The sequence below is a fragment of the Meles meles genome, chromosome 13, assembly GCF_922984935.1.
Source record: "Meles meles chromosome 13, mMelMel3.1 paternal haplotype, whole genome shotgun sequence".
Taxonomy (NCBI): domain Eukaryota; kingdom Metazoa; phylum Chordata; class Mammalia; order Carnivora; family Mustelidae; genus Meles; species Meles meles.
This window is the reverse complement of record NC_060078.1, coordinates 69931166-70075344: the sequence shown is the minus strand read 5'-3', so window position 1 is coordinate 70075344 and position 144179 is coordinate 69931166. Positions and strand designations below refer to the sequence as shown.

At 45.0% G+C, this 144179-nt stretch overlaps 2 protein-coding genes and 1 pseudogene across 4 annotated transcripts in view; 1 reads left to right on the top strand and 2 right to left on the bottom strand.

The window, feature by feature from the left end:
- The window catches only part of ACSL5 (acyl-CoA synthetase long chain family member 5), a 45201-nt gene extending 15177 nt beyond the window's left edge, over positions 1-30024 (bottom strand). The window contains exons 1-7 of one of the 3 annotated variants that reach the window (XM_046026866.1): positions 29869-30024; positions 11150-11334; positions 8030-8138; positions 3492-3556; positions 3280-3381; positions 1374-1473; positions 209-387 (exon numbers count right to left, since the gene is read on the bottom strand). In XM_046026866.1, coding sequence (XP_045882822.1) covers positions 209-387; positions 1374-1473; positions 3280-3381; positions 3492-3556; positions 8030-8138; positions 11150-11305 — 711 coding nt within the window. In that variant the 5' untranslated portion in view covers positions 11306-11334; positions 29869-30024. Of the gene's footprint in view, positions 1-208; positions 388-1373; positions 1474-3279; positions 3382-3491; positions 3557-8029; positions 8139-11149; positions 11335-13186; positions 13327-27447; positions 27661-29868 lie in introns of those variants that run through there. The other 2 variants (XM_046026868.1, XM_046026869.1) reach the window with 2 other exon arrangements.
- Positions 30025-40645: 10621 nt separating this feature from the next.
- Positions 40646-88346, top strand: LOC123955081 (annotated as a pseudogene).
- Positions 88347-90423: 2077 nt separating this feature from the next.
- Positions 90424-109241, bottom strand: TECTB (tectorin beta). The gene is made up of 11 exons (XM_046027428.1): positions 109161-109241; positions 108839-109006; positions 107698-107888; positions 106300-106442; positions 106122-106194; positions 100294-100397; positions 100071-100154; positions 96019-96181; positions 94350-94422; positions 93155-93187; positions 90424-92059 (listed from the first exon to the last, which is right to left on the bottom strand). The coding sequence occupies exons 2-11, from the start codon at positions 108912-108914 to the stop codon at positions 92010-92012; spliced, it is 990 nt and encodes a 329-aa protein (XP_045883384.1). The 5' UTR covers positions 108915-109006; positions 109161-109241; the 3' UTR covers positions 90424-92009.
- Positions 109242-144179: the final 34938 nt, after the last annotated feature.

Here is a 144179-nt window from a genome sequence, read left to right as displayed (position 1 = left end):
TGCTTACTGGCCACAGACCATTCTCCTCTGACACAGTCCCTGAATTGTTCAAGGGAAATTCTCCTCAAAGCCTCACAGCCGGAGTCTCATGGACTCCTCCCTTTCCACTGCTGGCTGACAGCAGCCTGTGCTCTCGTGTCGATATCCTCCTCATCGTGCCTGGTGGCAGACCAGCCTTCCAGCTATTAGTTCAATTTAAGGCACATACCTCAGCATCAAACAGGGATAAGAGCTCAATTCCACTTTTCTCTGCTCTTTGCTTCAGGTCATCCTCAAAGGGATCCATGAGGATGATCACTTTCAGGCCCGGGGTGAGGCCCTTCTCCACATTCTCTATCAGCATGGATGCCTTTTGGGGTGTATCACAGATCACTGTAGTGATATCAGCTGAAAGAAGAAACAGAGCCGGAGGTCACCTTCTTGCTCTGCCCTGTACCTGATTGCCTTGCAACGAGGAAGAGGTTTTTGAAAATTTCAAAGCTAGTGGGTACCCAGATGAGATTACATCTGCAAATCAGATTTATAATGCATAAAACCTGAAGCATTCCATCAATAATAAATGAGCGTAATGGGAACGGAAGCACATAATTTTCATGCATGCTGCCCAGACGGTTTACAGTTTCTAGAGTCACCAAACTCCTTCTGCTTAAGAATACAGACAACAAACATGGATCCCTCGGGTGTGGTTCTGTCAGTGCGTTTCACCTGGGGGAGAGGAGTAGAAAATAGAAGGGAAAAGAAGGGACAAATGGCATTTTAGAGGACAAACAGTTTATGATTCTACATGTTAGCATTTTCTTGGATACTCATCTGTAAAAGTAAAAAGACTTGTGATTTCGTCTATAGTTCAAACGGGTCGAGTCACTTAACCTCCTAGCTCTGGGACAGAAAGTTAGATCTTGGATATGCGAATGGGTTGTTACTGAGCCACTGAACTTGTACTCATTTCTCTAACAACGATAATTTTTTCTACAAATGGATGTACCATTGGTACACGCTGACTAACTGTACTGACTTGGATTTACAACGATAGGAAATGAAATTAGTGGTTTCATAGTGATTTAGTCAATTAAATGACTTATGACTCACTCAATGACCTTTTATCCAGGGGAGCCAATGTAAGAAGTCTTATCTCTAAACTCTATTGTCACACTCTGCCGCCTTGAACATTTCATTGAACCTTCTGTGGAGAAGCCAGCACCTGCTTGAGCTCTTCGTAATTTCCCTATAAATTATATCCTCAGTACTACAGAACAGGAAAGACTTCCCCAGATTCTGGCCATAGTATTCCAAGTTGGCTAACAAAAGCAGATATTGAGGAATTACTCAGCATTAAGATAGAATCAAGTTATAATTTAATAGCAAAGTCTTACCCCTGTTGACAATGTATATGATGGCTTCTGCTCCCAAGGTATCATACAGGGGGACGGCTACCATGGAGTACGTGTAACAAGCCAACTCAGAGATGATCCACTATATGGAAAGAAGCTCAAGTAAGAACTAGAGAACACTTTGAAAAGGAAGAGTATTACTTCAGTCATTCAGCCAATCAGTGCTTATCTGATGCATTTGTGTTAAAATAAATCACCTGGGGGCCCTAGAGACTTCCATTGCTAATGCTACAAAATAAAGTTTAAGAAGAGATAAGCTAGCACAGACAACTACAATATAAGAGGGCCAAAATACAGAGGTAGCTATGGTAAGTTCCATCGATAAAGGGTACAGAAACTACTGGTTTTAAGGGATTTTTTTTTTAGGTGGGAGGTGGGAGGGGGTAGTCAAGGGAGAGGGAATTCCAAGCAGACTTCCCACTGAGCGTGGAGTCTGACGTGGAACTTGATCTCAAGACCCTGCGATCATGGCCTGAGCTGAAACCAAGAGTTGGATGCTCAGTTGACCAACCCTCCAGGTACCCCAATTTTAAGGAGTTTTAAGGAGGGAGAAATCACTTTAGGATTGGGGTAAAGACCATCTGGAACTGCTTTTGGGAAAGTGATGGAAATTGGGCAGGGTTTTGAAGGACTGGTAAGATTTAGTTATGGAGATGGAAGCAGGGCAGGCATTCAGGGAAGAAGGAAGTGGATGTGCAAAGATAGGATAGCACAATCCCCCTGTGTATTCATCAAGCGGCATGGAGAACAATACAAAATGAATTAGAAAAATCATTAGAATGATTAGAAAGCTAATGGTGGGCCTTGAATGCCAGTTTAGGTGCTACGTACTGAATTGTGTCCTCCCCACCCTAAATTCATGTTGAAACCCTAACCCTCATTGGGACTGTGTTTGGAGATAGGAGCTTTAAAGAGGTAATTAAGCTAAATAAGGTCATAAGGGTGGGGTCTTGATCCCATATGACTGGTGTCCTAGTAAGAAGAGGAAGAGTAAGAAGAGGAAGAGCCACCGGGGATGACATAGGAAAGACTGTGTGAGGGCTCACTTTGAAGACGGCCACCTGCAAGCCAAGAACAGAGGCCTCAGTAGAAATCAAACCTTGATCTTGGACTTTCAGGCTCCAGAACCATGAGAAAGGAAATTTCTATTGTCTAAGCTCCCCCTGTCTGCGGTATTTTGTTATGGCAGCCCAAGCCATCAAATACACTTGGTTGGGAATGAAGAGTCAAAGACATCTCTCGTTATGGAGGCTGATTGAGAGTGTCACAAAGGTGGATTATGCAGAATCACCTCAAAGTGCAGCCAGTGCCCTCCCAGGGTTTTGGTTAAGCAGCCGGCTCTAGGACGCATAGGACATCCAACCAACCATTCTGCAGCAGATAAAGGCTTTCTCTGAGGATATTGGTCTAAGACTTAACTAAAGCTTAATTCCAATCATCTTAACATCTACCATCTGCTTTCAATCTCTGCGGAAAGATGGGAACAGCCTCTCTCGGTAGCACTGGGTACCTTGTTTGACAAGTTCAAGTATAACATGCAAGTTCCAATTCTAATAAAATACCTCCCCCATTCTACAATGTCCCCAAGCTCTTATTTGCCAGCCCCATGTAGCTTCCTTATATTCCTCATACAACAAAGAGATGGACTTAAAGTGAATCATCATGGGCTAGGAAATAAGAGAAATCCAGGTACTAACTTAGAGCCCTAGGCATTCAACCAGGAATTAAGGGAGCACTGAACTGTAACTCTTTATTGGGGGGACAATATTTATAGAATATGAGAGCTTTAAATAATTTTTGTAAATCATCAGAAAGTGTCAGAGTGCTGGTTTTGGGCCAGGCTTTAAGTCTTTAGACTAGTTTCTGAAGTTAACTTGAGCATGGTTACCTCTGGCCTATTCTGAGCAAAGATGCCAATAAATTGGTCTTGTGATGGCTTATGTCCTTTATGCAAGAGACAGGAACCCAGGTACTCGGCACGATCAGACACCTACAAGAGAGACGGGGGCGGGGAGAGAGGACAAGACCCCGAAGAGAGAAAGTTAGCTAGAATGCCACATTAACAAAAGAGTCTACCCCCAAACAATGGGCAAGACTTACCTGCTTGTAGGATAGCCATCTGTAGGGCTGGTTTGGTTTTCTGGATCCCAAGCAAGGCCCATTGTCTAAAAATATGACATTTAGAGAAAATCAGCACCACCTGCAAATCCTTCCTATCATAGAAGGTAAAAGAGGATTAGGGAGAGATAAGACACAAAGGAGGAGAAATCCAGTAAGGACACGGGCTTCTCTGATGTGTCAAGGAAAGTCAAAGGCAATAAGTACTCAAAGTTCTCAAAGGCAGAGAGAGTCTTACAAACTACATCTGAAACATTTAGGAAATGTATTGGAACATTCGGCATGGTTTGCTGTTGGAATGTGTGACCTCCGTGGTAACAGGCATTTGGAGAAAATGTTCACATGATGTGAACAAGTAAAAGCCCATAAGTAAACACAAACAGCCCGCCTCTATCAGATAATTTTAGATTGATAAAAGAAATGCATGCTCATAAAAAATATAGAAAAAAAATCAAAATATGCGCTGTCAATGATTTCACCACCTAAACACTACTAATACTGATAGTGATTTTCAAAGGTCCTTTGTATAGGTTTACAGGACTATTTTCTTTTTTTTTTTTTTAGATTTTTTTTATTTATTTATTTGACAGATAGAGATCACAAGTAGGGAGAGAGGCAGGCAGAGAGAGAGAGAGGAGGAAGCAGGCTCCCCGCCAAGCAGAGAGCCCGATGCGGGGCTCGATCCCAGGACCCTGGGATCATGACCTGAGCGAAAGGCAGAGGCTTTAACCCACTGAGCCACCCAGGCGCCCCTACAGGACTATTTTCAATCCACAGATAGATTTTGGATCCTACTTCCATCCCCCATTTGATATGAAAATTCCTGTTATTATTTCTTCTTTGCAGAGATTTCAGTGGACTTTTATGGCCAACTGAGGAAGGGCTCTGTGGCAGTGACTTTGTCTCATGGGGGGGGATTTGGGTCATTTCCAAGTCTGATACCTGAAATAATGTTCTGATAAATATTTCCAAATTGCTAATGTCAAATTCAGAACATTTCGTAGAATAGAGTCTCTGAAATGAAACAACGTAGTTGGTGTGTGTGTTGTGGGGGGATCTCGGGGGTTGTGGTGGACAGAACAGCTCACATTTTTTGATCCTCTGAACCACACTGCTTAGCAGAGAAGTTGTAAAAAAGGATTTTTTCTCTCACCAGTGACACACCAAGTCGTAGACCCCCAAAAGTATCTTTTCCATATCCTTCTGGTTTGCTAGGTTTAAAAAGTTAGTACTTTAAGTTTAACAGCTCCTAAAGTGGGACCTTTTCCTTTGTTTCATTTACTCTCTCCAATCATCTGTTAATGTACTTTTCCCATTTATATGAGAACGTCTCCTGAGATACCAAGGCTCGTAAGGAACTACAGGAACATATATACACCTGCACACACACAGGTACACACTTGTCCGTACACACGTACATCTGCCTTCAATATCTTTACAATTGTGTCGTACACTTGAGAGTAGAAGAATGAAATGTCTGAAGAGCTCAAGTTTGGGAACTCTGCTTACTAGAATAAACAGTCCTGTCAGCCATGCGAGCCATGGCCGTAGTGCTGTTGGGTGAGAGAGCCACACTAACTAACCGAGAAGTCCCGACATCTAAGCCAGAGGGAGAGAGAGTTACTGAGAGAAGAGTAGAAGGATAGAAATTTTACCTAGAGGTTCTAGTCAGATTGCGGAGAGAGACTCAGGTCTTGCCAAAAGGAAGCGTTCAGAGACAGAGTGACCAAGAATTCAGAGACAAAGCAGTGACCCTGCAATCTAAGTGACAGAAGGAAAGGGAAAGAAACCTGGAAAGACAGAACTATTCTGATGAAAGAGATGTTTAAGGAATGAACAAGGAGCCTATCCACAGGAAATATGAGGACTTTTTCTCTCCACTAGAAGAACTGCATGAGAGCTCAAGACGTCCAGGATCACGCTGTTGCTTTCCCAGAGGCAAGGCAAGTCCCGGTCCTGAGGTGTTCACAGCCACCACTCCACCCCAGAGAATGTGCCTCAGACAGTCTACCATCTTACTATTCCATATCCACCACTGATGGAATGTTCTCTGTGCACGTTACCCAACTATTGTTATCCCTAAGGTACGAAGCATCATGGAGGACTGGGGCAGTGTCTTCAAGCTCACCCAGTAAGAAATGGCAGCAAATGTGGGAAAACTATACGTCATTTCCCTAATGATGAAAGCTCTAGCAAAGACCCATGGTCAAGGAGTACGTCAAATAATTGGCCCTTAGGGGCACCAGCTGAAGTCTCATTAAACTCTGGGCCCAATCAGCTTCCGCCTATTTAGCCAAAGTCCCGACCAGGCAACAGCCTAGCCTTTGATTCACATATTCAGCTCAGACGTCCGTCTGTTCTAAAGGTAGGGTCATCTACAAAGACCCTACCAGTTAACTTCTTGGCCAAGTTGCTGCCTTCAGCTAGGCAGAGTTGAAACTGTAGCATGCAGAACCCCTGAGAAGCTTTATTCGAGATTCAGATTCTTAGGTTTTCTGTGTGGAAATCTGGTCCTCTGCAACAAGGTGGTGCTAGGGGAGCTGTATTTTAGTGGATTCTCAACATAGACCATCTACTGGATAGGAGTTAGAAGTGTAGGTTAGGGCAGGGGTGCCTGGGTGGCTCAGTTGGTTAAGCATCTGACTCTTGATTTCGGCTTAGGTCATGATCTCAGCATCTTGAGATCAAGCCCTACATCAGGCTCCACGCTCAGCCTGAATTCTTGAGATTCTCTGTCTCCCTCTCCCTCTGCCCCACCGCCTCTATCACCCTCTCTGAAAGAAAGAAAAAAAGACAGACAGAAAGAAAGAAAGAATGTTAAGGCTGATGTATTCATCTCCACTTGGGACCAGACATCATTTTTCTATTTCTCATAACTGCTTAGAGGAGAAGCCATTTTAACTCTACCTGTTAAGTTTTAATTCAGTATTGAAAAAGTTATTCTAAATGAAGGATCTTATATGCCACATAACATGTGCTAAATGGATTGTTTCTAGTTATAGTAATGACACAAGAAAGAAAACTCAATGAAGAAAATTTTGAGAAATAGAAAATTCCAAAGGCAAGTTTGTTATATTAGCTGTATAGTGTCTTCGGTTGCCGAACAGGAAAGAAACTAAAGGTTGGTTATTTGTATGGAAGTCTGTTATTTGTATGGAAGTCTAAATAAGTACCGATTTAGAGTCAGAAACACCAAGTATGGTCCATCTTGGAGCCTTCTATAGAAGTTTTCTTTGTAATAAACCTTTCTTTGTCTGGAGGAACAACTACTTTTATAACACTTCAGAGCTGATTGAAAATAGAACAATCTAGTTAGACAGATTTCAATATCAACTACAACATTTTCTAGTTCTGTTGCCTTTGGAATGTTCCTGAACCTCTGAGTGTCTGTTTCCTCATTTTTTTTTTAAAGTAGAGGCAATAACAACTAATCTCTAAGGTTTAGGGGAGGTTAAGCAGCTGCAATGTGTGGAGTGGCTGATGCATTGGCACTTGACAGAAGTTGGCTAGTAAATATTGTCACAGTGAGAAGGCAGAAGGAAACAAGGGAGAAAGAAGTCACACAGGCAAAAGCACCTGGGTGGCTCAGTTTGTTAAGCATCTGCCCTCAGCTCAGGTCATGATCCCAGGGTCCTGGGATTGAGCCCCACATTAGGTTCTTTGCTCTGCAGGGAGCCTGCTTCTCCCTCTCCCTCTGCCCCTCCCCCCAGCTCATGCTCTCTCTCTCACTCACTCTCAAATAAATAAATAAAATATTTTTTAAAAAGTCACACAGGCAACCCTATGTCTGGACAGAATATATATATATATATATATACATATATATATATATATATATATATAGAGAGAGAGAGAGAGAGAAGGTATAGGGAGTATAAGCTGGTTGATTTTGAAAGGAAACTAGCGCACCTCATGTTGTGTTCAGTAATACAGATATAAATAGTGAGTCTTGATAAGTTCCAAATGAACCTGCCAAAGTCCACGTGGTGGCCTTTGTAAGGAAGTCCAAAAGATCATTGCTTTCTGCGGTCCTGAAGAGTATGGGCATGGACCAGCATTAGGGCCAAGGACTAGGTAAGAAGTTAGGACCCTTAGTGCTAATTCTGGCTCCGATTCTACATCTATAAATGCAAGGATGCAAGGAACTGCATTTATGTTAAGTCCTGTTTCTGAACAAATATAAGGTACCAGTGAGTTAATCAAAACACCTTCCTCCACATTATTATCAGATCTTTACCAATGTGACAGGGAAGTCTTCCTTGTGTTAAGGGACAGATCCAGAGGGGCAAAGTGATTTTGCACCAGGTCACACACCTGGAAATGGAAGAGCTGGGTTTCCAACGCAAGTCTGTCCTACACTGTTTCCAGCACCTGTGCTGATACTCTGCTACGTCCCCTACCTTTTGTACATCAGCCTTCAGACTACCACTGGGGTTTAAGAAGTGAGACAGGAGAGAAGTGTAAGCGATGAGATCCCCACCTCCGTCTTCCTGCAGTTGAGGTTAGACTGCCAGGCTTACCAGACACAGCAAGTCCTCTTTGGAAAACTTCATACATTGTCTTGGCATCTGAGTAGTAGTAAGATAGTGGCTCGTTGCTCTTCTGGCTAGCGCCCTTCCGTGCCCCACCCTAGGACACAAGACCAAGTTGAGGCCAAAACCGACTCTCTTCCACCCTTTTCAGACTATTATAGATTGAATTGAAGAGACCATACATCCTGAACATTGAGCTCTTTATTATTCAAACAATTTTTAAATCCCCAAATTGTAGTATCTCTACATTATAGAAACCCAGTGACTGTCACAGTTATGTTTTTTGGCAATCTCCCCAACCCCTATAGTCAGACACACATATACATGTAGAGAGAGGAGAAATAATAGTAGGGTTTTACGTTGTAAAGATCACACCCAATTTAAACATCTACCAAGCACATACTATGTGCCAACACAGTGCAGTGAATACTATAGACACAAAGTGAGTTAAGACCAAATCTTTGTCCATCAACATCTCATGAGTGAGAGACTTTGGAGTGGAGCTGAGGTGAAAAGGACAAACACGCAACTATTATATTGTGATGTACATGCTGTAATGAAGGCGTACATTCTGGGAGCTGGTCATGTTACCTGTTCTGTATTAAGTAGAAGGTGGCAAAGAAATAATACTTCATAGGGAATTAGAAGATAAGTAAGGGTTTACCAGAAAGTTATGGTTTGGTAGAGGGGAGGGAAAGAACAATTCTGAATGAAGGAACAGCCTGAATAAAGACACAGAGACGAAACGACACATTGCAGAGTCTGGTGGGTGGCCTCTCTCTATCCTGTAGAGAGCAGGGGATCAGAGGAAGAGGCAGTAGCTACAGATGTACCTAGACAAATCAGCTGGAACTATAGGATCAGACCCTGATGAGGATCCTGGGGCAGCAAGATGAGCTACAACATGGTCTAACCCTCACGCAAGCTAGTCTAGAGAGAACTAGGCATCACTGAAATAAACATTCAAAAATGTAAGTTACTGGGGCGCCTGGGTGGCTCAGTGGGTTAAAGTCTCTGCCTTTCGCTCAGGTCATGATCCCAGGGTCCTGGGATCGAGCCCTGCGTCGGGCTCTCTGCTTGGCAGGGAGCCTGCTTCCTCCTCTCTCTCTCTCTGCCTGCCTCTCTGCCTACTTGTGATCTCTATCTGTCAAATAAATAAATAAAATCTTAAAAAAAAAAGTAAGTTACTACTGAGATAAGGGCTAAAGAAGGACAGGGTAACATAGTACAGTGAGAGCTCTAACTTTGTCTAGAGCATCAGGGAAGATTTCCAGATGACACATTAAGTCAAGGACTCAACAATGGAGTTCCCTCTCTAGTAAAGGAAAATAGTGTCTTACTGTTTGTTTACGTAGATGGGCTGAGAAAGAAGGAAGAAGGAAAGATGATTCAGACTCAACGAGAAGAGATGCGTTCAACTGAGGTAGAGCAGGAGGGGAAATAGGAAAGGGTGTGTGTGTGTGTGTGTGTGTGTGTGTGTGTGTGTGACAGAGAGAGACAGAGAGAGACAGAGAGAGACAGAGAGAGAGAGAGAGAGAGAGAGAAGATATCCAATAAAGAGACTTGTTGAGCTTGAGTGCCACTGAGATAGTCTGGTACTGGGGAGAGATCAGAACTAGAAATTCAGATTTGGGTGTTGTAACATTTTATGTACAATTCCAAGTCATGAGAGAAGATGCATTTTTCTCAGCTGGGAGGAGTTCACAGGGATTGGCAGACTATAATCTAGGGCCAGATCTGCCTTGTCACCTGCTTTTACAAGTAAAGATTTATCATGTGCTCATTCATTTACACATTGTCTGCTGCTTTCAACAGCATGAAACATACTGTCTTAATGTTACAACAACCGAGTTGAGTAGTGGCAAGAGAGTTCACACGGCCTGCAAAGCCTGAACAATTCACTGTCTGGTCAGCACAGGTTTGCCAAACCCTGACTTACGGAATCGAGAAGGTGAGAATGAAACCCTAGATGAGGGAAGAAAAGAAGCTGAGTGACGAAGACCGTTTTGGAATGAGGAAGAAATCTCATTGAAAGATAGGATGAAAGGAGTTTTAAGAGAAGAATTCTCAAGTCAAGTAAGAAGAAGGCTGAAGGAGAAATCATTGAATTTCAAAGTTAGGTCATGAGTGACCCAGAGGAGTTTGGGGAGATGGTCAGAGTAAAGGTCAGATCTCAGTGGGCTGAAGTTCAGGAAAGGAAATCAACAGGTTACACTTAAAGAACTCTAGTGGGAAAAGGGAAGATTGAAAGGAGGTGGTATTGAAGGAGCAGGATCAACGCAAATGAAGAGGCCAACAAAAACCATGGAAACAGCCCCCCAAAAAAGTCTTGGTGGTGGAGAGTGGATACAACTTGGAGTAAGATTCCTGGATAGAGGAAAGAAGTTCTTGAAAAGATCAGGTGAGTCTTATAAAGGAACAGAAATGCTTTCTTCTCTGCAAAGGACTGAACATGAAAGATGATGAAAGAACATTCTAGAAGCTTTCCCTTTGCTTGGAGATGTAGGAAGCTGTATGATTTCCTGAAAGTCAGGGAATTGAGGGGAAAAATCCCACTTCAACTTCCACCAGTTTTAAGACTGGATATTAACTCAAAGCCAGAATTTAACTCAAGGAAATAACCTCTTTATCCTTCTCAGATATTGGGTATTTTAATGAAAATGTTCTCCTACACCCAAAGTACTGGCTCTATCATCTAGATCATAGTCAGCAAAATTTCTCTGTAAAGGGCTAGATAGGAAAAACTTCAGGCTCTGTGGAACATACATGAACTACTTTTCTTTTTTATTTTTTTAAACATATCTTTATAAAAATGTGAAAACCATTCTTAGCTGGCTAGTTGCTCATAAAAAGGTGGATTTTGCCCATGGGCTATAGTTTACCAACTCTGATCTTGATTATTGGCTTCATAAAACCTACCTGTGGTTTCATTTTTATTACAAAGCAAAGTACGCCAGTAACTGAAGTCCAAATTCGTAGATCTTCTGGTGATTGCTAACCTAAATGGCTTACTTTCGCACCCCAGATCCCTTCCTCTTCCCAAGTTATCCCAAGGTCTTGAATTATACTTCGTGCTTGAGCAAACTAAAAAGAAGATTGGCAAGTTACCTCAATTCCCACTGACTGGTTGTTCAGATCCACAAGAGGCAAGACTGGCTGAGGTCTACTGATCAGCCACAGGAAGATGGCGACTCCGAAGGTCAGAATGCAGACCAGTGCCGGGGTTGGAAGTGGGGAAAATAAGAAGTTAAAGATAAAAAGCATCTTTGTGGATAGCAGCAGGAAGTTCAAGCCTTTAAAAAAAAAAAAAAAGAGGAAAGAAAGTTAGAGGAAATGGCTGAAATTTTTACTCGATAGCTGTGTTTATAAAGGGACCCTCCCCCCCAGCCCCCAGACACAAACACAGACTTCTAACCCTCCAAGAAAACAGGGTGGGCCTTCTCTAGCAGGAGACTTTCTATTACTGATTATTTTAGCAATGCTGGAAATCATAGAATGCATTCTCCACTCCTGTGACTTGACTGTCCTCCCACAAGGACAAAGGAAGGATCAAAGGAAACAAGTTAATCGCTTGCTCAACAATTTTATGAAATGACTGGCCTTCTGGGGCACCTGGGTGGTTCTGTCATCAAGTGTCTGCCTTTGGCTGAGGACATGATCCCAGGATCCTGGGATGGAGTCCCGCGTCAGACTCCTTTCTCAGTGGGAAGCCTGCTTCTCCCTCTTCCACTCACCTTGCTTGTATTCTCTCTCTGTCTCTCTTTCTCTGTCAAATAAACAAATAAAATCTTACAAAAAGAGAGAGAGAGAGAAGAAATGACTGCCCTTTTATTTTTGGCCCATGGGGCCTAGAAGAAGCCCTTCTGGATCCGGACTAAGCTGGTAGTCAGATCCAGGCTAAACTAGGCATTCTAGAGATCCTCCCCTGCCCAGGCCAACTGAGCATCAGGAAGAACTATTCCACCTGAATTTCTCTAGTATAAAGCAGAAAAGGGAACATCTGTAGAGGTGACTCAACAGAGTTTAAAAATCAAGTATTCTGCATGAAGGACATTTCCTGCTGCCCAGATGTGCCTTGCTCATTGCTTTCTTTTTTTGAAGCACTGGGAGAGTCTCAGTGAGCAACATCCTGTCAGCTTGCTTTGTCCAATGTCATCTCCACCAGAGCAACCATTTTTACTGGAGGCAACATTGGCCAGGTTCACAGGAAGAGTGTTGGAGAATGGACCTGACCCATGGTAGCAAGTGAACATTGAAGGTTTAGGTCAGGAAGAGATCTCAAGGAACAGACACCACAAAGGTTTTCCCCAACCCAGGTTTTCTTATAGTTTCCAGCAAAGTTCAGGCTTCAAACTGCTCTGGTAGCAGGAACTAGTATCCGGGCAGGTCCTAGGAACTTCCTCTGGCAGAGGCCATCTCTTCCAACTCTTGCCCCAAACTGCTTTCAGACTGGGCTGTTTGCATGGATCATGGAATTTAAATCCAACCAAATGTCATGAAGTAGAATTTTAGAGATGAGAAAAATTGAAGCTCCCAGGGGTAATGCGACTTGTCCAAATTCACTCACCATTTCCCACTGCTGCTTCCCCCATTGAAAGCTACAAAAACCACAGCTCCTCTTTCCTCACGAGTCTAGCTACAGAGTTCAAGGAGACTGAACCTGTCTGGAACCTTATAGACAACAGCACAGGAAATTCAGAAGTTGTGTTTTTCGAAGTTCACCACAGTGCCTACAGAAAAATATCTCAGAGAGGAGGCCAAACGTTCCTACTTAAAACCAAGAGAGCAAAGCATGCATGATAAAGAGTTTGATCAGAGTAAGATCATAGCTGCCTGAGAACTTTGGGGCAACTGCCATCAGCCGGCATCTCAAACTTTCTCCATGAAGACAAAAACTTCCCTCTAACAAAGGCTAGTGGGGTTCTAGGAAATGTGTGTGGGAACTCGAACGGGACAGGCAGTCATCTTAGCATTCTTCTGCTACCTGAATTTGGAGCCGTCCCTTTCCATTTTATGGAGGAAAGATGAACTTCCACAGACTGGGATGACTGTCCCCCACTCCTCGGTTTCTTCCACATTGTGTTTAGGAGAAGAAAAAGAAGACACAACAAAAACAAAAGTGAGGCCCCATAAGGGCTAGGTTACCTCACAAGAGGAGCTTCTGTGACCACCTGCCAGGATTCTGAGCCGGGAATTTTGGAATCCAGCTTCACCTGGATTGGTATGGTGAAGTGGCATGTCCAGGAGACAGAATGTGTTCACGAGCCAGCCGCGTAGGACTTTGTTGTTCACCAGATGGGGAATAGGGCGGCCTCAGGGGAAATTGTGAAATTGAGAGTGGGTAGCAGGCATTCAAAGGAGGAGAAATCTGCTTGGTGCTGGCCACCCTATACACCCAGCCCTTTCCCCCAGCCTGGCAGTATCTTCTGATCTGGGAGTCTCTCCTCTGTCCTAATCACACCTTCAAATTAAGAGATTCTTCCATTCACTCCCCTTCTGGTCTGTGGGAACAAATTATCACACTAAGGGCTTTTGCTGTCTTCTTGCAGATTTATATTTTAATAAGGGACTTTGTGGGCACCTGGGTGGCTCAGTGGGTTAAAGCCTCTGCCTTCAGCTCCGGTCACATTCCCAGGGTCCTGGGACCGAGCCCCACATCATGCTCTCTGCTCAGCAGGGAGCCTGCTTCCTCTTCTCTCTTTCTGTCTGCCTGCCTCTCTGCCTGCCTCTCTGCCTACTTACGATCTCTATCTGTCAAATAAATAAATAAAATCCTAAAAAAAAAAAAATAAGGGACTTTGCAAACAATGTCTTCAAAAGAGGGTCTCAAGGTGAAACTGGTGTTTGAGGGGGTGGTAAGGAGGAGAGGGGTCGAGGAGCCCAGCAGGGAGCAGGAAGGGAGGGGAAGAGGGAGAGAGAGCCCATGACCAGACTAAAGGCAGCACCTGTTGTCACCTGCACTGATTGTTACCGCTCGGTAATGGGAGCCCAGGATCACCAGACCATCAGATTTTTTTTCTCCCTGGAAAACCTGTAACACTGAATTTTTGTGAAATCTCAGTTTCAACTATTGGCTCAGTTAGTAAGTCCGGTATGAGACAAAGAGAAAGACATCTGGCTTATTCTGGACCATGGTGTGTCAGTTCTCGTGCCCTCCCTTTTAGACCTGTTGCAGTATACTACCCACAAGAGTGATGAGAGGGTCTACTCTGTAACAGACAAGGGAGATACTTACAAATGTCAGGTGGGCAGTTTCAGGAGAACGAAATACCTTGCTTACACTGGCAAGGGATTTTATTAGCAGAAAACACTGAAGGATGTGTCTACTTGACAACTAAAATAGCTTACTCTGTTTGTAATGGCAAATTAAGTAATCAGTTCAAATACGATCATGTACAGAATTTCAGATGGTTCCTTTCTGCTTCCCCATGTTTTAAAAAATTGAGGTGAAATCCACAGAAGATAGAATTAACCATTTTTAAAATGTACAATTCCGTAGCATTTAGTACGTTCATGATGTTTACAACCATTGCCTCTAGTTAGGTCCCAAACAGTTTCATCCCCGAAAGGAAACCAAGTGCCCATTAAGTACTTACTCGCTCCTCCCTGCAGCGCCTGGCAACCATTAGCTTTGTTTCTATTTGAATAATTTCTGACAAATTCTTAATATTTCATATACATGGAATCATGCAATATTTGACTTTCTGTGTCTGACTTTTCTCACTAAGCATAACATTTTCAAGGTTTATCCATGTTACAGCACATGTCAGTGCTTCATTTCTTAGGGCTGAGTAAACATTCCACTGTGTGGAAAGACATTTTACTGATTTGTTCATCGCCTGATAGATATCGGGGGTGTTTTCCCCTTTTGGCTATGGTGACCAGTGCAATGAACATTTGTATGCAGATTTTGTTCTGAATACCTATCTTCAGTTCTTTAAGGTCAATAGGTAGGCATGGAATTACTGGGTCACATGGTAATTTTACATTTAACCTTTTGAAGAACCACCAAACTGTTTTCCACAGCGGTTGTACCTTTTTACATTCCCAAGAACAACACAGAGGATTCTGGTTTCTTTGTACCCCACACTAAAACCTGCTATATTCTGGGGTTTTGGGGCAATAGCTATCCTAGTAGGTATGAAATGGCACCTCACTGTGGTTTTGATTTGTATTTCCCTAATGACTAATGATGTCAAGCATCTTTTCATGGGCTTGTTGATCATTTGCAATTCTTCTGTGAAGAAAGGTCTGTTAGAGCCCTTTGCTCATGTTTAAATTGGGAGGTTTGTCTTTTTGCTGTTGAGTTGTAAGAGCTCTTTATATATTCTGCATACTAGTCCCTTATCAGATACATAATCTGCAAATATTTTCTCCCATTCTATAGTGATCTTTTTACTATCTTGATAGGCTTTTTAACACATACATATATTTTGAACCTTCTGATGCAAGTGTCAGAAAGGATTTGCAACCATGCATCATGTCACTCTCTCACTGTTCAGATGGGAGAAGCTGAGGGCCCAAGAGATGGTACAACCTTTGGGCTCCACCACTACTGGATTAGGAAGCTCTGGTTAGCACTCTAAACTCTAGACTCTATTAACACTTCTGGATGCACTCAGGTAAATGAGAAGAAAAGCCACCGTCTCTTTTGTCACGTGTCTTATGAACCTCAGCTACAGTTCTGGTTTGGGCATTTCACAGAGCTTCCAGCAAGCAGTTGATGTGGTGGTGTTTCCTCCTCCCACAGTGTTGTCATTTGGGAAAGAATGGGGGAGGGGAAAGTGCAATGGTGGTAAAGCTGTGTTACACTGTACACGGGAGCTCCTGTTTCAGGTCATCTAAGGATGGTTGTGCAGGCCACACTGCACATTACGATGGCCCCAGGTGGAAAACCTCCTCTGCTTTTTAATATGATGATAGAGACATGCCATAGCCCCATACACCAGGATGTCCCTTTTGTCCCAGTCCTTCCCCTGGAAGGATGCAGTCAGTCCTCTCCTAGCTCCCAACACATTTAATTCCCAAGGTAGCTGAAGGATACCTTCTGCCTTAACTCCTGCTTGCCAGCTCCCAGGACCAGCCTCAGTGTCTAGGTTTGGATCACTCCATATTCAGCTCTGATTTCTGCTTTTCTGAGGATTTGGGTCACCAATTCTTCATGAAGTCTCATTTTCTTTGAATGAAGTCCTTACATGGGCCCTTCTACTACTCTAGTTTTTGGTCAAGTATGTTTATTGCTCTGAAGCTTTCAGGCTATCCCATTAGCCTGCAAACAATGCTTGTCTTGGAGTCCCTTGGAAAGATTTTCTTTCTCCTGCATGTATTCAGCTCTCTAACCGTAAGTCAGTTCCCTTAGAGCCTCTGTGTTTGCTCTTCCCTCTGTCTGAAACTCTGTTTCCCAGATCTGAAATGGTTGTGTGTTACAGGCTGGGCCTCAACTGAAATGTCGCTTCTTCAGAGACTCTCTCTGATCACCCTATTTGATACGGTCCTTTCCACTCCAATCACTATCACGGAATCTTGTTTTCTCTTCTCCACGACACTGTTCGCTATCTGAAATACACCAGCTCCCTTACCGTCTGTTGCTTCTACTGAACTGATGTTTTAATCAGAACAGGGATTTTGTTTTGTTCACCTGTGTCTCCAAAGCCTACACCATGCCTGGCACATAGTTTGGTTTCAATCAACAGTTGTTGAAAAAAAAAATTACCAGTTTTCTGGTTCAGAATTGTCTGTCTTAAATACTCTTTCTGTTAATCCCTTAGTTATTCCCTTAGTAAATCTCCCATTCCTAAGCTCCCAAACCTTATATCATCCAAAGTCACTCTGGCCAATCTTGAGATGGGCACTCCCAAATCAATATTTACCACAACACTGGGTTAGGGAAGGAAGAGGGTGAAAAGGATGTATTTCTAACACATATCAAGGACTACTCAGGAGAAGTAAAATCCTCTGAGCTTGAAAGAAAATACAGGATGAATCTTATCGAATGAAGCCATCTACAATAGTGAGCAGGAAATCCAGCCCAGAAATAAATAATTATGGTTACCCTAGGCTTCTGGAATTCAAAGAACAATAAGGCAAATTATCTTCATTTTTAGGCCTGAAGAATTCATTATTTTCTGTGCAAAAATGAGATACAAATTTCAATTATGAGCTTTTGGGGGAAAAAATCTACCTTCTAGTTATCCTAATTTGGATTTAATTGGTTTCTCTGTTCTCTTGCATGTATTGGCTCAGTCTGTGGTGACAGAGAGCTCATTAAAAGAGAGACCAGAGTCCCCAGGTTCCGATACTCAGCTGGCTAACACATTCTTCTGTACCGAATGACTTGCTTTCTCTTAGAGACTAGGTTCCAAGGTTTCACAACTCATAATGACTCCAAAGGGGCCTGTGTGCGATTTAGAAGGCTGTATATGAAAGTCTGGCCTTCTTCGTTGGGTCTTAAGTCACCAACCCAGCCCCCTAAATTCCTGCCGCCCTCAACTTAGGAAGCCTCCATCTCAGATCTTAACCACATCATCAATATTTCTAGACAAATTCCAAAGTAATGGCAAAAGATCAAAAGCACATTACAAACTGGCAGCCCTATGAAAATAGCCTTTTCCTTAATGAATGCAACAAACATGAAACAGATAGACATTCCATTGTAAGACCCTTCAATTTCCTCAAACCCTGGGACTAATGGCTTTTCACTTTTTCTTGCACCAGTTTACTCTTCTGCATCAAATGTAGCTTTCTTCTATTAAGAAATAAAAGATAACAGGGGCGCCTGGGTGGCTCAGTGGGTTGAAGCCTCTGCCTTCGGCTCAGACCATAATCCCAGGGTCCTGGGATCGAGCCCCACATCGGGCTCTCTGCTCCGCGGGGAGCCTGCTTCCTCCTCTCTCTCTGTCTGCCTCTCTGCCTAGTTGTGATTTCTCTCTGTCAAATAAATAAAATATTAAAAAAAAGAAATAAAAGATAACAAATTTGAAATGATGATCCATTTCACAAAACTTTAACAGAGAAAACCTGGATATGGAAAAGCATTGACTCCTAAAAAAGGCAAGTCTTAACTTCTCGTGCCATTTAAAATGATGCAGCCACTCTGGAAAACAGTATGGAAGTTTCTTAAAAAGTTGAAAATAGAGCAACCCTGCAACCCAGCAGTTGCACTACTGGGTATTTACCCTAAAGATACAAACGTAGTGATCCGAAGGGGCACGTGTACCCGAATGTTTATAGCAGCAATGTCTACAATAGCGAAACTATGGAAAGTACCTAGATGTTCATCAACAGATGAATGGGTAAGGAAGGTGTGGTATATATATATACAATGGAATACTATGCAGCCATCAAAAAAACAAAACCTTGCTATTTGCAGTGACGTGGTTGGAACTAGAGGGTATTATGCTGAGTGAAATAAGTCAATCAGAGAAAGACAATTATCATATGATCTCTCTGATATGAGTAATTTGAGAGGCAGGGCAGGGGTGGGGGAAAGGGAGGGAAAAAATGAAACAAGATGGGACCAGGGAGGGAGACAAAACATAAGAGACTCTTAATCTCAGGAAATAAACTGAGGGTTGGTGAGGGTTCAAGGGGGAGGGATAGGGTGGCTGGGTGATGGACACTGGGGAGAGTATGTGCTATGGTGAACACTGTAAATTGTGTAAGACTGATGATTCACAGACTTGTACCCTTGAAGCAAATAATACATTATGTGTTAATAAAAAATAAATAAAATAAAATAAAATGATGCAAAGTTCAAAAGGGTCAGCATTTAGTTCTATCCAAAATAAAATATGTTGTCATATGTTCAATTTTTAAAAAAAACAGCTGAGAGGGAAATCCTAAAACCCCTTTAAGGAAAGAAGAAGCAATTAGAAGCCATGAAATAATCCAGTAAGGTGACCAGTTAACAAATCAGTAGCCAAAAAGTCAATAGCTTTCCTTGATTTCATGCAAATAACTAATTCAAAAATAATGGGGAAAATGTTGTTCACAGTAGCATATTAATAAATGTGTAGACTCGTTTTAAAAAGTTCAGATCTGAGGGACATAATAAGTTTTGAAAATTGCAAATCATCCTCCAAATAGTCAAGGGGACCCCATATTCCTAAAGGTATCCAAGCATTTAATGCAACTTTAATAAAGACCAAAGGGAATGATTTGGGAATTAAAAAGTTAATTCTAAGGTTCACCCAGAAAAACAAAGCTCATTATAAAGAGTCAGAAAATTTTTTTAAAATAATAGGAATTGTGGGTAGGGGGACAGAGTTAAACATTACCAAATTTGCTTCTATAGAGCTAGAGAAGTTTTCTATTAGTCATGAATAGACAAAACTATGTAACAAAATAAACCCGAAACTCCCAGTGGATATATTATCATATACTAAATTGCATTTCCAATAAGGACAGATTTTTTTTTTCACTTAAATAAAAGTATCAAGACAACTGGCTAGCCATTCAGAGAGAAGACATAAAGCGGATTACTACTGTCTTATTCCTACAATAAAAATAAGTTCGGGATGGATCAAAGACTTAAATATAAAACAATGACAACCCTAAGAGTATTTGGGGAAATTTTTTTATAATCCTGACGTAAGGAAGACTCAAGGCAGGCACAAAACCTAGGACCGATAAAGGGAAACCCTGGCAAGTTTGAGCCATAAAATTTAAAAAAAATATTTGCCCTGCAGGAAAAATAACAGAGACAAAGATAGACTGGGGCAAGTATCAAATACTTTGCCTGTCTAAAGAGCTCATTTCCTCAATAAGGAAAACTCCGAAGTCAATGAAAACCAAAACACAACACAATAAAAAAAAAAAAAAAGCAAAGGTCGTGACTAGAACATTCACAGCGAAAACAGATTGTGGTCGAGACGCTCTTGGTGGTGACAGAAGGACAAGAGGGGACAGAGGGAAGCTACACCCCTCCCCGCATTTCTTTCTTGAGTGCCTTTCAAGGGCTGCCTCTGGCATGTAGGCGACCCTTGGAGCCCCACAGCAGGATTTCGGCCTGTGTCAAAGTCCCACTCACTCATCTTTGCGAGTAGTTTTAAAAGTTGCAAATTTAAAGGAAAGGTCTTTTCCCCACCCATGAGATTGGCAATGAGGAAATCGTGTAAAATGCACTCTTAATCAGGGAAATGTAAATTTGGTGCAGCCCCTTAGAGATGCGCCCGTTGCCTTCTACCACAATTTAAAATGTGTGCCCTTTGGCCTAATGACCTTCAAGTAACTTATCCTGTAGAAAAACATCAGTTCAGGGGTGCCTGGGTGGCTCAGTCAGTTAAGCAGCTGCCTTCACCTTAGGTCATGATCCCAGGGTCCTGGGATCCAGCCCCGCATTGGGCTCTCTGCTCAGTGGAGAGAGCCTGCGTCTCTCTCTCCCTCTGCCTGCCACCCTGCCTCCTTGTGCTCTCTCTCTCTCTCTCTCTGTCAAATAAATAAATAAATATATATATACATCTTAAAAAACAAAATCAAAACAAACAAACAAAAAAATCAGTGACTATTTTAGTATTCACTAAAATACATCACAAATGGCTGTGTAAGGTACTGGTTCGGGGTGGGGCTCTGAGTCAGCGTACTTGGGTTCATACCCTGTGTGATCAGCTTCTTTGTGACCTGGGTTAGATAAACTCTATGTGGTTTCTTGTTTGCAGACTAACAATGGTAATATCTTCCTCAGGACTAAATGAGTTAATGTGCCTGTAAAGTACTTAGAAGAGTGCCTGGTGTATAGGCCCAGACATTTGGTCTTATGTTCATCGTCATTACCTCTGTAGGATTGCTTATAATGCCAGAGACCAGAAAAGCCTCCCTTGGTAGACTAGCCATATAAATTATAGCATGTCTACACAGTGGCACTCTTGGCAGGCGATAAGAATAAAGCAGATCTGCTTTATTCTTATCAGTGTGTACTGATGCAAAAAGAGCTCTGTAATAAATTGCCGAATAGAAAGAAAACAAAGAAAACCACTTGGACAAATGTGTATGTTTTTGTGTTTCTGGAAGTATATTCCTCATAGGAAAAGACAGATGGAAGAGGAGAAATCATTAATGGATTTTCCAGAAAGTTTCGAGTATTCTATCATTCACCCCAAGATATTTAAGGACTTGACTGTATATTGGCATCGTTCCAGGTGCTGGGACTCTCCCAGTGAAAACCTTCCCCTTGGGGGTTTGTATTTTATTGGCGAGTTTGATAACAAGTCTGAACAATTATGAGCTTATATAGTATATGGAAGTTTAAAAAAATAGAATCAGGAAAGAGGATTGTGGATAGCAGGGGGTAAGATTTCAAGTAGGTCTCACTGAGAAGATAACTTAAGAGTATACACGGTTTAGTCTGAAATATGCGTGCTTTAAAAAAAAATGAACATAAAAACCAACAACTCCAAATCACCCCACCTCTGACCGAGGCAGCTGACTTAGAAAGTTTCGTCACCTTGGTTGGCGGCATTTCGTGTGAATGCACCCAAGAACACAGCCTCAGCCCCGTTTCTGCAAGTGCAGCCTTCCCACCACCAAAGCCACACTCAACACATATGGCCTTCTCGAGTGCTCACATTTTGTGCAATGTTCTCAGCCACAGAGCAAGCTGGTTTGGACAGCAGCTCTGGCGGTTGGTTTTCATTCATTTCTTTAGCAGTTAAAGAGCTAGAGCAAAGGTAAATATTGGGTCACCGGGCCTCAAAGGTCATCTTTCGACACTTACCGCAAGGAGTCAAGAAGAGAGGCTCTCATAAGAGGGCACCCTACATACTCAGGCAGGCCACTGCCTGTATTAGCCTTCTCCAGCAAAGCAGTGCCAAACTATTGGGCACAGCACCATCTCTGTCCATCTGGGCCTGGCACCCAGGCCACTCTGAGGTATACACACTAGGCAATGTCCCCATGCAGATGAGAAAGGACCCCCTTATCTCCACAGGATCGTGCCGGACAGGGCAGGGAGATGGCATTACCGAAGGAGAGCTCTTAAAACGCAGAGGGTAACTGAGCAGTCATTTCCGTTTCACCATGGAAAGATTCCATGAGTGCTTGAATAAAACAAGAAAATGTTCTCAAGATCACACATCTTGCTCTCCCCAGCCGGGATGCTGGGCTACACCCAACAACTCCAATATGCAAGGCAGCTGGCAGGGAGACGGGAAAGAGCTAGGCTTGAAACAGGATTGGAAACTGCGGGCTTGAAACTGGCCCGCAGGCAAGCATACCATAAACCATGAGGTCTTCAGTGCATACGCATCAGTAAGATCTTTGCTGCTGAACCCCACAGGGAAAGCTCCAGGAACCAGAGCTCAGGAGGGTTGTACAAATCAGAGCAGGATCAGTTCTATCCTTGGGTTTGGGAAGCTTCCTGTGACTCGGTGGACAAACTGACCATGGGGGTTCCCAGGCAGAGGCTGCCTTAGCCTTCAAATTCTACCGCACCCAACATGGTGCCTGAGGTACAGTGGGAAATCCGCTGGGTGCCAGTGAGTCACTTTCCCTGTTCGTTCACCAGTGGCGCAAGCTCAGAGAAGGGAAGTGGAGAGAGATATCTGTTGAAGGAAATAGGTTGCGGATTTCAGTCTCATGGTGACATGATATGTTCCTATCCTTGGGGGGGAGGGGCAGAGGTGGCTGACCCCTCCTCAGAAATGCCACGGCCAGAAGCTTCATGCCCTGGCATGGGCAGCACTATACAGCTTGAGCTAAATGAGCTCAAGGGCCACTGATTCTGCAAGCATTAGCATATACTACGTACCAGCCGGTGTGTTCAGCAGGGGGAAAGCACGCTCAGACTTCATAGTCTACTAAGAGCTAAAGCCAAGTCCCCAGCTAGTACACAAATGCACCATGTCATATACCCCAGACTTGGGAGCAGCTGGTGGACTGGAGAAGTATGTGTGACAAGAGATATATTGACTCTCTGTATTTTATTTATAAATTTACATATTTTAATAAGGCAAACAAAGGTCTTAGACCAACTGTGTGCCCAGCATTCTGCCATGTACAGAGGGACAAACACTTAGAAGATATACCTCTTGTTCCCTGGGGACTTATGGGTCTGTTGAACACTGAGGACAATTCTAGAAGGATTCAGCAAGTGCGACTAGCTAATAAATCTGAAAGAGGGAGAGCCTAGTGGCGACTGGAGTAGATGAAGCGGGCTGTATGGGACACTAGACTCTCAAGGTTGTGTGGGTTTTGATCCTGGCTTTATTGCCAACAGTCTCATTACCAAGGTCAGTCGAGGAGGATGACCCCACCAATTAAGCCAATGGCTGTTAAGTCCCCAAATCTGATTCTAACCAGAGTCTCTGTCACCAAACCATCTTTTTCAACTGTTGCCTGCAACTCTCCATCCTTTTTTTTTTTTTTTTTAAATGGAGAGACAAGTTACCACATTAGGCCAGACAAATGTAAGTGGAAGATGGGGGGGAGGGGAACCACCAGATGTGGAGGGAGAGGTAGAGTATGGCTCAAGGCACTAACATGAGACAATCGTCCTATTTGGGAAAGGGAACAGTGAAGGGCTGTTTCTGATGGAGGTAGAAAATCCATCTCTGGTTGAAAGGGGAGGAAAAGCCTCCAAGAAGGCCGAGGGAGACAGTACCCGGGGCTGGTGGAGACACTCTTTGATGGAAGTCATTTCAGCTCACCAACACCAGCAAGGCTTGTGGTGCCAGGCCTTGCAGTCGAGCTGAGTGGTATTTTAGAAAAAACCCTCATTACATCAAATACCGAAAGCTTCTTAACTTAGTCAGTGAAGATAGCATAGGAGAGCTGAGCCACCCATAGCCTGGTGGCTGGCAGTGACAAATCCCACCAGATCTCAGATCGACACAGTCCTCCTGGATCTACCACGGGGCTTCCAGAAAACCACGGCCCAGCAGCCCTACTCTAAGGAAAACTTTGCCTCAGGAAGCACTCCCAAAGGCTTCCCGAGCTTATTGCTGACCGAGTGGATGATGGGACAAGTGGAGTCAGGAGAATCAGTCCCAGAAGTCCACTGGACTTGATAAGAGAGCTTGTCAAGAGATAGTGTGGACAAAGTGCTAGGCCCCTGTCACCCAGGCAGGCTAAAAGCCCTGATGTGCAATGTTGTGACAGAGGCCTTCCTGCTCGGGCTCCTGCAGAGTCAGCCCTCCTGCTACCTGGTCTGCCAGTGGTCAGGGTCACTGGAGTCAAAGTGCAAACGATTAGCTTTATTGCCAGTGGTCTCATTTCCAGCAGCCAACTTTCAAGGCCATTGCCTGTTCGGGCGCTGGAACAATGTTCCACCACTCATGTGGCCCAGGGGATAGTTACATAATGTCACTGAGCGCCCGTTTCCCTCAACTGCACACAAGAAGAGACAGGTGACCTACTTAAAAGGGATGCTGTACACTCTCCCCTCGTGCACTGCTGGGTACACGGGACATCCTCGGGAAGACTGGCTCCCTCTCCCCCTACTTTCCCCAGTGTCTGACTCCTTGTCAAGTATCAGATGTTCCATCCTGAGGCTTCCTGACAGAGAAGTGATGATCATGACCTTCATTCTATAACTGCCCTCCAACTTACAAGCAAAGGTCTTAACAACTTTTCATTTCTATTTAAACAGAGGATGTCTTGCTGGAGAGGGCACCGCGTAGCCCTGAATTCTGACCCAGCTCTCTCCTCCAACCCTAGCCCACCCCTGTATCCTGTCCTGCAGGAACTCACAAACTCGCACCTCATAGGGCAGACTGACCCATGGAGACCCAGAGATCGGCTACAAGCTCCCCCAAAGAGGGATGAAACCATGACCTGGCCGCAGCCGTACCAGGCTGCTTGACCTTCCAAACTCCAAAACTCATGTATTTGTTCGAAAGACATGGATTAAGAGCCTAAGACATGTCAGGCCCTAGGTTTCCAGGGGAAGAGTGAGTGAGAGAGTCCTCTTTTGACTCAGATGCCTGGCCGGTAGCCTAGGGGAGAGAAAGCCCTGCAAGCATTTATAGCAGAGTGTGACAAGAACAATGCTGGCCGACTCGGGGCTGCTGGGGACAGGCCATCATGCCTGAGAATCACCTCGGGTTGCACACCCAGTGAGGGTCAGTGCACCTGCTGGCCAACAATAGGAGACCGGTGGGAGTACAATCCTCATTCCTGGTTTCTCACCAGCTGCGGGATCCTAGCCCAAGATCACCTGCCTAGAGGTAGGATGATTTTGCCCCTCCCCCTGCCCCCAGGCGCAATTCATATAACATCATTTAAAGTGAACAATTCAGTGGCATTTAGTACATTCACACTGTTGTGCAACCACCACTTCTGTCACCCCCGAAGGAAAGCCTGTGCCCATGAAGCACTCACTCCGCATTCCTTGCCCGACCCCGGCACCACCCCTCTGCTTGCTTTCTCTAAGGATTTGAAGTGGGAGGCTTCTTAAAAGAGAGGTTTCTCCCAGTTTCTAGTTCTTTGGTCAAGGCACTAAGCCAGACTCACCTGGAATTTTTTTCTTTTCTTTTTTAAGATTTATTTATTTATTTGTATGTGTGTGTTAGAGAGAGAGAGAGAGAGAGAACATAAGCAGACTGGACGCAGGGCTCCATCCCACAACCTTGAGATCATGACCTGAGCTGAAACAAGAGCGGGGCCAGGCGACCGAGCCACCCAGGCACCTCTAGACTCATCTGGAACGGAGACAAATTTGCCTCCGTCACCACAGGAGCCAGAGTTCAAATTCCAGCTTCAACCTTTTCAGAGCGTGTCTCGTTTCTTTACAGCTAAGCCCAGTTTCCCCATCTGTGAAACAACGAAACTATTTTGCAGGACTATTTAGAAGATTCAAAGATAAACTCCACCCCCCCCCCCCAAAAAAAAGTCCTAGCACTGCCCCACAGAAAATAGTGAATGAACGGAAGCGGTCATATTTGCAGCTCTAGAAAAATGTCCCCACCTGAAAGTACTAATACATAGCTGAACTCAGTATCTTCCCAGGTCCCCACATAGGAAAATGTTCGTATAAATGATATTTTCTAGGAAATCTGAAAAAAGACTAACTCCGCACAGGAGTGGATGCAGCCTGGTTTCCAGTAGCACACGGACTACACCTTGGATCTCTGTTTGACCTTGAAAAGGTCCTTCGCTTCTCCAAGCCTCCTCAGTTGTAACATGATGAAACCATCCACGTCATAAGCTTGTCTTAAGGAAATGTTAAGAGCAGCTCTTTGGAGCTGGTGCTGACCATGGCTCCATCTTCCGTCTTTTCTTTCCTTCTCAGACCCCAAGCCTCCCTATAGAATCTGCGGCCCCCACTGTGTTTAGTACTTAAGCATTCGATGATACCCTGGTGTTCTAGTCAGGGCTTTTGCCCTTGAAGAGTTAGAATATAGCCTGGGAGAGAAGACTACTTTAGGTCAGGACCTAGAGAAATACCTGGCTGAAACATTTTGTTTGGACTGGAGAGAGAGAGAGCGCGTGCGCGCGCGCGCGTGTGTGTGTGTGTGTGTGTGTTTAAATTAAGTGGGAATGTGTTTACCTGGGGGTACACCTACCTTGCATTTTGCTAGAACCCCACCTTGCACCTTATTACATATCATCTATTTAACTCTTTAATCTGCCTGTTTTATAAGTATTTGTGGCCTTCGTTTTTTGTTCTCTTCATTGTGCCAAGCACACAAGTGATGCCTACAAGAATTTTTACCCTGCCTCTTCCAAGACTATTCTGTGTTCATCTCAAATACTTATCAATTGGAGGGGACCCCGACAGAGTTACTCTCATGCTGGAATAGAAAGGGAGGGGGTCAAGTGAAACCAATTATTCCATTAAATTTTTTTTTTTACTAAATCAATCTTTTTTAAAATTAAATGTTACTACTTTTAAGACTCTGATGCTGATGGAAAATACCAGTCACCTACATGTTAGAGCTCCAGATTCAATCTTCCTTTTCAAACCACTCAGCTGATTAATACCCACGCAAGGTAATAAGCCCCAACCAGGGAGCTCCTTCCTCCAGCTCACTCTTTGAGGGTCCTTGAAGTCCACCTGAGATTCAACTTGAGGCTCTACCCATGAAACAGAGCTAAGTTCATCCAGAAACCATCTATCCTCCTCATTCATTACCTCTCTCCATAGAAGGAGCCAATGTGCACAGTGAAAATTGAAGAGGTCTCTCGTGTAGTCCTCCTCCCCCAACAGAGGCAGGAGAAGGAAAGAAAATCTAATCCACCACCCCCCCACATTCCTCCTTCCCTTCATGCCTCCTGGTAAGAAAGGTTTAAAGGTGTCCCTTAGAGATCTGAGAGAAAGAGAGAAAGGGAGAGAGCGCTGACACGTGCCAGGGACCCGGCAGGCTCTGGATAAGCTGAAGCTGTGGGAGGGGGTGAGGGTGCCCCTTCAGCCTCTGCCCCATGCTCACCAGACCCATTGCTAAATACCTTCCCACCCAGGACGCTCCCCTTACCCTGCAAAGGGGGTGCATTTCTCAGAGCTTCCTCCGAATGGGGTTTCCTGGCTCCGGGTTCTTCCTGGCACAGAATCCCTGGCCCTCTTCCCTCAGCTCCGGTTCCTCCAGGGACCGGCTGGCTTCAGAGCATCTCGGCAGGCAGGTGGCCACGGCTCCGAGTGTCCCGCACGGTGCCCTGCCTGAGCTATCCCTAGTCAGGCCATGGCCGGGCTTTCTAACGTGCTCAGGGACCTCACTTCCTGGTTTTTCTCTCACAACTGAAAGTGGAAGCTGTTCTGGCCAGGAGGAGAACAGCCGCCCAAGCTGCCCTGGCTCCTTTTCAAAGCCTTAACCCATAGCCATAAGGCTGAAACAAGAGCCTGCCAGCAGCCCACAATCACCTTTTGCTCTGGGGTCTGACTACCTTGAAACCAAGACAGAGCAAGCAAACAAACTGCAGGGACTGGAGGAGCCCCAAGCAGACAGCCTGTGCCGGGAAGGGGACACGGCTCCCCTCCCCCCCCACCCGCGGACTCCCAGGGCAGGGAGCTCAGCCCTGACATCCCTCCCGATGCTGGGGAACCTGGCATGGGGTCGCCCTCCTCCAACCCCTGCGCCTCCCAACCCCCACCTGCCTCAGTCCCAAGGCACTTTCAATAAAGTCAACAAAACAAGCAAGTCAGGAACCACGGGAAGGGACAGAGAGGCTGTGTTCTTTCCCTCTGACCCATCGGCTCATCCCTCTCATACCTCAACATATAAACCACAAATCTAGTCTGCTGCCTCCCTCACCTCCCCAAATTAAAAACTGGGGCCTTCTGAAAGGAAGGCAACAAGCACGTACACCACGCCCTGTCTGACTGATCCCGCATCTTGCAGCTTCTGGAAAACCCACTGTACCCGCGTGAGCCTGTAACAAAAAAAGGCAAATCGCTTCTTAGTGTTATTATGAAAACTGTTCTGAATGTGTAGACCCCATGGAAGGGTCCTGGAGATTGGTCTACAGGAGATCAGGACCTGCAGGAGTCTTGCCAGACTCGCCTAAGGCTGGGACCACAGAAGGGCATGAGAGCTTCTTAAATTGGGAGGCAGAAATCATGAGTTCTCTTGCTCCCACCTGCCCCCCACAACCAACACCCCAGAATGAAGCAACACTTTCTCTAGCCTTAGTCGCTTCAAAAAGGCTTATGTTAAGTTCAGCATGGTCCTGGCCCTTTAGCAGAGCTAGGTTAGGACTCATTCTCTCTACAGGGAGGAGGTCCTAAACACCTCCAAACTAGGAAAAAAAAAAAAAAAGCCAGAGTGAGCTATATTGCAATCTCAGAGATGGCAGCTGATCCCTTGGCCTCACCGGAGCCCACTTTAGACATGAAAGAGAGACCAAGTATGGGAAGAGGTGGTTAGCCATCCTGCCAATCTATCTCCTGGGTCATCTCACAGCTGGAGGGACCTTGGCTTTGCTTAGTTTCAGGAGCTCATTCCTTTAAGGAGCAGCTCCCTCCAGCCAAGAGCAAAATAGGTGTCAAGTTTCAGCTGTTCTAATACCCTGAGTGCTGACTTCTTTTACCAGCTAAATGAAGAGCTTGGAGTGAGAGGAGCTTTTCCCTTTTTTCCCTATCTTCCTTCAGGATTGGATGCCCAAGTTCCGAAGTGCCTCAGTCATTTAAAAAGTCCAGCTGGAGTTGCATTCCTATGCTATCCTAGGTGCACATAAGTGACACTCCCAAGATTTCAGGAAATAATGGAAGATTTTGGAAACACACGAGAATTCTGCATTAGGCGGCGGCAGCCTAGAAGAACAGACTAATCGGGACTCTAATTCCAGACACACCACCTCCTAGGTAGGTGGCCCAGGGCATGCTGTTGAACAGCCCCAAAGCCCTTTATTCACCTGTGATAAAGGAACAAGACCACCTGCCTCACAGAAGGTGGCAGGTGGATGAGGAAAGGCAGATCACACAGTCACACACCTAGTACAGACTCCAGCACCCAAGACAGTGTCCACTAAGGGTTCTCTTCTCCTAGTCCCTTCCAAACGGGGTTTGCTGCCATCAGCAGCTGGCAGATAGCCCTTGTAACCATCCCAACAGACAAAGTGTTGAATCAAAGATGGAGACAGGCAGCTTGGTTCTGTCTCTAACCCTTAGTTAAGGCTTTTAACTCTGTGTCAGTTTCCATTTAGTGAAATTAACAACTTTCTCTCCCAGATCTACGCCCTGCCAGCTTTCACACAGCCTTGCGGTCTCCAACCCCTTTCCAACTGGTTTCTCCTTTGCCTCCACGCAGGTCAGCTGAGGTTCCTACTTAACCAAGTGTAATCTCACATTGGAAAAGAGCCCTGAGACCGAGAAGAGACCTGCACCTCCCCTTCCCACCCCCCGTCCTTAACTGTCCCAGAAATGTATAAACTTTAGAGTAGGGAGCGTTACTGCAGCTTACCTTGTAAGAATACGCTCACTTGCTGCGTCTAGAAAATGCCACCTCACGGCTGGCTGCCCCGGTTCATTCAGATGCCTCTGCCCCTTCTACAGCTCCTGCAACAAAGCCACATCTGAAACCAATTCGTCCCATCCCAAGAGCAACCCACAAGCTTCCCTGGAACCTTTGAACCTGTTGCGATAGAGGTTCAAAGGTAGAAGTTACCTGTTCAAACACATTGGAGTAACCTCCAACAGCGACAAGCATAGAATTTGGTAAAAGGTTAAAACCGAGATCATTATGTAAGGGTTGAGGAGGAAGAAGAAGACAAAAGACAGCCCTCTGCTCCAAAAGCTGATGTTTAACAAGCAAAATCTTTATAAAGGCCATGAGTTGAGGTTGAGAAGAACATGGGAAGGCACTTTGATTGGCTCAAACTATAACTTTAAGAATCAGATAAGCAGAGGTCTGCATTTCAAGACCAGACTCCTTCTAGAAGGGGCCAGTGGCCCCTGCATAATTAGAACATTTCCAAGACAATGAAATAGGGTGAATCATTCCAACATCTAGACTGAGGGACAAGCCTACCTGGGCTGTATTTAGAATGTAGAATCTCGGGGAGAATTCACCTCCCACAGTTTGGCAAGGCCCTTGAAGAAGCACATTGCTATTATATCACGGTTCAACCTCTGCTCTCTCTTTCCATTTTTTAAAAAAGATATTATTATTATTATTATTTTTTATTTTAGAGAGAGAAAGTGAGTGGGAGAAGGAGCTGAGGAAGGGGGAAAGAATCTCAAGCTGATTCCATGCTGAGCGCAGATTCGAATGTGGGGTTCCAGCTCATGACCCCGAGATCATGACCTGAGCCGCAACCGAGAGTCATCGCTTAACCGACTGAGCCATCCAGGTGCCCCTTGCTCTTTGCATGCTGAGGTCACTAGTCACCATTTCTGGTTCTAAAATCTTCAAGACTGCAGGGCACCACTACTCAACAGAAAGGAAAAGAAAGAGACTCATAGACTGTGTTGAGTTTCTGTGTTATAGGTGAGGGCACCAAGGCCCTTCAGGTGAAGGAAATCACCCAGAATTATACAACTAGTTCATTGCGAAAGCAACACCTGATCCTGGCCCTGGACAGTCACCGCAGTGCCTTTGCCTGGCTAGGATTCTGCTTCGTTGACACGTCTTCATTTAACCACCAGCAAACTTCAGACACTTGACCGCTTTCTGGATCCTGGGCTGGAAGAAATAAGTGGTCATGCTGCACTGGGTTTCTCTGTGTTCAGTCAGTTAACCAATGACATCAAAGTCAGAAGCCAATACCTCGTCTTGCGGACTCCTGTGTGAAGGAGGGGCTGCCGCAGTAGTTGTTGGTCGACCAGATTCTCATCCGGGTCTGAGGTGCATTAACCCTTTAAAGTCATTTCATGGCACACAGCCCTAGTCCGGCCTCAGCACCTGAATAAAGAGGGCTTTGTGAGTGGACCTACAGTTCCATGAGCACCGGGGACACCAGTTGGATTCATCTGGCTGGACCCCAGCCATCTGTGTTCATTAGCAACCTACTAAAGCCAGACCTGCTAGAGGAAGACGCTCCAAACCAGGGGTTTGCAGACTTTAGTGAACAGCATGGGCCCCTGGAGAGGTTATCACAACACCGATTTATGGGCTAAGCCAGAGCTTAGGATTCCCTATGCCTGGGTGAGGGCCTGAGAATCTGCATTTCTAACAATTCCAGGTGACAGACACATTGCTGGTCTGGGAAACCCACTAGGAGCAACGCTGTACCAAGCCACCTCTTGGCCTCCCGCGAGCCCCACTACTGGAACGCCATAAGGGACTGTGTTTGGGGGGGTAGCCCCACAGTGCATTTATACAGCTTCTCCCAGTTTAGAAAACGTTTCCACTCTTATCTAAAAAACCTGTGAGTTATAAGTGGGACAGCACCTTCAGCACCCAAACCTTGGGTATCTGTTGGGGCCCGAGATAAGAACGTCTTTTGGCCCTCCCAGTAAACCTGCCAGATGGTTATGATTTGTGGTATGGGGAACACTTCCTTAGGAAGGATTTTAGCCGGTTTTGACTGATAATTCAAGTCTCTAGAAGTCGGGCAATGTGACGGAAGGAGAAAGAACAGAGCCCTAGGGCTACAGGTGGAGTCTACTCATGTTAATGTATTAATGGTGGCTCGGAGAGAATGGAGGTGAGGCGCCCCATTCTAGAAGGGCTGTATGGCAGGACAGACATCGTGATGGCATGTGGACACAAATAAGTCTTCCGGGGGATTGACCTTTAGCTTCCCACATGGCAGAGCTGACTTTGAAGTTTACCCTTCTACTGAGATGTGAAAAGGAAGGGGCAAAGTTCCTTAAACTCTGAACAAGTGTGCCTTAATTGGCTATTCCAATTATCAGGATCCCATACCCACCCTTCCCTTGGTTATCTGACGTTTCGAAAGGCTTATGGCACTCAAAGTACACCTTTCCAGGCAGCAAGCTACGGTTCTCCTGGCAGCTCCTTCCTGAAGGCCTTCAAGGGGGTCAGGAATGTTACTGAGCATGTCCCACAGGACGGCGCTGCTCTCAGAGCTTCGTCTGCAATATCTCATTTAATCTCACCACGCAGAAGTTATTATTCCGCAGAAGAAAATCTAAGAGAGGTCAATTCACTTGCCCAAGGCATGGGGCTTATAGCTGGCAGTCTCAGAGTCAGATTTTGAGTTGAAGGACCTTTGAGCCCAGTGTTTACGTGTGTATCTGGGAGTACAATCCATTCTATGAACCCCTTGCCAGCATATATATATATATAAAATATATATAATATATATTTATATTTATAAATATTATAATATTTATAATTTTTATATATAATACATATTTTATATATAATATGTATCTTATATATTATATATTATATACATTATAATCATAAGTCATAATTATAATATATTATAATTATAAATAATATATTATAAAATATTAAAATTAAAAATCAAAATTATAAATATTATATATTATATATTTTATATTTATAAATATTATAATATATATTTTTATATTTTTATTTTTATATATAAATTATATATAATTTATATATAATATATATTATAATATTTATAATTTATCATTATAATATTATAAATATGAATATATATATCTACACACATTCATGTATATATGCATTTATCTTGGGATCTTTCACTGGCCTCTCAAAGAAAATGAAGAATTACTGTCTTAGAGGAAGCAGGACACAATGCCAGCCATAAGCATCTGATGCCAAGGGTGGAATGACAGCTACTTTCCCTCCTCAGAAGGGCTTTCCATCTGCCTGGATATCCTTCCTGCCGCTGAGATCATTTCCCACACGGAGCCTCACTTCATTCACCTAGAAGGGGCCACCGCACCCTAGATCCAGCTGTGACCCTCAGGGGGGTTTGCTCAGTGGTCTGCTGTGCCGTGAGTGCCCATGGCTCCGTGCTGGGTCCCGCTGTCCATCCTGCCCTTTGGGAATTCACAACAAGCATTCGGGAAGCTGGCCCCCAGCTCCAGGCTAGAGCAGCTCACATTTCCTTAGCTTGGGTCGTGGACAGCCACAGCTTGGGCATCCAGGCTCTTGAGGCCACTTGGTCATTCTTTGTGGGAGGAAGTGTTACTCAAGTACGAGCACTTGGTGGACAAGAAAAGTGTTTGCACAGACTTGCAATACGAAGTTTTCCATCTCCCCAGATATGCCACCTTCCTCCTGCCCCCCCTCCCCCACTGCATATACACACAGCAATTGCCTAGTAGCCTTAGATCAGAGCTTTCTGACTGGTAAGCCACAGCACACGGTTGGGCCACGACGTACTGACCCTCAGCCCTCGCCGTGGCTGGGTCACAGGCTTGTGACCAGCCTCACTCCGGGCAGTGGTGGGTCATAGAAATACACGTGCTCTCAGATTCATGATGTCAGCAAGGTTGGAACACAGAGACACAGGCGACTTGCTTCTTGGTCAGCAAGTGCTTTCCGAGAGCATTTAAGAATCAGATGGAAAGTGGAAAGATCCCTGAGAGAGGTGTCGGCTCCAAATTCCCAGAGCCCTCAACAACCCCATAAAGATCATCGGTATTTCCCAGCAGGTTAGAAAGGGCGTTCAGAGAGAAGCTTGGGATCTGTGCTGCCCGCTTCTCTCACCAGGAGCCACGTACGGCTCCTGAGCGCTGGAAGGGGGGCCAGTCCACAGTTGGATGTGTACAACACACACACCAAAGTCTGGAGACTTAGAAGAAAACAGCATCACGCCTCCGTTTTTTTAACATGCTGATTACATGGTGAAGTGATAAAATCCAGGATATGCTAGATAAGTAATTCTCCTTGCTCCTTTTCCTCTTATAACGAAGTCTGCTGAGAATTTTTAAGTTACGTGTTTGACTTGCATTGTACCTTTCTCGGGCAACACGGATTTAGACCAAAGGTCCTTGGCCTTAATGCCTTTAGAATAGAAACACATGTGGTGTCTCCCAGTGGCAGCCACGAACACGTCACGGCGGCTCCGGAGGAACTTGAAGACAGCAAGGTCTTTCACCTGAACCTCTCATTTCTGCAGCCGCCATTCGACCGAGGTCATGACCTTGACTGAGGCAACAGTCCCGTATTACAAAACCTGCTGTTGTTCCCTGGTTCCACGTCAGGCACCAACCACCCTGTGTGTCCTGTGTGCCTCTGTTACTCCACCTAATCCTCACAGGAGCTCATCAGGGTATTTAGAAATAAGGAAACCTGTGGCTTAGATACTCCCTGACGAGTCCAAGTCAGCTTAAATCTCCTTCCAGACCGGTGGTCCCAGCCGTCTCGCTGCACGACCTCCTCCAGGACGGAGAGTCAGGAACTGCAGTCCTCACTGCGCAGGAATCGACGCCATGGGGGCGTCAGTTCCTCGGGGTGGGGGGCAGGCCAACACCTCCTCCCTCACCGAGCCTTTAAGGACATGGTCCTCTGCTCTCCAGCCTTGGCTGCCCGGGCTCACAGCACGAGAGCATAGCCCTGAGTGCCTGGCTAGAGAGTTATTTGGGAACTTTTCACACGAGGAATGGAGCGGAAATACCAGGAAGTGGGAGGGGTTCTGGTCTCTCCTGACAAGAAGCTGAAGAGGGTGGAGGAGGCAGAAGGGACATCCTGCCTGGCTTTAGATAGCTACCCGCCTGAGAGGAGCCGCTCCGATGACGAGCCTAGTGCCACACAGGCCCCTGATCGGATGGAGAAGCAGATCATGCTTATGGGTTCAAAGTGTACCCTCGCCAGAGAAAGACGTATTAAGCCAAGGACACTTTATTTGTTCCGTGTTTGAGACACTGTGGCCATGAGGTTGTTCTTGGAAAACGCAGAACATTCTTGGGTGCCTGGGTGGCTCAGTGGGTTAAGCCTCTGCCTTCGGCTCAGGTCATGATCTCAGGATCCTGGGATCGAGCCCCTGCATTGGGCTGTCTGCTCAGCAGGGAGCCTGCTTCTCCCTCTCTCTGGCTACCTCTCTGCCTACTTGTGATCTCTCTCTCTGTCAAATAATAAATAAAATCTTTTAAAAAGAAGAGAAAATGTAGAACATTCTTGAAAGTGGTTTGGGAAGTAAACCTCACTGTTAATCATGTAATATCTTTGATGAGTGAGCAGACAGCTGCCCCTTCTCCCCTCCGCTTTCTGGATGTTTTTGTTCTTCTTGCTAAGGCTTTGTAGGGGGTTGGGAGTGGTAATATGGGAGACAGGGTCAAAGACCACAAAATCAATATTCAGATCAGAAATATGGGGTTCAGGCTCAAGCAACCTGCTAGACTTTAGGTTATACGCAGAGCCAGAAGAAAACTTGAAAGTATGGATAAGGATCCCTAATGAGAGGCCCCATTCAGGGGGCAACGACTCATTCCTGGTGGAAACAGGTGTGAGAAAGAACAACACGTGAAGGCCAGGGGAGGAGTCTTTAGCCTCCCAGGAGAAAAATCAGGTGCTGAAGAACATAAAAGGGCATGTCGCTGTGAAAAGGGATTGTTGGCCCCTCGTGTAAACACTTTCAAAAACGAGCATCATGTCATCATCAGAAAGTCAAGGCCAGCGCCCCCTCCTTGGCTTCTAGGACTAGTGTCTGCATGATCACCTAAAAGAGTGGCTTCTGGATCCAAGGAACTTGCTTTGTTTCAGATCTAAGCAGCACAGTCTCCCCCCTTTACTCAAGTTCAACCTTTACTCCACTGTCCTGCGACTCTTCAAACATCTACTATCTAGTGGCTTGTATTCATTGACAGCATCACCACTATCTGCAAGACTGGAGAACACGGCAGGAAGTTTGCGGCGGACGCTTGAACAGGTACTAGCTGACTTTTACTTGCTCATACTCGGGAGGGTTAGTATGAGGTGTGCTAGATCTTCAGGGACGCTCCCTTGGCAAACCTGTAAGCAGACCTGAAAGAAACATGCTACCATCTCCAAGCATGGGATACTTGGTTAATTATGAATCTACCAGAGCCCTAGGGGTTTAGAACAAGGAACTGGAAAAGGTCAAAGGGCTCTGCCCCTGGTATTTTTTCCACTTTGTCAATAAGAAAACAGAAGCTCAAATCCAGTCTTATTTACTTGGCAAAACCCGAGGTTGATGCCTTTTCCCAAAACACCCAAGGAGATGTGAGAGAGCGTGTGAGGACGGGCGGAGGGTTGCCTCTCCCTCTGTCTTTCCGTCAGGGGGATTACGGGCTCCTCTTGTACTTGCACACCCTTTTCTGCTTCTGGACAAGTTCAAATTCACACATTCCAAACTTTGACTTTTTCTCTAAACATGATTAAGGCACAGATTTACAAGCTGAAGGGAGGCAGCTGGGGTGGGGGGAGCAGGAGGAGAGGGAAGGCAGCTAAAGAAAAGCCAGAGATCTCACTAAAACTCTCCCACCCTGGACCAGCTCATCTTATCTGATCGTGGATGTTGAGCAGCTGGCTTGTCTGGTTTATGGCACAGGCTGGCCAGGATTGAGGAAACCATAAATCAGGCAGAAAGAACCCTCCCTCTATAATAATCTCTTCAGAAAGCAGAGATGGGCTAAAGTTGCTGGGAGTCTGAGCACTACCCCACTGACATAACAAACCAAACTCTGTACCTCTGCTGGGCGTGCGGCCACGTGGCCTCCCCCATCAACCACTCCGGCTCCTAGAAGGGAGGAGGGCTGGAGAAGCAGAGTGTGGAACAGTGTGGTCCCTCTCAGCGACCACAGGCCCCTCAGAAACTCCCCTACCCCCACCCCAAGCTGCTTTTAACCTCAGGCCTTTCCACTCCAGCCAATCAAGCACTTCACACAAAGTAGGTGGGCCTGTAACTATGGCAACTGTTTTCCTGGTGATGATCGCTGTCGCCTGGACCACTGCATCTCTGGTGCTCTCCCCTTCTGAAGGCAATGGAGAACGGAAGGGACTGAGCTCCACAGGGAATAATTAGAGCCCACAGAGGGAAGCCAGGTGCCCAAGCGGTGTGAGGACCCAGACCGCTGTGAGCTTCTCCTGATCTGAGAATTCAGACAGCACGAGTGAAAGCCTGTACTTTTACTCCACAAATGCAAGTCTGTAGGGTGTACTATTATTTAAAACTTTCACTTTTCTTCTTCATTGCAGACATTTAGACAAAACACACGAAAATTAAGTAAGGAGAAGAAACCACCCAATATGATTTCTACCCTTCAGAGAGAACAGCTTGGAGTGGTTTGGTGTATGCGATCTTTGCTCTGCAGACTGTGTGCCTTTTTAAAAAATAAAAATGGAATACTGTACATGTCTCTTAAAAAAAAAAGATCTATGTATTTATTTGAGAGAGAGACAGAGAGAGTTGGGGGGGTGTGGACAGAGGGAGAGAGAATCTTAACTCTGTGCTTAGTGCCGAGCCCAACACGGGGCTCAATCTCAAGACCCCGAGATCATGACCTGAGCCAAAATCGAGTCAGATGCTCAGCTGACTGCGCCACCCAGAGACGCCTGCACATGTCATTTTTATAGTGTGCTTCCTTACTTAAAACATGGTGACTGTTTTTCCGAGTCAATAAATGTACATTTAAAATACCATTTTGAATGACTGCGTCATCCTCAATCATATAGATTCATGCCAGGTTATTTATCCAGGCCCCTACTGTTGGACAGTAAGTTTGTGTTTAATTGTTTTAATTAAGATTTTAATTCTAACTCCAACATAGTTACCAAAGAGTGTTATGTTCATTTCAGGTATACAGTTTGTGTCTGATTTTTGACTGCAGTTAAATTTTATCATATGATCTTCTTTATTTAGGTCAAATATCCCAAATTGGAATTTCTCAGTCAAAAATGTATATATTCTAAGACTTGGATGCCTATGGAAAAACTGCTATCAATTAACATTCCTATCAACCGTGTATGTCTGTTGATTAAACAAACTCACACCAACACCGAATCTCACTGGTATCTTCTTCTGGTTTTGACCATATCAACGTGTAAGCACATTACGGATACAGAGAGTACTGGGGCAGCTGGGTGGCTCAGTTGGTTAAGTGGCTGCTCTCGGCTTAGGTCATGATCTCATGGTCCTGGGATTGCAACCCTCGTTGTGGTCCCTGCTCAGTGGGGAGTCTGTTTCTACCTCTCCTTCTCCCCTCGCCCCTTCCTCCACTTGTGCTCTCTCTGTCTCTCAAATCAGTAAATAAAATCCTTAAAAAAATGTAAGAATACAAAAATTACTCATACTGATTATGATTAATATGAATTTGCATGTTTAAAGGCCCAACAGTGGGCTGGATCTGAGGATACAAGGAGGGACCCACACAGTCACCTTGGCCTCAGAGTTTCTCAGAGAAAAACTATCTGTAAATGTAAAGAATCTAAAATTATCTAGAGTGAGGGTGTAAGTTTTAAGAAGTTTGTAAGTGGGAGGGGGAGAGGGGATGCAAAGCATGTAATAAGACATTGTGTCTAGAATCCTTGCTTTGACATTATGACCGGTTCAATGACATACCCATCAAGGATCGTCCTATATTGAGTTCCTGCTAAATGGGAAGCAGCTTGTTAAGGAATTACATAAACTCACAATATCTTTACAACATCCTTCTGAGAGGGGTGCTGTCATGTCATTTTGAAATTGAGGAAACTAGGGCATAGATGTAACTGACTTACCCAGGGCCACATATATCTGGTAACCATCTGAGTCAAAAAGGTCCCTGGAACTCTAACTATGGTTAGAGCATGGAAGTCTAGACTCAGATGATTTTCCAGTTTGACACTGAGCTGTCCTAGCAGAGGAGAAAGAGAATATGTAGCTTGGTGAAGAACCAGTTTTGAGGAGTTTGGTTTGGGAAAAGCCAACCCCTCTAATCCATAGGTTTGGAAACAGCCCTATGAGGTAGGCAAGACCTAAGACTCAGTAATCCCATGGCAGGGAGGGGAGCTTGCTACTGAAGAACATAACCAGAGGATGGATAGTCCTTGGCTATCCTTTCCCTCCTCTTACTTTAGGCTGTCTCAAAGTTTCTTAAGCCTTAGTGTACATGGGGATACATGAGGGCCTGTTAAATGCAGGTTCCCAGGGTCAACCCAAGACATCTGGTTCAGAGGGTCTGCAATGGGGCCCTTGAACCTATCCATCTGATCATCAGGAGACACTGATGTAGGTGGTCCTTAGGTCAAGCCCTGAGAGCCATGGCAAGTCTACTAATCCTGAGGTGCCTAGGAGATGCCAGCTCCTTCCCTGCCAGTGGGATATGGAAGAAAGCCCATGGTAGGAGGAAACTGAACCTTTTCTACTGATGAGCAATTGTCCAGCTGGTGGCTGGGCCATCTCACTGGGGATCGCGATGGCTTTCCAAGGGGACTGCTATCCTGTATTACTTCATGTGAAGTAATAGTTCATATGTAAACGATTACCTATGTAATACTTCATATGTAATTAATCAACAGAGAACTTTCTCCAGCTTGGCGCTGAGCTGTGTAGAGGCAGAGTGAGTGTTGATCCATCAGTAACCTGTCCCTGGGGCCCTAGGACTGGTGGGAGTATGGACTGTAGTGGCTGTCCTTAAACCCCTTCCCAGCATTCAGCTTGCTCAATCTAGGAGCATTTCCTGTAAGATGGATTCAGCAGGTGATAATCATCATCCTTGTGATGATATCAACATCAGTCATCACTATCATCATCGTTACCACCACGATCGTCTAATGTGTATGAAATAGTTCTTTGCCCAAGCCACTGTGTCAGGCACTGGATTGCTTTCAGTCCTCGCCATGTCACTTGGGTGAAGATCCCTTTACAGTTTTACCCCCATTTTAGAGATCAGGAAATGAAGGCATAGAGAGGGGAAGTAACATGTCCCAGGTCACACAATTTGTGGTGGAGTTAGAATTCCATCCCAGGCCATCTGCTTACATTTGAGTGGGTCTCTTGATTTTTCCCTTACTAGTGAGGAGATATTTGGGTGTTAGGAGGATGGGGGGTGGGGCTGTGACCTTTCCAGGACCATGAAGTTTGTGAGTGGTGTCACTTGGATCTATTACCAGGGTTTTGCTGACTCCCTGCCCTGGCCTCTTTCTTCAAGATTGCAGCTTCTAGATGTGTTAGGACAGACTCTGAAAAGGGAAGGTTTTGTTTAACCAATGGCACTGAACAGAAAGCAAGCTGTGGTTCTCAGGGAACCCTGCACTACCTTTTAAGCTCCAGCCATGAGTGGTCAGGAGGCTGAGCACCTGAGTTTGGCAGTGATACAGGTGTTAGATGCCATCCATGGCTCCCAGGATAGGAGCTGAAGCTTCATCCAGGTCTGGGCTCTGTTTGGGGATGGAAGGTCATGCTGCCTACCCAACACTAGTTCTGACACTCTTCACCAGTATGCTGGTGACATGGCTTGAGGCTGCCAACCTCACTGTGGGCTTCCAGGCCCCCTGCAACATCTCCCATTCATTCAGTGTGCAAAGGCTGGGTGCAGCCCTCTAGACTGCCCTGGACAAGATCAACTCAGAGACAGTGGACCTCAGAAACTTCAGCTGGAAACTCACTTACACCAACTCAACTTGCAGCATTAAGGAGTCTGTTGCTATTCTCACCAATCAGGTCCAGACACAACAGATTTCTGCCCTGTTTGGACCAGCACGTTCAGTAGCAACAGAGGTGGAGGATAGCCTTCTAAAAACTTTGGCTTGGATGGCTATGTATTTCCCCCTTAGAACCGCCTTTGCTGTATCCCATAGGTTTTGGACCGAAGTGTCTTCATTCTCATAGGGAGGGCACGTACTGCATGGAGCACTGGGTGTGATGCCAAAACAATGAACACTGTTATGCTGTAAATAAGCAAATAAAAATAAATAAATAAATAAAAAATAAAAACTTTGGCTGTTTGTCATTAGAAGGGATGGTTTTTAAGGTGATGGGATAGACTTGAATAATCTCTTGGCAGGGATGACATTATTATAGATAATAACTCTGTAGGGTTTGGATATCATTTCTTTATATGTATTTAGACCATGTAATTAGAATAATTAACATTCTCTTAAAAGAAAGCCTTTCAAATCAATACTTGTTAGGCAGAGGTTCACTGACTTGTCGATTGTTCGGACCTGGTGCTGTTGTGTATAGACTCATACCATTCCCTCTCATGTTGTCAGCCACATGGCTCAGGAAAATTAAGTAGAAAAATGAATGTTCTGTTTCAAGCGGAGAAACATCATTTGTTTGCGTAGGTTTCCCTTTCAGTGTGTAATAAATTATTCAGTGATGTTAAGGGTAAACGGGAAAGAGTGAAGTATGGCAGATTGCAAGCAAAGAAGAAAACAAACGACTTGTATCTATCTGTTTAGTAAATGGGATTAGCTTTGTGGAGGTCCTTGGTATCTTGCACTCGGAGAAGTGCGGATGCAAAGGCAGACTAGGAAGGTGCATCTTAGTCCTTACTCTCAAAAATACTGCAGAACTGTCATTAGTGGCTGGTGTCACGTTTGAACTTGGATCTTGGTCTCTTCTGAGATTTTTCTTTTGATACATGTCCAGCTGTCCAGAGCTTGCCCATTCTTCAAAGTCAAGTTCAAATGCCCTGGAATCTTTGTTAACTCCTCCACCCTCACCCTTCACACCCCTAATTCCCCAATCAGAAGGATCTTCTTAATTCCCATAAGTCTATATCCTATAAATATTGAAAATTATATTCAACTCAAGCTATTTGTATATGTCTTAGCTCCTCTAATAATTAATCATAAGCTCCTTTAAGAGCAAGGTCTCCAAAGTTGGTTATAAATAATAGGCTCCTGATGAAAAGTATTGAGAAGTGAATAAGGAACAAATCAGTCAATAAATACTTGTTCTGGTTGTTCTTTTTTTGTTTGTTTGTTTATAACAGTGTTCATTGTTTTGGCATCACACCCAGTGCTCATGTTCTGGTTGTTCTTGTCCTTTGAGGTATCGCATCCTCAAGATGGATCCAAGACAATATCATCAATATTCCAAAAGAGAGGGTCCAGTAAGACCCATAGACCTACGGAAGCCAAAGATTATGCAGATATCTTATCATGGGGTTTGAGTGTTGCATAAACTGAATTATGGAAAGACATCCTTTTGGTTCCTTTAAAGGTTATTGGCTTGCTGGGCTCAGAGTGGAATATCCCTGTGTTTGACCTTGTTAAACTGCAAAACTGGAGGACAACTTCTTATATGACACCTGTGTGATACTCGGGCCACCCAGGCACAAAACTGGTGATGTGTTCTAGAGAAGGCTCTGGCTGGAAACGTACTGGGATGTTTGGAGGTCACTCGGGGACTTCCTCCTGGGATGGAGTGGATGAACTGTGGAAGGTTGTAGAGAATGGACTCAAATCCCAGTTCACCATCACTGTCTGTGAAATATACCAACAATGACCGAGCCTTCCTTCAAAAGACTCTTACTTCTGGCTACCACAAGTCAGTAGGAAAGAGTCTTCTGTTGCTTATGTTTAGAGAGAGAAATGAACAGAGCAGATTGTTTGAGGAAAACAACAACTAAGAACTCTTCATCTTTCTATGGATGTAAGAAGCAGAAAGAAACAGGGTGTAAAATTAATGATGTATTAAAGCATCACCAACAAAAAAGTCATTTCTTAAAAAATCTAAAGTGAAATAGTGGATGCTATAGTGTTATGAGACGCGGAGAAGGTTCTGGATGCATCTTCCAAGTGGGCTGGCTCCTTCATTTGGGTTATTGTTTAGAGCACGGGCTCTAAACAATAGAGTTTGAAACCAGTCTCTGACACTTTCTAGCGGGGTGCTCTTGAGCAAGTGCATTAACCTCTCTGTGCCTCAGGTACCTTCCCTGTGAAATGGAGACAGTCATCCTATCCACCTCATAGAATGGTGAGGATTAACTGAAGTCATGCCTGTAGAGCGCCGGACAACATAGCGGGTCGGCGTAAGAGAGCAGTCACTCTTACTGGGATACTGAAGAGGTTCTCCTTTCTAGCATGAATTAGTAACTGACTCCTTTCTATTCTTCAAATACATTAAGCCCTTTAGGGTCTTCATAGCCTTGGGCCTGGTCTGATCCCTTGGCCTGGAGTACTACCTGCCATTCCACAAGCCCCGCCCCCAGCGGGGAGCTCCCTCTTAGCCTTCCAGACTCAGCCCAGAGCCCACCTTGTCCGAGGGGCCTTCTCTGACTGCCTGATGTGGAGAAGCACCCCCCCACCCCCCAACACACATTAGTATCCGAACATCCTTTCCCCTCACTAACTAGAATCTTGCTTGCTCTCTTTCATGTGTTCGCGTGTATGTTGTGTGACTGTCAGCTTCCCCAGGGCGCGGGTCTTCTCTCTGGCCAGCTGCTGTATCCTGTGTTTAGCGCCGAGCCTGACACACAATTGGGACCCAAATAAGCAGGCTCTCATTTACCGCACTTAGAAAACAAGTCACTGCTTCATTTGGGTGTCCTCAAAATACATGCTGATGTGTTTGGAGGGGAGAAAAGCATGATGGCCTCTTCCTCCTCCCCACCCCCCACCCAGACTCAGAAGGTCTGAACATTCCTGATCCTGAGTCATCGGGGAACGCCTCCTAACCACCGAGTGGCTGATGAGCCACAAGCCAGACCTGTTGCTCTGAGTGAGTTAAATGAAGAAACTGAGCACAAAAGTGGGAAACCAATTTTGCTGATTCACACTTTGGGAGAGACCCACAGCGAGGATTTGGGGGTGCAGAGCCAAAGCTGCCTGTCTGTGGGCTACGGAGGCGTCTCAGGAAGTGGGGGATAGGTTAGGCATCCCTGTTTCCTCAAGCATGCTCAAGGAAAGAGAAAGTTCACGTCTCATTTGCTCACTGGGAGCGGCTTCAGGCCACACTTTTTAAAAAGCGAGCGCGCGCGAGTGTGTGTGTGTGCACGCGCGCACACATGAGCATGTGTGATGGATTGATTTTGTTTTCCCTTCTTAGTTACAGTCTTAACCTGAAGCTCGGAGGATGCAAAACTTATTCTGCTGGCTGCAGAGAACCTGGGACCCAGTGCAGGAGAATCTGTCTCCATTATTGTGTGATGGTTGGAGGTGGGTGCTGGTAAGCCATCAGGGACCCCCACTGTAAGAAGTAACAAGGCGGGGTGCCTGAGTGGCTCAGTCAGTGGAGCGTACGACTCTTAGTTTTGGCTCAGGTCATGACTTGGGGTCATGGGATGGAGCCCCACACAGAGCTCTGTGCTCAGCGGGGAGTCTGCCTGGGGCTCTCTCTCTCCCTCTGCCTCTTCCCCGCTCACCGTCTCTGTTGCTCGCTCTCTCTCTCAAATAAATAAATAAAATCTTAAAAAAAAAAAAAAGAAAGAAAGCATGAGTAAGGAACCCTTGCTATGTGTCAGGTGTATTAGCTCACTGAGTACTCATTACTACCCTTTGAGCCAGGTAACCCATGTCCTCGTTTTATGATTGGGACACTGAGATGGGGCAGAAAGAATTTACCCAGAGTTCTTCTGCACTGTGGGTGAGAGGTCCCTGTTGGAGCCCCAGCAAAGGCCTGGAGAGACCAGCATACTGGTCCCATACTGGTCTTAGATGGTTTGGTTTATGTGGTGATGATCGGGACAGCTAACGTGTACCACGTTCCCTACTCGAAGTTCCTATAAGTGCATGTACCACGTGTCCTGTAGCGCTCAGTACCCCAAGAGCGCCGTGAGGCAGATATTCCAGCCCTGATTTGCACCATCGTGGCTCTCATTTCTGGCTTCAGGCTTGGAAGGTAGATGTTATTAGGGTTCCAGACAAAGAACCGGGGGCTCAGATAACTGAAGTACCTCACCCAGGAGCTCGGAGCTCCCAAGGGCCATAGCTGCTGCTCCAGACTGGGTCTTTCGGACACTGGGACTGAGCCCTTTGCCCCAGGAGCTCTGCCTTATGGAGTGTTGACTGGGCACCAGACCCTGCCGTGAGCACCTGAGATATTGAAATCCATTTCAGCTCACACCACCCCACGGGGAGACACTTTTTATTGTCCTCATTTTAGAGATGAGGAAACTGAGTCCCTGAGGGCTGAAATGACTTGCCCTAGGCCACATGACTAGGAGCAGGGAGAGCTGGTATTCAAACCCAGGCAGGCTGGCCCCAGCGTCATCCCACTCTCAGGCTTCTAAAAAAACGCCAAGTACATTTGCTATGGACACGCTGTATGTTTTTTTTTTTTTTTTTACAGCACTTTTACCCTTCTTAAAGTGACCTTGGTTTGTTTTACTTTATTTACTTTTTTAAGATTTATTAATTTCTTTGGGAGAGAGAGAGCACGAGTGAGGAGAGGAGCAGCAAGAGAGAATCTTTAAGCAGATTCCCCACTGAGCGGGGCTTCATCCCAGGACCCATGAGATCGTGACCTGAGCCGAAACCAAGAGTTGATGCTTAACGCGAACTGAGCCACCCAGGTGCGCCATAAAGTAAGCTTGTTTTCTATAATCGTGAGCTGAAACAGAGCAAGAGGGAGTAAAGAAAAATGTATAATAATGGTCTGGAGTTCTTTTATCTTTTTATCAAGAAGTATTTCTCTGGATTTCTCCGGGCAGCAATTGGAATTCTAAGCAAATGCCAGACTTCCCAGAACATCCCCCGCCTCCTGTGTTACTGCTGGCCACTCCTCTCTCTTCACTTCTATCACTTTTGCCTGTGGCCATGTGAAGAGAGGCTGGGACAGGTCTTAGTGCTGGCAGGGAAGCCTTCAACCCCCTCGTTGCTTTCTCCCCAAGCCTCCCTGATCACAGTCCCACTGGCTTGCAGCGGCAGAAGCTTATAGAAATAAAAATATACCACACAGTGTCCATGCAATTGAACTCACCCAGCTTTAAAAAAAGAAGAGCATAAATTCATCTTATAAAATATCCCCACTATATTGGGGTGCCTGGGTGGCTCAGTGGTTTAAGCCGCTGCCTTCGGCTCGGGTCATGATCTCAGGGTCCTGGGATCGAGTCCCGCATCGGGCTCTCTGCTAGGCAGGGAGCCTGCTTCCCTCTCACTCTCTCTGCCTGCCTCTCTGCCTACTTATGATCTCTCTCTGTCAAATAAATAAATAAAATCTTAAAAAAAAAGACCTATTAAAAAAAAAAGAAGAGCATAAATTCATCCTATAAAATATCCCCACTATATTGGGGTGCCTGGGTGGCTCAGTGGGTTAAGCCGCTGCCTTTGGCTCAGGTCATGATCTCGGGGTCCGGGATCGAGTCCCGCGTCAGGCTCTCTGCTCAGCAAGGAGCCTGCTTCCCTCTCTCTCTCTCTTTGCCTGCCTATCTACTTGTGATCTCTCTCTGTCAAATAAATAAAAATAAAAAAAATCTTTAAAAAAATATATCCCCACTATAGGCGTAGGTGGGGAAAAAATATCCAGGCGCAGAACAGCATTTTAGTGTGACACTATTTATGTAAAATGTACATGCATGCACACCCACACTCCTTTGTACGGGCCCAGAATGGTCGTCTACCTCTCGGAACAGACAGGAGGGGCCCGTAGGGAAATCGGGGAAGGCCGGCTGTATCTCATGTATGCATACATAGAGCGAGTGGACATTAATTTCATAGTCGTAATAATACAGATAATAACAATCCTAGCAAACCACAGAAGCCACAAGCAGAAAATTGAGACTCAATCGTCCTCAATTTTTCAAGTTTTTGCCACCCATTGCTAGAAGGTAAGCTTTCTGCATCGCAGCTGCTTGACACCCAGGTAAGCCTTTATTCTTTATTATTCTTTTTTTTTTTTTTATTTATTTGACAGACAGAGATCACAAGCAGGCAGAGAGGCAGGCAGAGAGAGAGGAGGAAGCAGGCTCCCTGCCGAGCAGAGAGCCCGATGCGGGGCTCGATCCCAGGACCCTGAGACCATGACCTGAGCCGAAGGCAGAGGCTTTAACCTACTGAGCCACCCAGGTGCCCCAATTCTTTATTATTCTTTTTTGGCTTCCGTCCCACTGCTTCTGGACTGGTTCGAGAATATGGACCTGGGGGGGGCAGGCCTTCCAGAGTCCTTGTGTTTCCGAGGATTATGACGAAGAGTTTCAAATCTGACATCGTCTTTGGGCAGTTTCATTGAACGGGGGTATTTCCTACGAATGGCAACATCGATTTCATTGTGGTTTAAGACACAGCTTTTGGAAGGAAGTGTTGACAAATAAGAAGGTGACCCACTTCCCCCATAGTCTACGAGTCAGTGTTTCTCATAGCCCTGGACTCCTATGGAGAAGGCCCCGGAGACAAAGATTTCTGGAAACAAGTCTACTGAAGGGTGAGGGGCCGCCCTGCTTTAGCTCCGTCTCCACGGAGGAGCAGGTCGGGTGGGGCCTTCCTGCACGGGCCCCCTGCCCCTTCTTGGAGGATATTTGTGTTTGGCTCTGATAGTCTCCCTCTATTTCCCCTCACAGCCCTAACACACACAGACACACACACACACAGACACACACATGCATATGCAACACACGCATGCACTTTCTCACCTCCAGAGCCCACAATAAATAACAGTCTGATGCCGTCTTGTGAAATCTGCACCCCAGCATCGCAAGCCAGGACAGAGGTTGCTAGGTGAAATGTCAGTGACCTTTGGAGTTAGAGACCTGGACTCCCATCCCAGTTCTGTTATTTACTAACTGTGGGCCTTGAGGGGGAATTGTTTAACCTCCATGTACGTCCGTTTCGTTACCTGAAAAACGAGACTCCTGAGAACATCTGCCTCTGAGCTGGGGTTTTGAGTATCTAGTAACCCAGTGCACGGAAGTAGTGGAAGAGATAGCAGTGAGCTCGGACCATGCCAGTTCCCTTTCTTGGCGGGAGACCAGAATCAGGCCGCAGAACGGAGGGATCAGAGATATGGAGCTAGGACAGGTCAAGGCCAACAGATGGTCTAGCACAGGGATAAGATAGGGAGAAACCAGCAGCCAGTGGTGATCCCTGACTGTAGGGGATGATGGGACACAGTGGTTCCCGAGAGAATCTTTTTTTAAGGTTTTATTTATTTACTTGGCACAGAGAGAGAGCATAGGCAGGGGGAGCACAAGGCAGAGGGAGAAGCAGGCTCCCCACTGAGCAAGGAGCCCAATGTGGGACTCGATCCCAGGACTCTGAGATCATGACCTGAGTCGAAGGCCGTGATTAACCGGCGGAGTCACCCAGGCGCCCCTCCTACAGAGAATTTTTTATGGAGACACCATTGCCAGAGCTGGAGCTACTCCCAGCATGGGACTGAGCTGACCTGGAACATGATGACAGGTCACTGATGACAAGGTTCTACTACGACCAAGATGACCCATTGTGGGTCCTTCTATCAGAAGGTCATTACCTTCTACCAGAAGATAATCGGGTACTGGGCAAGACACTTCTCTGCGTTTCCATGGTGCTACGGGAAGGGACCTGAAAGGGGAGAGTGGTCTGGGGGTCCTGCTGTTAGCCCGGGTTGGGATCCAGCTCCGGAACCTACCACACAGGTTGTCTGGAACTCTCTGAACTCATGAAGATCAACTTTGGGCCTTTAAAATAATCTTGACCTTGATGGTGGGTGTGGCTCAGCCACTTCCAGTTCGAGTTGAGAACATAGCAACCCTCTTCCCACCCCTCGGCCCCAAGTGCACCTGCAGCGGGACCTGGGTCTCCTCTCATGCAGCCAGGCAGGTCCCACTGGCCTGTGACCTCAGGGAGAGGCCCTGGCCTAGGGGTGATGGGACACAGTGCCCCCTGCAGTGTTGAGTCCCCAGCCAGCCAAACTTATTCCCAGGCACCATGATTCCCAAACTGAGAGCTTTGTGGGTACCAAGACCTGGCTGCTGTCCTGGGTTCCTGAGCCCAGGAATCCCTAGAAAAATCCATTTCTTCTCTCAGCTCTTAATCAATGAGAAAACTGAAAGGAAACTTAAAACGGAATTGAATTTCTACTTGTCCCCACCATCACCACCCTAATCCAGATTTGATTTGACACCTTTTCCCTCCCTACTCTCATGGAATTTGGCATAGGAAATGCAATAACCGTGGCAAAATAGATCCTCAGCGTGGTAGGAGAGGGCATTCTCCACGTGGGGAGAGATGTTTTGGTCTGTGAAACGGCAAGGTGCTCCATAACATGATTTGTCTCAGACCTGGAAGAAAACGCCAGCAGCACCAAAGGGTTGGAATATTGTTTTTAAATCAAAAGTGACCAGGTTTAAATCAAAAGCTTAAGTCAACTCTTTTACCCAACAGAAAGATATTGTCTTTCCATGGTTTAGATTATCTGTAGGTGAATTTGAAGAGTCTACATGAGGTGTGGAAATCGGACAGGGCACCCAGTGTTTCAATTAAGAGACCAAGGTCAGCCTGTTGCAAATTTATTTTAAAGACATGCATGTGTAAGTTGTTGCTCCTATGTATAAGGTAGAGACAGAATAGAATAAATCAAGTGGGCCCTGACTTTAAAATTTTTTTTTTGAAGACCCATGAGGAATTTCTCCATGCTTTGCTGGGCCCGTGGCTCCCTTCCTGAACACAGTCCCCGATGCGGATTTTATAATGAGCCTGTGAACCCGCACCTGCTTCTACAGGTCAGCGCAGGTTCTCAGAGAAGGGGGCAGGTAGGGATTCTCCAGAGGAGGGCGTCTCAATGGCGGTGGTATTATTGACATTTTGGACAGGCTGCTTTTTGTGTGGGGACGTGTCCTGTGCACTGTACAATGCTTAGCGGTGGCCCGGGGCCACCCCATACACACCGGCAGCACCCACTAGTTGCAGCAAACCCCCCACATCTCCAACATTGCCTGCCTCCCCTGCAGAGAACTTTGGCTCTAGAGAAACCTGGCTCTAGAGGGATGTGAGTCTTAGGGACTTTGTTTCTAAGGTGTTAGAGAGAGTCTGAACTAGGGAGCGTTGTCCTGTGGTTCGGAGTCCAGCCCTGAAGTTAAACGGATCGTAGCTGAGAATGACTCTAAGGAGAACACAGAGTAAAGGTTCAGTAGAAGTGGTATCATCACCATTGTCTACAATGGAAGTTTCTATACAAAGGGGAAGGGAGTGTAGTTGCCACGGGAACCAGAGTGGAGGTCAGAAAAGAATCCTTGGAAGAGGCAAGTCTCAGTGGACCCAGTATATCCTAGTGGGAGCCCCTGCCTTTGAGGCATCTGCTTGGCAGGACCAGCCAGGACCCAGGATGTGCTCAGTGTGGTTCTCCAGCAGACTGTGTAATGACAGGTCTCTGCCCCCCACGTGGGACTGCTGTGATCCTCACAATGACTCTCCTGATTACTGTCTTGAAAACTGTGATCATAGGTCTGATTGTAAGGATGTGGAGTGGAAAATTGCAAAAGCAAAATAAAGACATTTGGTGGCAGATCAATTATTATGACGTCACCATTCTAGCCCAGAACAAGGTGAGACCACACCTGACCATTTCCATATCCATTTCTTGCTCACTGCTAGTGATTTGTGGAAGGGGCCTCATCTAGGAGTTTCTGAAAGCTAGGGGCAACTTTTTTTTTATAAAGTGGGTACTTAACAGAGTCTTGAACCTCACATTTTGCTTCTGGGTCCCCCACTTCTTCCTTGATGAATATCTTTGGGGATATCATTTCCGGGACTCAGTTTCTCAATACTTAAGAATGATCAGATGGGGACACCTGGGTGGCTCAGTTGGTTAAGCGGCTGCCTTCGGCTCAGGTCATGATCCCAGCATCCTGGGATCGAGTCCCATATCAGGCTCCTTGCTTGGCAGGGATCCTGCTTCGCCCTCTGCCTCTGCCTGCAACTCTGTCTGCCTGTGCTCTCTCTCTCTCTCTCTCTAATAAATAAATAAAATCTTTAAAAAAAAAAAAGAATGATCAGATGACTTTGAAGGTTCCCTTCAGTCCTGTTACCCTGGGGGCATAAGAACCCATACATCCTCTTCAAACATTAAAGCTAACTCCTGGGCAGCATACAGACATTTTCAAAACCACATTAACTCCTTGATCTACTGATGATGAAGACAGGATTCATTTGCTCAACACACACACACGAGACAGGGACTGAAGGCCAAACAGTGTGGGGAGTGGCAACGTGCCCCAAATGATGTCTTCTGAGGGAGGCAAGTGCTCCAAGAGACATCTGTCTACACGGTGAGATGAAAGCCCCACAAAGCGGGTAAAGGTCTCAGCATCGTGAAGGCTTCAGAAAGGAGGTGATATTTGGGAAGAGTGGCTTTGCTAGTGGTGAGCAGGAGAGAGGTAACACAGGGTTGCCCAGGTGTGGGGTGCTCAAGGCTGGGAGGTTTGGCACACATTTAATAAACATAACATTATTTGATAAGTATATAACATTTACATAATTTCAAAACATACTACTATGACCATCTCTTATGACTTAGCATATTTTTGCTTGGAATTCTGAAGTGCTTTTTCTTTCTTTCCTTTTTTCTTTTTCTCTTTGTTATTCATATTCACCAGTGCAGTCTTTCCAAGTGTACAATAATCCCTCTGGAGCACATATTGCCCTATGGAAAATGCTAGTGAGAAATGATCTTTAGAGTAGAAAGATAGACTTGCGTTTCTATAGTTTAAGAAGAGCACCTTAAAAAACAAAAAAGAAAAAAAAAAAGAAAAAAATTTCAAAAAAGAAAAAAAAAAGAGCACCTTGTTCCTGGGGGGAGGGAGGAGAAGGGGGGTCAATCTTACCTTCATCTCAATTTATTAAAAACCTGTAAGTGCAATGAATTTTATTTTAAAATCAGTCAGTTTAGAATTTCAGATAGAACGTGCCTAGGGGCACATGCTACTCAAGGTAGTAAGAGAATTCAAGAATCTATGTGCTGGAACAGATGTATGACTCTTAAATGGTTTAAAGCAAAAGAAAAGCTTCTCAAACCTTGTTGCTTGTTAAGAAACAAACGGCACTGAAAGTAGACAAAGTATACAGGTTTGTTCTAACAGACATTTGGGTCGGCTGTAAAGATGAGGAATACATTATGGGTCAAAATCAGACATTGCTCTCATGTTATGTATATGTCATTCCTGTTATATTGGCTTTATTTTCAAAACTGTCCTTTGTGGTAGTCCTTTCTTCTTATTGGTATCCTTACATACACTAGTCATTCAATAAGTGAGTTAGGACTTTGCAAAAAAAGCTGACTTGGAAGTACCAAAGTCAAGGAGGCTCCAACATAGGAAGACCAGATCGGGATTCATTAGCAAGTCATTTTCAAATGTCCCTGGGGATTCTGGGGCTCGCTGGTCTGATCAGGGGGCAAGCGATAGAGGGAGGGCGAAGGTGTGATGGAGAAGAGTCCTGAGCCTCCTCCTTCCCTCTTCAACCAAAGCAGCTCTGCTCTGTCCCACCTGGTTTCTGCATTAGGGTTCCAGGTAAGAGTCTCCCTGAAAAACAGGGTTCCTCTGTGTTAAACACATTCTCTAGGTGTTGGGGAGGCACTGGGAATATGACATGGAGAGGTCATGTGCTTAGATGCTCATTTAGAAAGCGGACTCTGGCCTCAGGTGACCCAGGTGACACATCCTGATAAATGCCGGAGCCAGTATTTGGGCAGCACTGGCTTGAGCCAGTGCCTGAGCCCTGGTGTCTGGTGGTGGTGTGGACACAAGAGGGACATGTCACAGAGAAGCACTCACACTTTGGGTCCGAGAATCAGGATCTGAGGTCTGATCTCCTGTTTATCAACTGTGTGACCTTGGCACTCATTTTCCTCACCTCCAAAATGCACCATTTCTTCAGGACTTGGTCGTGGTGCTGAGAACAATGGAATTGCTTCCTGTCTTACAACCGTCCCAGAGAGGCACACCTATGTCGAGATGTGACAACAGTCATTCGTCTGGTGTGATGATTTCTGGGGATGCCAGTTCTTTTGTCAAGAGCCAGCAGGGGGATGAGCTCTTTTATGCTCCGGTAGGACTTTGCCAGGTACTCCTGAGGACAAAGTGGCTGCCTGTAGGTCAGAGCATGTGTCTCTGTCCCATTTTCCGCATGTCCTTTCTGTCAGGCAGGGTATTGGGAATAGGGGGACACGCCAGGTAAAAGCCAGGGTAGTCTTGTTTCTCTAGACTGGTGCTTCTCAACCTTGAACTTCTAAAGGAGCCATAATGGTCTGGGGTGTGGGAGAGAGGCTGAGAAAGACAGAGAGGGGTTTGGCTGCAGGCTTCAGCAACTGCCAGTCCTTATACCACAGCAACACCATTAACCACCTGATTCCTCAGCACAGAAGTACCAAGGATGTAGTAATCCAAGCGCTAGGGCACCAGTGTCCAATGAGGTAGCCATTCGCCACACCAGGCTAAGTAAATTTAAATTAACTAAAATTATAAAAAATTTAAAGTTAGTTTCCCAGCACCTTCATGTTTCATAGTCTTCACTTCTTTAGAAGTTCAAGTCCCCTGGGTGAAAAATATGAGAGGAAAGAAAAACCCATGTATTTATGTTCTGAAATGGAAGTCCTGGAGAGTAGGGACCAAAAGCTCCAAGCAAGGGGAGACTTGTTCTTTGCCCTAAGCTGGATTTAGCAAAGACTGGAGCAAAAACTTTCCTTATGCAACTGAACTTATTTTTCTAAATGTTTACTTGGGTTTTCCAACTACAAAAAACCATCTTGGTTATCATCACCCATCAAACCCTAAGGACCTTTATTCATACAAAACTGATAAAAAAGATTTTATTTCTTTACTTGATAGAGGCAGAGAGAGAGAGAGAGAGAGAGAGCACGCATGCACAATCAGGAAGTAGCAGAGGGAGAGGGAGAAACAGACATCCTGCTGAACAGGGAGCCCAATGAAGGGCTCAATCCCAGGACTCTAGGATCATGACCGGAGCCAAAGGCAGATGCTTAACTGACTGAGCCACCCAGGTGCCCCACAAAACTGTATATTATGGTCAAGTAGTCATTTAGAGATGGCAACCAACAATTCATAGCATATCTGTATTGGTGAAGCCTCCTGAAATGTTTGCCCTCTTCCCCCTCCAATGCCATCACTGGGGTCCCCACCTCTGTTGCCCGTACGATAGTGTCCAAACTCTTTTTTTTTTTTAAGATTTTATTTATTCGACAGAGAAAGACACAGTGGGAGAAGGAACACAAGTGGGGGGAGGGGCAGAAAGAGAGGAAGAAGCAGGCGCCCGGCTGAGCAGGGAGCCCGACGCGGGACTCGATCCCAGGACACTGGAATCATGACCTGAGCCCAAGGCAGAGGCTTAACCCACTGAGCCACCCAGGCGCCCCGTGTCCAAACTCTTTAACACAGGCTCAGGGCTCTCTACTGCCTAGTCCCAACCTCCTTTCAGAAAAATTGTTTTTCCTGGCTTAAACCCTGTACTCATCCAATGGGTCTTGGTGCTTATGTCATGTATCTTTTACACTCAGACGATGCCATGCCTGCCATCCCTACCCCACTCCATCTGGAACCTTCTTGCCCTTTGGGGTTCAGCTTAAGCTTTATCTCTTCCAAGAATCCTCTCCTCTATCCTACAGAGGTCCCTGCCTCCCTGGAACCCATCACAGTCCTGAGTCTTTTGCAATTAACACCATACTAAAAGTGGCAGGTCTTGGCTGACATTTAAATCATGCCAAGGCTTACCATCTCTCGCATCCAGATGCTCTGTCCTCTTCTACATAGATTTTTTTCAGGCGGCCCTATGATTTGTGGTGAGTGATGGACTCTCTAAAAGCAAACTCGGTAGATAATGACAGACAAAAGGACAGGCAACTGACTGAAATCTTCATAGATGCCCAGCTTTGAGTTAACAGTGTTACATATTTCAACTGACCGAACCCCCATAAGAACAGTATAAGTAAGTTTTATTTTTACTCCCCATGGTACAGATGAGGAAATGGAAGCTTGGAGAAGCAAAATCCCTTGTCCAAGCTTATGCAGGCAGTAAGGAGTAGAAATGGGCTTGAACTAGGTTTTGGATTCCAGACTTACACTTAAGGCCTCAGCTCACTATTCCTCTTAAAGAAAATGGGATATTACTGTATAAGAGAAACAGAGCAGTCTTCGAGTCAGATGTTCAACTTCTGGCTGTACTTCCTACAAACGTGTGACCTTGGACAAGTCACTTAACCTCAATGATCTCATCTGGAACCAGGCTAATCACACCCCCCCGGAAGGACTGTGTTGTCTGTTAAATGAGATCTTGCGTGTTAAGCAACTAGCTGAGTGCCCGCATGAAGCACAGTGGTGCCCTAGGGCTGATGTGGATGGTGAGGAGCTTGATGGTCTTCCCTTTCGTAGATGTTTCTTGCCAGTTTTCCTGCTTCCCTTCCTAGTCTCTTCTGAGTGGAGCTTTTTTTCTGGATCATCCTAGATTAAGAACATCCCACTTTGTCTCTGGTTCCAGGGAAACCATGTGGCCGTCTGCTGTATTGGTGACTGAGCAAAAGCCCGGGTCAGGAAGCCATCTGTGCTACAGGAAATCCGGCTGGTGAGGAGAGAAAGTAATGTCATTCTCTGACTCTCTGCTGCCCGCTCGTGGTTCCTATCTGGGAATGCTGCCATCCAAAGGATCAATGACAGGAAGCTGCTTCCCTTTCCTTGGCCCAAGATCCCTGTCCCCTGACAGCCCAGACATTAGGCTTCAGATCCTTTCACCTGACCCAGATACCTGAAATCTGGGATCCCTTCTAGCCTTGCTCTTTCTCCTTAATTCTATCTCCTTAACTCACCTCCCTTGAACCTAGTCCTTGAATGGAGTCAGATTCGTGGGGTCTGGTTTCTTGCTTGAGATCTGTGAGCCAGCATGGCCTCCACACACTGGCATTTATATCCAAGAACATTTGGAAGTAGGGTCTGTTTACTGTGATGTAGTTTTAGGTTAGACTTTGATCATTTCTCTGGTTTATTTGTTAGAGGTACACTGCCTGGATAAACCTCCGAGGTCTGCCACTAATAAGCTCTATGATCTTCAACACAGTATTTTACTGTTTGAGCCTCAGTTTCTTTATCTGTAAAATGGGAGAAGTCATAGTTCTCTTCTCACTTTTCTCTGTGTAAGAATTAGCTGCAAGTATACTAAGTGCAGAGTGAGTTCCTGGAACAGAAGACATACTGTAATCATCAGCTACTATTATTTTCAGTTATATGAATTAAGTCATGGAAACATTGTTCCCTTCTTTGGTATTTGCACAGAACCACCTAACATCTGCATTGTCATCAAGTATGGCAGGAATGGGAGTCTTAAGGTAAGCGAACTAGTATAGCTTATATCAGCTTTGATTAACAGCAGATGATAAAGACCTTATCGATGTTTTGCCCTTCGTCCAAGAACAGTTCCTCTCCAGCCTAATCCCAAGACATGAATTACCTTGTTGGGTGGCCCACAGGGGCAATAATTAGCAGTGGAATTGCCAGTAGTCTGGTTTCCTTTGCTCTGGGTGGAAATTATCAGAGCCTGTCATCATCTTTTAAGACCTCAGAGCCACTTCCCAATTATGTTTCTGGGCTCATCCTACCCATGGTAAGTGACCATGGGCTATCTGTTAGGAACAAGGAAGTATTTAAAAGACTCCAGACTGGGTGACTTTCTCAACATTGAACCAACTTATATCTCCTGGGAAATTTCCAGTACTGGCTGCAGAGTACTCTGCCTCGGGCGGTAGTAGTTCTGGTCAAAGTCTTCCAGCGTATTAGAATCAAATCCATTCAACACACGAAGCTCCCTGGGCTTCCCGTGGAGCCGCTGGCGATAATCCGAATAACTGTTTATTGAGGATGTCTTGAGAAACTCAGATAATGAGATGGATTGGATATTCAGACTCTCCTTTGCATATGACATGTCAATGTATCATATAAAACTTATTTAAAGAAAACTACCAGTGTTTTTGAGTTGTTCTGTGTCTTGAGTTAAACTGAACCCAAGACTTCATCATCTTTGTAATTGATTACAACTTTTTACATTGACTTTATTACAAAATTATACAAAATACAATCTTTATTGCTAGAAAAGACTGTAATAATTTGTAATCTTTCCTGAAAATTCTGATCTTCTTCAGATCTCAAACAAAATGATTCCACTTCTCATTTTTTAAAAAAAAATTTATTTAGTTACTTGACTCAGAGAGAGAGAGCACAAGCTGGTGGAATAGCAGGCAGAGGTAGAGGGAGAAGCAGGCTCCCTCCTGAGTAAGGAGCCTGACATAGGGCTCAATCCTAGCACCCTGGGATCATGACCTGAGCCAAAGGCAGTTGCTTAACCAACTGAGTCACCCAGGCACCCCAAAACAATTCCACTTCTAAAATTCACTGCTTCAATCAGATTTTCCAACCTTTTATCCCTCCCTGATCTCAGTAATTCGCGAGAACTATTTTACACTAGAGCTGAAGAGTTGAAAGGGATGCTGGGCTTATCCAATCAGGAAGGAGCAAAGTGTTTACACTCCAAGCTGCAATGTTTTACCCCAAAGAAAATCTAATTACGAGACCATGAATCAAGTCGGGGAGAAGGATTACCAAGACCCCTTCCTCTGCCTCGTTTTTGATTCCTTTCCCCAGAAAACGGCCACAAAGCCATTAACCTAAGAGGTGGGCTAGATGCAGACCTGGGAAGGTGTACATGTAGGCAGAGTCTTTACTTTGGGCAAAGAGGACTGTTGGGTCTGCAAAAAAAGATTAAGAGTAACAACAGTAGTAGCAGTAGCTAAAGTCTATTTAGTGCTTATTTTTGCCTACTTTCTATCGCTCTGTATATATCAACTTATTTAATTCTCACAACAAAATATAAGGTAGATCTGTCATTCTATCATTTCAAAGATGGACAGTGAGTAGAGGGGCCATGTCATTGTGGACCAGCATCTTGAGGCTGTCTTCTTCGTCCTGGGCTACAATCCAGCTGCTCTTTGTCAGCTTGCTGTGTCTGCTTTCACCATCAGAGGGGGCCACACCAATGACATGGGAGTAGGTCTTGGTGAGGAAGTCCCTCAGTCTGACACACAGGCAGCAGGACAGGGCTGGTCATCATTCATCAATCAATAGTCCATCCACTCATCAACCAACAGATTCCTCTGGGCAAAACCTGGCCTGAGTGTTGGCAGGGTGAGACACAAGATCCACCCTCCTGCAGTTGAGGGCTGGTGGCTCTTGGAGTGACTTTGGTAAGCCACTTCCTCTTGCTGGACGGGAAGCCTCCATGCTGGATTAAGAGATGAGGTTGGCCTGATTGATATCAAAGAGCTTTCTTTTTTCCCCTAGGATTTAACTGCTCCTAACTTCTGAGAAGCTGAGTCTTACTTGTGAGACTTTGGTATCTTAGGCTTTAGTGGGAAACCAGCATATTGTCATTTACCAAGAAAGGCAGACAACGGAAGCCTCCCATGCCAGGTCCTCACAGATGACTCTGGGCCACCACTGTTGGTTAGTATTTCAGTAAGACTTCACTGAACATCTCTTAAGGGTTTGCCTTACTCTGGGCATTTGCATAGAAAGACAAGGACTTGCTTTTATCTCTGAGTGGATTAAAATCTAGCTACAGGAAAAAAAGTCAGGAAATGCACATGGAAAATTAAGTGGTGAGATGGTTAAAAATTAGGAAGATCTGATACGGCATCTTCTCCCACACTGGGCTCCTCCTTCCTTCCCTTCACCCACTTTCCCTTCCCTCCCCACCAGGCCCAGGGAAGCACTTTAAACTCTGGGGATCAGTCTCCTGCTGCTGATATCATCTATCTATCTATCTATCTATCTATCTGGCCTCTGGAGAGAAAACTAGTAAGTTCTCCCCAGGTTAAGGTAGGGATAACTAACAGATGTAGCTTTTTCTGTTGGCATTTGATTTCCAAGAGGTATTAACCCCAAAGTTTCTCTGAAGAAATTCTAGGGTGGGTGAGAATGACACTCTGAAAGGAAAGTCTCCCTGGTGGTCTTCAGTCACCTCAGGTCACTGAGTCTATGCCCCACCTCATGCCAGGGGAGCTGAAGATAACCTGACACCTTGCTTTAGAAGGATTAGGGTCTTCTGAAATGGATTGTGTACATAATGGGATGGGATAAGGAAGTCAGAGTGAGTTAGGTCAGGGCACATTTAAGCCCTATAGGTCAATTTCTCTGTCAGCGTTCCTTCAAAGGGAACTAAGAGTAACAAAAATTCACTACAGCTTCTCAAATCTTCCCCACTGGTGACTTGGACATGAATCCAAGCACTGGCCATGCTCTGCAGGTCAGATTGCGCTTCTGGCCATCCCATATCAATCATAAAAACAGTTCCTCTCTTGATGTCTGTTGGGCCAGAACATTCTCTATACCAGGTACCAGAGAGATTCTGAGATGCCACAGACTTTTCAAGTGAACAAATGGATGTTGATTGAGCACATCATTTGGTTCAGACCCAATTCTGGCATGGAGGGCACAGAGGAATAGGCTCATCGTCCTGTCCCTAAAGAGTTCAACCCAGTGGAACCAGCCTGGGAAGGAGCTTTGGAGATTATAATATTCTTCTTGAGTTAGGGATGGACTTTCATTTCCACGTAAGAGAAGTCATGATGGATTAAGAGGAGGAAGGCAATTATTATAGAAATTGTCTTGGGGTTTGAACCCTGGCTCTCCACTATTGGCCAGGTGATCTTACCTACCCTGAGCCTCAGTTTCCCTGTGTATCAACTAAAGATAACAGCAGTGCCCACCTAATAGAGTTGTTGGGAGAAGTAAGTATGCTTAGCACCATGCCCTCCTATAACAGGTGCCAGGGAATAAATGTTCATTGTTAGTAGGAGCGGTAGTATTACTATTATCAGAGATAAATCATTACTAGGACTAACTAGTACTAAAAACATGTACATTTAAAAAGTTTCATTCCCACGGGGCTCTGGGTGGCTCAGCCAGTTAAGCGTCCAACTCTTGATTTCGGCTCAGCTCATGATCTCAGGGTGATGGGATTGAGCCCCACGTTGGGATCCCTACTGGATGTGAAGTCTGCTTGAGATTCTCTCCCTCCTTCCTCTGCTCCCCTGCCCACTCACTCATGTTCTCTCTCTCTCAAATAAATAAATAAATCTTGAAAAAGAAATTTCATTCCCCCCAACGATCCTCTGGGGTAAGCCAGCACTGTCCAAACAACACCAGCTACATGGGACTATTGGCCAGTGGCAATGTGGGGAGCTTAAATTGAAGTATGTTCTGAGTGTAAAAATCACACCAGATCCAAAGACTCAGAAAAACAAACAACCAACCCCCCCAAAAACCCAGAATGTAAAATATCTTATTATTTTTATGTTGATTATGTGTCAAAATAAGATTTTTTAAAATACATTGGGTTAAACAAAATATATTATTAAAGTTAATATCACTTCCTTAACTGAAAAATTGAAAATTATACCTGTGGCTCATATTGTGTTTCTCTTGGACATTGCTGTTAATAATTAGCAATTAACTCCACTATTAATTCATCTTTTTTTTTTTAGAGAGTTGGGGAGGGACAGAGAGAGAGGGAGAAAGAGAATCTTAAAGCAGGCTCCATGCCCAACAGGACTGGTTCTCACAACCTTGATATCATGTCCTATTGGTCTGTGACAATATACATGAAATCATACATTTCCACCAAGACGGGAAAAAAAAGCAAACCCTGAAGAGATGTGTGCCCTCTCTAGGTGAGGACTATATTCCTAGGCTTTTGACCATTCCTAAACATCTTCTTTATGCTCTAATGGAGTGAATTCTGTTAATAAACCTGGATGTCAGGGTAATCAGTGATGACTGAACAATATTCTCCTGCCTGGGGTGGGCCTGGCACTAGCAGGGGCAGAGAGAGTTGAGAGCTTCAGGGACAGCCCTGGTGCATGGGGAGGTCTCCATAAAATGAGAGGGAATTCGGGATTGGATATAGGTCTCCCCAGATTTAAAGCCCAGACCTCGGCTTGTTGAACCCTCCTTACAGAATTCCAGAGGCAGCCTCAGCCAGGCTTCTCCAGGTTTGGGTGAGTGGGTTGCAGTTTCTAAAATGTAATTTAAGGGCGCCTGGGTGGCTCAGTGGGTTAAAGCCTCTGCCTTCAGCTCAGGTCATGATCCCAGGGTCCTGGGATCGAGCCCTGCATTGGGCTCTCTGCTCAGCGGGGAGCCTGCTTTCTCCTCTCTCTCTGCCTGCCTGCCTCTCTGCCTACTTGTGATCTCTGTCTGTCAAATGAATGAATAAAATCTTTAAAAAAATAAAATAAAATGTAATTTAACTGTATCATCTCAAAAAACAAAAATTTCATTTGGGGTGGGAGCAGGAGTGGTGTGTCCACGGTCCTGCTTTTTGCCTTAGCCTGCACTTCGGGTATTGGCTCGGGGCTCTTGCTAAAGCAGGATGATGATTCACCGTGATCCCTGCTGGAGCAGAGTGAGTCCCCGAACTGGTGACCATGAGGCCCAGGGCACCCTCCTTGGGGGGCAGAGTCCATTCAGGGCCTCCTCATATTCCTGTTTGCTGAAACACTGGGTGCCGTCACTGCCTCCTGCCACCACACCCGTGGGTGACCTCACCCCCCTCCTCCGCTGGGCTTGGGAGACGTTCAAACCTGGCTGTTCCCGTATCAGGTGTCAGGAGAATGGGTGTGTTTGATCTGCCCTCCTACTCCTACCTTACAATCAATCACCAGGGCACCGGAAACAGGAAAATCTAATGATTTAGGAGCGGCTGTGTTTTGAAGGCAACCCAACCTGGGTTTATCTTCCAGCTCTGCCCTCGTTCTCCGGGAGCAATTTAAAACTGTGAGTTTAATCATTGGAAAACAGAGAATGAGAATATTAACCTACCTTCCGGAAAAACAGAATGTGATCCTATGTATAAAGAAAGCAAAGTGCATAGTACCAAGTACCCAAAGAAAGCTTTGTTGTGATTTATTTGCTCATCAGGGATCCAGACCACCATGTGAATTTTCACTGACCCTTGTGGCTTCAATGCGATGCTCAGAGAGTCATCTTTCATCTTTGACCTTCAGAGCTTTCTTCCGTCAGCCACAGGGCATTTGGCATTCGTGCAGTTGGTCAAGGGCGGGGATGTGGGAATGGAACTGCGGCCATCCCAGTCCTGCTCCACCCCAGTCCAGCCCTGTTGCCTGGCACAGGTGAAATTCTTTGTTTCTCCCTTTCCTTAGTTCCTTATTTGTAAGATGACGTTAGCGATAATACCACCTGCGTCGTCTACAGGGTCACTGGGGGACTTACATGAGTTGGTTCAAGTAAGGAACTTCGGTCGATACCACATAAGGCTAGCACTATAAACTTAAACAAGAAAAAGATCCAGAAAGGCCCTTGAGAGAGACATGGTCATGTTTGCTCTTGTCTGGAACCTCTGGGGTGAGGCAGGTGTGAGGAGGAACCTGGACTTCCCAGGCCGATGCCGGTAAAATGGCTCCACGACAGCCCCATACCTGCGACATCCTGAGGCTGCTGCCTTTCCACCAGCTCCCATGCTAGGTAGTTGGCAAATGGCTCAGAGATTTGGATCAAGATATGGGGAGCCTTTATATCTGTACTTTAAGTCCAAGAAGCTGGAAATATTGAATAAACATTATGGAATGTCTTGTGGTGACGCCATCAAGGAAGGTAAGAAAATAAAGGCCCCAGGATCACCCACAGTGGGACCCCCCTGTGTCCCTGCGCTACTGTGATTACTTCTGAAATGCAGTCTGCCTTATCCCCTTAGCCTTCATTTCACTGCTGCTAGCCTGCCCTGGGAAATCTCAGAGAGATACCAACATCTGTCAGTCTGATCCTGCTTCAAATGTGACAGCTCTCCTTTTCGAATTTATCTCTTCTCTATCCTCCTGCCATCATTGTTTCCTTCCTCATTCTAGGTCTTTCTGCAAGCCCTTCCCTGCCTATGGAAAGATCTGTATGCTCTGCCCTCATCTTCCTGCCAAACGAGCATGCGCTCCACCTTGGTGACTCGCCCTGAACTAGGTCTTCCCACTGGCACTCTTTTCCCCATTATGATCCTTCTCTTGCTTTGGGCTTCTTAGCAGCAGTTCGTGGCATGTACCTCATGTGATCTGTAACTAATACAGGCTCTTGTGTTTAGGTCTAAGCAGGTCTTAGGTCTTAGGTTTTTTCTTTCTAAGCTCACCAGGGGACTTTAATGGGCAGCCAAGGTGCGGAACAATAAAGGAGGACAGGTGGTCTCAAGCTACGTGCACACGAATCTCCTAGATGAGGTTAAAATACAGTCTGATTCAGTACATCTGGGCAAGGCCCAAGACTCTGCATTTCTGCCAAGCTCCCAGGAGATGCTGGTGCTGCTGGTCCCTGGGCCATCTTTCAAGTAGTGGGGATCTAAGCAGTCCCATCTCAGAGATGGTCAAATCGAGGCCTGTGGGATGGAGCGCCTTGCTTGAAGAGACTGAGCGATCAAATGGAGATGTGAATGCTCGCCCTTGGAGTTTAGTGTTCTTCCTGGGCCTTTTCATAAGTAATGGTACTTTACTATTGCATTATAATAATAGATATAAGCCCTTAAGAACACAGTGGATGAAATGTGAATTTTTCAACATCCCTCATTTTAGTGCCTTTCCCTTGCAAAGTGCTCAAACAAGACCCTTAAGTGCATATAACGGAATGTAATATTCTATTATTATAGAATCATTATATGTAGGAGTAGAATATAATTTGGAACACGTAGGTAATAAGAGAATTGTCTTAATTATATAGTGTTGTTTCCATACTGTTGGTGTCTCTTATCATATTTATACACGTTTTTCATGACAATTTATGGTGGGGATTGACTTCGTGTCATGCACCATGTTACATATCTCAAGTATATTATGCCATGAACCCGCCACGGCCACCCTGGGAGGTAGGGATTATTGTTACTTCCATTTTGTTGAGAAAAATGAGGCTTATGGGGCAAAGTAACTTGCTCTCTGCTAAGTGTTAGAGCTGGGATTTCAATTAAGTGGACTGACCACTCAGTCAGACTCTATTGCATTTAGCTTATTATTATTGTTGTTGTTGTTATTGTTGTTGTTAGCTGATTTGTTTTAGGCTGGCCTTGCCTTTGTGGCTCCACACAGGGGGCCAGAACGAGTCTTCCCCTACTTTAGGGTACCCCCTACCCAGGTTGGCTCAAGGGCAAGGGGCTATGTTAGTGGCTCTAGGACTAAATGAACCTAGAGATGGGCGTGTCCCCCTCCCCTGGGTCTGTGTTTCTGTCCATCTATTTCTTCCAGCAGAGGCCCTTGTTACCTACTCTGATGCCTTTACTTACTTTCACCCTTCCAGGGCATGCTGTTCCTCCATGGGAGCCCCCTGGGGTCCCACATCAACCCGAAGCTTTCCACCTGCCTAGTGGATAGCTGGATGCAGGTGAAGCTCATGGGTTTGGGGCGGGACCTACAGAACATGCAGTGAGGGAGGGACAAAGCAATCAGTAACCACTGGGAGATTTTGCACCCACTAGCTACTAGCACAGTAGCCACAGGGCCCATGTCCCCCCGCCCCCCCCCCCCCACCTCTGCTTCCTGAAGCTCACTGGCTCAGAGACGGGCCAGGGACCTGCCTCCGGAGCTGACCATGTGTGGCTGTTCTAGCCACCCAAGGGCGCGCGAGAAAAATAGCCTCCAGGGCAGCGAGTCTCCACTGGTGTGAGGTCCGAGGTAGGAGGCTGGGTCTCACCCTGGCCAAGCTGGGCAGCCAGAAGCAAATCACTGCCCTTCTCTTCAGGCCTCGGTATCCCACCGCGTCGTCTTCCCGCGTCCTCAGAGCGCATCATCGGCAGGTACCCTAAACACGACGAGCTCCAGTGTCGCTTGAGTTGCTTGAAAAAATACACCTGGGTGGCCAGGTCCCATCCTAGATCAACTGAACCAGAATATCTGAAGATGGAATCCAGGCCTGGGCGTCCGCTTGGTTTTTTAAAAGCTCTCCAATGATTCTCGTGCACATCTCAGGACAAGACCTTCTGCCTGGAGCCCCAACCCCCCTCCCCTTTTGCACATGCGCAAACAGAGGCTCGGTTAACTGAGCCTACTCCTCCACGGTGAGCTGAGCAGCTTTGAGTCTCTCACCTCCCACGTGTCCCGGGGCTATGACCACCCCTCCCTGGAGCAGCACCTTTTGCCAGCAGCTTGGCTGTGCGCACGTGGGGAGTTTCTGTAACATGGGACAGCATGATGCCTTACAGAAAAAGAAAAAGGGGGAAATTCTCTACACCTGCTAGTAGCTGCTCTATTCCCCATCTCCATACATATATACACACATATCTATGTGTGTATATGTGTATGTACATGTATACACCACACACACACACACATAGATATATATACATACATTTAGGTTTATTGATTGTAACCTACAGTGAAATAAACCTATAAAGACAAAGGCGGAAATTCTGAACACCTGGTGGAAGCCACTCTATTTCCCCATCTCTACATATATATCGACAGTGTAATTTAGCGATTGTAACCTCCAGGGAAATAAACCTATAAAACTCACAGCAAACAATAAATGTAGGTCATACAAAATATCCGGAACACAGAGATCTTTAAAGACAGAATGCAGGTTGGTGGTTGCCCGGGGCCGGGGGTTGGAGGAACAGGGAGAAGCTGTTTATTGGAACAAGATTTTACTTTGAGGCCATGGACATGTTTTGGGACTTCTTTGGGTGGTTGATTGTTTAATGCTGCAAAGGTACTACATGCCACTGAATTGTTTGCTTTCATGGTTAATTTTATGTTCTATGAATTGTATTTCAATAAATTTGTTTTTAAAATGTGGACAAGACAGGAAGGGGAAGAAAGAGGAAGACCTCTTCTTCTTTTTTTCTTTTCAGCGTAACAGTATTCATTGTTTTTGCACCACACCCAGTGCTCCATGCAATACTTGCCCTCCCTATTACCCACCACCTGGTTCCCCAACCTCCCACCCCCGCCCCTTCAAAACCCTCAGGTTGTTTTTCAGAGTCCATAGTCTCTCATGGTTCATCTCCCCTTCCAATTTCCCTCAACTCCCTTCTCCTCTCCATCTCCCCATGTCCTCCATGTTATTTGTTACACTCCACAAATAAGTGAAACCGTATGATAGTTGATGCTCTGCTTGACTTATTTCACTCAGCATAATCTCCTCCAGTCCCATCCATGTTGATACAAATGTTGGGTATTCATCCTTTCTGATGGAGGCATAATACTCCATCGTGTATATGGACCACATCTTCCTTATCCATTCGTCCATTGAAGGGCATCTTGGTTCTTTCCACAGTGTGGCCACTGTGACCATTGCTGCTATAAACATTGGGGTACAGATGGCCCTTCTTTTCACTACATCTGTATCTTTGGGGTAAATACCCAGCAGTGCAATTGCAGGGTCATAGGGAAGCTCTATTTTTAATTTCTTGAGGAATCTCCACACTGTTCTCCAAAGTGGCTGCACCAACTTGCATTCCCCCCAACAGTGGAAGAGGGTTCCCCTTTCTCCACAACCTCTCCAACACACGTTGTTTTTTGTCTTGCTAATTTTGGCCATTCTAACTGGTGTAAGGTGATATCTCAATGTGGTTTTAATTTGAATCTCCCTGATAGCTAGTGATGATGAGCATTTTTTCATGTGTCTGATAGCCATTTGTATGTCTTCATTGGAGAAGTGTCTGTTCATATCTTCTGCCCATTTTTTGATATGATTATCTGTTTTGTGTGTGTTGAGTTTGAGGAGTTCTTTATGGATCCTGGATATCAACCTTTTGTCTGTACTGTCATTTGCAAATATCTTCTCCCATTCCGTGGGTTGCCTTTTTGTTTTGTTGACTGTTTCCTTTGCTGTGCAGAAGCTTTTGATCTTGATGAAGTCCCAAAAGTTCATTTTCGTTTTTGTTTCCTTTGCCTTTGGAGACATATCTTGAAAGAAGTTGCTGTGGCTGATATCAAAGAGGTTACTGCCTATGTTCTCTTCTAGGATTCTGATGGATTCCTGTCTCACGTTGAGGTATTTTATCCATTTCGAGTTTATCTTTGTGTACGGTGTAAGAGAATGGTCAAGTTTCATTCTTCTACATATAGCTGTCCAGTTTTTCTAGCACCATTTATTGAAGAGACTGTCTTTTTTCTATTGTATATTTTTTCCTTTTTTGTCGAAGATTATTTGACCATAGAGTTGAGGGTCCATATCTGGGCTCTCTACTCTGTTCCACTGGTCTATGTGTCTGTTTTTATGGCAGTACCATGCTGTTTTAGTGATCACAGCTTAGTAGTAAAGCTTGAAATCAGGTAACATGATGCTACCAGTTTTATTTTTGTTTTTCAACATTTCCTTAGCAATTAGGGGTCTCTTCTGATTCCATACAAATTTTAGGATTATTTGCTCCAGCTCTTTGAAAAATACTGGTGGAATTTTGATTGGAATGGCATTAAAGTATAGATTTCTCTGGGCAGTATAGACATTTTAATAATGTTTATTCTTCCGATTGAAGAGCATGAAATAGTCTCCCATCTTTTTGTGTCTTCTTTAATTTCTTTCATGAGTGTTCTGTAGTTCCTCAAATAGAGATCCTTTACCTCTTTTGTTAGGTATATTCCCAGGTATCTTATGGTTCTTGGTGCTATAGTAAATGGAATCAATTCTCTAATTTCCCTTTCTGTGTTTTCATTGTAAGTGTATAAGAAAGTCACTGATTTCTGTACATTGACTTTGCATCCTGCCACATTACTGAATTGCTGTATGAGTTCTAGTAGTTTAGGGGTAGAATCTTTGGGTCTTTCCATATAAAGAATCATGTCATCTGTGAATAGAGAGAGTTTGACTTCTTCATTGCCAATTTGGATACCTTTTATTTCTCTTTGTTGTCTGATTGCCGTTGCTAGGACTTCTAATACTATATTGAACAAGAGTGGTGAGAGTGGGCATCCTTGTGTTCCTGATCTCAACAGGAAGGCTGCAAACATTTTCCCATTGAGGATGATATTTGCTGTGGGTCTTTCATAGATAGATTTTATGAGGTTCAGGAATGTTCCCTCTATCCCTATACTTTGAAGTGTTTTAATCAGGAATGGATGCTGGATTTTGTCAAATGCTTTTTCTGCATCAATTGAGAGGACCATGTGGTTCTTCTCTCTTCTCTTATTGATTTGTTCTATCACATTGATTGATTTGCGAATGTTGAACCATCCTTGTGACTCAGATGAATCCCACCTGGTCATGGTGGATAATCTTTTTAATGTGCTGCTGGATCCTGTTTGCTAGGATCTTGTTGAGAATCTTAGCATCCATATTCATCAGTGATATTGGTCTGAAATTCTCCTTTTTGGTAGGGTCTTTGCCTGGTTTGGGGATCAGGGTAATGCTGGCTTCATAAAAAGAGTCTGGAAGTTTTCCTTCTGCTTCAATTTTTTGGAACTGCTTCAGGAGACTTGGTGTTATTTCTTCTTTGAAAGTTTGGTAGAATTCCCCAGGGAATCCGTCAGGTCCTGGGCTCTTGTTTTTTGGGAGGTTTTTGATCACTGCTTCAATCTCGTTACTAGATATCAGTCTATTCAGGTTGTCAATTTCTTCCTGGTTCAATTTTGGGAGTTTATAGTTTTCCAGGAATGCATCCATTTCATCTAGGTTGCTTAGCTTATTGGCATATAACTGTTGGTAATAATTTCTGATGACTGTTTCTATTTCCTTGGTGTTAGTTGTGATTTCTCCCTTTTCATTCGTAATTTTAATAATTTGGGCTTTCTCTCTTTTCTTTTGGATTAGTGTGGCCAATGGTTTATCGATCTTATTGATTCTTTCAAAAAACCAGCTTCTAGTTTCATTGATATGTTCTACTGTATCTCTGGTTTCTACCTCATTGATCTCTGCTCTAATCTTGATTATTTCCCTTCTTGTGTGTGGAGTTGGTTTGACTTGTTGTTGATTCTCCAGTTCTTTAAGGTGTAGAGACAGCTGGTGTATTCTGGATTTTTCAATTTTTTTGAGGGAGGCTTGGATGGCTATGTATTTCTCCCTTAGAACTGCCTTTCTGTATCCCATAGGTTTTGGACCGAAGTGTCTTCATTCTCATTGGTTTCCATGAATTGTTTAAGCTCTTCTTTGATCTCCTGGTTGATCCAAGCATTCTTAAGCAAGGTGGTCTTTAGCTTCCAGGTGTTTGAGTTCCTTCTGAACTTTTCCTTGTGATTGAGCTCCAGTTTCAAAGCATTGTGATCTGAGAATATGCAGGGAATAATGTCAGTCTTTTGGTATCGGTTGAGTCCTGTTTTGTGACCGAATATGTGGTCTGTTCTAGAGAAGGTTCCGTGTGCACTTGAGAAGAATGAGTATTTTGTTGTTTTAGGGTGGAATGTTCTGTATATATCTATGAGGTCCATCTGGTCCAATGTTTCATTCAATGCTCTTATTTCTTTATGATTTTCTGCTTCGATGATCTGTCTATTACTGAGAGAGGCATGTTAAGATCTCCTACTCTTAATGTATTCATATCAATATGACTCTTTATCTTGATCAACAGTTTTCTTATGTAATTGGCTGCTCTCATATTGGGGGCATAGATATTTACAATTGTTAGATCATCTTGGTGGATAGACCCTTTAAGAATTATGTAGTTTCCTTCTGTATCTCTGACTACAGTCTTTAGTTTAAAATCTAATTTATCTGATATGAGAATCACTACCCTGGACTTCTTTTGAGGCCCATTGGCATGAAAGATGCTTCTCCATCCCTTCACTTTCAGTCTGGGTGTATCTTTAGGTTCAAAATGGGTCTCTTGTAGACAACATATGGATGGGTCCTGTGGTTTTATCCAATCTGCAACCCTGTGTCATTTTATGGACGCATTTAGGCCATTCACATTGAGAGTGATTTTTGATAGATACGTTTTTATTGGCATCGTGTTACCTTTGAAGTCTTTCTGTCTATAGATTGTCTCTATATTTCTGTTCAATGATATTCTTAGGATTTTTTTCTCTTTTATAGAACCCCCCTTAATATTTCCTGTAGTGTCGGCTTGGTGGTTGCATGGTCTTTTAAGCCTTGCTGGTCTTGGAAACTCTTTATCTCTCCATCCATTTGGAATGTCAGTTTTGCTGGATAAAGTATTCTTGGCTGCGTGTTCTTCTCATTTAGTGCCCTGAATATATTTTGCCAGCCCTTCCTGGCTTGCCAGGTCTCTGTGGATAGGTTTGATGTTATTCTAATGGGCTTTCCTCTCTATGTAAGGAGATTCTTTGTCCTAGCTGCTTTCAAGAGGGTCTGCCTACAATTGTAATTTTTCATTCTAACTATCAGGTGTTGCGAGGACTTTAGAGAATCAAAAATCTTGGGGGGAAACCTTTCTGCCTCTAGTACATGAACGCTGTTTCCATTCATGAGGTTGGGAAATTTTTCATAGAAAACTTGTTCCACTATATCTTCTAGACTTCTTTCTTTTTCCTCCCCTTCAGGGATTCTGATAATTCTGATGTTGGAACGTTTCATGGCATCATTTATTTCCCCGATTCTGTTTTTGTGGCTTCTGAGCTGTTTATTCCAGGCTTCCTCCTGATCCTTTCTCTCTATCTGTTTGTCCTCCAGATCACTAATTCTATCTTCTGTCTCAGTTACCCTAGCTTTTAGAGAATTTAGATTAGATTGGAACTCATTGAGAGCATTGTGAACATCATCCCTGGTGGCTTTCAGTTCTGCCCTAATCAATTCCGTTTGGTCATCCATGGCTTTCTCCAACCTAGCTATTGCCTGGATAATTGTTAGCCTGAATTCCTTTTCCGACATATTGTCTATGTCGATAGCCATTAGCTCTGTTGCAGAAGGTCCATCCTCTGTATTTTTCTTCTGTTGGGCATTGCTCCTCCTAGTCATTTTGGTGAGAGATGACTGAACGGATGTAGCTGGATGTATCAACTGTGGTGCAGTCAAGGTGCACCCTGGAACGCTTCTGTGCAATCAGGATTCCCCACCCAAATGAGAGAAAACAGAAAAGAAAAAAAGAGAGAGAGAGAGAGACGGGAAAAAAAGGGAAGATAAAAGAGAAGGCTCAGCCCAAATGGGCCCCAAGGTAAGATTTATGAAGTATACAAACAAAAACAGACAAACAAAAAGACTGATAAAAGTATATGACAAGAGAATATATATACTTGTCATATACTTTTATACTTTGAGTATATGAGTATACTCATATACTTTATATATATATACGCAAAAAAAAGGAAGAACCTCGTTAAAAAGGACCACAAGTATAAGATTTATATACTATCAGGACAAACACAAATACACAGAAACACTGGCGGAAGGAAAAGATGAGAGAGTGGTTATAAATTCTCAGTGTGGTCGAGGAAGGTTATTTTGATTCTTCCTGGATGTATCTTGATGTCTTTGTTAAAGGACTCAACTTTCCTAAGATAAAGGTGGATTAAAAATTGGTTTACCTATAGTGGTAGCATTGATTGGGGAAAGGGGATTACCTTGAAGTTTAACTCTATATGTATATTAGAAAATAAAAATTAAAAAAAATAAACTAGACTAAACTAAACTAAAATTTAAAAAAATTTTAAAAATAGAAAAGCAAAAGGAAAACATGGCTGTACATATCAAAAAGTTCAGGTTAGAAGGTTATTAAGGAATTTGATGTACTGGACATCTCACTGTGATGGTAAATAGGTTAAAAAATTATCTATATGTATAAAAAAAAATGAACCAGAATAGTGGTAACGAGTTAAAAATAAAAGTTGTATTTATGAAGTAGTGGTGGTTGTTCTCTTGTCGTCTTTTTCTTTTCCTTCCTTCCTGGTTGGTTTTCTGGGGGAGGGGCCTGCCACGTGGGTTTTCAGTCAATGATGTTCCCTGAGTTAAGTCCTCCCGCCCCCCTCAAGGGGATGGGCTCTGAGAAAACCGTTTTTTTCAGGCTTTTGTTCTCTGGAGGTTTTTATGTTCGTTCATCTGTTTTCTCTTGCCTTGACAGCTTTTGATGGTTTTTGGAGGTTTAGAGGAGAGCAAACTGCACCCCGACCTCCCTCTCAGAGAGAAGCCTCAGAATGCTCTGCAGCGCTGCTGGCAGAGTAGGTTCCGAGTCACGGTCCCTGGGGATGCAGGAGCTCCTCCTTGTACCAAAACCGCGGTAGTGGCGGCTGTCTGGGCGGCTCCAGACCGCCAGAGAGTTTCCAAGCGGCAATCGCACACTGAGATTTTCCCGCTGGCCCAGGCTGGGAGTGCCTGGTTTTTCTGGGTCCCAGAGCTCCCGGCTAGAGCCTGTGAGCACCTCTCCCAGGGGAGGGTGTGGGGTGCACGTGTCTCTGAAACGCTGTCTGGCGAGGCTCCCAGCCCCTCACGGGAGCCGGACCCCACGCGTTCTCGGGCGCACTGGCGGCTCAGGCGCGCCTGCGGCTCAGGGACGGAGACCTGGTTTCTCCGCCGCACTCTCTCTGGCTCAGCGCCAGGGGAGGCTGTCCTGGGTCCGGGGACTTAAGCCCCTGTCCCTAACCGCCCCGATTCCCACAATTTCCCCCCACGATCCTTTGCTCTTTTTTTCTGAGTGCTTTCAACCAGACTCCAAGCTAATGCTGGTCCCCAGACGCAGGCACTCTCGTATTGGGGTATTACTTTCCAATGGGTCGCCTATGGTGGCTCCATCTGTCCTATGTTCCCACTCTGCTTTACCTGCTCACTGGCGTCTTCTGCTTCTGTAGGGATCCAGACATATATAATTCTGATCTCAGGCTGATTTCATGGGTGATCGGAGTTCTTTGGTAGGTAATCAGCTCACTTTAGGGGACAGGTTGAAACGGCGCCTCCTCCTACTTCCCCGCCATCTTGACTCCCCCCAGGAAGAGCTCTTCTAACCACACAGTCAGGTGTTGGGCACAGAAAAGACATTAGTGCAGGTCCCTGATCTCTCTGTATTCACATACCCATAGATTCTGATTTGCTCTTTAAGTCAGGCAACACTACAGCACATTTCTTAGGGGCTGGCTCCTTTCAATTGTTCTGTGCTTCCCTGAGAAAGAGAGGTGGCTTTCCCCTTTCTGCCTGCCCCCTTTCCCACTGCATGCTTCCCCCACCAAAACTGTTGCTTTGCAGAGCTCTCTACTGGATTGTCCCCGAGCTGTTGGGGCTCCCAGAGGCGCCGTGGTCGGGCACCCCAAAGGGAGATGTTTACAGCTTTGCCTTCCTGATGACGGAGCTGATCCACTCCCCAGGACCATGGGCCTTTTGATGGCCTCAACGAGGTACCAGATGGTAAAGCTCAAAGAGTCTCTTTGTCAAGGTTTGGTCATGTGGGCTAGCTTTCAAATGCTTGGTTTTTTTTTTGTTGTTGTTGTTGTTTTTTTTTTTTTGGTAAACTAATATTTTTCAAATGCTTGTTTTTTAATTCAATGTTTATTAATTTAGGATTTAGCTCATTGTTTTTCCTTTTTAAAGTTTATGTTCATTTCTAAATTAAAAATCTAGTTACAGTTTGCCTATAAAAACAATCCAGGAACTTGGGATTACACACTTTATTCTATGATAGCAGTCAGGGCGATCCTGTTGGAAAGTGACTTCAGTCACATCACTTCTGTTCACAGTGTCCTCCCCTGGCTTCCCATTTAGGGAATGAAAACTAAGCCCTAACAGTGGTCTGCAAGACCACTAAAGCCCTCTTACCCGGCCTCTGGGGCCTTCTTTATTAGTGTTCTGTGGCTGCCATAATAAGCTAACCACAAACCTGCTAGAATTCAGTGACAGAAGTTTATTTACTTACAGTTCTAGAAGACAGAGTCCAAAATTAAGGTTTGGCAGGGCCGTGTTCTCCCTAGAAGCTTTAGGGAAGCTAAGCTATTCTGTGCCTTGTTTAGCATTTGGTGGCTACTCGGGACTTCATGGGCTTGTAGCCAAATCACTCCAATCTCTGCCTTCACCTTAACATGGCTTCCTCCTCCATAGACCTCTCTTCCATCTGTATCTTCTAAGGACACTTGTCATTGGATTAGAGCTCACCTGGAAATCTGAAATGATCCCCTCAACCCAAGATGCTTAAGTTTATCTGCAAAGAACTTTTCTTTAAATAAGGTCACATTCATAGGTTCTGGGGACTAACACATGGGCATATCTTGTTGAGCACCACCATTCAGCTCGGTATACCTCCCTAATTCCATCCTTTATCGTTTGCTCCTTTCAGTCATGCTGGTCACCTCTGTGTGCCTCCCTCATGCCAGACACATTCCTACCTCAGGGACTTTGCACACACTGTTCCTTCCGCTTGGACATCTCTCATCTCATATTTGTATATACCAATTGGCTTTATTCTTTCTTAAGGACTACACAATTTTTCATTGTGAGGCTATGACATGTATTATTGATGGATACACCTGGTTGTTTTCCATTTCTTGTTATTATAGTTGCTGCAGTGAGCATCCTTGTATCTTTGTGGACATAAAATTGAAGAGATAAATGTATTTTAAGCATATTTAATTTTCTGTTGATAAATGTTGCCTAATTGTCTTTATAGGATTTATTCAAGCTCATTTTTTACTGAGTTGTCTCTTAACACACATCCCTTCATGGAATTAAGGGCTGAAGTGGTGGGAGATAAAGCAAAATTTGATCCAGATTTATTAAAAAAAAAAAAAAAAGCATAGGGGGTGTAACCCCCAGCGCTCTTATTTTCCACTTTGGCCATACACTAGAATTGCCCGAGGAACTTTAAAAACTGCTACTACCTGGGTCTTAGCCATGGAAACTCTGATGTTGTATGCCATGATCTGGGCTTCAGCGTTTGTGGGTGATTCCAACATGCAGCCCACACTGAAAGCCGCTATCTCAGAGTGAGCCCAGGGAGGTGCGTGTGTATCAGTTTCTAAAGTTTCTCCCTTGATTTTTTAATTTTTTAAAATCCCTTTGCCTACAATTTCTAGCCCTTTCCCAGGGGCCAGCCTCAAGTCTCATCTTTAGATCATCATGCATTCCCCGGAGACTTTTTTCAAGTCAGGAGCCTTTCTGAATGTAAGTAGTTGCTTTAAAAGCAGATTCCTGGGGCACCTGGGTAGCTCAGTCAGTTAAGCATCTGCCTTCAGCTCAGGTCATGATCCCAGATCCTGGAATCGAGGCCCACATGGGGCTCTCTGCTCAGTGGGAAGTCTGCCTATCCCTTTCTCTCTGCCGCTCCCTGCCAGCTCAGGCTCTCTCTTGCTTGAAATCTCTCTCAAATAGATAAATAAATAAATAAATAAATAAATAAAGTCTTTAAAAAATAAAGGTGGATTCCAGTTTCTAATCTATGGTCAGGTGAAATAGAGGGGAGACTCATTCAAAGAGGTTCATCCCAAATCCAAGTGCAACTGACCTTGGAACCGAGCAGCTACATAGGTCTTCCCAGATGGGGCCAGAGAAGGCGCCCATCTATACTCGCCAGGCTCAGCTGCCATGGGATTGCACCAACTGCAGTGGAGGTGGGGGGCGGGGAACAGTGGATGTGGGGAGACTGTATACAGTTGGTATGTTTGCCCTTCACTGTAGTCCTGTGCCCGCAGGGTTAAATGAGGGCTGGCCATATGGGACAATGTATACACAGAACTGCAACCAGGAAAAGTACAAGGTGCACCTAATTTATGGACAAACACACTTCTTCCATTAACTTCTCGTACTTCCCTGCAAACAGTCCTGGTGCTGGGAACTGGATAGATATCGATTCTCTGCGCACACTAGACCAGTGTTTTTCAAAATTTAGTGGGCGTCAGGATTACCTGGAGGGCTTGTTAAAACACAGACTCGCTGGGTCCCACTCTCAGGGTCTCTGACTCAGTGGGTCCGGGGTGAGGGCCAAGAATTTACATTTTTATCATGTTCCCAGAGGATGTTGAAGACCCACAGTCTGAGAAGCCCTGGCCTAGTGCGACGCTGGACCAGCAGCAACAGCATCCCCCCGGGTACTTGTTAGAAATGCAGATTTTTCAGGTCCAACCCCAGGCTTTCGGAATTGGAAATTGAGGGGTAGGCCCAGAAACTGTGTTTTACCAAGATCCCCATCCCCCTTCCCAATACACACGGAAGAAGAACAGAATGGCTGCACATGACCAGCTTCGGAACATGTGTACTCCGAGCGGCAGACCCACAATTTGAATTTGAACCTGTGGCTCAAAGTTTTATGTCATTTTATTGATTCTTTCATGGCAGTTCTTAGAGCTGAATACAGGAAAGTGGAAGATGCAGCAATGATGTTTCTCCAATCACCTCCTTGAAACCGTTGTGGTCCCATGTCTCAAATGATACTTCGTTTGGGATATAAAACACAATTACCCATAGAACATCCTTTTTTAAAATGTATTTTCTTTCAGATTATTTTTGTGCATTAAAATATGCACTTAAACACAAGTATGTACATTGACGAAAACAAGATAGTATTTTACAGTTTTAGACTTTGTATTATTATTCTGAAGTAAAGGCCACACTTTGTTCAGATTTCCTTGAGCTTTTTTGCTTTTGTTTGTTTGTTTGTTTAAGAGGAGAAGGAAGGGCAGAGGGAGAAGGAGAGAGAGAATCTTAAGCAGGCTCTACATCCAGTACAGAGCCCGACACGGGGCTCGATCTCACAACCCTGCGATCATGACCTGAGCCAAAATCAAGAGCCGGATGCTTAACCAACTGAGAACCCGTGTGGTTCTCCCCAATGTCCTTAGTCTTTAACCCGGTGTCTTTCCTACCCCAGCGTCCCATCCAGGACACCGCAGTACATTTGGCCATCATGTCTACTCCGTGCTCCTCAGGACTATTTCTCGGAGACTGTCCTTAATTTTCATGACATTGTGCTTTTGAGGAGCACTGGCTGGGTATTCTGTAGGATGTTTCCCACTGAGGTTTGTCTGATTATTTTTTTTCTTATGACTAGACTGGGCTTCTGCTTCTTGGGAGGCAGCCCATAGAGGTCAATTGTCATGTTCGTCCCATCAGGTCAAGGATACACAAACCCTGGTTCTTTTTTTTGAAGAATGATATTGGAAACCAAGACCTAGATGCTGGGTGTGCTCATGGCTGCTGGGGTGCTGTTGCTTCTAGGCCCTCCCCGTGGCATGTGTGTATGCTACCCTCCGTGTACACACCTTTCCATATCCGTATCTACCGAGCTGTGTCTATATAAGCTAAACACGTTCATACTGACATTTCCAACATCATTCCCGCATGGTTCATTTATTCTAGTCTCCCTACCACTTATCCAAACCTCCCTTTCCAACCGCGAGACCCTGCTCCCACCATCTGCCATCCATTTATTTACTTATCCAATCCCAGAGTACGTGTGTGGTGCTTTCAGGGTCCTTATTCTGTCCCCTCCTGAGATGCAATCCTGCCGACTAGAATACAGGAATTGTGAATGGGTCCTTGTGTTTAGACTTCAGGGTCTCAAGCCATTCTTTCATCATGGTCTGCATCTCCCCTGGGATTGTCCAATAGCCCAACAGATGTTGTTAAGAATTTGTGTCCTTTGAGGTTTACTCTCTATGCTGCAAAGTTCAATGGGTTTTGGCAAATACACAGTAACATGTACCCACTTCTACAGTATTACAGAGCATAGTCTCATTACCTGAAACAAACCCTGTGCCTCACCTGTTCAATGCCTTCTCCTCCCCAAACTAGCGACAACATTTCATCTGTTTTCTGTCTCTATAGTTTTGCCTCTTCTGTGATGTCATATAAACTGAACCATACACTGTGTAGCCTTTTCAGACTACGTTTTTGTACTTAGTAATATGCACTTAAGATTCGTTCATGTTGGGCACCTGGGTGGCTCAGTTGGTGAAATATCTGCCTTTGAATCATGTCTTGATCCAAGGGTCCTGAGATCAAGTCCCCCATCGGGCTCCCTGCTCAGTGGGGAGTCTGCTTCTCCCTCTGCTCTCCCCACCACTCATGATATCTCTCTCATATAAAAAATAAATAAAATAAATAAAAAGATTCATTCATATTGTTACACCCATTGTATTTTTATACCAAAACATGTATACATTGTTCTCAATTTATTATTTCCTTTCCAAAACTTGGATAAGCAGAGTGGTTAATAAATGTCAGTAGAAGTCAAGGCCAAAGTGAAAGAAAGTTTACAAAATTGGGCATGGAGGCAGTATGTGGTAACATCTATAATTTGCTAAAATAACTCTTATATGACGTTGTATATGGAATACAAATTGCATAACGTGCACCCAAATTCTTATACACTCCTGAAGTCGCATAGACATATACATGCTTTACTTCAAGAAAAGTTCTATTAGAAAAAAAAAAACTTAATCTAGAAACAAATTCATTAAAAGATGCTTATATGTTTTACAGTAGGGTTCTGCATTTTCCAGGAGGTTCCGAAGTAGTTCTCATAAAATATTCAGATTTCTCTGACATTCCAATCTACTCAATTTATTTAAAAACTCAATTTGCAAATTGAAGAGCACATATGTGTAAAGTGTCCTTAATGGCACAAAGTTTTCAGTCATTTGGCCATCTCCACCCCACGTGAATTTCAGAAATCATCAGGTGAATCAAAGATCCCACGTCAGTTCCACTTCGACCTCCCCTGTTGGAGGAGAAGGGGAATGAGAAGATTGTGGTCATGGTGAGGGAGTATTGGGATGATCTCCAGAGAAAAGGCCCACTTTCCCTTCTGTTAAGAAAATTTTACGAGAAGCCAGTTCCAAAGGGTGGGTGAGATACAGCACATTTTCTCCTGATCATTTAACCATTAGAATTTTAAAACTCTATGGCTGTGACGGCTCCTGTGTGGCTCACTCCATTCATTCATCCATTCCTCCACTCATTCATTCATTCACCCGCTCCACTCCTTCATTCATTCATCATCTACCCACTAGATGACTGCCACATGCAAAACACTGTGTTACATGCTGGTTAAAGTAGAGTGAAAGATTCTCCCCTTGTTTCACAAGTGATACAAAAATGTATCAGACATCCACATTTCCATTGTCCTCCTTTGTCCATTCCAGATACTACTAGTCAATCAAGGTTCTCTTTCCCGGGGAGTCCTGACATGGCCCCAGAATGTTTTCCGAATCAACATTCCAAGGGTCTTGACTCATCCGTTGGGGTAGGAGGATGGGATAAAAAAACTATCCACCGACCTTAGAGTAAGGGATTAAATTATTCACGCCTCCCAAGCAACTTCCTCAATAGTAGCTTGCTTCACGTTAGGATGATAGTGTCTTCTTTTGGCGCATTGCGCCCATGCAGGCGCGGCCACGTTAGAAGCAGCTGGAGTTGATAGAAGGGCCCTGGGCTGCAAGTCTGGCATCTGCTCCTAACTTGGCCATTCTGCTGTGCATTCTTTTTTTTTTTTTTTTTAAAGATTTTCTTTCTTTATTTGACAGACAGAGATCACAAGTAGGGAGAGAGGCAGGCATAGAGAGAGAGGAGGAAGCAGGCTCCCGCCAAGCAGAGAGCCCAATGCGGAGCTCGATCCCAGGACCCTAGGATCATGACCTGAGCGAAAGACAGAGGCTTTAACCCACTGAGCCACCCAGGCGCCCCTCTGCTGTGCATTCTTAACACAACAGCCCAGAATTCTGCATTTTCCACATCAAAATTGTTCTAAATGATACATCTCAGGTCAATCATGACTTTTACTCAGAAAATCTGTTCTCTTATGTTAAGTCTTCTCATCTGAAAAATGGGGAATTTAAACCATTTTTCTGAAGACACTTCTAAACCGAGAGCCTATGGGATCTAGAAGTGCTCCTTACATCTTTTACCTGAAAAGAAAACAGTTGGCGTTATTCAGAAAAAAAAAACAAAACCAAAAACCACCACCACAACAACAACCCAAACACCTGTCCTGAAGTCTACATTTTTGACTACATGACAGCGACCTGGAGCATGTTGGGAAGTGGGGGAGGGCTAGCTGAGGGCCAGATGCAGCTTTAAACACCGCATGCCCCATATCCCCTGGACCCTCAGAACAGTCCTGGGAAGTGTGTGTCATTATCCTCATTTTCCAGATGAAGAAACCGAGGCTCAGGAAGATGAAGGGGGCAGGTTGAGGTCATAGAGCTGGCAGAAGGCAGCCTCTGTCCTGCCGTGTGGCCTCATTGCCATGGTCATTTCACTGCTGTCCATGGGCAGCCCTGAAGTAGGGAACCTGAAGGGCAAGACACGTTTTCTTTTCTCGGGATGTACAGCTGGAAGTTGTGCTCCATTCTGGCCCTGAAGTTCTTAGGAAAAGATGTTCATGTGGGGGTTTTAAAGCCACATGAACATCCTAGACATTGTGGTGAGCAAGCTGGAGGTGTGTGCCCATCACCTGGAGGCTGTGGTGGAAGAGAGGACCAACTAGCTGATGGCAGAGAAGAGGAAGGTGGATAGGCTTCTGTCCACAAGGCTGCCTAGGTATCCCAGAGCACGGGGTGGGCACGGAGCTTTGCAAAGGACCCAGGAAAAAAATAGCATCACTAAGAGACTCCACATAGAGAGAATATTTTTTTTGCTCCTTTATGTGTGAAGCATTTTGCAGGCAATTTGGTACACCCAAATTGTAATGGTGAAGCATTTTGCAGGCAATTTGGCACACCCAAATTGTGAAAGGAGATAGGGACAAAGGCCTTACAAAGGACTAGAGAATGTCTTACGGAAAAGATGATGGCTGCAGCAACAGCAGAGTGACCACTAGATGGCGCTCTGGCCGCACGAGTCTGGTTAATTGCCGGCGTCCCAATATCTCGGATTGTACTCCAAAACCTTTCTTTGGGCAACGCAGTATGCGTCCAGGACTTCAGATTAAAAACTTGCTTCATTTTTGGTTGTAATCGCATCTGTACTCTAAACACTTGGCAGGAGCATCTGCTGTTAAAATTCCAGCACCCTTCCTGTGTGTCTTGACAAAGACGCAGGATCGGGATTTGAAGGTGTTAATGTGAGATGGGTGGACTAGGGCGAAAATACTGGTTTGTGGATTGGTGGCTACTTCCTTTTCCTCCCGCATCTGCAGACTGACTCTTTACCATCAAACTCTATAGCCAATAGGGGAAAATGAGATGCCCTCTGGGAGAAAATCCTTATGGTAAAGGCATTCCTGTAACCTGCTCTGCCCCCTTCCAATTTATACCCACCAAGGAAAGTGTCTCTTTGGAGAAAATGCAGGTGGAGAAATGGGAGTCAAAAGAATCCCTTTAGGTGATGGAATTTTTGTTCAGCAAAAACCTAACCACTGAAGCCAGAGGGTCTATAAGCATGACTCTGCCGGGGTCTGTGGGAGACGAGATGAGTAAGAGTCTGTTCAAAGCCGGTCCCTATTCTCTGGTTTCAGCTTCGCAGCTGGAAGAGAACAGCGCGCAGCTGGAAGGTCTGTGGAACCGGAACATTTTGAGTCCGTGACAGTCTTTTTCTCTGATATTGCTGGATTCACAGATCTGCGTTCTCTCCGCTCCCTTTGCAAGTTGTGATGCTCTTTAATGACCTGCACAATTTATTTGATGGCATCATTAAAACATATGATGTGTAAGAGGTGAGACACTTGGCTCCTGGGCTGTGAGGGGACACGCTCTCCTTGTCGCTGAGTCTGGGGCTGGAGTGACGGTGGACGCCGCCCTCGCTGTCAGCCAGGGGAAGGCTCTATTTCAGGCTGGCAGTCTATCTGGGCGCATGGCAGAAACTCAATATTTTATTCCTGTTTGTTTTCTTGGGAAAGGGCTTAATTAATCACAGACGTATGCGCTTGTCAAGAATCACCAGTTGCTCCTTGTTTCCTTCCATTATTTTATCTCGCAGTAAACACATTTCTAAAGAGGCATTGACTTTCTACTGACTAATTCTTCCAGCTCGCTCCCGAATCTGTTTCCTTCGTATTCAGAGAGACTCATGTTTACTGTCCTTTAAAGGTTGTCTTTGGACCCTATGCGAGTCTCACTTCTGTTCCTGTGATCCTAAGCAGTGCGGGTGAAGACGGGCCCCCAAGGGTAGGCTATCAGACTTGTGTCTAAAATGAGAAACAATGATCTGCCTCGTGCCACTCAGGGGATGTATGAATATGGTTACCCAGAGTTTAAAAAAAAAATGATTGTTCAGGGGAGGATAGCAAAAATGAATAATTTGGATTCATTCAAGTGGTAGCAATGATGGCCGCTTTGGGTGTTTTCTGAGTTTTCTGATGGGGCCAGATCCCGAGTGCAGGTGCCCAAGCTCACGCATGCCTGGGGCAACCACAGGTTTCCAGCTCTGACCATGGTTGCAGGGCTCTGCCTGTGGCCCTGGGGCCAGGGAGATTTGGGGGACAGTGTGGTCATGTCCACAAGGACATATCCTTAATGGTTATCCCCCACTGTTCCCCACAGATATGCCTCTGTTCAAGGGTGAAAGCAAAGATGGTGAGGATACTCTCAAAGGGTAGGTCACACGTACCCCCAAATGGAAGCTATTCTGCTCAGAAGGGCATCCTCTGGAATTTCCTCTTGGTGTTATTTTCTCGTTACGTTTTGCACGAGTTAATACTAAATCAGTGTCACTGTCTAAAGGGCGTATGTACCCATGGTGGGGACAGAAGCAATCAGCCTTGTGTATGGGTTGAGTTTGTGTAATTTTGGGGTGACCAGTAGACAGAGGTGCTTTTCCTGCCCGGCTAAAGCCTGAAATTCCACCTTTACTGCATTATCCTTGGATTCCGCTAAAATGCACATGTATCTGGAAAGGGCTGGACCTTTCAAGTTTACACTGGTCATTTATTCTCTATCGTGAATGAGGGATCTGAAAGGTGATTTTATTAGGATTTATCAGGGGAGAGAAGAGGACAAATCAGGCAGATAAATGCATTTGTACATAAGTAGAAGCATATGTCTTGTGTCTAATGCATACCTATGTGTAAATGTATCAAAGAGCCCTTGTATGGGGTGAAGCTCTTGTATGTACCTTCAGGTTCGGTAAGATGAAGTCCACTTGATGGATGCATGCGATTCTTCGAGATTTTCCCCATTTGTGCATTGCTGCCCGTTTAACTGGTTTTGAACTTGAATTGAGGAAATACGGTCCCCACCACTCTCAGAGTTCAGAGGAGAAAGCAGGGAATGGGTGCATGAGGGCTTGGGGAAGGAAGGCTTTGTGGAAGAAGCAGGACAAGGGCAGAAACTGCTGGAAATGCTGGGACACGGAAGGAGTGGAGTCAGGGGTGTGGCTCTTCAAAGTGGGGGCCTCAGAGCAAGGCCACTTTGTTGCTTTATTTTCAGGTGGAAATCACTGGAGATGCGTACACGGTGGCTAGCGGACTTCCCATTCGCGATGGAATCCATCACGTGCAGGAGATTGCCATGATGTCCTTGCACTTCCTCAGCGTCATTGTCTACTTTGCGATTGGGCATGTGCCTGAGGAGTCGCTCAGGCTCCAGACTGGCATCCACACAGAAGACAGCCCTGGGCCTTAGGACCCATGGATGGCAGCAGGTGGTTCTGGATTCAAGTCCTAGGTCTGAGGTTTTTAGGACCCTGAAGTTGAATGGTAACATCTTTAAGGGAAACAAAATGTTGAATTGTCTCTGTAAATGCGTTTCCAGCTAGCCAGATTACTTGGGGACAGAGAAGACACCCAGAGACTCCAAGGTGTTGAACCAAAAGTTAAGAGAAGACCAAGAAGCAGGACAGTTAAATGGGGCTGTTAGTTCCTGTGCCTCTTTGATCTGGTCTGTTCTGGGTCAAACTCATGGGCACGTGACCTGTGTGGAAGCAACCATCACTTGATTTAACGCTCTTCTTAGTTTCTTAAGTATTAATGTATTTTCTTAAAAATTATTAATATAATTATCACTATAATATTGTTACAATGTTAATAATTATTACTTTTCTTAACTTCTTAATAGGTTTGGAATGAGGAGTTCCTTATTTTCATTTTAGACCGGGCCTTATAAGTTATGTAGCTAGACCTGCTCCTACCTGTCCTCCGAGGTTTGACTAAAATAAAACCTGGCCCATAATCAGAATTAATCACTCCCACGTTTGTGCCACAATTGCTTTGCTCACATCTCTAGCGCATGAATAACACCATCAGTCATTTCTGTCTTAGCTTGGTTGTTCTAGCAAAATACCGTAGACTGGGCGGCTTAAACAACAGACATTTATTTTCTCACAGTTCCGGAGGCGGGGAAGTCTGAGATCACGGTTTCATTGTGGTCGGTTCCCATGAGAACCCTCTTCCTATCTCACCAAAGACTGGCTGCCTTCTTTTCATAGTAGCGAAGAAAGAGCGTTCTGGGGTCTCCTCTCGGTAGAAGGGCACTAATCCCACCATGAGGGCCCTACCCCCAGGACCTCATCTAAACCTAAGTATCTTTCAAAGGCCCTGCCTCCTAATACCGTCGTCTTGCGAGTTCGGGCTTCTGCAAGTGAATGAGTGGGGCTTACCATCGTTCAGCTTATCCTAATTGATTCTGTTGTTTCCCACCGAAGCCAAGGATTCTGTCCGTTGCCTCTTTGTAAATGCAAAGAAGTGCTGCCAATCTCTGCCTGAAGAGGGCGCTTAAATATTTGTTGAATTGCATTCATGGACTTGGTGTGTTGGCGCAGGCCAGCCCTTGGGAAATGCAGATGGACTGTGCCCTTCTGTTCTCCTTGCAGGTCCTGTGGGGCCGGTGTGGCGGGAATCACCATGCCCAGGTACCATCTGTTCCGAGACACTGTGAACATGGCCTCCAGAATGGAAAGTAGCAGACTGCGTGGGTTATCATTGACCGTACTTTGCAAACACAATTGTCACTGTCCCCTCGCCCTCCCGCGTTTCACCCGAGGGTGTTTTAGCAGAGCTATTTTCATTTTGTCTGCTGTTTTCCATTTGGAGGTTAAGATCATTCTCCACTTCAGACAACATTGATCACAAACTTTGTAGACAGGGTTTCGCCCAGTGCTTTCTGTATAAATACACACGACTACTTCTTTCCAGGATTTTCAATTCTAAACAGTCAGGTACACCTATAAGGTCATTAAAAGGAAAAGCAGGAATCAGCAACATTATTCTGTTCACGGCCAGAGAGTGAATATTTTAGGCTTCATGAACCATAGTCTCTGTTACTTAACTCCTGTTTTAGTGTGAAAGCAGCCATTTATAATATGTGAGTGATAAGTGTGGCCATGTTCCAATAAAACTTTATTTGTGAGCACAAGTGGTGGGCTGGATTTGGCTGATGGGTGGTAATTTGCCCATCCCCGATGCAGAGTATAGTTTTGGTGATGCAGAATTAATCTATGGGCAGGAACTCCAGGGGATATCATATTCTAGTGCTTTACAGTAATTTTATTGCATTATTTGTTGCTAGACAATATATGCTATTTATTGGCTGAGATGTTTATCAGCTAGAAAAAAAATTACATAGGGGATTTAAGTTTCAAAATGTTTAGGTTGACATCCTTTAGAATTTCTAAAATTTTCACAATATATAAAAACATACAAAAATATTTTTTTCTCTTGGGGCACCTGGGTGGCTCAGTGGGTTAAAGACTCTGCCTTCAGCTCAGGTCATGATCTCAGGGTCCTGGGATCGAGCCCCGCATCTGGCTCTCTGCTCAGCGGGGAGCCTGCTTCCTCCTCTCTCTCTGCCTGCCTCTCTGCCTGCTTGTGATCTCTGTCTGTCAAGTAAATAAATTAAAAAATCTTTAAAAAAATATTTTTTTTTCTCCTGATTACTTGTTTGAGTTAATTGGCCAAGTCTCAAACATGGATTGAAACTCTCTTTAAACTTGTGGATCAAGATTTTTAAGGGTAAGTCTTGAAAATGGAACTGCTGATGGAGGTTCCAAGCCTGATTCTGGATGCAGTGCTGGTTGTGACCCTCATTTCAGTGATGTGTCCCAGCTCTGGGACCGTCCCAAGAAGCCTGAGGAGCCCAGTGGACCTCCATCCATGGGGAGTACCAGCTTGCATATGGAGTTAGTTCTGTCTACTGTTTCTAAACTGAACATATTAAAGTTTGAGCAATATCGGTAGCGTTTGAAGAATATCTGGATGTTTGGGGGGGTCTCAGAGAGGTTGTCTGTGGTTAACTTGAATGAGAGATGCTGGTAGCTCAAGAGTTTGAGCAGTGGAGACTTCCCTCTCCACAGCAGCCCCTGTCCACTGGCCCCCAAGTCACAACCAAGTCAGTAACTAGGCAAGAACTGATTTGTGGCAGCTGTCTGCCTTGGGGGTACTTCTTTTCTCTTAGCTATAAATGGTCTCCTGGATTCTACTTAAACACCCCAGTCTAGTCTTTCACAAGGCAACAGCAAGCACAAGGCCTAGAAATTATAATGCCCATATTTCCTCAATGGAGTACCTTCTCCTGGGTCTAAAGTGCCAGGGAGAGGAGACAGAGGCCCATTGGCTTGGGGGCATGAGGACCTCATCTCAATCATCTAAATTTCTTTTATTTTCCCTCTGCCTTCTTCTCCATCTAGCCGGTCTGAAACATACCGTGATGCATTCTCATCTTTCTGATAGCCATTGGCTTTTGGTGGGGTGGGGGATGGATGTTCTCAAGAACATCTTAGAGATGGTCACGGAGGAAGTGGTGAGTGGTTACGATTGATGTTAGGTGTTTGGGTGGGTGTGGGGATTCATGGAAAGAAGTGAAAGAGAAGGGAATGGCATCAACTCCCCAGTGTGCTGAGCCTGGCCCTCGAGTACTATATCTCATCAACAGACTTCAGGTGAGAGAAAGATTTTTCTAGAAGTCATCAGTACCGACCTAGCTTTGAATTTTACTGGCTGTCTGAGTTGGGGGCCTGGTTTTTTTCACTAGTAAAATGGGAATGGTGATAATATTACCCTCAAACGGTAGATGTGGGGATTAAATGTGAACATGTGTATGAGGTGCTTCACTGGGTGCCCTACTGAGCAGAAGAGCTCATAGATTTTATTATTATTTTTGAAAGATTTCCTTTTAGTGAAATTCAGCTTTGATGGGCCCTCAGCCCCGAGGCCATCGCTAACTAGTCTTTGAAGCTTATCAGCAAAGTCCAGGGAAATCAACGTTTCATCTGTAATGAGGCCTTTCCTTCCCTGAGGCTTCTCCTGCCTACTTGCACCTTGGCTAAGAACAACATTTTCAGTCAACAAGCAAGGGCGACTTAGTTGTCTGTTCAGAGTGCACACTCCCTTCACGGGCAGCCTTCCCTCCACCTCCCACAAGGCAAAGGAGAACAAACAACTTTCTGGTTGAATCACTCTTCCAATCCCTAAATTTACTGAGGAAAAAGCTAAAGTCCTGGAAAGCTTCTGAGGTGTTTTCTTTAAAGATGCTTGTGGGGTCCCATGAAAGTCTGAGGACCCTTGGGTTAGACACGTTAAATACCCCCATTCAGGGGGTGTAGATCTGGGGTACTGAGTTAATCTACCAGTAGGGGGAGCTATCTAGCGGGCCTTCTCTTCCTGCCCCAGAGCTGTGGCGTTGGGATGAGTAAAACAGGGTGAACTCATTTCTGGCGGACCAGGGCTGGGCTGTTGCTCCCAGACCTGCCGGTGAACTTGCCCTAGCTGCCAGATATTTCCGGCCCATTAGCTTGTGAATTTGCAGTGAACCCAATTTCATTCTGGGAGAGAGAAAAGCTGGAGAACAAAACCTAGGGCTGCTGGGGCTGCCGGGGCCCCCCCTTCCCCGTCGTCTTTAACCAGGTCCTGCTCCCTAACCTTAAGTTATCAGAAGACATCTCAGGAATGTTTTCCGGGGGTAAAGCCTATGGAAGGTGTGAGCAGTCCGTGTGGTGCAGCAGGATCAGGCCATTCCTGATCAGGTAGACTAGTTGGGGCAGCCCGTTTCTGGAAGGAGGAGCTCAGAGGTCCTGAGCTCTGACTTCCTGTGAGCAATGCAGTTTCCAAAAGGAAACGTCCCACTCTCCATCTGTTGCTTAATTTCTTTCCTATCCAAAGCAGAGGAACAAAGATAGGCTTTGCTTTCAATCAAGTCTTGAATTTTAAGTGGAAGATTTCATTGATGTATGAAGTGCTTCATTTTTTCCAACCTCCAGCAGATGAAGAGGAACCCATCCATTCTGCTATGAACATCTCCCCCTTCACACAGAGAGTAGGGTGCCGCCATGTCTGTCAGCGGTTCCTGTAGCAGACTGACTGAACCACTAAACCACTGATGCACTTTGCACTATTTCTTTTGTTTTAATCCCTTGCAGCTCCTTACATCGGGATTATCTTCCCGATTATCTTCCTCATGGCGGTTCCTGCATATAGAAGAGCAGCTTGGACGATGTATGGTGTTTGAGACCCTTTCCTGGTGAATTTCCCAAGACTGAAGGAGAGAAAAACAATGAGATCAGGGACGTTTTCTTTCTTTTTTTTTTTTTTTTTACTTGACCTGTGACCCGCCTTTGTAGAGATATTTTTGAGCTCTGTAGAGGAAAACACTTTTGGTGAGTTGAGAGTCTTTAATATCAAAGCTTACGAAAGGTTTGGTGGAATTCTTGCCTTTCTTCAGGAAGAGGGCCACTAAATAGGGGCTGAGGGGTGTGTTTTACAGACAGCCCCGTCTCCGCGGAGCTACTGTGTGTTTCCATTGGCAGCAGTTTTGTTCTGCCCAGAGGTGGGCGACTGAACTCTAGGACCTTCACAGACTTCATTTTCTGTTGACATGATTCCATTGGTATTGTGGTAGTTCTCTGCTCCTCCCCATAGGCCTTTAACATCAGGCTTGACAGCGTTGGTCAGAAGAAGGCATTTACCTGAGAGGGACAGGGGAGCTTCTGCTGCTACCACAGCATGGAGACAATGGGACAACACTTATCTTCGTATACTTCAGAACTTCTTCCCTTGTTTAGGAGTAGAGTGTCTGGATTCCAAACACTTTGTTCTCCCATGGAAGGGAACAGAACAACCTCTGCACTGAGGTCTTTCAGAGAGATAGGCCATACCCTATCCATCCACCTAACCACACATCCATCCATCCACCCATCCATCCATCCATCCATCCATCCATCCACCCATCCATCCACCCATCCATCCATCCATCCATCCATCCACCCACCCATCCATCCATCCATCCACCCATCCATCCATCCATCCATCTACCCATCCATCCATATGACAGTTCATTAATTCAAAGAGCATTTACTGAGCACTTACATTGTGCCAGGTACCACACCGGGGGAGATGAGAATATGAAACGTTCCTTGATGTTTAGCTCTCAGTTTAGTTGAAGAGAAGTAGCATACCAGTAGTACTGCAGTATGTTAAGGGCTGATAGAGGTGTGCACAAAAGTGAGGAGGTAACAAAGCAGTCCAGTGTTGTTGCATCTACATGGCATTAGACAATGGTACGCTGATGTAGGGACAGGGTGGGATATAGTGATTGTCTATTATCATCCCATCTTTGTATCAGTATGGAGTGTGTGTGTTTGTTCCCTTTCAACTCTAGCTCACATGCTTATAGAAGTTAGATAATAAAGACTTGGTTACTTCTGCCTTCTTCATTGGACATAATAAACATTTGGCATCAATACACACACAAACACATAAAACATATCCACATGTGTGCATACACGTCCATTCACATGTGTACATCATACACGTATATGTATCTACATGCCTATACACACAGAGAAATCTCTGTATCTAAATACATATCTATTGATTGATAGATCAATAGGTAGAGACTTAGATGGGTATGTATACTCAGGATACATGCATGTCTGTATATATTCTTTTCTTTACGTTACTCAAGTTTTAAGAGAGGGAGTCTTTAAGGATCATAAGCGGGAATGCGATAAGATTAATTTCCTAAAATCTATGTCTGGTGTTTTTTCTATGTTAGCCAAGGATACCTAAGGGACTTATCTACTCTTTCCTCATTCTCCAAACATGTTTTATGTTTAAGACTCACGAGAATTTATAACAGAGATTATTTTGAGTGTTTTCTCTTAATTCCTTGATAGAGAAATTAGAAGACGTGAAGGGGCTTTACCTGACCTGAGGTTGAAACACATTTGATTGCTGGTGGCTGGTGTTAGGGTGTTAGAGATGGGGAGATCATATGGATGGCGTTGCCTCCTTGTGTCGGAAAGTGAATGCTGGAAGTTTTGGAAAGTAAATGTCGAGTAGAACGATGGAAGGTCTGTGGTATGTGTGTGAGTCGAAGAAGTTCTAGCTGTAGGAACACGTGGGAGGGTAGAGGAATTGGCTATTAATATGATAGAGTAGCACCATAAGCTGTAATCACAGGTTATCTATTTTAAGGTATTTTATTTATCCTAAAGCACCAATTGGAGATACAAGATCATTAAACAATATGATAAAATAAAGCAAAACTAATACAGCATTGTTTTACTCTGACAGCCAAAGATTCGATCATGGCTCTAAGTGGGCTATTTAAGAGTTTTTGACTAGAACCAATAACATGTCTTCTGTCCTTCCTTGTTATAAAAATTCTGAATTTATAAGAAGAAGAAATCCCAAACCGGCTGGATCTCCAGCTTTGAGAACAGTTTAGACGCCGCTGAGTCATTTGAATCTAGTCTGTTGCTGAACGAACGTGTACTCCATGTTTCCAGAAATTTGGGGACTAACTGGATTTCTGAGATCCTCAGCACAGTCCTAAAAGACCCACCCAACTACACAGCTCAAAGCTTCTCAGATACATTAGCCACAGAGAGACACACTAATGGGTTTTCAAAGTAAAAGCCCACTAATTAAGTCTGTGCAGGACTAAGAAAAAAAGTGAGAGCTCTGGCTTTTCCTGTCCCATTCTAGCTTCCAGTGTTGACAGTACATTCTCGGGACTTGCCCAGGGGTCTATGAGGTTTGGCTCAGCAGTTTTTATTTTGTTGGCCCTGTAAATCATTAACATCCATGCATTCTTGATCCCTGGGCTGGGGCTGGCCTCAGGGTGTGGTGCCCCGCGATGCCACTGGCCATTTTTGCAGCTGTGTTTCTGATTTTTTTGGTAGGTTCCATTCTATTGATCACAAGTCAAGGAGACAAAAACAGAGAGATACGTGCTTGACTGTTAAAGACTAAATGAGGTCAGACCATTCTGCACAGATGAAGATGTCTTAGATCAAATAGAAAAAAAATTGTGAGAGCATTGAGCATCACAAGTAGAGTAGGATTGGGCTGACAAATTTCAGAGGACCTGTCACAGATACCACTGCAGCGTCACGTGCCAACAGTGGTTTCATTTAGGCAATGCCACATCATGATGTCAAGTTTCTGTTAATGTGGGTTTTATCCTTCTTAGTCCTATTTAATCGTTTATTTTCTTCTGATTTTTGAAATTTCTGTCAGCTATAAAAACAAGTTAATATCTATATAATGTTTATACTTGTTTAAGAAACACTATACTAAAACCAAATTGGGTTAGCCCTGGTGACCTCTCAAGATTTCTTTTCCTTTCTAACACTCAGGTTTGAGTATTACATTCCAGTCTGATTTCTGCATTATCATTCGAAAGATCGGAACCCCTGCCTGGTGGCTCAGCCCTGGTTCTTAAATAAGCATCACAGGGCATCAATGACAAAGGCCCCCCTTGGCAAAGTTGGCTATTCCTGTTCATTCTGTACTTAGCACTGACTTTGCGGTTATGCCCTACATTCTCCTCAGTGCTCAGCTGCACTTGGTTGGGTGTGCTAGTCTTTCAAAATTAGAATCACTTTCAAAGGAGTCCCCTGCAGCCCTGCCTTGAGCTTGGGGGAAAGGAGACTCTTCCGCCAGCCGCAGGAGAGGAACTGCAGGATTTCAGAGCCACAGGAAGTCCCAGGAGGAAGTGGGGCACCAAAGGCAATCACTGAAATTCACAAAAATCACTGGAAGACGTAATTGGCAAAGCCCTATTCTTTGCTTCCCAACAGTATGCTCCTCTGTTGGTTCCTGCTGGCAGCACGATAAAGTTTGTCACGGACACAGGAGGTGATGTTGGGTGGAGGAGATGCTGCTGGCTGCCTGGCGATTTCCTACCACACGACGCAAATCCCCAGCATGACGATGAGGTGGTAGAGGACATCTGCGAATCAGACAGGAGAGCAGACAGAAACACTTGACGTGGAGCCAGGACAAGGCAGCAAAGGGTTAACTCGACAAAAGAGTCAACCAGAAGTATTAAGTGGGTGTTCATAAAACTCTGCACATTTTATATGAAATCCATTTATCTTTTGGGGTTTCTGCCCCTTGGTTTTGTCAGTTCCTTGCCCTCTTCCACGTCTGAACACGGGCAACACAGTGATGGCACGTTTTACCTTAGGGCTTTCGCTATGGGACTTCTTTAGAAATGAAGATCTGGGATTAGAGTCTTAAAAAGTTGGTTTACGTGATTTCCTGTGACTGTGAGAGCAAAGTCTACATCTGTGAGTTTATTAATCAATAGAACGTCTTACCCCATCTCCTCCCATAGTTTGTTCTCCTCATCACTCGGTAATGTCTTGGGTCTTAGCTGAAATGTTTCTTCTTCTGAGAGGCTTCCCTGGCCACTATATAAATCATTCCTCCACCCCTACTCCTGCACGTCACACTACAGGGAAGGGCAGAGGCCTTGACTATCTCCCTCTGCGGGAGTCCCAGTGCCTAGAAGAGTAATAATGTTACTGATATTTGCTGTATGCGGGGCGTTCTTTGGTGCCCTTGGTTGTAACATTTAATCCATACAGCAGCCGTGTATGATAGGAGCCATTATTCGCGCAGTTTCTTAGAGGAGACTGGGGAGTGGAAGGGTGAGTTCATTGCCCAAGGTCATTTAGTGAATGAGGGGCAGAGTCATAGCAAGGACTCAGATATTTGTTGAAAAAAATGTACTATTGAAAATTACATCTCTAAATGCAGGAACCCAAGCAAAGCTTGGTGATGTTTTTTGCTGAGAGGTAGGACCCAATTCTGCTTCGTCCAATCTATCTCCAGCCACAGTCTTCCTGCAGAGCTCAGGGGCTAGCTGGAGAGACATCAGTCTACCTCTACCCCCTTCTGTCCCACTCACGTGTGCTTTAAAGAGCAGCTTTCAATTCCTCAAGGTTTTGCTGGGGCCAAAGCTAAGCTTCTTTTAAAACACACATCTACGTTTTAAAGGCATTGCCCCATGACCCTTCCGGGAGGTGCCTCTTTTCCTTACCTGAGAAGCTATAGAGACGGGAGGATCCCCTGCCTGTAATGAGTAAAGAGAGAGAAAGCTGAAGGTTTAAGGAAAGATCAAAGAAGGAGTCTCAGGTCTGTGTTTCCAAAATACAGACCTGACCACGTGCTCTCCCGATTAAACCAATAGCCCCCCATTGCCTTTAAGACAAAGTTTATAGTGGGGTTCATCAAAGCTTCTTTGAAAGAAGAAGAAAACGATTTTCTCCTTGGCTTTCTAAGGCAGGGGTTCGTAAACTTTCTGGAAGGGGTCAGATGATAAATATTTCCGCTATGGGCCCTATGGTCCCTATTGGCACTACTTGACGCTGCCTCCATAGGGTGAAAGCACCTGGAGACAGCACCTTGTGTGAACACGCGTAGCTGTGTTCCAATAAAACTTTATAGAAAACTGAAATTTGATTTCATATCATTTTTATGATACACCATAAAATACAAACTATTATTCTTTTGATTTTTTTTTCAACCACATAAGAAGGTAAAAGTTGTTCTTAGCTAGTAAAAATTGTGTAGCTACTCAAGGCCCCAGCCTTCTTCCCACAGGCCCTGCTCACCCTTCATGTCACACCACTCTGGTTGCGCTGCAAGATTACTGACACGTGTCTTCCCTAGGCCCTGGATTAGGGTGAATCTCCTTGCCGTGAGCTCCCGTAGCACCCTACCTCCTTCACCCCCACTGATCATCCCCTCCCTTGCCCTTGGCATTTAGCCGCTCTCTCCTTGCTAGGTGATGAGTCCTTGAAGACAAGGGCCATGTGGTCCCCTTTAATTCTGAAGCCCAGGGTCCAGCCCAGCCCAGGGTCAGCACTGGATGGTCTATGGAGTTTTGTTGACTTGCACTGGACATTCCCAGTACATTTCATTGTCCCTTACTACAGTTGGCTGCCTGCTCTGCCGGGAAGCTCAGCACTTCCTAATTCCTTGGGGGCACTGGAATTTAGGCTGCAGACGGAGAGTTTCAGGTAGTTAACCAACCTCAACTTCTTGGTTTGGCCTGAGCCAAGGCTTCCCCCTCCCCCACCCCCTCCCCACCAGGTGGGAAACCTTGAGTCGCAGGTGAAGGTAGTGTCTACAAGCACAACTGGTTTGGCAATTCAGTTAAAATGCTCCGACCTGCTGTGCCTGTAAACGCAGCCCCACAGGAACTCAGGCTTTCGGAAAACAGAGAAGCTTACTACGGAGGGAGAGCTCCACCACCAGGACGCCCCCTGTCTGGTCCCGGAGGAGGCGCTTCCTCTTGTCACAGGTCTGAAGAACCCCCGCCGTGGGGGGGGGGGGGGGCGGGGATGGGGGGGAAGAGTGGGGGAGGGGGCGTGAGAAATGCACACAGGAGAGAAAATAGAGAAAGGCGAGAGATTAAAAAAAGAAGTCGCAAACTTGATAGAGTCAAAATTCCCCAGTCAACAGATCTTGGTTACCTTATTTTTCTGTCTTTCTATTTATTTGCTTATTATCCAGAGTGCTGACCTCATCCCTTCTCTAACTTGGGAGAAGGGCAAAGCTTTACTCTAGGAACTCTTCAAGCTGGAAGAAATCCTGGGGGGCGGGGTGTTGGATGTAGGAGGGATTGGCCCTGTTTCTTCTCATAAGAAGTGAGGCTTTTGCCTGCCCTTAGTCTCCTGACGGTGGTTTGAGAAGTGGACACTTGTGAAATGTGTTCTGGCTCATTTTCTTTTCTCTTTAAAATGTAGGGCCGCTAATTATCCCTTCATCACCTGTAAGATATCTGTCTGCTCCCTCCCTCTTTTCTCATGCTTCAGTGTGACCATTTTCTGGCTAAAACAAATGAGTAGAAATAGAGATTATAATCGTTTTCTTTTTTTTTTTTTTTTTTCGGTTGGTTACCACAGGCTACGTGAGCAGGTATCCTTTTGAGAAACACCGCGTTCCTGCTCTCTGGGGTCTCTAACCTGGACAGATCGGAGCAGGCAGCCATTTGTGATTTATCACTGTTCGGTGAAGGCAGTGGTTCTCAAGCCCGAGCATGCCTCAGAATCACCTGGAGCGGCTGTTAGCACAGATTTCTGGGCCCACCCAGCATTTCTGAGTCAGGCGGTCTGGGGAGCCCGAGAATTTGTGTCCCTAACAAGTTTCCAGGTAATGCTGAAGCTGTTGGGGACCACGCTGTGGCACCACTGTCCTAAGGACCAGGTTCACGCCTGGCTGTCGTGGAAAGCTGTCTCCCACCTGGGACTCGCTCTGCCTGTCCATAGGTGGATTCTGTAGCAGCTTCTCGGTGTGGGGGCTGCAGAGGAGAAACTGGCCCCTGGCCTGGGCTGCACTGAACTTGGCTGTGAACCTGGGGCCCCACCGCCCAGTGCTTCCTCTCACAAAGTCAGTTCAGCAGTAACGGGTGTTGGGAATTTCTGTGGCATCTCTCTGGCTCGTTTCAAGTCACAGGGATGGACCCTTAAGCTGGCCGGGCAAGAGCTAAAAGTATCCATCTTTTGACTCCATCCAGTACCTATTGCTACTACTGACATTTTGAATTTCCCTTGTGCTTTTAACTTTTCAAAGCATTTCCATACTGTTCTCATTTTACCTAATACGGCTCTCTGAAAAGAGAAGGGCCACGGTGACTTATCACATCACCACTGTCTTTAGAGATGAGGAAACCAGGCTCCAGAGAGTAAGTGGCATGTGCCAGACCATGTAGCTTGTTGGTGGCAGGATGGACAGAGCCCGAATGTCTGCCCCTACACCCAGTGACCTTTCTTCCAGAATGCCCTCAGCACACATGTACACTGGTCTGGTTACGATTCCAAGCTAAAAATACATCTTCTCAAATACCACCCCCCACCCCCACCTCGGGTCACATCCTCATTCTGGAGAGAGGAGGCTCACCACTGGGCAGGAAAGCTTCTCACTGTCACAGATGAATGTCTCACAGTGTAACCAAACCTTGGAGAGTTTGGGGATGTTCTGGAACCGGAAAGCGTTGAATTGGAAGGTGGCCCTGTGATCTTTCCCATTCTCGTGTATGAGGACCGTTTCATCCGTGGGGCAGCTGGAGCAGATGGGGCAGGGAGGAGAGAAAATTACTTCATGAACTCTAGCAGAGTCTGAGATAGATTGGCAGACAACAGCAACATGGCCCTGGGCTTCCACACAGCACGTTATCTTTCCAAAGCACCTTGACTGGCAGCATCTTATCTTCAGGATACGAGGTCAAGTTGAGGAGCTGTGGGCTGGTGTGCTGGTTCTCATTCCACAGACAGGGGACAGTGGGGTGGAGGGGAGTGACTTAGGAGAAGCGGCTCACCAGATAAGTCACCACACCGCTATCTCAAAGAAGGGAAATTCCCGAGAGAGGAAGTCATCTGAAGGACTGGGACCTGGACTGAGTCCCCGATGCGTCGGAGATAAAGACACTGGTGCTGAGAACAGCATTTCCCAAAGTGCTACCATACCATCTGAGCCAAGTCAAACCTTCCATCCTTCTCTCTGTATATTGTGAGGGCTTGCCGCTGGAAAATTTGAATTTATGCTGTGCTATTTAAATTCTATATTATGTAATTACCTTTGTAAAAATTTGGTCATGTTTTTAATATAGGCACAGAAAAAAAAAAGACTGGAGAGATACCATCTAAATGTTAATACTGGCTATTATGGAGTGGTGGAATTATGGGCGGTTTCTGCTTCTTACATCTTTATATATTATATATCTTTATCTTTATATATAAGATATATATATATATTATTTTACTTATTTATTTATTTTTTATATATATATAAAGATATATATATATATATATCTTATATCTTTACATATTTTCCGAATAATGAGAATGTAGCATTTGGAAAGTCCCAAAGTCCCAAAGGTAATAACTTACGATGAAAATAATGTTTTTTCATTTACCAAACCACGCTCGTTCCCTACCGAAGTGGCAGACATTCAGCGAGGTGTTGGGAGCAGACACGAATAAGTAAGGCCCACGTGCACTTTGGGGAGTGTTGTCGGCAGGTGGCAAGGATCAGCAGATTCTGTCCTTTGTGGAAGAAGGTCTATGGGTCCAAAAGCTTAAGACCAGGGGACAGCACCAGAGAGGACCCCCAAATTAATGCTCCCCCCGGAGTCTCTCAGACTGCATTGTCAATCCAACCCAGCATACACACACCAGAGAGCCACCCCGCTATCTGAGAGCCCCTGAGACGTGCCCTCCTCCACACATCCATCAGAACCAGACATCAGGGGGCAAATTAGAGGTAGGACTGAAGGAATGTTAACTCCGTGAGTTAGTGACTAAAATGAGAAGTGAACGGTATACCTTGTATCTGGACCAAAGGTCAGAAGCCCGGCCATGGTTGTGGTGACCTCTGAGCAAGGACAGAGCTAGAGGCATTTTCCGAGCTGTGAAACAAGACCTTGCAGGCTCCTTTGGGGAATAAACCTGAGAGCCTTGTATGAACTCAGGACCCGAGTCCTTAAAATAGCTCCTTGCCGCTGGAGTGTCCAAGGCATGATGTCAGCCAATGGAAAACAATGTAAACAGAGCTTTGCTGGGGGCGGGAGGAGGCAAGTCCTGGGCGGGCTCATTAGATGTCTTGGCTCTGCTGCCTCTTGGCCTGGCTGTAGCACTTGCCCCTCTGTGACAGACAGCTTGGGATGGTGGAATGCCCAAGGGAGACTCTTCCGAGGTCACCACAGGAGCCTTCGTCCCAACGTAACATCAAAATTCCTAATAATACATCTCTTCTAACCCCTCTGTATGCTCTTGGAAACTGGATTTTCCTCCAAAAGGGCCCAGTGTGAACCCAAAGCATCTGGGAGATTAAGGGAGTGGACTCTCTCATTCCTCTCTTTTCACTGGTTTTTGTGCAAGTATCTCCAACCTCAAGGGGCCATTTTAGCTAGGCAGAATACGAAACTAGAGGAGGACTTCTTTTTTTTTTTGTTTAAAGATTTTATTTCTTTGACAGACAGAGATCACAAGTAGGCAGAGAGAGAGGGAGAAGCCGGCTCCCCGCTGAGCAGAGAGCCGGATGCGGGGCTCGATCCCAGGACTCTGGGATCATGACCTGAGCTGAAGGCAGAGGCTTTAACTCACTGAGCCACTAGGCGCCCCTAGAGGAGGGCTTCTTTAAGTTGGCTCTGCTTCAACATAGGTTCTCAGGGTTTGCCCAGGAACCCTTTGATGGGGTAGGTCAGCTGTGTGCCTGCATGTGCAACAGATACCCTAGGAAATTCCTGTATGCACTAGAGTCTGGGGACAGCCTCTGTAGACCACCACAAAGCCACAAGCGTTCCTTTGTTGGCCACCTTACACACCTGCCAGTTGGAAGCAGCAGTACCGGAGCAATTTGCAGGGAGAGGTTTCCATGGCAGAGCCTTTGTCCTGTGTAGCCATTGTCTGAGAGCTTCCCAGAGCCTGATCATAATTTCAGGTCCCTACAGGTCACCAATCTATTTCACAATCTCCCTGAAGTCCTTTGATTGCACCATTGTCAAGAGAACCTAAAGGAATCCTTCTGTGATAGGTATGACATCCAAATGAAGCTACCATCTCTGCAGGAAGCTTTGCTGGGTTCCTTAGATGGGGTTCTGCTGGCCTGTCCTACCGACATCTCTCAGGAAATAATGCTGCCTGCGTTGAGTCCCAAATCGTCCATCCCCTGACTAGCTCTAGACTTTGGGCAAGTTTCTGAGCCTGTTTACACCTCCGATTTCTACTACTAAAGTACTACCTACTTTATAGGGGTTTGATGAAATTAGTATTTGTAAGGCACTGACCTAGAACACGTTGGTATGTTGTAAGAGCTGTTAAGTGTTTGTTAAGTAAAAATAAATAGTTAAAGGTCCAAGGTGGCTCTGTCTTTGTTATCTAATCATTTTTGTCCCCAGCCCCAATGTTTACTTAGCTCTGAAGGCTTCTGGTGGCAGCACGGGCCCACCGGTCCATTTGGGTTTGGGGAATGATCTCTTTTGCATTTACTGTTCATTGTGTGTCTGATGCCCACATCTCTAATCTAGCTCAACCTGTCCTCTCTTTTCCAAAAGTACAATTCTAGGTGTTTTCCAGAAAACTGTCCTCTCAAGCTCCACATGTCATCCCTGAACTCAAGGAGACTCCAAAACCCTTATCCAGAATCTTCTTCCCTAATGCCCAAGAACAAACAGTTCCTCACCTCTACAACCCATAACTGAGATGGCACATATTTCTCAGGCTTCTTGCCCTGTCCTTCTCTCCACCCCATATCTGATTGGTTGCTAAATTTTGATCACCTCTCCTTCCCTTGGATGACCTTCCCATTCACTTGGCTACACCTCAGTTCAGGCCATGGCCTCTAATCTGGCCTTTCCACCCCTCATGTACTGCTTCTAATCCGTGCCATGGATAACTTCCAGAATTGTCTTTCTATTGTACAATCCCAATACTTTTGTCCTGTACTCAAAAATTTTAAGAACTCCCCATAATCCCATTATCTACTGAATCAGTAACAAAAAACAGTGATATTAATTAAGATGACTGGATACTGACTAGGTACAACATGCTTAACTTTTTATACAGACTGTCTGATTTAGGTCTTAACCAGGGTTCTGGTGTCAGATTAATTGGGTTAGAACTCACTTCCCCCCAGATACACACACTAAGTAAGTGACATTACTTAACCCCTCCTGTGCCTCAGTTTCCTCACCTCGAAAATAGGGATGGTAGTCATAATGGCTGCCTCTTGGAAGGCAAAAGAGTTAATACACGGCGAAGCTCTCAGAAGAGCGCCTGGTAGCAAACGGCTCTGTATAAATGTGTGCTAGTATCAGTGTTCAGTCCGGAGGCACAGAGGGTGTCACAGATGTGACCCTGAGGCTTCACCTCTTCTTCCCAAGCCTTCCCAAGCCAAAGGGGGCCCAGATCTACCCCACTTCTCAGCACCGTGCTCGGGAGGGTGGTACTTACCCCTTGTTGATTAGCTGCCATTGAAGGGGGTACATAAAATCGGCTGACGGGGTGGCCCAACAGCTGTTCAAAACCACTTTAAACCTGGAAATGCAATAAAATGCATCACCTTGAGCAGGAGAGTTGTACGCCTAGAAACATCTGGTAGTTAAAACGTCTCTTGGCTGATCTTTTTTTCTCTTCTTTAGCTTTAAAAATATAAACAGGGAGGACACATACTTACCTGACACTCAACCCTTTGGCTTCTACTCCCGCAAACAGATCTGAACCAATTTCGGATGTCTCCAAGACAAAAGGGGCTTCCTTCTTCGTGGAGAACTTGGCATTCTTTGGGAGGAAATTGACACTGGACATTACAACCTCTCAGACTGTGCAGCTGGATGTGATAGGAGCAGAGGGTCTGGGGTGGGGTGGGGGGGACACACCCAAGAGCACAGGCGTGTGAGACCACAGAGAGACCCTCAGGGACTAGAGAAGCTGTACTTCCTAGGATGCTGGTCCCATCTTGGAAGGGATGAGGGTATCCCATCTCTGGATTTGCTGGTCACAATGAGACACATATTCTATGTCTCATCTGTGCCAGCCAGGAGCAAGATTTGGCTTATGGAAAAAAGGCAGAATCCAAGAATGCTGAAGCACTGGGCTTTACTTAATCGCCCATGGGGATAGGGATAAAACATAGACAACCCCGCTTAGTTCTTGCTCACTTCCACTGTTTGCCTGAGCAGATTCCAGCCTGGGTCAGAGAGTGTATGATCTGATTCCAGTACAGTTACCAACAAAGGCAACAGCAGTAACTAACTGATCACCTACTGTGTGTCAGGAACCGCTCTCTATATTGGGATAGTCTCTGTGTCAGGAGATCCAGTATTTGGAGATATAGCTGGGAACAAAGCAAAGATCTGTCTCTAACCACCTGACATTCCAGCAAGGGATGTGGACAATAGATAGTAGACAAGTGAATTATACAATATGTTGGAAGAGAATACAGTACATGATATAGAAAAACTGTAACAGGGGCACCTGGGTGGCTCAGTGCGTTAAGTTGCTGCCTTCGGCTCAGGTCATGATCTCAGGGTCCTGGGATCGAGCCCCACATCGGGCAGTTTGCTCAGCGGGGAGCCTGCTACTCTCTCTCTCTCTCTCTCTCTCTGCCTGCCCCTCTGCCTACTTGTGATCTCTCTCTGTCAAATAAATAAATAAAATCTTTTTTAAAAAAAGGAAAAGAAAAACTAACAAATGTAGAGGAGGGGAGGGTAAATTGGAAGGGCAAGGAGGGGCAAGCTGCAAGTTTAAATACAGTTGTACTTAAGGAGCTCTCATCAAAGTTGTGACATTTGAGCCAAGACTTGAAGGAAGCAAGGAAGCCTGTGTTTCCAGGCTAAGTACTGATACAAAGAAATGCTTCTATAGTGCCTGTAGTTCATGCAGGCATCCGGGGAACAATGTTTCAGCTAAGGCAAAAGCCCTGGGTAACAGTGTAGCTAGCAAGACAGCAAGGAGACCAATATGCTGGAGCTTGAGTGAGCAGAGGGGGTGGGGGAAAGGTAGGAAGTGAGGGGGGTAGGTGGCAGTGGGAGAGGCTATGGGGATGGATCCAGAAGACTGTGGTCGCCTCTCTAACTGCCAAGGGAGTATGACCCTGATTGAAACACAGGAGCAACAGCCATTGGTCTCTGGTGTGGTGTGTGCGGTCTTCACTTGGTCTCTTCATCAGGCAGTTCTGGGGGAGTTATTACAATATAGTAGTACGTCCAGTGGACCTACCCAAGGAGGCTGGTTTCTCCATTTTTATGATGGTGATTTTATGTAATAGAAGCATAAAGCTTAAACCAGGATGTTAGTTAAAAGATCAAGTTTCATGGACTTAGAGATTTGCAGAACCACAATGAGTAAACAGAGTCAGCAAAGATATCTAGTTGAGATGGACTTTAGCCCCTGGCCATCTAATTCAGGGCATTTGCTGAGAGGCCTCAGAATCACCTTCTAATGGCTCTTATATTTTTTCCTGATTACGGGTCCAGCTAGGGCTCCCTAAGTCAGTCACTCAAGAAGTCAGTTCTTTTCTTCCTGTTGGCTGACCTCTATACCCCTTAAATGGTTGCAATAATTAAACAATAATGTTTTTATCCATCAGTGATTTGCTAGCTTACCATACGGTGAAAGTGGCAGATTTACAATGGTTGTTACTGTTTATGATTACTTTCTGAGACTTGTCATATTTCCCAAGACTGTTAACAAATGTGGGACCTAAACTGGGAACCACAGTGCAGTCCCCCAACCTAGCCACAGGTGCTTCTCCCAGCCCTATCTCCCAGGAACCAGCCCATGGGGTAGTAGAATATTGGAATAATGCCTCTACTTGCAGAGGAACTCATGTGATTCTGTTACAAAGTGGAGAGGAGAATCTGTACTGTTAATTCCATTTCTGAAACAAACACTCTTAATGGTCAGTTTCTCCACTTCTCACCTTATAGCTAAGGCAATTCTCTTCTCAGCATGATCTCCTCCTACTTTCTTTATAACATGGTTAGGGGCCTATTTCCAGATATCTTTATCTTATAATACCTGTATCATTTGTTTTGGCATTCCTGGAAACATAGAAACACCACATAAACTACTCATTTGTGGAACAGGAGGGAAGAACACCTTGAAAAATCAAGCCTTCCAGTCCCTTCACTTGATGGAAAGACTGAATCACAATGGTCCGTTGACATGGTTAGGATGACTACATCTGGTTTAACAGTGGTTCATGTGGTCAAGATCTGGGAGCTGCTGTTGCTTATAAGCTCAACGTGAGATAGAAATGGAAGAGAGCGTCACAAAGCTAATAATATTCTGGAACATGTTCCTAGAGTCTTTCAGAACTAAGAAGGTCACCCCTTACCCACTGTGCCCTGCAGAGGTCTGAAAGGGTCTAGAATATAACATTTCAGGTCTGGGCTTTGCTTTGTAGTGGGGCAGTGGCCAACTGGATAGTCCCCAGAGAAGAGGGAGTAGGATGATGGAGCACCAGTGGTGGGGAGATGTTGGGTAAGATAAACTTGGGATAGTTGAAGGGCCATCAGCAACATCATGACTCAGTATTATATCAGAAGACAGAACCATGACCAATGGGCTATAGTTCAGGATATCAGATTTCACATGCTGATCTAAAATGGAAAAGGTCAACTTGCCCTTGTCCTTGGGAAAGGTACTCTTTAGCAATCTTGCAGAAGGGCTTTGGACATTGGGTGAAAGGTCAAGGTTGATCACCTCTGAAGATTGTTCTGACTTTGTAAGCCTACAAATTTGGCCTCTATTGCTTGCATTTGTTCTATCCCAAGTCTTTCCCCTGGTCTCTGTCTAACTAAGAAGAATGGTCAATACTGTTTTGATTGTATAAAAGTCAACCCAATCCCACACTGACATTGACAGTGTAAAGGTAACAACGCTATAATGGTAACTGCCGGTGCCAGGAACTCTCAGAGTTTTCACTTATATGGGGCCAAAGGCTGTGACCATGAGTTTGGCTACTTTTGCAGGCACATACCTTGCACCAGGTAGTATGGTAAATGCTTCATAAAAATAATTTTATTTAATCTTCATAATAAACGTATGGGATAAGTGCTATTATTATTTTTATTTAATAAATGAATAGAAGAAGACCCAAAGAGGTTAACTAACTTACCCAAGGTCACACAACTAGTAAATGGCAGAACTAGACCTTAAACCAGTGGGCCAACGGCAGACTATTTTCTTAAGCACACTGCTGGTCCACATCTGCAAGCTGACTACCTTCCTTTATTTTGGATTAGGGGCCAAAATAAAGTCAATTCCCGACTTCTCACCACGAATATCAACTATGGGCTGTTGGCAGGACTGAGTGGGAGTGGGTAGAGGGAAGAGAGGAAGCACGTTGAGTAGAACTGGTGGCTTTGGAGCCCAACACTGGGAGCTCTTGGAATCCTAAGCAACTAGCTGTGCATTGATTCTTTTGTCTAATCAAGGGCACAGCTCTGTCTCTGGTAATTTCAGATGGAAATGTATGCAGGGGGCAGCTGTTGCTTCAGAAACACACAAGAATGCTCTCAGAGCGGAAGAAGGGAGGAGAAGAAAAATACCAGCCGCGCGGGTCAAGCCTAGGAAACCAAGCCCATGGTAGGAATATTAATCAGTACAAAAGTTTCTGTTGCAACATCAGACCCCCTCTTTGTTGAGACTTGTTTGTCCTGTGAGGGTCTTGATGGGCCCCAGGGGACGCCTTAGCCTCATTTCTAGAACAGCTCAAGGAAGTGTCCTGGTAAGTCTGTCTCTCCAGCCCAGAGGATGATCTGGGAGGTAATGAGGCTACACCTCTTTTTGTTTGTTTGTTTTCTTAAAAAAGAACAGATTCCTTCCAACGCTAAGATTTGATATGTATTTCTGAAACTTAGCCCAAATGGCAGATGGTGGGTGATGATTTTTGAGAACCCTCATGCCTCTCTATTGCCAGTTGTCATAAAATCTTCATAAGATCATATCTAGGATTTTAACTGGTTAAAAGAACAATCATGCACATCTGGACAGGGGCTCAGTAGTAAAGACCGGCCATCGCCAGAATGTCCCCGGAGACTGCTGTTGGTGAGTAAGTTCGTTTTTCTCTCTGGACAACCTTCAGCAGTTACTACAATGATGTTGTCATCTTTTAATCCCTCTGCTGGTCCACACTGCATTTACCCTTCTGATTATAGGCCCAGGAGTTCTAAGATATTCCTTTTCTCTGGATTTAACCACTAGCCATGTGTGGTCAGGGGCCAACCTACGTTCTTTGGGACCTTAACTCTTCTATAATTTAGAGAGTCCTCTTTAAAAAAAAAAAGAATCAAAATTTTGAATATGAAATTAAACACAGAGCCTTAAATGAGGCCAGTGCAAAAGAGGGATCATGAAACTCAAGCTCCATCCCTTTCATAGGAAGTAAGCTCAGAGAGCCGTGCTAAGAGATCTGTATGTAAGATCACATACGCATACACATCTGTATGTGTAAGAGTCTGTATGTTAGACTGGGCACTGCTCCTCACTACCTGGAGGGTCATGGGCACACCAGTTCCTCCTGTGCTGTAGATCCTTGACTGTAAAATGGACCTGGTGACTCTAGGATTCCTTCTAGAGGATCTCTCACCTTCTGAGTTCACCTGGATTGGTAGCTTCTAGGCAGCAGCTAAAGCAAGTTCGAAGAGTTCAAGGCCAGTGGAGTTCCAGGTAATAGAGTCCTTTCTTTTGTGAAATGAATGCGTTGGGCACGATGGCTTCTAAGGATATCTCCCAGTTCTAATGTTCTTTGTAAAAGTTTCTATTTCTTTTTTTTTTTTTAAAGTTTCTATTTCTGCCTGCATCTTCCTCCAGCCAGCTGGAGTGTCACTGTAAGTATGCCTCTTCGTTGGAAGCTGCAGGTTTAAAAAACCTAACACCCCTTCTAGACAGGAGGGCAGCCGGGCTAATGGCTGTGGCTTATTTGGTTTTATTTTGAGAGACCAACGTGTCTCTTCAATGTAAATAGAGGCAGCGTGTCCAAATTAGACCAAGAGGAAACCCACTCTCTGAATGGCTTTGGATACCAAGAAACTAGGCAGCAGGGGGCAACCCTGACCTCTCTCTCAGCTCTGTCCCAGGCAGGAAGGTCGCTACTCTGCACCAAATGCTTTAACAGGAGCTAGATTCTAATACCACTCTCCTGAGCGGGTTGCAGTGGAAACTAAGATGGTTTAAGAGTTAGACACTGGCCGTCTTACTGCCTCTTGACTTCTGATGACTCAGAGGATTGACCTTGCCTCAGTTTTATCATAAGATGGGAACATGCACTTTATATCTCTGTGGCCCTTTTATGGCTCCTCTACCCAGTCCATAACTCAACCTTCCTCTGGCATCTAGTCTTTGAAGAGGTTTAAAACTAGACCAAAGCTTATGTCTTAATTTGAATTCAAGAATGGGGCTCTGCAGAGAGCTTAGGGAAGAGCAAACCCCAAGGAAGCCTCCCGTCATCTCCTGAAAAGACCACAGGGCACTAATGAGATCCTGCAGACCACTTACAGTGTAGAAGTTGAGAGACAACTGGCTTTCAAATGTGCCCATGCTCCCATTCTTCACGTGAACTGTGGCCACTCTGAAAAGGGGAGAGAATTTTGCATAAGGACTGAAACATGCCTGATTGACAGGGACTGCAGAACACACACAAGGCAGCCAGCCCTGTACTCTCAGAACAGCTTACCTTTGGTCAAAGGCAGCCTGGTTCACCAAGTAGGTGGAGTGGTAGGTGCAGGAGAAGGAGTAGTTCACGGGCTGGTTCTTTACGATCACTGTGCTGTCATTGGAAACGATGTGGCTATAGAAGTGGTAGATGGGGGGCTTGTACTGGAGAGAGGAAGAAGGCAGTTAGGGTGGCCCTGGACCCCATGATGAGAAGGAGGGTCCTGGGAAAAGTGATCAAAGATGGTCAGACCTATGGGGAGACGTCAATGGTGAGCTGTGAATTTCCGCAAAGAGTTCTTGAGTATGTTTGACTAAGATTGTTTAAAATAATCTGGACTGAATGTTGCACACTTATAAGAGATCTGTATTGGGCTTCTAACCAAAAAGGACAGGCTAAAGGATCTCTGTTTCCCAGCATCAACTTTTTATCCACTTCCCCCATCCAAATAATCTTACATGACTGCCTTCGCCCATCTCCCATGTCTAGAACATGTCATTATTTGCTCTTTCCCTCTTCCAGTAATGAACACTATTTCTGTGACTTTTTCCTCTGGCTTGTTGAACCCCCAGATCACAGAATATTGGAGTTGTAAGGGATCTTGAACATCTGTGGGAGAGGCGACATGCCTAAGACCACGCAGATGATTTCTAGTTCACTCTTCCAGGATACTCAAAGACGTGATGTTTCTGTGAATCGTGTCCATGACTCTCTAAATCACTGAGTCCTCATGGGGCCTTTAGGAAGAGGAGGTGGCCTTGGGCACTGCCTGCTGTCATTTTCTGAGACCCCACGTCTTCTGCAGTCAAGGTAGTAGGAATGCTAGAGGTCAGCGGTGGAGAAGGCTCCCTTTGTGACTGCACCCCTACTGGCCCTGTGGCCCCCAACTTTGACTTTATTGGAAGGTCTCTGATGTCTCCTCTGACCTATAAGGATATTTGGCAAGAGGTTGCATGTGGCTCCTTCTAATTCTGATTATCTGTCCCAGGTACTTCACAAGACCAATTATAAATTATATTATACTTTGGCTACTCCTGTAAAGTACCTTTCCAACTACTTCCAAGTCTTGAGCCGAGGATGTCCCACCATCCAACCCGGAAGGATGGTAGTTTGTGAGCACATGCTCAGAACTCAGAGCAAGGTGGAGGTGGGAGATGTGTATTGTTCTACTCACCAGGGTGGCTTAGTTCACTCAGGCAACAAATTAGGAGAATAAAATTCAAATCCAAAGAGTCACTTAAACTAGGCAGAGAAGAAGAATTTAAATAACACTAGCATTTCAGGAAATAAGAGTCAGGATTGGCTCTTAAAAGGAAATTGGTGAATTCTGAATCCTTTTAAGGGTGGGCAGCAGACATCTTATTTTGGGGCCCCAATTGCATGATCTTAACAACTCTTCATTGTGTGGCTTGGACTTACCTCGGACTGAGTTCCACAATAAGACTTGTTTTTAGGTGACAAATCCGGGATCACAAATTGATAGTAACCCCCTTCATGGACCCCGTTGTAACAGAGCCCCCCGAGGGCCAGCTGATGCACTTCCCAGCCATAGGGACACTCGGGGATTTTGGTGATGATGGTTTTGGGATAACAAAACACAAGAATGACATCTAGAAAAAGGATACACATGGTTTGAAATCAGGTATGGTAATCATATTAATACTCATAAAGGACAGTGGGTTCTAGTCACAACTGAACATGCAAAGCAGTTGGTTAAAAACACTTTCCTTGCTATTCTTCATGAACCGTGATGACTGTTTTCCCCAAACCTCAGTCACTGCAGTTTTCTAGTTTCTGCTACATCTATGTGATGTCTGCACGATATTTAATACGTACTCAAAACTGGTCCACTTTTCAGCTTTAATCTATTTTAAGGAATATATTTGTTAAACCAAATTGAATGGATTAGAAATATAGATAAATTTTGGGGCGCCTGGGTGGCTCAGTGGGTTAAAGCCTCTGCCTTCGGCTCAGGTCATGGTCTCAGGGTCCTGCGATCGAGCCCCGCATCAGGCTCTCTGCACAGTAGATAGCCTGCTTCCTCCTCTCTCTCTGCCTGGCTCTCTGCCTACTTGTGATCTCTGTCTGTCAAATAAATAAATAAAATCCTTTAAAAAAAAAGAAATATAGATAAATTTAGAAATAGATACAAATTTCTGTGCTTATGGAAGTGAGCACATAATTTCAAATTAAAAAAAAAATGTCCATTTCATGCACAGGACATAGATTCAGTAAGTCAAAAAGGAAATAGATTATGTATTTATTAAATTATTGTAATATATTGTTTATTTGTTAAAAATAAATATTTTCATATCTATTTATGTATCTATCCATTCATCTGTCTAGGATTCTATCATTTTAAAAGCCTCAAGTTTCTCCAATGCACTGTTATGTCCTACGGGAAAAGTCTGGTTGGCACCGGCGTGCTTAACTGCTTCTACTTGGTTAGGGTACTGATACTGCATTTTGATAGCAAGAGAAGCACAGAGCTCTGAACTTTGCAAAGAGAGTCTTCTGGAAACTTCCCTTTCCGGAAAGACGGGCTAGCCCCAGGGCATACCTGCTTTATTCGGCGCGCAAGATCTCGCAGAGGCTTCCACAAAGACAGCCAACAGGACAAAGACCCTCATCACCATCGCTTCTCAGAACTTGCTTTTTGCCAGTTGGCCTTGAAACCAAGCTGGCCAAATCTTCACAATCCTGCCAGAGAGCCTGAGCCTGGGTCACTCTAGGTCAGAAACAGGAGCGAAAAGTTAAAAATCTAGGGTGAAAACAAATCAGCACGCATCATCTTGGGGGACATTTTCAAGGGAGATCCATAACTCTGTCCCCCTTTCTTAACGGTTCCTTGTCTGCGCTGAGACAAAAAGTGGTGTTCCTACCACTGGGAACGTCAGTGACACATGCCGTTGCTCATGTTGCCGACTGTTTCATTCTCTCCGGATTGTAGAGGCTGCTTCCCAGATGCTCCCCAAATCTCCAGCCTCAGTCCTAGCTCGACTTTATATCAGCTGAGGGTGTAAAAGAAACCAGCTCCAGATAAATCACAATGGACATGCATTGCCCACTGTGGGGGGAAATAAAGGGAAACCTTGCGTAGTAATCCGATGGGACGCTCAGGTTCAGCCACTTGAATCTAATTCCTTTTACTTCACAGAGTTGGAAACTCTGTGAAACATTTTTTTGTTTTTGCTTTTAACTGCTTCAAACAGGATTGGAATAAAAAGTTGAATTTTTTCTCCCCTCCTACAAAAAAAAACTTTGATTGATGGCCAATTAATTTCTGCACAGTTCTAGAGGATGATTTTCCTTTTTTATGCCTTGGTTTCTTGGCTTTAATTCTTGCGTTCTTAGTTTTTTATGGAGGCTATCTAAACTTTAAATGAAAGAGGACCCAAGTTTGACAGTGTTACTTACAATTGCTACTCAAACAAAAAATAGGTTCTTTGTATTAATGCAAACATGTTAAGGGATTCCCCCCCCAACACATATTTTTTTAGTAAACTCTGAACTAGATTGTCATCCTGGCATTTCTTTAAAACTTCATCCTGAATCCAACTTTATATTGTAGATCTCCAGGCTTTTGAAGCTTTGTTAGTCCCCCAGAGCAGTGATATTGTAAGAAGGAACTTAGAAAGGTAATCTTATGATTCAATCCTCCGTCACCAAACAAGATCTCCCTAAAAACAACAGATAAAACTGAGAAGTTTCTGAGTATATTACCTGAGTTTTTTTTTTTTTTTTAATCACCCAGAAATTTAAGAATGAAAAATCAGTGTTTGTTTTAATTTTGCTTTTGGAGGAAAAAGACTCTTTTATCAATCAATGGAAGGCACAGCGTAAAGCCCTCCGAGAGCCATCGTGAAAAGTACTGGAAAGTGTCCTCCTTTTGCAAGGCTTTATAATGTAGCTGAGAAACTAATTCACCAAGACACAGTGATTCAGAGTTAAAATACAGAGTTAGAATAGAGTTAGTGATTCAGAGTTAGAGTCAGAGTTAGAGTTAAAGCATTGTTTTGCTACTTACCACATTTCCTTAGTTTTAAGATACCCATTCCTCCCTCTGAGCACAAAATGTTTAATGTTGTGGAAACACTGGAATGTGTTTCTAAGCAATGCGCACACCTAACATGGTAGCGATTCCCTGTTTCCTAAAAATCTAATGGTAAGTTGCTGGTATGTCTTACAATGATGGTGTCAAAAAACCGAGGAAGTAACCCGGTGGTAAGTCCTTAAAAATTTCTGTGACTCAGTTTCCTTCGTTTCCTTCTCTCTAAATGGAGGCGTAACCCTGGGCTTACCTTACAGAGTAGAAGAGCAATGAAATGAAGGCTCCTACAAGCTATGAAGTAGTCAATAAGTAACAGAGTACATGAAAAGACAACCAACAGTTTCATGCACGTGTGTATGTCCTTGAGTTTTTCCTCCCCTCACAGAGAAGGACCACATGTTTCCTCATAGATTCATTTAACAGGAGACATATCTATATTGTATAAAGGACATGTATGTATTTTATGGATAAAGACATGAATATTGTATAACAGACATGCATGGATAATGGACACGCATGTATTTTATGGACAAAGACTAAATGGACTGAAGAAGGGAGGAGGTAGAACATATTAATTTTTTTACATAGACACTTGGATCAAGTTCTGTGTGGCTTGTTTACACTGAGCTTCACAGTTCATTAGAGGCATTACTTTCTGAGCACAAAAAAGACTCTTGACTCTAACAAGTATGTGTGAATTCTCTGAGTTTCTCTTTCCTAGGGCTTAGCACTAACTCTGCGTTTCTTCCTTTGTCCTTTTTCCTAAACATCTATTGAGCTCCAATAGTATACTGTGCACTGGGAAGAGATGGGCAAGTCAGTGGTGTCAAGGAAGTGGATGGGTGGGTGGGGGAGGCACAGAGTGATGGAATATGGGATAGAGAGGAGGGGAAAGGGAAAAATTAAGATGCTCGACAAAGGAATGAAAAAGAAAGCCAGGTCACAGAGGCCCAAAGCAGCCTAGCTTCTAGAGAATGGCCCTCTGATTTGACATAATGATTGTTCATCACTGATAACCACTATTGTTATTTTCTTTTTTTTTTTTAAAGATTTTATTTTATTTATTTGACAGAGAGAGAGATCACAAGTAGGCAGAGAGGCAGGCAGAGAGAGAGGAGGAAGCAGGCTCCCTGTGGAGCAGAGAGCCCGACGAGGGACTCGATCCCAGGACCCTGAGATCATGACCTGAGCCGAAGGCAGCGGCTTAATCCACTGAGCCACCCAGGCACCCCTCACTATTGTTATTTTCTATAGGTTGGGATTCTTGTTTCTATTCCAAGAAGATTTTTTTTTTAAAGATTTTATTTATTTATTTGACAGACAGAGATCACAAGTAGGCAGGGAGGCAGGCAGAGAGAGAGGGAGAGGGGGAGAAGCAGGCTCCCCGCTGAGCAGAGAGCCCGATGCAGGACTCAATCCCAGGACTCTGGGATCATGACCTGAGCTGAAGGCAGAGGCTTAACCCACTGAGCCACCCAGGCGCCCCAAGAAGATTTTTTTTTTTTAAAGGAATTGCATTTTTAAATTATTTTTATTGACATATAATGTATTACTAGCCCCAGAGGTACAGGTCTGTGAATTACCAGGTTTACACACTTCACAGCACTCACCATAGACATACCCTCCCCAATGTCCATAACCCCACCACCCTCTCCCTACCTCCTTTCCCCCCAACAACCCTCAGTTTGTTTTGTAAGATTGAGAGTCTCTTATGGTTTGCCTCCCTCCCAATCCCATCTTGTTTCATTTTTTCCTTCCCTATCCCCCAAGCCCCCCACTCTGCCTCTCAAATTCCTCATATCAGGGAGATCATATGGTAATTGTCTTTCTCCGATTGACTTATTTCATTCAGCATAATACCCTCTAGTTCCATCCACGTCATTGCAAACGGCAAGATTTCATTTCTTTTGATGGCTGCATGGTATTCCATTGTGTGTGAGTGTGTGTGTGTGTGTGTGTGTATGTATATATATATATATATACACCACATCTTCTTCTTTTTTTTTTTTTTAAGATTTTATTTATTTGTCAGAGAGAGAGAGCGAGAGCGAGCATAGGCAGACAGAGTGGCAGGCAGAGACAGAGAAGCACGTTCCTGCCGAGCAAGGAGCCCGATATGGGACTAGATCCAAGGACGCTGGGATCATGGCCTGAGACGAAGGCAGCTGCTTAACCAACTGAGCCACCCAGGTGTCCCTATACCACATCTTCTTTATCCATTCATCTGTTGATGGATATCTAGGTTCTTTCCATGGTTTGGCTATTGTCCAAGAAGATTCTTTTCACGTATCTTCAGGCATGGACTTCTTTTCAGCCAACTTTGGCCCAAGCAGGTCAACAGGATCATCTAGTCTCTGACCTGGAAGGGCAGAGTTCTCTCAAGGAAAGTGAAACAGTGGAAATCAAAACCTTTCTTGTCTCCCAGTGGAAATGTCTGATAAACACCTACAAGATGCTGTGAGGAAGTGTAGGGTCAGTTTGGGCAGACAGACGCTGCTGTTGGCCTGAGATCAGAAGCCCACCCCTAGCACTTGCTAGCTGTGTGTTCTTGGGCAAGTTACTTAGCTTCTGTGAGCCTTAATTTCCTCTTCTCCTAAAAGGATATGATGGCTCTATGACATAGTGTTGGAGTGTTAAATAAGATACAAATTGGTTTATAAAGACACAGTTTATTTTCCTCTATAAGGGTCAGGGCATCAGGGAAGACTTGTTTTACGCTTCATTCTACTTGGAAAATCCAAAGAGGGGAGTGTGTTAGGAGTGGGTCATCGCTGGCTGGTGTACATATTATTGCCATCAAGGATGAATATGTCACAAGCAGCAAAGGGCACAGGTTCTGAATCAGAGACTGTGGCCCTGTCACATTTCCGGCTGTGTGATCTTGGGCAAATAACGTGATCTCTCTAAGCCTTCAGTTTCTAAAGCTGTAGAATGGGGCTCCCTATCCCCAATGGCTGTTGCACGGGCCTAATGAAAGGATACATGTAAATTGCTTAGCACAAGGCCTGGTACGCAGTAAGTGCTCAGTAAAGATTTACTGCCATTAAGTTTATTCACCTGAGATTGGTATCCTCAGGCTGAGAACATGTCAGTAGTGTTCCCGTATGAACTCTGGGCATTTTCTAATGGGAATAAATCTCTCTTTAGAAGCCCACTTTCACAAAGAGCAGGTACTTTTGATTTCCAGAAAAGCCTGATAATGATAAGATCTCGCCTACAGTTTCTTGGATGTGGGGACCTGCCTAACAACCAGGGATATGATACTCCTTTTCAAGGGCAAGTTGAATGAAGTTGGGGAAGCGGAGTCAACTTTTGTGGTGGGCTGCTCCCTAGATGTTGAATTTGCATAAGAAACAGAACGGGACACAATGTACTTGGACAGAACCGTATTTGATACTTGCTCTGATAAAAGGTAGGAGGCTCCTATTTTTTCGTGGTAATTACCCACTGTTCTGCCACCCCACCCCATCCCCTCTCTGCTTTTTCCAACAGCCTTCTCCCTTCTAGAGAGGACGCTGGTGGCAGAGGGATGCCACTGGGGGACGGATCCCAAAGCAAAGTCTCCCACTGAGACTCATAGCTATTTCTATCAAACACACGAACAAAACTGATGGGAAGATTTGAACACTTCCAGGATTTTTAAAAGAATCCAGTAAAGGGGGTTTTAGGGTAGACTCATCTGAAAGGTGAGTTTGTCTCTCCTTTGTCTTTCTTTTGCGAATTGCCAGGCAATAGAACTCTATTTGAAGGTCTTGCATGATTTGTGAAAGCTGACCTAGACACCAAAGGATTGCCCTTTGCAAAATTCCAATCAACATTTTCATTCATCGCTCAGAAATCATGTAGGTGATGAATCATGATGATAAATAAACCAGGAATCCCCTTACTAGGATAACAGATGGGACTTCAGAAATAAAGCTAATAAGCATGCATGAAAGTTTAAAAGGCTACTTTATTAACTTATTTTTTTTAAGCACACTGTTTTGAGTTCATTAAATGTTGGCTTTGTTAAATGGACTCCATTGTTTCCTTTAAGCCCTGAATCAAGCCTTCTTCTACTTTGTGGGAGACTCTTTTGCCAAATTGCAAATGAGGGGGTGTTCCCATGCAGGCTTCAATGGCTTACTCCTTGGGAATTAATAGTTCTCCGGAGAAAGTGGTGTTCGCCTCAGAGAAAATACACTTCATAAAGGAGAATTGAGAAGTGAGAAAACCATCTGTGCTTGATAGTGCATCAGAAATTCAGAGCTAGAAGCTGGGCCTCTCCCCTCCCTCCCCAGACCCGGCAGCCACTAGCTTCAGGCAACCGGATTACACCAGGCAGAAGGAGAGCCTTAGATCTGGCTAATCTCTAAGCAAGGGGATGGAAGGAAATAAAGCCTTACTTTTTTCTCAGAAGAGTAGGACCCATTGGGCCCTCCCTGGCCTGTCTCTCCACCACCCTCCTCGCCTCCAAGTATATAAGACTAAAGAATAAAAAACAGTTCCTCTTCAGATCAAGGTTAGGGATCGCATTGCTGGTCGAAAACATTCAAGATGAGTCATTTTTCCATTCTTAAAACTTCCCAAGGTATCATCCTTTTATTCCTTCATTCATTTACACACTCACTCATTCATTCATTCACCAAATATGTAATGAATGTCTGTTAGGTACCAGGTAGTAGTCAAATGCATGGACATAAATACGTACACAGATGGTCCTTGATATGGCAATGGTTTGGTTTAAGATTTTTTTTGAGTTCACGATGGTGCTAACGTGATGAGTTCAGGATAAACCATACTTCAAATTTGAATTTGGATTTTTTTCCCCTGGGCTAGCAATACACATCTTCAGGTGTGGACTTCTTTTCAGCCAACTTTGGCCCAAGCAGGTCAATAGGATCATCTAGTCTCTGACCTGGAAGGGCAGAGTTCTCGCAAGGAAAGTGAAACAGTGGAAATCAAAACCTTTCTTGTCTCCCAGTGGAAATGTCTGATAAACACCTACAAGATGCTGTGAGGAAGTGTAGGGTCAGTTTGGGCAGACAGACGCTGCTGTTGGCCTGAGATCAGAAGCCCACCCCTAGCACTTGCTAGCTGTGTGTTCTTGGGCAAGTTACTTAGCTTCTGTGAGCCTTAATTTCCTCTTCTCCTAAAAGGATATGATGGCATCTATGACATAGTGTTGGAGTGTTAAATAAGATACAAATTGGTTTATAAAGTGATTTTAGAAGGTTGTAGATGGCTGAAGGTCATTGCATGGAAACCAGGACCAAACCACATTGGACATCATGGACAAAAGACATGAACAATGAAGAAATATTGGGTATAAACTGAAGTGTCCTATAGGCCATGGGTGTAGAAACTGGATGATGGGGAGTTTCTTATTGATGTTTCTAAATGTTGGTGAATGAATGGACTCTCCATGATCAGACAATCATAATCATTCTTGAAAGACAAGCTCAAATCTACATGCTGTGTGATGATGTCTCAGATCTCGCCACCTCTGGGGACTTTGAACTTTTTGAACTTCTACTGTCCGCATCATGTTTATAGCATCTAGTATGAGCTGCAACGTGTCTGTTTTGTCTCCTGAAACTGAGAACTTGTAGGTCTCTGTATTGCCTGTAATACCAAAAAATGTCGTCCTGATTGTTTGCTGAGGGATCGGTTATACGGTCAATTCTGTACAAGAATAGAATAGAAGTAGAAGTTCCTTTCTCACTCATGTGACGCTTCAAACAGGTTCACACAGTTAGTGATAGTCTTCCTGTGGTTATCCAGGGAAATGAGCTTGTTGGCTCTGTTCCCCTCCAAATCCTGAGGGGTCTCTGTGTTGAGCAAGGAGACAGAGAGGAGTATGGAGGGTCTCTGACAGGGAACCGGAAAAGACGAGGTCTGAAAGTGACACACGACATTCCTACTCACAGTTCATTGGCTAAAACTCAGTCATGTGGCAACGTTGACCTTCAGCCATGCACACAGAGAGAAGAAAAAATGGGTTTTGGTGAACAGATAGCAGTCAGATATGGGTAGCTACCTTTAGGGAGACTGGGTGCCTATCTATCATCTATCAAGGGTGGGTTTTATTATTCCCATCTTACAGATAAGAACACTGAAATGGGAACATCAAATCACTTGCTAGGGTGACGGCTGGTGCTTGAATGTAATCCATGATTGTCTCTTTCTAAAGCCACCACATTGTATTTGCATATTAACCTGATTTCTTAACACTATTCCGTCATTTTCTCTTTCCCCTGTCACTGTTCTTATTCCAGCCTCACAATACCTAACTCAGCTGCTATGATAGCCTCAAGCTGTGTTTCCTCATGTCCGTCAACCAGGCAAATGATTGATAGATCAGTCGTCTTAAAGGACAGTTTCCAACTTTACCAAGTCACAGCCTGGAAATCTTTCATAAATGCTCAGTAAATATATGTTAATTCCCTAGTGAATGAAAGGCAAAGGCCATGACCTGGGCTCAAGGCCCCAGATTAGGGAATTCTGTGGAAACAGTCTGAGAGCAGACCCTGGGTCCCCGAAAGTCCTAACATTCTATGGGTAAGTCTGTGCTCACAAACACTGATTCTGGGTTGTTAAACAATGACTTCTATGGGAGCCAGGGTGGCTCAGTTGGTTGAGCTTCTGCCCTTGGGTTGGGTCATGATCCAGGGGTCCTGGGATCATTGGCATTGTGTGTGGGGGTGGGTCCCTGCTCAGCGGGGAGTCTGCTTCTCCCTCTCCCGTTGCTCCTCACCCTGCTTGTATGCTCTCTTGCTCTTGCTTGCTCTCTCAAATTAATAATGTATAAATATATAATATGTTATATTAAATATATATTTATATTATATATAAATTATATGTAATTTATATGTATATATAAATGAAGATATACGTATATAAATTATATATATATATAGAAGAATGACTTCTTTCCTGAACTTGTTCTAGGAAGGATTAGGTATCTTATTCCCTGAAAGTCTTTAGGTTTAACTACACAGGCCCCTGTCCTCGGCAGAAGAGAAGAACCTGCTGTTGACTCTGCCACATAGCTCCTGTGTCCACTCCTAGGCACACACTCAGTGACCATCTACCTCTCCTCTGACTGGGCAGGGAAGGGGTCACAGAAAGCACCTGAGTCTGAGCAGGGCTCTGTTGAATTAATCCAGTGATTTATCTGGAAAAACTCGTTTATGCACAATGGCAGTAGCAGATTTTCTCTAAGGAAGGGATTTAAGGTAGCGTTCTCGTTGAAAAGATGGGATGTTTCAGTGATTAAGGGTACCTTACACGAGACAGAAACTCTCAACTGTTCATATTAAAGACTTCTATGGTTGGTGTGGATTATAGGGAGACGGAGGTTCCCCAACCTCCTCTACCACCAAGAGCGCACCGCTGCCAGGGGAAGCTTCGTGCACCTGCTGAGATTCTCTGTCTGTCTTCACTACCCAGTGCTCCCACCTCTGCATCCTCCGGCAACATTGCGAGGCTAGGCCTGTCGATCCCAGCTCCATTAGGAGCGCCCACCAATCGCCATTTCCTGGGCCCTGGCCCACTAGAAGAATCACAGAGGCTGTGATGCTTACTTTGATGGCAACTGTGTGGGAATAAACATCAAATAAACACAAACAGGAAGGGGCTGCTTCTTCTTTTAGTGCCCTCCACTGCTGAGACTGGACGAGCAGATGCTGCAGAAGTAATGGGGACAAGGTTCAGTGCAGAGACTTGACCCACGTTGGAGGCCCCAAGCCAGGTGGCAGGCCCCTGCCTTGGTGGGGGCTAGCTGGGCAGAAGAACTTGGGGTCCTGGACCAGACATGTCAATGGCTCAGAGATGGCAGGGACACTGGGGATTGGCCAGAAGAGTAAATCTTGGCACATTGCTACTGTATCCTCTCGTCCATCTCTTGCCAAGTTCCTCTGTAGATCACTGGTCAATCCCAAGAGAGGATCTTCTTGGTCCGTTAGTATCTTATTGGCAGAGCTCTTTGACCAGGCCAGCTATCTCCATGACTGCCCAGCCTACAGAGGGATCAACCCTGGTCCAGTCAGCTGAGATTCAGGTTCAAGCTGGATGAAGTACAGTGATGGGGTATAAGAAAAATTTGACCTCTCTTGGCTTCAGAGTAGAGTTGTAAGCCGGTGGCTCTTAGACTGTAATGTCCACCTACATCGACAGTGAGACAGACAAGCTGTGTGTCTCGGAGTAAGTTACTTAACCTCTCATCCCCCCCCCCCCCCCACTTTCCATGTTTGGAAGAAGGTGGTAATGCCAACACCTGCCTCCAAGGATTGTTGTGAGGTTAAATGCGATAAGGCAGATAGAGTACTTGGCACCCAGTAAGGGCTCAATAACTAGTAGCTGTTGCCATCCCCTTAATACCTTTTCTCAAAGTCCCAGTAGAGCAGTTTTATCTGGCTCCTTCTTTGACAGGGTTCAGTTTCCTTCATGTAAAGATGTTTTTCATCTGAGCCCTTTGGACTTCTGCTAGATAGACTGAGGGACTCATGTGTGTGCGGGGCTGGGGGCCCACCTTTTCAACTGCCAGCCATGCCTTCAAGAGTCTGGGAGCTTCAAGGGTCCAGGTGCTTCTTACCCTCAATAAAGTTTTTCTGACACCAACTTTGCTTTTCAATCACATCCTATGGAACCATTCATCCACCGGCTGTCTTATCAGCCCATGTCTGCTCGTGTGCTGGGAAATCAGGTCAAAGCCGAAGAACATGCAGGGTCAGAGCTTATTGGAGAAATTTAGATCAACCCCCAACCATCTTCCACCTGCCAGTTTGGGACACAGGTGAGGTGTCTTTCTGGTTTCATTCCCATTTGCTTTTATCCTCATCGTCTGTCTTCACAGAGGCCATTGATTGAGTGATTCTGTGCTCACTGGACATTTGCTCTGTTTGACAACGCACCGTCAAAGTGACCCAGTGAGCCAACAGGGGGGTCCAAACAAGGATGCAGGCACCCTCCACTTTTCCAAAGTTTACATTCTGTCACTTCAGTTTTGCAACAGATCGACATGAGTACTAGTCTTCAATGACCACAAGAAATCCAAGGAGGATTTTGGTTTTTACCAAAAAAAAAAAAAAAAAAAAAAAAAAAAGGCCAAAAAAGCAAGAATAGCCTGCAGCCTTTGTTTGCAGCGAGCAGTTAAAGAGGCAGGGCGTGTCCCCAGCAGCGGGGGCAGGCCTGCCACTCTCCTTCCTCAGAACACCACTCAGCATCTCAGCATGAAGCCTCCCAAGCTCTGAACTGTGTCAGTGAGCACCAGGGCCTCATCTCCATTTATTTCATGCATCCGTTAGCAAGATGAGTCCTAACGTATCAAAAAAGCCTAAGAGAGATGATTTTGTGGGTCTGGGAGGGCTCGAAAATTTTCCCATTTAAATTAATAGTAATGGCTTCTTTGCCTTATGCTCTTTCAGCTTATTACAGCTTTCAAAGGAATGCTCTGTTTTCAGATAGTGGGGGAACGTGTGCTGATATTCCGGGACCATCCAGAATGCACACACAGCTTGAGACCTTTATGGGAGAATCTAGTGCAGTGATTCTCTATCCCCCCGCCCCCCCCCTTTCTTTTTTTTTTGAAAAAAACAAAAAAGAGTAGCCCAGTATGTTGAATTTGAGCAATTTGGAAACAACGTAGTCAGGTCTGCAATTTTGTTCAAGTATTGCAATTCCTGGGTAATTCTGTGGCTTTGTGCCCCGACCTTTGTGCCCTATGACCTTTACTGGTTATCTCAGACCATTTACACTGCTTTAGTTTCTGGTTTGAAACCAGCTCTGCTCTCTTACAGATGGATTAAAAAGCTGTGGAAATCAATCCTTCCCAGTGGACTTAAAAGATGGTTAGATTTGATAGGAAATCCATTTACAGCTCCGAGCACCTTCCAAGATCGCCACGGCACAATGCAGCCTTCCTTGGGGAGCAGAGCTTGGGATTGGGAAACACTTAGATCCCCCCACCCAAACCCTTGCCCCCATTCTGCTTCTGCCCTTAACTCCCTGTGCAACCTTGGCCAAATGTCTCCACTTCTTTGGCCATTCATTTCCACCAAGCTCCTTAAAAGGTTCTGATGAAGATCAGAGGAGAGGCAGTCAAAAATGTTTTGAAAATTAGAAGTTGTATATTGAAGTCAATACTCAAAGGTCACATGCAAGGTCCTACTAGAAACAGCCATTTCTAACAGCGAGGCTGGTCTTGTGACTGGTGGTGCTTTTAGCTGAGGAAGGGCTGCCAGTCAGACCGCTGAGCTGGCTACAGTCTATTGGCTGTGCAGGACCTTGTGTGGTGGTCCTGAGCCTGGGGCTTGCAGGACGGGGGGCTGGGGGGGGGGGGGAGGCTGAGACCAACCTCTTCTTTTCATTTTCCCTACCTCATCTTCCTTTTTCAATTTTTTTTTTAACTAGAGAAGTAATTCTTGCTCGTTGCAGATTACCTAGAAACTTTAGAAAATATGAAAGAAACAGAGAAAAAATGCATAATTCTATCCTCTAGGGGCAAGCCCTGTTAAGATGGCAACTTATTTCCTTTCTTTCATCGTTTTTGTTACTGTTTTTTGAACTATGCATTTTAAAAACATCATTGAGAGCCTAGGGTTTAGGACATTTTGGTATTTTGCCCACCTCTGTTTCTGACTGCAGCACAGGAGATCCTCGATGATCTCTAGGGGTGGATCTCGGGAACTTCACGAATCCTCATATTTGCTAACACTGGTGTACAACATCCTTTCCCTAATAAGACTTCTCTCCCCATTTCCCCTACAGCTGACTCTCTGTTCAGGGTTACTTCCATGACTTTGCAGAACTAGTACATCTATGACACCCACTGCGTTGCATTGCGGCCTGTGACTGGCCTCCATCCCTAACTCTGGAACTGGATCCCATAACCCAGTTCTCTACTACTTGAAACTCTTTCTGCTCACATGAGCAGAAAGAACAAGGGACTCCATGTCTTAGATTTCAGGATGACTTGTGAATAGTTTAAACCTCAAATACTCAACTGTGGCTTCCAAGGGTGTCCTCATCCCTGCACCACTGAGGAAGAAGGGCCGTTCAGGATTCTCTTTCTCATCCATCTTTCCTGACCTCCTCCCAGCTGGAGTTTGGAGACTTAGAGCATTGGAGAATCACCTCACTTAGTCTCATTGCCATCCAGGGAGAGGTGACCTACACCAAAAATCTTTTATTTTCCCACTGGTGAAAGGGATTGAGGTGGGGATAAAGCAACATAACCGCAAGCTGCCCCCCAGAATCTCTCATCTGGGCCCAGGAGAGGTTTCCTATCAAATGGCCACTGGAAAAATGCAAATGTCGACCTCTCCCCTCCGCACTTGAGCTTATCCCGCATGGGATCAGAATTCTCTCCTCCATATAACTCAAGCCTGTGACTTCATGCCAGGGCCTCCTTTTGTGAACAAACTGAAACCATTATCCGACCCCGCAATCCCTGTTTTTCTACACTTGTGATTTCAAGGCAGCTGATAATGCCATCCCCCACGGAGCCAGCCTCATTGTCCCAGGCCTTTTGGAACCCATATTGAGTAACTTTGAGGTGGCCCGTTCGAGGCGGCTTACACATCACAAGTGAGAGAATGACAAGAAAGTGCTTCAGGAGAAAAGAATAAAACCAAGCCAGTGCGTTGTGAAACTGATTCGGGCCCAGGTTTCAGCTGTCCCAGTACCACAAAAGGGCTGCAGCCCTCCACCGCTCTTCCTTTGATGGCGGCCCACGGCTTTCATCAAAGGGAGGGAGATGGCGCCACACTTCAGAAGAGATTCTAGGGAGGCCCGGATTTTGTAAAATTTTTCTGCAGACAAGTGTCAGTCACTTTTTTGCTCATGTGTGTTTAGCGGCTCCTTATGATTTCCAGGATAAAATCAAATCCCCAGGTATCAATACTTGGATCGGTCCCTCGATGATCTCCTTTAATTTGTGCTTCCAGGTTTTATACCTTTTTCTCCACTTTATTTCACAGATTCTTGGTGGTCTGTCCATCGTGTTCCATTGATTAACATGTCCCAACTTTGGCTCAATCACTTCTACTCTGCTGGTAATGGCTCCCTACCTCTGTCCTCACTTTCTTTTTCGGTCATTTCTCACTACTTACCTAACAATTAACTATTTTTTAAAAAAGATTTATTATTTATTGATTTGAGAGAGAGTGAGAGAGTGAGTGGGCAGAGGGACAGAGGGAGAGAATTCAAGCAGACTCCCTGCCGGTCATGGGGCTTGATCCCACAACCCATGAGATCATGACCTGAGCTGAGACCCAGAGTCAGACACTTAACCAACTGAGCCCTGCCCGCCCCCCAAACTATTTACAAAGGAGGATTTCCTTAGACCAGAGGTTAGGAAGAGACAGGCCACAGGCTGGTTCAACCAGTGAACAACGTGACGTGTTTGGCCTGCAAAGCATTTTATGAATTTGAGGCAGCACTTAAAAATTGGGAGATTTCACATAACCTTGGATGTTCATCTTTAATTTAATCTGAAGAATAACATGCTCTGGCAATACTGTGCCACATTTCTGCACGGTCGTAGCGGTGGTCACAGACTAGGTCCTGCATGCGGCTGACAGGTCACAAGCTCTCTAGTCGTCACGGTCCCTACATTCACAGACAGTTTCTCTGTGTGTTTCCACCTGCTTCTGCTTCTCCTATACCAACTGGACTCTGTAGGTCTTTGTGTTTGCAACTCCCACCTTAAGTAAAACAATAATAGTTTTGAAATAATAAGTAATGAAAACACACACAGGGAGTTTTCTAAAGCGTGGTTAAGACAAATGAAAGTGCTGCCTAGAACATGACATTGCAGAGTGGGAGGGGATGTCTGGGTCGTGACCTTCTGGGAAAGCCGAAATCTCCTCATCCTGGTTGGTCTCATCAGCACTTATGTGGGCAGGCAGGGAGGGACGGGCAAGAGCATGGAAGGCAGAGAAGACTCAAGGGTGGTACCCAGCTTCTCACTCTGAAATTAGGAAAATGGAGTTTCCATTGACCCATGGGGGGAAGATCGTGAGAAAAATAGACTGCAAGGAAAATCCAGAGCTTGATTTTGAGTCTGTTAGATTTGATGTCCCCATTAGACATCTTTCATGAGTTGAATTGTGTCCCCCACAAAAGATCTATTGACGTGCTAACCCCCAGTACTTCAGAATGTAACCTTATTTGGAAATAAGATGTAATTAGTTAAGAGAAGGTCATACTGGGGTGGTGTGAACCCTTAAGCCAGTATGACTGGGATCCTTACACTAGAAGAAGACAAAACACACAGGGAGACGACGGCCATGTGAGGACAGAGGCAGAGATGGCTGCCTTGATAAACCAAGGAGCTGGAAGGATTGCCAGCAGAGAGGCAAGAAAGGAGGCTTCCTTATAGGTTTCAGAGGGGACATGAACTTGTTGACCCCTTGATTTTGATTTTGAGCCTTCAGAGTTGTAAGCAAATAAAATTCTGTTGTGTTTAGCCACCCAGCTGGTGATACTTTGTTATGGCAGCTCTAGGAAGCAAATAACACCACCAATTGCAACTGTTGACCACGCAGTAGGATAGCCGATCTGGAACTCCATTACGTTATTTTAATCTTCACTGTAGCCCTGAATCTTTTATGACCATTTGTGTCAGTCAGGAACTCTGAAGGAACATGAATAGTTTAGAGAGAGATTATTCCCTTTAGGAGTATTTTCTCAGGAGTGGTTGGGATGTAGGAAAACTTCAGGGAATAGAGAAGGACCCTGAGATTAGTAACTGTGGGGACTGAATAAAGAGAACGTGCGAGGAAAAGAACTTGGAGACAAAGAGGACTGAGGATGGGTTAACCTGACAGAGGAGAGAAACACCCAGCTAAGAGGGGCGCTGGGGTGGGATGGAAGGGACAGGCCAAAGGGAGGATTACGTATACCAAACTTATTCTCCTCTCACCAGTCCCCTGCTTGTCTCTCCATCAGAGAACAAGGGGAAAACAGAGGATGAAGGAGCTCATTGAAATAGTTCACAGAGAGCACACACTTGGGGCAGAGAACAGGGTGGAAATGAGACTGGGAGGACAAAGAAATTTCCTGCTCATCCATTTAACACATATAGAAACTGAGCTCACCAGAAGTGAAGTGATTTGCCCAATGTCACATGGCTAAAGGGTCAGCCTGAGCGGCTTCCAAGATTGGACTCAACCACTTCATAGTGGGGCATCCCCTGGAGCCTCACAGGTCTCTGGGACACAGGGAATGTCTTTCTAACTGTGGAAGCCAGATACTGAGAGAAATTGGGGGAGGAGAGAGATACTTGTCTGAGTCCATCTTAAAACTGATGTACTAGTAAAGATGACAAAGGTTCTAGCCAGACTCACTCTGTGGGACCACCACTGCAGGTAAGCCGAAACAGTCAAGATTTGCCCAGGGGTGAGAACTCATGGAGAGTCCGAGGTCCCACATTCTGTTGTAACATGGGAAAAGTTACTTCACTAAGAGGCATCGGGAATTAGTGGAAAGGGATGGTTATACCATTTTCTGGAGAGTAAGAAATCAAGATGATGATCGAGGGCCTCTAGAATGGAAGAAACTGGTCAAGGGGCTCCCTTGTCTTTCCATTGCTCTTGGCAAGAGCAGGCATGGCATACAGGCTTCATCTCTTGTGCCAGCTCTGACTGATTGCTAGTGGCTGTCTCGAAAGTTGTGTTGAGAAAGATTTTCAGGTCAGTGTATCACCATTTGGATAAAACGCTGTGCTTGATTAGCAATGTCTGCTATGAGCATTGAATTGGGAATAAGAAAATGCACGAGAGGCATTTGCATCTTCGGTTGGATGTACATGGTTGTCAACAAAGCATTTCATGATCTCTTTGGAGACCGTGACATTTTGGTATATGATGTGATGATAGTTACTCTGTATTTTTTGGAATTCTTTCTTTTTTGCTTTTCCTTAGGTTTTTGTTGTTTTCTTTTTAAGTGAAAATGCTACTTGTTTTAGCCATGCTGAAATGACTAAAGAGGATCCTTTTTTGGCGCTCCTGGGCCTTGTGCTAGAAGGGGAAGATGGATCCTGGAGCTGGGGTGGGGCTGACACAGGAATTGGAAACCCGGGTGAGGATCAGGATTGCCTGTGTTGTGAAGCCCTCCTTTCTCTCTCTTGCTCAGGCCAGGAGGTATCTGGTTTTCACTTCAGGGAGGGCATTTTCTTCTTTTATGTCCCATCCAATGCGGGGGATCTCCTGCCTGCACTTCCCTCTGCTTCTTCTCCCCATCCCACCTTCATGGGTGTTCAAACCCAAAGGCTCCAGGGCTTAATGTCTCGGAGTCAGCCCTGGCTGAGAGGCCTGGACGATGCATCCCATTTGTTCCTTTGTTCACAGGCTGGAAGTATCTTAGGCTGTGACTTGGCTGAATGTAACCAGCTAAGGGGTGTGACAACCTTCAAAAGGCCTCAGCACACATCTTCTCAGTCATTCTCCCAGGCCACCTCACCAATGGTTTTGTCCACATGAAATCTTCAGAGAGCACCAGGGGAGGGAGCATGGAGAGCAGAAGTAAGGGGTTAGGGGCAGGGCTTGCTGACTCTCATTTAACAGCATCTTTGGACGAGGAAGTTTTATGTACCAACACCATGTCGGGGATCTTTCTCTCCCAACACAGGTGGGTTCAGAAGGAATGGGGTAAGGGATATGGGAAAGCCTGCTTACTTCAGAAGAGCCCCTCTAGCCTCTACCCAACATGTTCACAGTATGACTGGCAGGGCCCCACTAGCCTTGCTTCTTAATTTCTCTCTCTCTCTCTCTCTCTCTTTCTGTTTATGTTGGGAGCCTGAAATTTTTACCTGAGAGCCCTTGCTTAGCCATAATTCAAGCTATTTATTTTAAAGGGTTACTTACCCTTCGAAAGACCTCAGAGTCCATGGAGCAGGTGTTCTACTCCCAGGCTGTGGGGACAACACTGAGGCAGGACGGCCTCCAGCTGATTCGAGTCCTTCCCTTGGGTGTCACTTACCTCATCTGTGCAATGGGATATCAGGATTCAGTGATCCTGACCTCGTTTTCCTTTTTCTCTGTGTAGAATTAATTCTGAAGCCCTCCCACTCAGGGCAACGAGGGGAAATCCATGTACCTTCCGCAGCTGAAGGTCAATGAGAGAACCATGTGCAGTCCCTCGAAAGGGAGAAATGTCGCCGAAAGTCACCATGTGGTCCAAGTGGGCAAATGTGAATGTTTGGGGACAGGGGGCGGATGTCTGAGATTTGAGCCGGGGGTCTGGGGAGGCGTTTCCAAGCAAGGCTGTGGTCGGCGATGTAGAGACCCTAAGCCCGAAATACTCATGTCTCCCACCCTCTTCTCCTCGTCATTCAAAATATAAATACCACATGGCAATAAATAAATAAGTAAATAAACCAAGAATGTGACGACGCAGTTTTGAATTTTTAGTGCTCTTTTGGAAATACAAAATAACAAATTCTTTAAAAACACTCAGTCTCTCTCTGCGGGTGGTGGAGGGTGTGGGGGAGGGAGGTTTGTGCTTTGCTGAGGTCCTTGTCACTGCCCTGGCCTCATCAACAGTCAGTGAGGAGCCACCTCCCTTGTCTGGTGTCCATGTTTTACCTGGTGCAAGTCACGGTCCCTGGAGCAAGACTCAGGGGTCTCAGACTCCTGAAAAACGGAGTTTGGCAGGAATCTCTATAAAGATGATTCACAGAGTCGATGTTTGATTGCTTTACGAATAGGGCAGGTGCTTTGGTTTGTTTTTAAACATTTGTCCATAAATCAGCGCTGTAACAAACAGCAAGCAGAAACCATCAAACGACAAATACAAAACACACCAAACAACTGTAGTGTTTTACATGGTAAACAGGTTGTCTGCAAGCCTCAACCACCCATTCTGTTCAGGTTTGGTAGACTGAGGACAGCAGGTGCGTTGTTGTTTTTCACTGTTTTTTTGTTTTTTGTTGTTGTTTTTTTTTTTTTTTTTTTTTTTTTTTTCTCCTGCAGATGGGAAGGAGGGGGTGTGTGAGAACATATGGAACATTCCATTCTGGTATCATCTGGCTGTTGTCCTAATGTCATTAGAGGGATTTTGTAGCAGAGCATTGTTCCAAGAGACGTTTTGTCGCTTTCTTCTGCCTTCCGAAAAGTCCTCTTTTACTCTCCAAAGGTGGTAGTAGGGAGGAAGGGTCCTGAGGGACATGTTGGTGTGGCTTGTTCCCTTGTCTCCCTTCAGCCAACCCCTCTCCCCTCTTTCTTGAGGCCAAAATGGAGAAGGGTCTGCATTAGCTTCAGGCAGAAAAGCCCTTTTCAGAGGTGGGTGGGAGGGCAGGCGAGGTTCTTGGTAGAACTGGCCATTTTCCAACTTCTGAAACAGACTCCTCTGTTGGAAGAAAACATGAGAAACTGGAAGCAAGAAAAATGGGAAGTTTATCAGATTTGTAAAAGCAATAGGGAGGTGGGCGTGGTGGAGAAGCTGAGGCCACGATCCAGAGTCTCCTCTGGCTTTAGAACTTCCTATAATAACGGCTGCTTCTGCATTTCCAGGTAGGTTTGGAGTGATTGCCAGAAGCAGGGCATTGGTGAGTTGGTTCAGCAACAGGTGTGTGGTCCCGTGGGAGCCTCCACTGGATGCTGAGAGTGACGTCTTATCATTTCTTACGGATGATACTGTCCTGAGGCACCTGGGATTGTGAATTTCTTTATTTCTCTTATGAGTTAGAAATAAAACCAAATTAAAGCTTCTTTTTTTGAAATGCAAACTATCGCTGGGTAGTTCTAGAGACTTTCGAGAAGGCATAGGTCATGCTTGGTGCCTGCTGGTCCCCTAGCCTCACGTCCCTGGCCAGGGGCTCCTTGCCCCACTGGGAGCCTCTGCAAGGCCTTCATCCTGGAGATCATACTGGTTAAGAGACTGCCTGGGTCTACATTCTGGCTATATTTCTTACTAGCTCTGTGACTTTGGGTAAATTATTTCTTTCTCTCTGCCTCTATTTCCTATCTGTAAAATGGGAATGATAGCAATACCCACCACATGGCATTATTGTGAAACTTAATGAAATAATCATTAGAAAGCATGTAACACAGTAAAAATTACCTATTTTTGCTAAAATATTTTAATATTTTAATAACAGTATTTTAACAATACCGTTCAGTAAATCATATATGCCTAGGTACATATATTTAAACATTTACATAACTGTGCAGCTGAAAAATAGATATATTTCATCCGACTTACACAGATGGTCCCCAACTATGCTGGTTTGACTTATGATTTTTTGACTTTACAATACTGTAAAAGTAAGATGTATGGAGTAGAGACTGTACCTTGAATTTTGAATTTTGATCTTTTCCTGGGTTAGTGATAGGCAGGATGCTGCTACTCTCTTGTGACACTGGGCAGCGACAGCAGCCACAGCTCCCAATCAGCCACGTGACCATGAGCGTAAGCAACCCACAGGCTTCCAGTCATTGTGTTCTTCACTTCTAGTGCCGTCTGCAGTAAATTACACGAGACATTTAACACTTCTTTAGAAAACAGAGTTTGAAATCAATGATTTTGCCCAGCTGGAGGCTAACATACGTGTTCTGAGCACAGTCTGGATAGGCTAGGCTAAGTTATGAGCCTTGGGAGGTTAGACGTATTAAATGCATTTCAACTTATGACATTTTCAACTTGCAATGGGTTTCTCAAGATGTGACCCCAATGTAATGGAGGAAGATCTCTATGTGTATTAAATATATATAATATATATATGTATAATACAATGCAATGCAATGAAACTAACAGAAACCATAATTTTACAGAATAATTACAAGGGAATATGCTTATAATTCAATGTTTAGTGAAAAAATAGGTTGCAAAACATAGTTCATGGAACAATTCCAAATTTAAATAACACAAACACACTTCTATGAAAAGCTATACAAAAATGCTAACAGTTATTCAATTATTATCTCTGGAAGAGCAGATTTCATGAAATGAATGTTTTCATGTTCTCTCAAAACTATGTTGAAATCCTAACCCCCACTGTGATGGTATTAGGAGGTGAGGTCTTTGAGAGGAGATTAGGTCACAAGGGTGGAGCCGGCGTGAATGGGACTGGTGCCCAGAGAGCTCTCTTGCCCTTTGTTGGCGATACAGTAAGAAGATGGCCATCTTGGAACCAGGAAGCGGCTCATCACTTGTCATTGAATCTTCTGCCATCTTGCTCACGGACTTCCCAGGCTCTAGACCTGTTAGAAATGTCATTGCAGGGCGCCTGGGTGACTCAGTGGGTTAAACCGCTGCCTTCGGCTCAGGTCATGATCTCAGGGTCCTGGGATTGAGTCCCGCATCGGGCTCTCTGCTCAGCAGGGAGCCTGCTTCCCTCTCTCTCTCTCTGCCTGCCTCTGACTACTTGTGATCTCTCTCTGTCAAATAAATAAATAAAATCTTTAAAAAAAAAGAAATGTCATTGCAGCTCAAACTGAAGAAGACAGGGATTTTGGGTAATTCTCACTTCCGGCTTATACTTTCCTGCAATTCCTAAATTTTATAGAATAAAATGAATTGCTTTCAAAATGTAAGCAGTGCCTAGAAATGGTAAGAATTTTGTCCTTCTTGAAGTTTAGTTGATTTGTGAGGGTTTTGTTTTGTTTTGTTTTTATATGGGAAGCATTTATGGCTTTGGGGTTTCCTTTTGCACCCAGTACGAATGGCCGGCTCATTCCCCTTTAACATCGAGATGCCTTTAATATCATAGGGGGACCTGCCTCAGCCCCTGACATGTCCACGAGTGCTTTTCCACCTGCGCACAAGATGGAAATGTTCCCCAGAATCACGCAGCCCTGCAGCCTGACACCAGGGAGCCCTTAGTCCATTGGCTGTCCCCAGCTTGCTTGCTTTTGAAGCTAATTCTGTTCCAGGTAAACTCAAATTTTCTCCCCCGATTTTATATTTTAATTAATTTATTTGTTTTTGCTAAGCTGTGACCATCTGAGGCAGGTCTGGAGCTGATAGAAATACACAACACATGAGATTTGAGGGAGATCATTCTGTTCCAAGTTTCTCAAACTCTTCTCCCTCACCATATAGGATGGGACCAGATTGTGCCTCCACCCCCATCTTCAAAATTCACAAAAGCCTTGTGACACCGTCATATTTCTGTGTTTGTTTTAATAAAAGGGAAAATAAAGTTTCACATCACACTTGAAAAACAACATAAAAAATTAAATTAAAAAAATAAATTGGGAGGAAATTGGTCTCTCAGGAAGATGAGCCGGCCCCCTCTGTCTGTGAGGTCTCCAGCTCCCATCACATTCCTGCAAGGATACCAGTCCTTGAATTTGAGAAGCACCGAAATTCCACCTAATTCTGCAGCATGTAGAAGGCCTGGACAGGCCCTCCCTTCAGTTTTCCCTTGGTGGTTGCTAGAGAGGTGAAGGCAGACCTTTCCTGTCCTTCAGAGAGAGGCAACTGCAAACAAGTTCTTCTTGTTTATTATGATATTAGCCAATTCTTATATTGCAAATCTTTGATGCATTATTTGACTCACAGGGTTTCTGTCTTTTTTCTTCATCTTTTTAAAAAATATTTTATTTATTTATTTGACAGGCAGAGATCACAAGTAGGCAGAGAGGCAGGCAGAGAGAGAGGAGGACGCAGGATCCCTGCCGAGCAGAGAGCCTGATGTGGGGCTCCATCCCAGGACCCTGGGATCATGACCTGAGCTGAAGGCAGAGGCTTTAACCTGCTGAGCCACCCAGGCGCCCCTCTTTTTTTCTTCATCTTAATAAAGATTTCTTCCCAAGATAGCTGGGAGCTGTGCTGAAGGCAGGAGGTGAGGAGAGCCAAATAGGGCCTTCTAATGTAGATCTAATCTGTCTTCTCTTCCTGATGACTATGAACTTGAGGTCCAGAAGGGGAATTAGAAGGAGACAGACATTAACATGACCATGGGCTGAGTGCAGGGCTACATAGCCCTTTCCACCTTGTTAATCCCCACAATCTTCTGAAGAAGGGGTATCATCTCTATTTTTCAGTTGAAGAAATAGAGTCTCAGAGAAGTCATTAAACCTCCTAAAGTCACACAGCGCATAAGCAGAGTTAAGATTTGCTTTCCAATTGACTTGACCTCTCCACCTACACTGTGGTCCTTGAGCTCAATATGCTTACAATTTGCCTGGAGATATGTCATAGGAGTTGGTAATACATTCGTCAGAGTGCTCATGTCTGGAAACAATTAACTTCTAAATGAAATTAGGAGGAATTACTGTTGCTCACTTGCCTGTGTACTTTCTTGGGTGGAAATGAAAGGGGGCCATAAATGGAGGAGTGTAGGGGCAAGGAGGGATGGGGTTGTGTGGTGTTATAAAGAGTGTTCTGGAAGATGCTGTTAATATATGCATAGTGTTTATGAGTTATTGCCATATTTTACTTTTCCACACATTAAAAAACCCTTTGTTTTCCTATGGAAAGGTCAGCTGTCATTTGGTTGTGACAGAACACAGTTTAAGAACTGCCACAAAACACCTCGCTTTCAGGGACTTGCACAAGGCCACCCCGGCCGATCAGAACAGCTCGAATCAGAACTCAGGTCTCCAAGTTTCCAGTCCAAAACTTGTGTAACACTGCTGTTTGTTAAGATTTGGCCTGTGAGTGTTGATTTAAGGGAAACTCTAACCGAGAGGAAGGTTGCCCAACCAGGAGGACTCCAAAGGCTTTACCTAAGACCAGTGAAATAAAAAGACCCAACCTTAAAAGTCTGCACCTGGAGTACTCCTTCTCCTTAATTCATTAATCCATATAGCAAATGGTTGTTGAGCAAGTGCTTGGTCAACACTCACAAATGGTTGTTGAGTAAGTGCTTGGTCAACACTCGTTAGATGTATGAGTCAGGATCTCCTATACTCAGGGAATGGGTCTTCACCAACTGGAAGAAAGCACTGGATCCTCGGGGCAGAGAAATGAAATCCTCAAAAATATTTACGTACCTTTTAGGGGGTTACTGGACCTACTGAAGTCTGTCCATTGAGGTCATGGATTCCAGGTGAAGAGCCTTTGATCTAACTGTTTAACCTGGAGTCAGACCCTTTCTGTTCCCAAGTCACTCAGCTTAGTTGCTTACAACTTAACCTTGAATTTCACAGCCCATTCCATTTAAGGATTGATAAGCATGCTCTGGTAACGAAGTAAAATGTGCTTCTCATTACCGTTTTCATGGCATCAAGAGGAAATTTATTCTCAAGCTCTTATAAGGAAGGCTTTATGCCAGGTGCCATGGGGGACACCAAGACCTATCCCGCACAGATTCTACACTCAAGGTGTCTTTTGTCCACTAGGAAATACAGTCAGTGATACCAAAATATAGCAAAATATAGCAATTTCAAGGTCCAGTGGGTGGGACAGCTGATGAAGATCATGGGCATTTGGAACAGGCAGGGCCCCTGGTGGGATCAGGTGGGGCTCAGGTGAGAGAGGGGAAGCTGAGGCCAAATTCCTGCTCTTGGTTCCTGTAACAGAGACTCGGATCAGGAGCCCATGCAGAGTAAGTGCTCAGATAATGCTGCCTATTCAATCTCACCCTGGGGACCAATATCCCATATTACTGGAAATAATTTTGTAAGGGGGGGGACCTGGATGGGAACCCTGGCTCCACACTCATGGCTTGGGTATCCTCCCAGGCCAGTTCTTTCATTACTCAGAGCCCTACAGGGTTGGAAAAATTAGTGCAGGAAAGTGAGAGTCAGCAGGTTGGATGGAAATTCCTCAGCCAGGAGCTATTGAGAAGAATCTATCTGAGCCTGTTTGGGCACTGGCCTGTCTTCCCTTGGTTCCCTGGAAGTTAGAGCATTCCTGGGGTTTAGGGTAGGACCTGAGCAGTGTCAGCTGAATTGGGAGTGGTGGTCTCACACTTCGTGTGTTTTGAAGTCTTTGCTCATCTGGCACTCGAGATGGGTTAGGCAGTGGCCTGACTTAATTTGTTCACGGCCCGAGCATCGATGGGTCCATAGGGACTGTTTGGCTCTAAATCTCTACTCACCTCCAACTTGCTGTGCAGTCTTGAATAACATTCCCAGCCTCTCTGAGCCTTTGGATTACCCACTGCAAAGACGGGACACCAACAAACGAGAAGATCAAGTAGTTTTCAAAGGTTGGGCTAAGGCTCCCTGCCATTACAAGAGGCTCTGGATGGAAAAGCCTTTATGTGCAACTTGTCTGAGCCCTGAGGCAGAAGTGAGGGACAGCTGCACGTCTGGGATGTCAAGTTGCCTGGGAAGACATAGACGTCTTTTGGCAAAGTTTCAGGTATTGATGGCTTCCTGTGGATATTCTGGATCTACATGCACCATTCAGCTGAGCTTGTCAGTTTCCAACTCTCCCTTGTAGGGGCATCTCCTCAATAGGGGCATCTGGGAACTCAAGTGAGGAATAGGACTCTCTCTTTGGCTCACTTTTCTACCCCCTCATCAGATCACCAGTTTTGAGCAATTGCATGTCCTAACTGCCTCTAAGCCTCCCACCCGTCTCTGTTTCCCTGGATAACCCCTAGTGCAGTCCCTCAGGTTCCTGCAACAGCCTCCTAGCCTTCCCCTAATCCTAAATTCTCCCGATGGCTCCCAGCACCCTCCATGATAATCTTGCCTGACCTTTATTTTTTATTTATTTATTTATTTATTTGACAGACAGAGATCACAAGTAGGCAGAGAGGCAGGCAAAGAGAGAGAGGGAAGCAGACTCCCTGCTGAGCGGAGAGCCAGATGCGGGGCTCAGTCCCCGGACCCTGAGATCATGACCTGAGCTGAAGGCAGAGACTTAACCCACTGAGCCACCCAGGTGCCCCTTGCCTGCCCTTTACCTCTGTCCACCTGGAGTCACTTGCCCCATGCTCTCCGCCACCAGCCATTGGCTCCTGCTCTTCTTGTGGCCGAAAACACTCCTTTGGCAGATTCCCTTGGGTGACTCCCAGCTGATCTTTAGGTCTCTCTATTTGGGAGGCATTTTTTCCTGCTGATTTCCTTGCCCCATGGTTTCTGGCTCAGGTTGAGATTTGTCCTCCTGTGCTACCTCTGATTATCTGAAGGCATCTTCCTGGGATGCTAGTTTGGGTTTTTGAGTCCAACATTTGTGGGACGGAGAGTGGTTTGAGATGTTTGCGGTAGGAGGAGTGAGTGTGTTGGGGGTGGGAAAGCTCAGCCATCCTGGTACAACCCTTCCCCTCTCCTGCGTCGGGCCTATTCCTCCCCCATGGAAGCCTCTGACCACTTCAGCCCCGGTGATCTTGCCTTCCCCAGACACCTCTGTATATAATCAGTGCCACACCACTTAGCCCTGATTTCTTCCCTAATTGTGTTAGTTATTGTTTCTGGTTCTGGTCCTGGACTGGAAGCTCCCAGAAAATAAGAAGCTTTTTATCAAAACCTCTGTGTTCCCGTTCAGCAGGGCTGGAACGTAATGGCTGATGGCTGGGTAGCTGATCACAACCCTTTGTTCTGGCTCGCTGGTAGCCTGATGGTGGCCATCTGTCCCCCTCCCTACAGCTTCTGAGAGGCCCTGCTTCTTCTGCCCCCATCCTCGGCTGCTGCCTCCCTACGTCACACTTGAGCTTCTCATGGCTCCCTCCTTCCTGTCATTCTGGTTTCCCCCCACATGTCACCTCCTGCAAGACCCTTTCCTCACGACCCACCTTGTTCCTTTGTGACTTTCTAGAACCACACTCTGCTTCATGTTCTCTAGAGCATGTGTCCACTTTCTCGAAGTGTACATTGATGTGTTTCCTTTTTTCTTATTTTCTGTCTACTGTCCCCCATGTCCCCCAAATATAAGCTCCCTGAAGGCAATGTTTAATCTGTCTTTATCCCCTCAGGCCAGACACTCCTGCCAAATGGATGGATGGATGAGCGAGTGAATGCCTAAGGAATGGGCTGTCTCTGAGGTTGATCCAGTAGGAGAACCCTTTTACCAGATGATTAATTTTTGGTCTCTGGGATTATGGCCTCTTGCTCTGCAAATTCAGGAGACTTCTAGATGACCTTTTCTTTTCTGGGAGAAAGCAGACTGGTTACTAGAAAGAAAAACAGCAACACAAGGGAGAGAGAATGACTACTGGGTTGTATGTGGACCCGGCCATCTGAAAGGCTGAGGATGGTCGGCCATCTTTCTGCTCCCAGCTTCTCCAACTTCCTGGGAAGAACAGAGGCCATGAAAGGGCCCTTCCTGTGGCCATATTTGCTGGAAAACAATGAGGCACGATTCCCAGCTGACTCATCAGGAAGGAACAAATACCCCTCTGTGGGTCCCTGAGCCTCAGATTTGAGAATCCCCTGAAGAATGTTAAGGGGGTTTAATGTTTCTCAACAGAAAGTGCTTTAGGAGAAGGGAAATAGGAACAGAGGGAGGCATTTTCCTGTATCCTTTTTGGACTTAACAAACAAGGCCTGTTCCTCAGGAGAATGTCTTGTTCTTTTTCTTTCTTTCTTTCTTTTTTTTTTTTTTTTTTTTTTTTGGCTGCAATTTTCATGCTCAAAGCCTATTGTTCAGTGTGTCAGTGTATGCCCAAGTGTGCCTCTCCTCCAGGCCCAGGTGGAGAAACTCTTACCCATGGTTTCTGTGTGTTCCAAAGAGTCGTTAATGGGATCCACTTGGAAAAGACCCAAAAAGAGACGGGAAAAATTGAAAACAATCTATATTTCTGACATTCAGAGGCAACTCTCCAGGTTTTTTCTTCTCTCATGTGTATATATATTATTTGTTTTTCTTGTATGTATTTATGAAAATTGGGACCAGATCGATACTGTTTTTTCATTTGATAGCATATCATAAGCAATCATCAATGTTCTTTAAGAAAACTTTTTTGTTTCCTGATTGCAATATAATATAATTTTGTTAGAGAAAACTCAAAAATAAAATGAAATTAAAAAAAAAAAAAAAGACCAGCACACTGGGGGCCTGGGTGGCTCAGTCATTAAGTGTCTGCCTTTCGCTCAGGTCATGATCCCAGGGTCCTGGGATCGAGCCCCACATCAGGCTTCCTGCTCTGCGGGAAGCCTGCTTCTCCCTCTCCCATTCCCCCTGCTTGTGTTCCCTCTCTCACTGTGTCTCTCTCTGTCAAATAAATAAATAAAATCTTTTTTAAAAAACAGTGCAGGAAATAAATTTTTAAAAATCTGTAATTTCATTATTTGGGGATAATCACTATAAAGTGTATACCTAATTATTCTTTAAAAACATATTCTTGAAAACATAATTACTTTTAAAAGCCTACTCTTAAAAAGATAAAAATGGGACTTTATTGTACATTCAGTGAGTTCAGGGACATCATCTATTATGACTCTTTAAAATCAAGTATAGTTCATATATTATAGGTTCTGTGAAACCTATTTAAATCACCTTCTCCCTGTGTTTCTCTACTATGAAGCCTGGAAAGTGAAAAATACCCAGATTCCCTTGCAGCTAGGAGTGGCCATATGAGTTGTTCTGGTCAATGATATAAAGGCAGATACCCAAGGAAGGCTTCTTTCCCCAAATGAAAAATGATTAACTTAAAAAGAGAGGATTTGAAAAAGAAGACTTTGCCATTTATACTTCCTTCTTTTTTTCTTCTTGGAAGGTGGATATGATATTTGGGGCAGGGCAGCCATTTTGAAAACATGAGGACAAAATCCACAAAAGACAGTACAGCAAGGAAATAATAGAAACTTCTGATGATTTTCATGAAAACTTCTCCAGCTCTGAGCCATCTACCTTTGGAATTCTTACTTAGTGAGGAAATATATGCCCCACACTAGTCTAAATCACTATTTGTGAGTTTTCTGTTACATGTAGCTGAACGCCTTTTTTTTTTTAAGATTTTATTTATTTATTTGACAGAGATCACAAATAGGCAGAGAGGCAGGCAGAGAGAGAGAGGGGAGGAAGCAGGCTCCCTGTTGAGCAGAGAGCCTGATGCGGGGCTCGATCCCAGAACACTGGGACCATGACCTGAGCCGAAGGCAGAGGCCTTAACCCACTGAGCCATCTAGGCACCCCTAGCTGAATGCCTTCTTAACTGATTTGAGATGCATATGAAATCCAGCATTATTAATGTCTGTCCTTTATCTCTGCTCCATGTAAAATTGCCAACTCTCACATCAGAACTTGGTGGGTCCATTTTGACAATAATATGCCTAATCCAGCCACGGACCTGTTTCAGATGTTCGTTTCAGTGTGAGTTCATAACATCTGGCTATTTTCACATTATCATTTTTTTTAAAAATTATATTTATTATTGTAGAGAGAGAGAGAGAAAGAGGATGAGGTGGGGAGGGGCAGAAGGAGGAGAGAATCTCAAGCAGATTCCACACTGAGCACGGAGCCTGATATGGGGCTTGCTCTCACAACCCAGAGATCATGACCTGAGCCAAAATCAAGAGCCAGACATTTAAGTGACTGAGCCACCCAGATGCTCCCTCACTCCATCATTTTTATGTAGGTTTGTAACTTTGCTGTTCCCAAAACCTCTTCAGTGACCAACTCACATCGACAAGTCAAGGTCTGAGCTCTATATTTCTGTGTATCAACATAACACAGTGCTGTGTGAGTGGTAGATACTGAATAAACATAAAGGTTTGATTGTCTGATTTTAACTCTGATTTCTTGATTACAGAACATGTAAACAATTCTGGGACTATTGATTTAGACATCTTTATGGGACCCACCAACACAAAATGATGCTTGTTTCTTAGAATGCTGGGCAGAATAGTCAACATGATACTGTCATACTGTTTTGTTTATGGAGTATTTTCAGCTGCCCATCACCCTTCATTTACTTATTGTTACCAACACCTTATCTCTGCCCAGTGGTAAGATTACCCTTTTGAAAGAGAGGATGTATTTCAAAAGACTTGGAAATGATTAGTGAGGAGGCTTTGATACTGTTCCTATCAACTCATGATTGCAAAGGGAATGTGGTTAATTAGTTGCCCTATGCTCGGTGTACCCAGACCCTTGAGGGGCTGGTGTTCTTGTCTGTTGGAGCAGATGGAGCATCAGCAGGGAGCCTCATGGCCTGGCAGACAAAGAGGGAAGAGAACAGTATGGTTGCCCAATGAGCCTTTGAAACAAATCGATCCAGACTGTGGTTCCAAATGCCACTGGGTACTTGGCATGCAGTTCACCTCGGTATGTAATTAGTCAGTGGTTAGGGTGGGGGGCAGGAACCTTGACCTCTGCTTGTCTACTGCAACAGCAGGTTGAGAACCAATTGCTTAACGAGTGTCTTCAGCTTGTCTTCATTTACCTGGTTCAGCCATGGGGACCCGCACAATGAAGAAAAAGTCACTTGAGACCACAGCTTTGTGGGCTTCTCCCCAGTGCGAGGCCAGAGGGCCAGAAGCCAGGCCTCGGTGAGTGCAGGAGTCTACTAGGCCTTGGCTTCACAGCCAATCAGATGAGTCACTTGAGCAAGAGAAGAACCAGAACATCCAGTGGCTGAGCTCCAGGATGGAGAGTTGCCGGAGGAGAAGGTGGGGCAGGAGAGTGAGCTCTGGGTTAGTTGGAAAGAGTAGAGGAGAGAAATCACTGATCTCTTTCATTCTCCAAACTCATTTTCCTTAAGAAGTAAAAGTTCAGGTTTAATGGACCCTCCCTTATGCAAAGATCACATTTATGAAAACACCATTAGGTCATTTTCTATAAGGACACATTAGAAAAGGGTCCACAGGAAGTGAAGGAGGAAGACACTGTGTGGGTTAGAAAGGACAATCGCTGTTTGCACGTAAAGAGATTTGGAGATTGTTTGGGCCACCGCTTGCCTTTACTGATGTGAAAATGCCAAGAGAAAAGTGGTATACCCAGGGTCACATGGTTCAGGGTGTAAGCTGGCTTCTTTTCACCAGCCCTGGTGACGTTGTCCTACATCCCTTCTGAGCCTCCTTTTTCGTTTCCCGTGGGAAATGGCTGCCCACTGCCCTTCAGCCTCTGGGTCCTGACTCCTGGGCTCTGCAAGGCCCTTCTCTGTTCCTCTCCCATCACCTGCCCATCGATGACCCTCTGCCCAGAGCCCGGCCCCTTGGTTGCAGAAGAGCACGTGACATGAGACTGGGAGTGTGCTAGTGTACAGCAAGGTCAGCCTTCTCCCTTCTTCAGCATCCTCTTGCTCCTTGGGGAGAAAAAAATATCAGGAAGCAATTGGAAACCCAATCTGGATGCTTTGTATGTATTAAACTACATTGCAAACTGTTTGACGGCAAGGACTTTCTTTAGTCTCTCCTGTAAATCCAGGGCCCTATAGGACCTGGCACACCATGGGTACTCATTACGAACTTGTTGAAAAAAATGAATGAATGTCTGTAAGAAAAATGGTGTGATTCTCAGCGTAGTCAGACAGGGGTCCCAGAGAAGTTGGAGCCTAAGGCAGGCTCCAAAAACATGGCTACCGGTGATGCCTTTATTTATTTCTCAAATGTATTTACTGAATTATTTACTGGGCCAGGAATTCTTCTAGGTGGGGAGGGAGTTGCCACTGTTTACACAGAGGTCAGCGAAGGCTTCATTTATGAAGCGAGAGGTCATGTCTGTTCTATGAGCGATCGCAGGCCAGGGCAGTCCTACTGAGGACCCTTACGCCCCCAACCCATCACTTCCTAGAACATTCTTGTTCCTTCACTTCTGCACACAGACATCCCAGTGTGAATCGGGCTGGCTGGCTGACGGCGCTGGGAGAGTGAAACAGTGGAGTGCAAAGATGTGTCAGTGACACCTGGGCCAGGTGACTCAGTGTCCTGAGGCTTTGAACCTCAGGCCCCGACATTCCCTGGAGTCTCTTCTCCAGGAGCCAGTGGCCTCCAGATGGCTTATCCAACATGGGGCTCTCTTTCGGGATGAAGAAGTTGTGGACACATCTGCGCCTGAGTGCGGCGGGAATCTGCAGAGTACCAGCACCTTCTGCATTCTAGAGTAGAAGCTGACATCTCTTCGAGGGCAGCATCTGCCTGGTCCGGGAGGGGTCCCTGGGCACTACTCTGGCCGGCAGCCATGAGGCTGGCAGCCGCACGAGATCCCCAGGGAGGCCTGAAACATGCAAAGTCATCCTAAGGCACGTGCTCCAACCTGAGCTGGGGAATGTTCTGCTTAATGACGCAGAGGACTATTTGTGTTCTGTGGAAATGATTATGTTGTTAATGAGTTTGGAGCTACAATTTGGATATGTATAAAGAGGCGATCCCGGAGACTGGGGGAGTTGGGGTGACCACCGTAGATGTGTCTTTCCTGTGGAGAAGGTCTAGGGCTCTCATCAGATTCCAAAAAGGGGGTTTGATCCCAAACGCGGAGGCCATCATTCACTGTGTGTAAGGGAACTTGGCTTCTCAGGGGCAGGTGTCCAGGTGGGCTCTTGCTTTGAACAGACCCTTGCTGGGAGGGAATCTAAGAGAGCTTGCAACCCTGTTCCTGCATCTGTGTGGTTCAGGAGGGGAAAGATCAAGACCTGTCTCCTGGCTCCAGCCCAGGGCCCGGGGAGCCCCTCCTGTTTCCTGTCAGTGGAAAAAACAGCAGACTTTTATCTTTACAAACTAAGAAGGTGAATCCCTACTTTCCATGAGATAGGAATAGGACAATAGAAAATTCCAACCCAATGATTCCTGCTTTGGAAAATCATGATCATTTTGTATGTAATGATTTAACTTATTGTTACTTAAATATTATTTTAAATGGCTGTTTTTTAGCCCCATATAGGTGCATTTTGCATTAGAGAGGATGGTACATATTTTAAAACACTTCTATATGTATTGTCATTGAATCACTGGCCTCAGTTTTCTCCTTTAGGAGTTGTGGGGACTGAAAAAGTTCAGGAGGGAATGATAGACATCACTTTATATTCCAGCCCCACTTGATCTACAGCCCTGTGTTAAGAAGGATTCTGAGGCCTCCGGTGAGCACTGTAGGAAGATGCTTCCTGATTGGGACACTCTGCCAGGAATGTAGGAAGAAGGTTGTTGGTACCCTGAACCTCACAATGTTTATTATCTTTTCCAACCATGCGATTCCATGACTCTAGGGCAAAGGTCAGCAAATTACAGCCCTTGGACCCAAGGCAGTCTCCTACAAGTTTTTCTTTAAATAAAGTTTTATTAAAACACAACCCCATTGCTTTTACATATTATCTGTGGCAGCTTTCGCCTACATGGCTGTTGAGTAGCTATGACTGACACAGTAAGACCCATAAAGCCTAAAATATTTTCTCTTTAGCTCTTTACAGAAAAAGGGTGTCAATTTTGTTTTAGGGCACTCAAGACATGTTTTTTTTTAAATGCATACATCCAGGGAGGTAAGTGTTAACAATGACTGAGTGAGACAGTTCCATTGATACAAACAACATTGGCTTAACGTTTCAGGGAGCAGGCAGTCTCTGTTCCCATGGGGCCAGAGAATGGCACGATGGGGTGAACGGATAGAATAAGGCATAAGGTATAAGGCAGAGACAAATAGAAAATGAATAAGGGACGAGAAAGTAAGTGTGAGCCCAGAGTTAACTTCACACTTGGCTCAGTGGATATATTATGTTCATTTACAGGGAAATGAACGTCATCTAAGATTTTGTTTGCCGAGGTGGCACCTTGGGCAGGAATATCTTTCAACGTCAGGAAGACTTATTGGCCTGATTAAGCAAACAAGGCAGCCCGAAGGAGAGGTCCTTGCTCTCGATCATAACGCCATGTACAGCTACCTCGTTCTCCCATGGGCGCCAGTTCGTTCCACTGCAACTCATGGCTTCACAGAAGAGAACATCTTAGTCCAGGGCAGAATTCCTTTCATTGGTTCTAAGGTAAGACTTTCACACCACGTTTTTGAATGTAAACTGGGAGGCCAATGGATTTTTTTTTTCTTTTTTCATGTGCAAGAAAGGGAGCGTGGAAGTCCCCAGCTGTTGGTGGAGTTCAGGCAATTTGACTGTTGAACAGTCAAAGCAGGTGCTGAAACAGGAGTAGACATGCAGGGAATTTATTGGGAGGAAATGCTTTTGGAGGATACAGAAGGAGGGAGCAGAAGTACGTAGTCCTTGGATGGCGATGCTGGTCTGTGCCCTGCGAGGGGAGAGAGGGAAGGAAGGAAGAGCCTCGGACCACAGTTTAGTTCTGAGAACCTCACAGCTGGGCTGATGGAGCCATGTCACAGAGGCAGAAACCGATTGGCTCTAGTTTGCTGTCATGCCCAGTCACTGACCGGCAGCAGGCTACGGAAATGCGGCCTCTGCTGACACGTATAATGGATCCAAAATGGCAGCATCCAGAGGACGTTCATCAACTATACCCCTGCAGCAGGTTCTCTTGAAAGGGGAGCTGAGTGACGCATCTCTGTGCTGGTGTGACATGCATTGCTTGCCTGCACATCCTTGCCAAGTGCTGTGCCAGGCCTGGAAACTACTGGGATCTGAGGAACATTGTTCCCATGACCATGGAGCTCATGGTCTAGCCAGGAAGAGCAATCTGCGCACCTGGACAAGGGAATGTGCATTAAATCATGGAAAGATAATAAAGGAGAGTCTGAGGTTGTCAGGAACAGTGTGTGGTAGTGGTTCAAAGAGGCATCCTTGGAGGAGAGCTTGGAATGTTCTCATTAGGCATGATGAAGATAGGCGTGTGTACTGGGTGTTCTCAGTTCAGCCCTGCCCGCGCCCACGTGTCTCCGCCACCTACTCAACATTCATTGAGTATCCATCAAGTACCAGGCTCCGTGCCAGGTGCTGGGATTGTGTGGGTCCCTGGCCACAAACAAGCTGAGGACATTGAAGGGCCTTAGAGACATGGGTGAGTCATTTAGAAACAACATCTACAAAAATATGTGTGGGTTTGTGTGGGACTCCTCATGACTGGAATCCTGCCGCTGTTTACAGTGGGGCACCAACAATGGGCAAATCCCGGTTTCTCTCCCTAGGACCTCTAGGGTGGTGTCTGGAGATCTGTGTGCTTAGTGAGTACCTGGAGACTTCTGATAAAGGGGTCCTCTGACCATGCTTTAATTACTCTAGGGAAGCAAGAGAGAGAAACCCACAAGCCACTTGGAGGATTGGCTCTTACAGTCTATTTAGAAACTTTGGTCACTGTGAAAGTGGTAGTAAGTAAATGTATGTGAATGAGTATTTTGTCTACACGATGGGGAAAACACTGACAGCCCCATGGCTGAATTTATCTTGAAAATCTATGGGGACTTCTTGGCATGAACTGTCGTCCAATTTTAAAAAGTTTTGGAGATTTCACATTAAAGTTCATATTTCCAGCCTCTCTTGAAGATAAAGAGATCTGATAACACAGCCTCCATTTTCCCATGCAATATTTGGCCAATAGATGTCCTTAGATGGGATTACGTACCCTCCATTTGAACGGTCCCCACCCCTCCCTAGTAATTATGCCTAACTCATTTTTCTCATTTATATTACCTGTCTGGTGCTAAGATGCTTTTTGGATATATGATATATTAGACCATCTCCCCAACTCAACTGACAAGTGTGTGTATCTCTGTGTGTGTTCTGTCCTTAAGTAGTACAGATAGAGCCCAAATCAGAGAGGGTTTTTATGGCTGTGACACAATCATCAATGGTATGTGTCATTAATTGGGCACTTGATGAATGGAAGCCTTATGGATCTCTGGGATGAAAGACCCTTCCCAGGACCAGGTACTCAGAAGATGGCTGCAGTAGAAAAATTTCCCTGGTCAAAGGAGCCATTTTCTCTACTGAAGAGCTGACATAAATAGGAAGACTGTCCATCAGCCAACTATTTAATGTCAAACTTCGAGATAGCCTTGAGGAAATGAAAACTAAAGCTACCTGCACCCTTCTCTGAAGGTAACAGAACAGAGACAGCTAAAAGCAAGGAAGCACACACATGAATATGTGCCCAGACATGTCTTCCCACAGATATATATGAATATGGATCTAGAGGCG

Coding starts and splice junctions, on each gene's coding strand:
- TECTB (XM_046027428.1), bottom strand. CDS start 108,914: ATGGTGATGAGGGTCTTTGTCCTGTTGGCTGTCTTTGTGGAAGCCTCT. Junction 106,195..106,299: donor CAGGCTGCCTTTGACCAAAG/GTAAGCTGTTCT, acceptor TCCCCTTTTCAG/AGTGGCCACAGTTCACGTGA. Junction 94,423..96,018: donor AGAAGCTTTCCTGCCCAGTG/GTGAGCCTCCTC, acceptor GGGGTTCTTCAG/ACCTGTGACAAGAGGAAGCG.